We start from the raw sequence: 108,491 nt of genomic DNA on the forward strand, positions 1-108,491 counted from the left end.
AAGGTAGATGCATCATTACGGAGATAAAGGGGGGCATCGTGTTTGCAGAGCTGCCTGGTCATGGCCAGTCTGTTGCTTCTGTAGGAACACCAAGCTTCTTGGAGAACCAGGAGACACCACAACATGAATATTCAAATATTCCACTGACTGCTAATGGAAACCACCAGGTCGTACAAAGAGGTGGAAAGTACAAATCCAGGTTTTTATTTCAACCAACCAGCTGAGTACTGTGTGGCTGTGACTATTTATGCTCAACTGGTTGGTTGAAACAAAATCTTGGTCTGGATTTGTACTTTCTGGACCTGAACTTTCCACCACCGGTCGTACGAAGTAACAAAAAGCACAAGATATAGAACAGTTTAAAATATCACGGGTGCAATTAAACCTTCAGTAACGGATTCATTGATAGTCGCTCTCAACACTTTAACTTTACTGCTTCAAATATCTGCTCTATTTCTTCAGAGTATATGTGAGACAAGGTGGATTAAACGATTTGGGAGAATGGCATGAATCATGGGTAATGCATTTTAATTGGGGTTTCTTAGCTGTTAACTGATGGCATTGGAGAGCTATGTGTCCGGCCCTCTCTGAAGGAAGGACACAGTAGTGCAGATATCTTGGGGGGGGATCATTAAAGTGTCTATGGATGATTTCATCTCTTTCGTCGGCCTTGGACTTAATTTAATGCTTTCCAGAAATAACCAGAACTCCAGTGGAATACGAAGCCCCATCCACAAACCTCCAGCTGCTTTGTCACAGAAGAAGAAAACACTTTGATGAAGCGTTTCCTTCAAATGTTAAAGCTGCGTTTACTCCCACTGAAATTAAGCCCTTACGTTTGCCAGCATGCACTGCCCACACTGAATATGACACACAAGCTAATCAACTCTGAATGAGTTTTATTTTTTCGGGAGGCAGGACACACGTTTGGATTACATTCACATGGCGGAATGTCCATGGCACAGCCATCAGGAGGTGCAGCTATGGGCCACGTCTTGGTTTCCTTCCAGTTAGCATCGATTAGCGTAGCTGTTAGCTAGCCTTCCTACTCTGCTCTGTCAGCTGAAACATACACCTGAAGGATTGGTGCTTGGTTAGGTAGGCCACCCTGTAGCTACTCTACCAGCGCTAAAAGTTGGGGCTATCTGGCTAGCAGTGCTTCACTGTATAACAATTAGCTGAAAATAGGCTGCGCTTCCCACAGCCCCTGGAGCAGCTGATTTTTCCCAGAAGCCCCAGCTGTGAATGATGGGCACTGCACCCCCTTTCTGACAGGTCTGCTCACTCTGCTCTATCCGTTCTTTGTCAGGACTGAGATAACATCTCCTGAAGTGCTGCCTTTGCTTCAGTTGGACCAGTTATATGCTTTAATCACATTACGACAGGCGGAATTTATGCTGAAGTAAAGCGTATGAAATAAAATATAGCGTGTCAGTTATTGCTACATAAGAAGAATTTTAAATGTTTATGAAAACTTTGTCGTATTGGCTAAACGTGCTGATCTGAAGAAGATAATATTCCTCTTCGAATCTGATATTGCGCATGGGATTCAAGAGATGAATGTGTACTGAATGAACCATGTTTTTTTTCTGCAGCAAACTCAACAATATCTATTTGCTTGTGTACATTGGAGATTGCAGCTATCGTACTACATGCCAGCAATCCTCAAGTGAAGATCAGCTGCTCACGCCTAAAGCAATTCGGTGCTCTCTCTCCCTGATGGTTCTTTGTTTGACCGAAGCAAACCCCAAAAAAGCTTGCACTGCCTGCACCAAAATCCCGCCGGCCTCAGTGATATCACGTACCGTTCCGCAGGGCCAGTCTCCCTGAGATTTGAACTCGGGTGGCTGATGGACTCGTTCTCATTTGTCTGTGGCTGCTGAACAGCTAGACAGCCAATTACTCTTGGACTCATTATAATCACCAGCTAAGCGCTATCCTGCTGGACCGGATCAGCTGAGCCACAGCAGTAAAAGCACCGTCACACCGTTTCTGTGAGAAAATAAATGATAAAAACCAACAAACAAACAGAGACAACAAAGCAAAGGAGGTGGTCAGCGGCGAGGCCATCGGGGCCTAATCAAGGGCAGGGAGGGGGGCGTCTCACACGTTTGCTCATTTTCCACTCATTTATTTATGATTCTGCAGTTGGGCTCAGGGCCAATGATTGGTGCTCGCTAAGTTTGATTAGCAATTAGCAGGAGCAGCTTATTGTCTGTCCAATCAGTCACAGGTCCTCTGATCAGCACATACAACCACCGGCTGGCTTGACATGCAGTCTGGGGAAGCTGTGAATGTTGGAAAAGGACCCTAAGTCACATCCCACAGGAGCTCTTACTGTCCCTTGAAGCAGTTTTGATTTCCTGAACAAACATTTCCATCTGGAAACACTGCAAATCTCTCCGAATGATAAGTGGAATGACGACCGAATGCGTCTCCTGCTGTTAATATTCCACATGCCGGCGTGGTGAAGTTCTGAGCCGATTTCCTAAGCGTATTTCAATGGAGGACCACCCTTCTACCCTCTCAATAACCTCGGCAGGAAGGAAATCAATATCCACACTCTCTCCCGATGTCTTGTTTACGTTACGCAAGCATGAGCCAGACGGCAACCAAGCAGGAACCTGTCGTCAGGTAAGTGCCACGTGTCCTCGGCCCGAAGAAGGCGCCACGTGTCAGGAAGGCAGATTTTCATAGTCAGAGTCAGGGTATCAATCAGCACCATCCCCATTCTCTTCCATGAAGACCTGGGGTCTGATGTCTCTGCGTAAATATAAAAAAATGTCAGTTCAGCATTTGCTTGCTGTCGTAATATTTTTCTACATCATATTATATTTTTAAAAAAAGACATAGAAAAGGGTGCCAGAATCCTATTCTAAAGAATAGTCTTAGACCCCCCAACAGTGCCATCATCAGCAGTGTAACCAGAGTGGCAGCGACCGGGGCTCGAACCCACATACAACCACGTGGCTGTCAGGTTCGGGAGCTGCATTCCCTGCCTTTCTGGGGACAGCTCATGTCTGCCTCCCCTACACCCTTACAGAACATTCGACAGCACTGACAGGTCACCCCACACTTACAGCCCCCATCTCCCCCCCCGCCCTCATCTTCAAAGATGCATGCCTGTCTGCTGCAGTACACTAATGCAGTATGAAGGCGCAATATGAATGCGCAACTGGGGGAGGCCTGTCACTGAGCCAGCACACAGCAGAACAGCTCATAACGAGCTGCGGGGTTTGTTCCTGTCGCTCTAGGTTTCCTTCCAGATGCGTGGCGATACGCGAGTGTGTGTCAGCATGAGGTTCGTGACGGAGAGTCTGCTTGGGCCCTGTTCGGGGCCCGATTGCCCTGCGCTGGGGGCCACTCAAACATGGCGACTCTGTGAGGGGGAGAAATGATTCACCTCCGGCTGAATGAGCCCACTGCTTGTAAAACAATGCCGATTTCATTCCCATTTTCATAATTAATCACACAGGAAATATATTTCTTTAATATGCTCTAAATTACACAGACACTGATATACAGACACAAAAATCTCTTTTATTAAAATTATGTCTTTGATAAATTGTTTCTGCGTCACTGTGATAAGACAATATTGGGAAATATCCAATATTCTCTTGTGGCTAAATATCAGGCTAGGCAACTCAGTGGCATGTAAAACACTCTAAACACAGAAGACTAGCACTATTCTGGAACAAAAACAGCCAACGTTTCCCATTACCCGCTCTGTGGAATTCACACACACACACACACACACACACACACACACACACACACACACACACAATATGCCACTTGCAAGGCACTATATAATCATGAAGTCCACTCAAGCTCACTGACGAGTGTGGCCCCAATCAGGTTATCAATGTTCCAGGGTTTCCAACTTTCACACATCTGACGTCACCCTTATGCTTTCAGACTCTCATGCTCATGTAAGAAATCTTACGGCAAATCTAAATTATTCCATTATAAACCTAAAATTAGCTACCTCAAAAGTACTGGAGTAGTTTGCAGATATGACAGATTATTTACAAGGTAATAAAATTGTTACATATACATAATTATGTATGCATGTATGGGCAGACTAAATTCAAAATCTCGCTCCAGTCCAGCCAGCTGCCCAAAGTTGGCAACACTGCTGTTCAGCCAGGGTAGACGGCACTGAGCAGACAGACGACAATGATGATTGGCTGATGCTCCTGTAATGAAGAAGCTGGCAGAATGCCCATGGAGAGCTGACATGATGAGTCAGGAGCAGGAAGCCGGGGTCTACCTCTGCTGGACTGCTGTCCCAGCCTCCTCAGGTGACTGGGTGCATACCAAATAGGCCATCCACTGCACCCTGTCCTGCGGCTCTCACGACAGACTCACCGCAGTTTGTGAAACACTAACAGCTAATGGCAAGGAGTGTTTCCTACTGATGGAACGGGAGCCTGTCTGTCCCCATCCTCAGACATTCATATAGGTCAGACTAAGAAGGTCCCTGAAACGAGTATTTTTATGCTGTAATTTTCTGAATCACTTAACCAGAACTGTCTTTACTGATCAGCATTTTTCATAATGAATCATAATGAATGTATTTGTAAAATTTGAATGAGGAATTTGTGTTTCACCGCTGTGGATCGCAGAGTCCTGTGGATACGTCTTATGCCAGCCGTCATAAGGAAATGCTGCAAGGCATGATCTCATCTGGGATGCAGTGACACTCCCTGAACTCACTTACTGTATTGTGGATCCTGCTAATTTTCTGATCCCCTTCTGCATCATCTGTTATGTGATTTATTTGGCAGCTGACCTCACTGGATAACCTGGCAGGAAAAAAAAAGCATAATATGAGGAGAGAGCATTCACCCTCCACTCCCCCATACAAGGGAAGAATTCGGGAAGGAGCCCAGTTTCATCCTCCAAAAAGGTTTGAGTATGTCTGAAGGACCGCCTTGGGTGCCACAAAGGATCCCACACCATTATTGTAGCAGCATGATCAACAATGTTTCTTGAGGAGAAACCCACATTCTGACATGTTCCCCAAGGAGAATCTCACATGCTGACATGTTCTCCAAGGCGAAACCCATCCCCAAGGAGAAACCCACAGTCTGAGACGTTCCCAAAGGAGAAAGCCACACCCTGACATGTTACCCAAAGAGAAACTCACACCTGACATGTTCCCCAAGGAGATATCCAGATCTTGACATGTTAACCAAGAAGAAACCCACATCCTAACATGGTCCCCAAGGAGAAACTCATCCCCAAAGAGAAACCCACAGTCTGACACATTCCCAAAGGAGAAACCCACAGTCTGAAATGTTCCCCAAAGAGAAACCCACACCCTGACATATTCCCCAAAGAAAAATCCACACCTGACATGTTCTCCAAGGAGATATCGAGATCCTGACATGATCCCCAAGGAAACACCCACACCCTGATGCTATCAGGCAGCCCAGGTATTTCCCAAAACTCAGCAGAACAAGTATGACCACTGATGTTGAACAGGGGCTCATGTACATAGACGAGCCACTATAGGGGAAGCATCCATGTTGCTGACAGAATATATAGTACATGCCTATGGAGTTCAGTCACACGAAACATGCACACGTGTGAAGCGTGTCCTCCTCAGAAGCCCATTGCACTGCTCTCTTGCTCTAAATCAGGATATTGAAAATGGTGCATGATACCATCAGCAATTTCACTGTAGCAAGGCGGCTGAATGAATCAGCAATCTGCTTGACACTGAGATCGAGTGTGCGAGGGTGAACATGGGTCGGAAATCGACCTGCGTATGCTGCTTGTGCCCTCACAGGCAGGTGAACACCGTGATGTCTGCTCAGGTTGTGTTCAGTGTTCCTTAGCCCTTAGGTAACCAGTCCTGGATTCAAACATGAGCATGCTGTATACATGTCCAAGCATGGTGAAGCACAGGGAAAAATGCAGGCATGCTCAGGTTTAGGCCAGACCATCTTCACAGGGGAAAACTGCTGACCCGTGCAGATCTGCAGCACGACAGCAGAATAATGCTCATTTTGAGAGAAAACCAATCTCATTGAGGCACTGATCACAGTGAAAACAGGCATGAATCCCAGCTAAGCATTTTCCGAATACAAAAGTGTTCTGGAACATTATGGTGTCTGTTTTGGAAATTCTCTCTCTAAGCCATGGTGTTGGTAGATGAGAACTACACAGAGATCTTCCGCAGTATCGCTTGTTGGTTGTTGCAAATGTTTTCTGCAAGAGACTTTTCCTCAGAAAAAAACATCCCTTTACATGTTTCTACAATACTCCATTTGAGGCATCACAGATCCATCAAATAACAGCCTGTAGAGGGAATGTTGCCCGGGGAGAAAGCAGGAGGTTTTTCGGCAGCTGGGAACACAGTCACCTCCTGCATTAAAGGGAAGGCAGTCTCCTCAAGAAGGATCGATAGAGTCATCGCTTTCTTTACCTGTGTTCTCAAATAGCATGGTTTCCAGAAGCCAGGCCTCGGCTGATTGACGGTGATGAGATTCTGATCCCCAGTCGGAATCCTGCTAGACAGGCCGATTGATTAAGGACTCAGTAGGTGTAACACTCTTATTGATGCTGACACTAAAGCTGGTCGGCAGAGTGATGAGGGGTCCTCGGTGAGTACTGGTGTGACGGAAAGCGTAGCCTGAGGTCTGGAACGGGAAACGCTTTGTAATGACACTTCCTCTGCTGCGTAGGTTAATGAATTTTAAAGGAAATCCGACTGCTTTAATGAAGAATCAAATATGCAAATATACCCAGTGGCCAGTTCATTAGGCAGCCCTGCTTGCCAATGCAAACAGCCGCTTCCTGCAAACAAAGAACCATGTGACTGCAGCTGAATACATGGAGCATGCTGACAGAGCCAAAGGGGTCACTGGCGATTTGATTAAGTGTCATTAAAGCATGTTAAATGTTCGATCAAAGTGATTTTTGAACATCATATGCTTGCTGGTGCCAGACGTGATCATTCCAGCATTTCAGAAACACTCACCCTTCTGGGATTTTCACATACTAAAGTGTCTAGCATTTATAAGCCATAAACAAAAAATCCAGTCAGATATAATTATGTTTCTAAAAACATCTCACTAAAAACGACCACAAGTGCATAAATAATAATAATAATAATAACAATAACAACAACAATAATAATAATAATAATACAACAGTCTGTTCTGCTCAGTACCTACTATATGTACGTAATGAAATGGGTCCTGCTCAATACTGACTATGTGTACCTAATGAAGTGGGTCCTACTCAGTACTGACTATGTGTACCTAATGAAGTGGGTCCAATCTGGTACTGGCTATGTGTACCTAATGAAGTGGGTCCTACTCAGTACTGACTATGTGTACCTAATGAAGTGGATCCCACCCGGCACTGGCTATGTGTACCTAATGAAGTGGGTCCTACTCAGTACTGACTATGTGTACCTAATAAAGTGGGTGTTACTCAGCATTGGCTATGTGTACCTAATGAAGTGAGTCCTACTCAGTACTCACTAGGTGTACCTAATGAAGTGGATATGAGTATAGACACCTAGATTGCACAGCACTCTTGTGTCCAGTGTGGATGGTGTTACAGCTTTAATCATCATCATTAATGGAAACATTAATGCATTTTTAATAAGTAAGATATACACATCACACTAAGTAATAAGTAATACAGAAATACACTTTCTCATTATTTTGAAATTCGTTGGATTGTTTGCAATAAGTGAAAGCCACACCATGCATTTTATTAATCCAATACAATGTAATTTAGTTGAGCATGCTTTCAGAATCCACTAAGTGCTTTTACCCTGAGAACTTAAAAAAATCTAGTTTAATCGTTTAAGAACAAGAATAGTAATCCGTCTGTTTTCAGGAAAGTAAAATGTCCTTTATAAATGTATAAAATTATAAATTTCTTACTGCATATCAATGTCTTCCCTATTGCCGTCATGGTCAGTTCATCCTGGAGACAGAGTACAGTCACAAATGAATTTGATACCTGCACATGTTCTACTCAGCGAGTGGCCATTCCTTGCTATGAGCTCAGCAATGGTTCGGCCCGAGTAAGTACAAAATGTTTAATTATTCTGTAAAGTGTTTGACCACAAACATGGTGAGAGATTGTGCCATACAGAATCATCACCAGTGTACTAAACCTTTAAGGCAGACTAAAAAAACCTGTGCAGATGATCAAGAACAGAGAACATCGAACTACAGCTGACAACACTGCGTCTGGGAGCACAGAGGCAATGCTGGGTTACAGACATGTGGATGGAATCAGTCCTCCACCTCGCACTAATGCCTGACTTATATATGCTTAAAGAACGTGGATGTGTTTGAAATGTGAATATGAGGAGGTAGATTATGGCATGAAACAGGAGCTCTGTACCATAAGGTTTTATTGTCCTTTGTCGCATTAACTCTCCTTTCCAGTAATCTAGGAGGAGCGTACAAGAAGTGGGAGAGAAGATCACTCTGCAGAAATGGCTGACACCCGCTGGTGATGGCCCTGACAGCGTCACAGGAAGCACATCAACGAACCGTAACCCATTACAGAAATCCAGTATCTCAGAGCGGGTTATATATGGTACAAATTCCAGGAATGCCAGCGAAAATATTTCTATCTTGATCAAACTAGACTGTGCAATCTAATGCAAAGGCCTTGTCCAGACTGGACTTAGATTTCATTTCAGGGATAGAATTTTTAAGGAGGTAGCGGGGACCATAAGGAATAAATTACTCAAATATTTTAACATAAGGTCTCTTGTCGCAGCCTCTGAGACATAGATTAAAGAGTCTGGCTGAGGCCCTTAAGAGCGGACTTCCAAAGGAGGTGATGTTCACCTTGGCTGTGCCGAGCATTGATCTGAGGCGATTGTGCATCCTCTCCCCAGCTCTGTGTCCACCCCAGGCACTCCCCCTCAGACTCCCAGCAAGATTCCCAGTGCCATTTAAAGTATGGATTCCAGCTCAGTGATTTCTGCACCTTTTAGCAAGGCTTTGGCCTGTCCCCGCGCTCAACGTGGCCCATCGTGTTAATGAACGGTGGCCTTTTTCACACCGTGGGAGGACGCTGATCATGCACAGTGCCCATGCTGATTCCTATCACCTGACCTCATCTTCGGCTTCTGGATGCTGGAACAGCTCATGCCAGGACATAGCAGGAGTGTCGGCCTTTAAAAATCCGCTGACAGTCGGGCATCTGCTTCCGTCCTCCCATTCATCTGCTGACCTGCGTCTGTGCTGTTTTGGGAACTGCTGCATTCATGCACAGAAGCGGTGAAATCATCCAGTGCCGCAGGGTGCCTTTGCATCTGCTTGTGTGGCGGGTGCGTAGGCAGGTGGGTGCGTGGGTGGGGACCCCATGAGTCTCTCTGTCTCTGTCCAATATGGTCAGAGGAAACTTCCTGTTACCTGGGAACTGCCTGGATTTAGTCGCTGTGGGGTTTCACGCCAAGCACAGCGCTGTTTGAGAGCTGAAACAAACATGCCGCATTTTAACAGGGCGGCCAAAGGATACGGCGAAATGGGAGTCAAACTCTGCGCTGGCTCGCTGTCATTTATGCTCCTCAAATGCCTCAGTGTTTTGTATATCAGGTGTTAGTCAGGTGCTAATTAAAATGTTTTTTCTAAAATCTGCAGGACTCTGGTCTTCAAGGACTCTACAGAAGTGCGAGGAGAAATTAATCACCACTAACCTGACTGACCCTCTGTGCTTTTCCCACAATTCCCTGCAGCAGTGGGCAGCAGTGGGGAGGTGCAGACGCACCTGCCGTCAGCAGCCTTTTTTAAGGGTCGCCAGGTTGTGTGAATGAGTTCAGCGAACAAACCAATGTTAAATCCCCCCACCCTACATGTTATATTCATATATATATAATTCAGTTATTTGTGTTCCGACAGCAACCCTGTAAATTACAGCCCTAGGCCAGGCTTTATTCCGATCTCTGCAGCGGTCCGGTGTGCTGGAACTCTCTCAAAGGCTTCTCACGAGCCTCAGTCGTTCTTTCATTTGCAGGAGCTTGACAAAAACAACAAAATTATTAAGTAAAATTTACAGAGATTTCGATCTGGATTGACAAAAAACAAGTGCGCAGCATTCGCCACTAATGAGGCGTTAGACCACCCTGTAAACATGCAGGACGTGCCTGTCTGGAGCTGAGCTCATCCTGGTCACCGGTGGAGGCGTGCTGGGGAGCGCAGAGCCCTGCTGACAGGCAGACGGGGGAATTACACTTACTTTGTTCTCCGCAGAATGCTTCTCTGTTCTTGAGCTCCTCAAGTGGCGTAGGATGGCGCCTGTGTCAGCTGTAAATCCTTTCTACTGTCATTTGCAATGAAGCTCCCAGTTCTTCCTCTTCATGCCGCCCCCAGCGCATGTTGCCAGTTCCTGCCTTGCTGACTTGGCGATGCTCCCCTTCTCTGTTTTTCTGTTACTGGGGGCTCAGCTTTTAAATGCTTAATTGCAGATACCGTTACAGATCGACCCCTTAGAAATAACCCGCGCCTTTGTGATCCGAAGTAGTAGAAAAATGAGTTCGCCTCATTGGGGGTGTTTCGGTATTTAAAAGCCACACTCGGGGGCATATTTTCAAACGTTTCCTGGTGTCCCAATGATTACATTGCCTTGAGACGGGGGTATTAATTTACATTGGCGAAAGTGTAGTCGCTCAGATGATGGATGTGAGTGTAAGAGAGTCAGGTTCGGGCCAGATGGCCTTCCTAAGGTGTGAGAGGAAGACCAGGGGGCTCAGGCAGGTGGCTGCTCCCAAAACCGGGCCTCCACCCTCTGGAGCAGCTCCCTCCCCCACCCAGAGAGGCTCCGGAGTGACAGCACCGAGCCGCAGGTGTGAGGCAAGCAGACGGGCTTGCCTCGTGGGAAATGGAGCATAAATGTGGCAGAGTGGACCCAGCTCCTGGAAATACTGCTTATTGTTTACATGCCTGCCTCCTGGTGACTTGCCATACGGCAGACGGTAAATAAATGGCATGGAGAGGAACCGGACGGAGAAGGCGGCTTCTGCTCATGGCGCTGAATGTCCTGAGAGTTTACAGTGATTATTATAAGCAGGGAAGCGGAAACGCGCCTGGCAGGGCCTACTGGCTCTTTGATCTCCCCGCAGACGCTCAGCTCAACACACCTTTAATGAAAGCAGCCCTTTGAATTAGCCTCAGAACCGCTACAATACTTCAGTGGGTTCTCTGGGAATTCTGGGACTGTTTGCTGGTTCATCAAGAAATAAGATGTGGCCATTTATTTCTTTATTTTCTAAAGGGTGATCAGGAAAGGAACTCTGCTGTGACTGTTCCCTTTGGAGTCCCTGAGTCAGTCTGTGTGTGTGTGTGTGTTGGGGGGGAGGCATTCAGCTAGTCTTCGAAACCCTCAGTATGGGTGAGAAAGGCCAGGCTGTAAACCTGTTCTACAATGCCTAACCCTAAGCCACCCGCACATGCGAGGTAACTTCCACACCAGCCCTACCCCGGAATCCCACAGAATCATCAGGGACATGGAGAAGGGTGACGCTGAATTACCCAACATCCTCCCCTGAGGAATTTGCATAATTATTACCTGATGATCAATGTCGCCGTGCTGCTGTTTGTAAGATATTGCACATTAAAATGCACATGGTGACTTCACAGGGTGCTGCGCATGCCTCTGTGTGTACAGGTCATTATAACCTTCTGAATGAATTACTGAAAATAAATGATGCATTGCCTAGTTTTTAAAGGATGACAGCTTTTTGAAAAGTGGCCAGATTTTGTCTTTGCTCTAAACTTTCACATGAGTCAATGGAAAGCACAAGACTTGAAATGTAACAAATATGGGTATGGATGGTACTAACTACATATTCAAGAAAGATGTTTCTACGGAGGAATCAGATGGGCTAAAGTCAGTATGAAGAAGAGTTGCAGAGGCATTTTTATCCCAGACAGCTAGGGATGTGTTGATGGACTGACTGACTCCCCAATAGTCCACCATGTTTTTGCCACATGTCTGAGTCCAGCTTGACTCTGGAGTGTACACCATGACTCTATCCTGGGTCTGGATCACATTGGTTCTGGAAGGTGCATCATGACTCTGTCCTGGGTCTGGGTCACATTGGTTCCGGAGGGTGCACCATGGCTTTGTCCTGAGTCTGGATCACATTGGTTCCGGAGGGTGCACCATGGCTCTGTCCTGAGTCTGGATCACATTGGTTCTGGAGGGTACACCATGATTCTGTCCCAGGTCTGGGTCGCTTGGTTCTGGAGGGCGCACCATGGCTCTGTCCTGGGTCTGGGTCATTGGTTCTGGAGGGTGCACCATAGCTCTGTCCTGGGTCTGGGTCATTGGTTCTGGAGGGTGCACCATAGCTCTGTCCTGGGTCTGGGTCACATTGGTTCTGGAGGGTGCACCATAGCTCTGTCCTGGGTCTGGGTCATTGGTTCTGGAGGGTGCACCATAGCTCTGTCCTGGGTCTGGGTCACATTGGGTCTGGAGGGTGCAATGGGGATTGTTTTCTCCTGTGCTTCTGAAAGATTTCCAGCAAACACTCTGTGGGGACATTGTGGGCTTATTGAATTGCTGACCATTTGACAGGCCTGTGAGTTATGATTAGAGGTGCCCACAGCCCAAATGCCCAGGGGCAGAGTCAGATGACAGAAGCCCTGTTTGAATTACGACCGCGGTCACACAGTGCAGACCATTACTCTGCTCTCCCCGTCAGCTTGAATTACACCTCAGATGCCCGATACATTTTATTTCAAGATAACCAGCCCCAATAAAGCACAAATAATGTCTTGGGCCTGGGCAAAGAGCAGCTCTTAAAACAATAACAACCTGACCCATTTATGCATCATCTCAATTCATTCAGCCCCATCATTTTTAAAAATAAATAGCCAAGTGGGTAGTAAACGTTACTGTGCCAGGCCTAAGTCTGCAGCCAGCGGGAAGAGTTTCTTCTAGGAAAAACAACCCAGATGCTGATGGGAGAATGCTGGATCCATCCATCCATCCATCTTCAAGGACCACCTATTATCCCCCCATACTACCACAAAATAAGTGAAATAAAATCCTTACCTATAGTTTGTAAATCTATCCAATGCCTCTGTGTTTTTTGTGTTTTGTTTTTAGCAGGTTTTGTGTTCAGGGTCCCAAACTTCAGTGCCTCCTGGCCAGTGCTCCTCAACTCCATTCCACTAGGTACCAGCGGCCACGCTGACGGAGAGAAGACGCTGATCCTGACGCTCCTCCTGAGCTTTCAGCTTCCCCCATTACGCAGATATGCTGGCATGAGGAGGTGCCGCTGCTGTGTCACCTGGGTCATCATCACCCCCTGCTCAAATATTCAACATTACCTCAGAGTAACGGCTCGGTCTTCTGAACATTGATGTCTGCCCTTTGCTTTGCAGAATCTAGCAATAAGCCACGCGCACCATATCTGTCAAGGGTTTAGGTAATTATTAAATATGGAATCATTTCAAACAGACTGATAGATCCAGCAGGCGCAGACTGTCAGATGTTCAGCATGCTGCCTGATGTCACTGTGGTGCAGATGGTTGCCTGCAGATGGAGACACAGAGGGCTTTTCCTGCCGCCTTCATGCTTTATTGTGTATTACATTGCCATTGTGTACTCCAGTTTCAGTGCTTGTGAAATACCACTTAATTTATAACTCAAAATAATGGGGTGAAATATCAACTTTCCCCTAGGGGGCAGTATTCTAAGGAAGGAATCTTTTGGCGTGATCAGACACTGGACATCCCTCCATGCTGGGTTTATATAACATTCCCACAGAGCAGCAATGTTCAGCTCTTACGCTGTCCTGTGCAGTGAAACACCACACTCTGGGTGGGGGTATGGCAGCTTGCAGGAATGGAATTACATATGTTTAGTGGGCTTTCTTCCTTTAAACGGTATGAATATTATGAATAGTTTACTGCTATTGTAAGCTATGGATCAATATCTCATCTCTTGTTTTATTTCACAGAGACAGGCCTGTTATTCCCAACATAGTAGCCAATGAAAAACCCTACTCTGTCATTATGCTGGCACCAGTGATAGCCAATCCCCTTTTTAATTGGCAGAGTAAGAAGAAAGGGGAGGAGCAAACAGGGCTCCTCTGGTTGGCCTTTTAGAATGAAATGAAACTAAATGATGCTTTTATTGGTCATTTGCATACGTATGAGCACAGGTTCATTGAAATGTTTCAGTAAGCATATCCCATCATTCTCTCCTTTGAGACACACGCATACATATACTGGAGAGAGGGAAGCTTGGGGTCCGAGCGCAGTGGTCAGCCCTAGATCCAGTGCCCCGGAACTTTGCACTCTGGAGGCCCTGACCGTCGCTCGCAGATAGCATTAGCACATCTAAATAGAAAGCAGGAGGGAAAAGGTCGCAGCATGCAAGATTTACCCATCGCTACAGTGCCGCGGCTGATTCAGGGCTCAGCAACAAGCACATCAGTCTTGTCGACAGGTTCAGTGCAAGTCGGAGAGTCGTCCAAGGCAGCGTGTGCCTGGCCCCCATGGAGCGGCCGAGCCTTCAGCCAGAGGCACATGGACCCTGCATCTGCACATGCATTATTACTAGAGAGCCTGTACAGTGTATGAGCTGGAAGCAAAATTAAACTAAACAAAAGTAAATCCCTGTAAGAGCAAAATACCCAAATGAAAACAATATATCACTAGAGCCAAAAAAGACAGATGATGGACTTGTTACCGGGGGGCGGGAGGGGGCTGCTATCTGGACACCCCCGAGCATCGCTGGCACACAAGTGAAGGTGACCCAGCCGCCGTCAGGGGGGTTCCTCACACACGTCTCCCCATCCTTCTGAATTAGAGCTTTTGGCATGTAATCAGGCCGGCTGGGGTGGGAAGGGGAGGAGGAGTTGATACAGCAACCTGTCAGCAAACAGGTGACTGAGTTGGAGGTTCCTGGATCGACAAAGGAGGGGCTTGTGTTTCACTTCTTCAGCTAATCATAGTCTTCATTGCATGACATTTCCACATTAATTAAAGTCAGTATTTTCCATTAAGTGGCAAGATGCACAGATTTGTAAAGTACCCGTTTTATTGTGAACGTCTGTTGTTAGATACAAAACACAGAAACATGTTTACCTGCAAAGGCTGTAACGCAGCAATGTAAGGATGTGTGTCTATTTCACAATGATAATAATGGCAAACTTGCGGCCTTCTAATCACAGGCAGGCAGTCTGCTGGGCCACACAGCACCCCTGGCTCAATGGCGGGTGGCCTCCAGTTTGAAAATGAGAAGGAAAAAGGACCAATGTGATAATGTCATCCAATGGAGACTGTGATTGGTTAAAGAAGTGAAACGCAAGCCCCTCCCTTAACGACCCAGGGATGTCAAAAGATATCTTATGCTCCTCTTCCCTCTTCCCCCCTCCCCCCTGGCCCATGGCCTGGTCCATGCCAGCCAGGGAGACAGGTTGCCAAAACACCTCTCTGCGGATGGCACCGTGACCCGGTCTATGCCAGCCAGAGAGATGCTCAGCTGGAACAGCCCTGCAGACCATTCTGTACTGGCAGTGAATCCTTCGTCACCCGCAGTATGCCACACTGGGGGGAGCCCACGTCACTCATGCCAGACCACTCAGCCGATCCTCTATGAGGCGCCCCCCCCAAGAGGGTGAACACTGACAGATGTGCTGCTGTGTTTCCAGAACATGCCGGGTTTGTCGTCTGAGCTGAGTGATGAAGTTTCGCCGCAGACTGAGGGGAGGCGCTGTCCGCCCAGCTTCCAGGTGATGATCCCTCCTACAGGAGACCTCATTAGGGCAGAGCACCGGGGCTGACTGACAGCAAGGCAGCGGATCAGCAGGGCGGACGTGAAAGCTGCAGCCCACATGAAGGGGCCTCTGTGAGCCTTGACAGCGCCTGAGACGAGACAGCGGGCTCAATGAGACAGGGGGCGGTGGCCGCGGCCTCGGCCAGCTGCTTTATTATTTTTTACAATGTACAATATACAAAAATAGAGAGTACCAAAAATTCACAGTGTCTAAAAGGCAGTGATTACAGTCGATATCCAACAGTACCAACAGGTCAGTTGCATAGAAGGGCACCAAGCCTTCGGGATGGAGCTCAGGCAACACAAATACTCACAGGTTGAGGGCGTCTAATCGTAAATGATCACATAGTGGGACTGGCCAATCATAATCAACGTGAACACTTTTTTAAGGTGGATCATGTGCATGGTGGGCTACTTACACAGGTCCTCAAGAAAATGCAAACAAAATCTAAACGCTAAATCGAATCGAAGGTACATTTTCCAATCTTCCAATTTTTTTTCCACAGAGGACAATCCTACAGCCGATTACAAATGGAACCGTGCGACTGGGCGACTACAATAAAGCCCTAGTGAGATTATTAAATGCTGAGGCAACGGAGGAATTAAATGGGCGATTACTACCTGCCGCCACAGGGGGCGCCGAGGCCCAGCCAGAAGCAGGAGGCCAGCATGTGTCACGCCACCCAGCAGGGGATTATGCAGGCTCCATCCCCCAATCTCTGTGTTGGCATTTACACACCTTCTGCACTTTTTACAACTATAAGGCTTTTAAAAACAGTGTTAGCTATACAATATACATTTACATGATACAGACTTCAGGTTATAGCGCCTCCTATGTACAGACGGGGCCATCGCATTTAGCTGAACAGGAACAGGCATGATGAAGGTCATTTTGAAAGTGTTCCTCACATCCTGACCATCAAGGCAGCTCACGAAATGTTTGATTACTGGACACCAGCTTCCACTGGCTGGATGCTTTATACAGGTTACATGGCCCGGTGCGTTTACTTGAACATGTGAAAACAGGGGACCTAGAAGCCCCTCCCCCTCGGCAAATGAACGCACATACAGAGAAGTTCAAACAGGCTTTGAACCCTGATCGCGTAGCTAGAAAGCCAAAGCTACTAGGCTTCAGCAAGAGAGGCCAGCCTGGAGGGGGGGGGGGGGTTGATGGCGGTTGTACACGTTGATGTAGCCAAGGCTCCATTTGCAAATTAAACTCGGTCGTTCATCTTCCAGCCGATAAGGTGCTGAAAAGGACGAGTAAGCGGTGATGAGAAAGACGATTTCATCTCCGATACAGTCTCAGCTGCAGCCCCAAGTCCAGAGCGAGGCGCAACACACACACATGTGGCACTGGATAAAGACGACTCCCGCACCCTACCTTCAGGCCTTATGATTTAAGCAGGCGTGCAGTTACTGCAGAAACTATCCAGAAGAGCATCTGAAGGAGGCAGCAGGACTCAGCCTGCGACAACATGCTGCCGCAATCAGTCACCCCTGGTCCATCTCACACACACACCTGACACCCTCACACGCCACAATGCATTCCATTGACATTATTTCACTGCGGAACCCAATTTGGTCCAATGTTTGAATAGACATTTTCAGAATAGTAACTGTAGGAAGCAAATAAAACAGGCTAAGCAGACATGTTTGCTAATTTCCTCAAAAGCTTTCTTTGAAGGAGTGATATTTTTGACAGTGTTTTTGAGAGCAGGTCAGTACATATAGCATAAACTCCAAGAGGAGAGGGAAATTGTCCCGTTTCCAGTGAGACAGTCTTCAGGGTATGCGCTCGGTCACCTTGCCCTTCCAGTTCATTACAGTGACTTTGTTCTGTGTCTGTTAGAAGTCTCACACTGCAGCTGGGGTTCCAGTACATGCTTGGATCATCCTTCCCTGATGGGTTATCTTCTCTGTTCCAGATCGCCCCCCCCCACCCCTTATAGGTGCAGGAAAACCAGACTGAACACTAATAAGTTTGTGCAAAAACATCCCAAAATGTTTCGCCTTCAAGGACACTTAAACACACCAATGAGACAGATGCCCCTCTCGCATGTCCGAAGCAGTCCGGCTCTGTTCCCTGTGCTTATTTAGTCCTTGCGTCTCTTTAGTACCGCCCTCTTAACTCTGCCACGTCCATTAAGCGTAATATAACATGAGGAAGAGATGGAGAGCTGTAAGGTCGGAGCTTCCCGGTTCCCCAGCGGATGGCGGTCTGGCCAGGCCAGCCGCGTCACCGTTTGGGGACGGTCCTCAGCTGTGTGTGTAGGTCCTGCAGGGGGGTGGGGACGAGTCTGGCCGGTAGTCGTACTTGTTGATGGTGGCGGGATAGTAAGTGGTGGTATAAACGTTAGTCTGCTGAAGCGGCGAGGGGAAGTAGTTGGTCCTCTCATCCGGGAGAAGGTTGTTCTTGTTCAGTGTCTGCAAAGGGCAGAAGAGACGGCGTGTGAGGAAGAAGGGATCGGTAGATCAAGGGCGCTCCAGGATGAGCGGAACCCTGTGAGCCAGAGGGTACCTTTACACCACTGTAGATATTACTGACCAGGGTGAGGCAGTCACAGTATCCAGCATAACAGGAGCATCACAGAAAAGCCGACAGCAGCAGAGACCTGCACCGCACATGGTAGCAGTTACTGGCCAATATTTCCAATTAGCTGCCACCTTTCTGCACTTTCCATGTGCACTCGAGGCCCAGGGGCTGTTCTGCTGCCCTTTGACAGATAATCCATGGAATCACATTCTGCTTCATTTCAAAGGATTCTCTCTTCTCTACTGATGTCACACACTGTGGCTTTGGCAGCCTGGTCTCCTTCACGTCATATCAGGAGAACGTTTGGAGAATATAGCTTATAGCTCTACTGCAACTGCCAGGGCCTCCCCTCCCAAAATGCATGCGCGCACAAGTAGGGTATACCTATCCTTATGGGCCCCGCTCATTCACTTCTATGGGAAAAATGCTAACGCTAACTATGACAACCTTAACCCCCACCCTGCCCTAACCATAACCATAAGTAACCAAGCAAAATACAAGAGTTTTTGCATTTTTAGTTTTTTCATAGCAGTCATTGACCAGGAAACCGGTCCCCATAAGGGAAAAAAAAACAGATATTTATCAAGTTATGGGGACATTGTGCCCCCATAAGGATAGATATACCCGCTCGCGCACGCATGCACAACCATATTATTATGGGGACCACTCTTTCATTTTTATGGGAACATGCTAACCCTAACCCTAACCTTAACCCCTACCCAGCCCTAATCATAATCATAAGTAAAAAACAAAATATTTTTCAGTATTTTGAAAATTTTCAGTTTTTTGATTGCAGTCACGGATTTTTATAAAACTGAGTTTGCCATTGTAGGGACCAAAAAAGTGGTCCCCACAATGTCAAAATAACAGGTTGTTATCACATTGTGGGGCTACACTGGCTTGAGAGAGACCAACTGGGCAGCACCAGTCAATGACAGCCATCGGGGGACATTAACAGGTGTCAGAGGAAGGATGAAGGAGAAGGATCAGGCAGCAGCTAATTCACAATCCGTCACAAACAGCCGTTAGAGTGCGGAAATCGTCTAACACGTAAACATCCTAATGCAGGCCACTAATAAAGATGGCGGGATTGAGAGGACAGGGGCTACAGCACTTTCACAATGGGGCTGATGGCAAATACACTACACGGTGTGCAAAAGGAAACAAACATAAGCTTTCACTATGAGCAAAAATGGGAGAAACTTTCCTGGCTATGTGCTCGTCGTTTGAGTACTTTCATCTGGCAGTAGGCTTAAGGTTCAGCTTACCTTCATCTCCATGGATGTTAGGGTTAGGGTTTGGGTTACCTTGAACTCCAAGCGGGTTAGGGTTTGGGTGACCTAGAACTCCATGGGCATTAGGGTTAGGGTATTGGTTTGGGTTACCTAGAATTCCATGGGCATTAGGGTTAGGGGTTGGGTGACCTTGAACTCCATGGGCATTGGGGTTAGGGTATTGGTTTAGGATACCTTGAACTCCATGGGCATTAGGGTTAGGGTATTGGTTTGGGATACCTTGAAGTCCATGGGCATTAGGGTTAGGGTATTGGTTTGGGTTACCTTGAACTCCAAGGGGGTTAGGGTTTGGGTGACCTAGAACTCCATGGGCATTAGGGTTAGGGTATTGGTTTGGGTTACCTAGAACTCCATGGGCATTAGGGTTAGGGGTTGGGTGACCTTGAACTCCATGGGCATTGGGGTTAGGGTATTGGTTTAGGATACCTTGAACTCCATGGGCATTAGGGTTAGGGTATTGGTTTGGGATACCTTGAACTCCATGGGCATTAGGGTTAGGGTATTGGTTTGGGATACCTTGAAGTCCATGGGCATTAGGGTTAGGGTATTGGTTTGGGTTACCTAGAACTCCATGGGCATTAGGGTTAGGGTTTGGGTGACCTAGAACTCCATGGGCATTAGGGTTAGGGTTTGGGTGACCTAGAACTCCATGGGCATTGGGGTTAGGGTATTGGTTTGGGATACCTTGAACTCCATGGGGGTATACTTCTCGTTCTTTGGCGTGGTGTTGCCCTTGTAGTTGAGGTGGTTGGGCGTGGTGGGATGGATGACGGCCGACTCCTGTGACGGCTTGTGGAACCTCTGGCAGTAAACATATACCAAAAAGCTCAGCAGGCCAGCACCCAGGAAGCAGGAGACGCCGGTGGCAATCAGGTGGATGAGTGTGAATGCTGCGGAGGAGAAGGGAAGCAGGACTATGAGAACATTCTCATCAGGAGGGAGATACAGAGAACCAGACGCAACAAAAAGCCTTGTAGATATGACACAACTGTTCTTAAAGCCAAACCCTGGACTGAAGAATCACTAAGGGACCAAGATGAGGCTCATGGTAGATGAGGTGCGGAGCTGCCAGCGCTGGGCTGCTCCAGAGGAACCCTGGGTGACCTATATGCTATATGTACCCAGAGGCTTTCACATCGGCTGTAGCACCTTGACCTTTCCAGGCTCCTGATTAGTGTCACCCCTCAACCTGGCCACAAGATGGCACTTATTTGCATGAGGGAGACCAGACATCTGAACTGTCTGACGGGCCGGGCTGAGGGGAGAGGACTGGGACAGATGACCTGCAGCCCTGGGTATGAGGCAACGGACTGTCCTCCGCGTGGGTGAAGTGACCAAGCCAAGCGGCGCGGCAAACTCCATGTGCTTGTTGGGCGGGGTTTACCAACGCAACGTCAAACAAGTGCGGGGGCGGACAGTGATCATCGACGTACCCCCACAGTGCAGGTTCTTGTCAAAGCTGGACGCAGGAAGGATCACTGTAGGAGAGACAGGCCATTATCACCAAGCCCAAACAGCACATGTTCCCCAGAGTCTCACTGCTGCAGAGTCGCCTCTTCGTGTAACAAAACGCGAACTATGCTGAGATAAAGGGGAGGAGCCAGCATAAGCAGCTGGCGGGGGGGCCCGGCCCGCGGGGGAGGCGGAACACGCCAGGCAGTGAGAGGCAGCCCTGACCTATCAGAGGGTGTCAGTTTCCTGTGCGTCTCTTCAAATCAGTGTTTCCCCGGAAGAACAAAGAAGAGAGAGACCACTACTGAAAGGCAATTAATTTCCATAATTCTTATCTGCCTGTCACCTTGGCCCCTCTGCTGTACAGAAGCACGGCACGACTGTGAGGAAAATCCCCCCTCTTTGAAGGTGGGGGGGCATTTTAATTAAGATATTCACAATCTCACTCCGTCCCTCTCTCCCCTGATATTCGGATTTTACATCGCTCTCTGAAGCCGAAACTGCCTGAATGTAATTGACTGCTGAAACGTAACATTCGCATTAAGCGCACTCGGCTCGCTTGGCATTGTGGGTCGCGGTTAGACACACACCAGTCCGCTGAGCTGTGTTCAAAAAAAAAAAAGCGCCGTCTCCCCAGCAAGGCTCACCTGGGATCTCGTTGAGCTGGCACTCTCGGCTCTCGGTGCTGTTTCCTGGACATGGGCCTAATCCAGGTTCGGGGCTCCCACTGGGCTCCTGACAAGTGCGGCTGCGCACTTGCAGCCCGGTGTCCTCACAGGGGCCCCAGGCCGACCAGGCCATCCAGCCACCTGCAGGGGGCAACAGAGAGACAGAGTCAGAGGCGGCAGCAGCTTCCATGATGTCACCGGGAACCAGGTCAGATCGTTTGCTGCCATGAACCATCAAGCAATGTAATGGTTTAACATGTGAGAAAAGCATGAACTGCAAACAGAAAGTAAACATTTACCATGTGGGTGAGGAGGAATGCCAGGAGAAATTACACCTGCACACATAAGGTTTTGTACAGCTGGGGCACATGCATGGATGTATGAATATTACACTTTCTGCCTTCCTGCTGTGCTCTGCAGTCGCTGCTGACCGCATTAAGGCCCTCAAGCTTATCGACACCGTAAAGCTAATAGCCCTGTCAATTGAAAGGCATCACTAAGTACCCTCCATTCAATACAGTGAATAGTTTTCTCATTAAAAGCAATTCAGGGGGGTATGTAGCACTGATACACTGCACAGTGCAGCTCCTCCCAAAGTGTGTTGTTGGAGCTTTACAGGCCACTCTGTATATATGGCAATTGCGGGCATTCAAGTTGCAGTTGTGTGGTGGGCTACAGGTCTGACAGGCAGTTCCATGACCTGCGGTGGGCTACAGGTCTGTCACACGAGTCGTGGGTGTGCAGTAGGCTACAGGTCCAATACACAGGTCACAGGCGTGCGGTGGGCTACAGGTCCAACACAGTCATGGAATTGCGGTGGGCTACAGGTCTGTCACACGAGTCATGGGTGTGCAGTAGGCTACAGGTCCAACACTGTAGGTACAACACACTTGACTGTGTGATGAAAAGCAGCTGTGTGCACTGGGAGCCCAGGCTTCCTCCTCCATGACACATTATTTTTAAAACGTAGGGATCATTCTCCTGGGTCGCATCTCCTCAGCCAATATTGTTTTAGCTTTCACAGCTGCTTCCACTACATAGAATAAGAAGTCTGGTATTTAAGGAAATGACTCCTGGGCCCATATTCACAAAGCATTTTATCTTACCACTAAGAGAACTCCTAAAAGTACTCTTATGATGCTTTGTGAATACGGGCCTTGGATGTTAAAAGAGTTTCTGGACACACAAGCTGGAGCGTTTCGGAGACGTTCACTTTCAGGGAGTCCCAGAGTTACCTTGCTGCATAAATATTTTACTCACCACTGGGTAAAGTTCTGCAAAAGCCATATTGAGCAACACACTTCCACCCTGTCAGAGTTATATAACGAGCTGAATTACAGGCCGAATGCTCCCCGCCTCTGTGCTCGTCCCTCGAGACCTGTCTCTGGCCAGTACCCAAAATGCACCACTCCTATCAGCAAAAGCAGACGGCCGCTGTGTCCTGCGTGACTCATCATCAGTTTGGTTAACGCCGGGAAATGGCATGATGGCACTTTAGCTAATTAATCACAAACGGACAAACACCTATATCACGTGTAAGAAAGCCTTCCACTGCCTTCTCGTTTCACTGAAAATCATTTTCACCGTCTGACTGTATTACAATCACCTCAGCCCTCCCCACATCCCCCATCTGGCACCTAATTATTCTTAATCATTCATCTATTCTTACAATCATACAGCTCACGGAATGAAATTAATTCATTATGAAATATTATATGCTGGTGGTCACCAGATATACTGCGTGAGTTTCCATGCCTTTTTATCATGGACTGCAGCACATCAACAACCCACCATAAATCCAGTAAAAAAATGTGCAGCTAATTACTCTGCCATGTATATAAATGACAGTGGTGAAGCATAACCAAAAATGTGCCTTTAAAAACCCTCCCTCCGGGAGGCGCCATGGAGCATACCGCCATCTCACACCCTCAGGTGATGCAAATGAAGCTGAGCCAATGAGGCGGGAGGATGAATATTCATCAGCCAATAAGTGTTATGACAGGAAGAGCGACTCTGTACCTTAAGCCGGCGATAACACCTCGCTAAAGCCCCGTCTGTCTCTCCGGTGCATTTTCTAGAATTTATTTTTAAACTGCCTCAGAGGAGCAAATAATTGAAGTGTCTTTGTACTGTTACTGCTCTACAGGCTTCACCCTCGCAGTGGTAAATAATGAAGGCCAGCCTGTTGTAACGCTCCCGGTACAGGCGGTCTGTGTGTGCTGTCTCTGTGCTGCCGACCCTACAGGTCTTACCCTCCTATGGGTAAATAGTGAAGGCTGATCTGTTGTAACACTCCCGGTACATGCTGTCTGTGTGTGCTGTCTCTGTGTCGCTGCCCTGCAGGCCTTACCCTCCTAGGGGTAAATAGTGAAGGCTGATCTGTTGTAACATTCCCGGTACATGCTGTCTCTGTGTGCTGTCTCTGTGTCGCTGCCCTGCAGGCCTTACCCACCTAGGGGTAAATAGTGAAGGCTGATCTGTTGTAACATTCCCGGTACATGCTGTCTGTGTGTGCTGTCTCTGTGTCGCTGCCCTGCAAGCCTTACCCTCCTATCGGTAAATAGTGAAGGCTGATCTGTTGTAACACTCCCGGTACATGCTGTCTGTGTGTGCTGTCTCTGTGTCGCTGCCCTGCAGGCCTTACCCTCCTAGGGGTAAATAGTGAAGGCTGGCTGGCTGTCACACTGCTGGTACACAATGTCTGTAAGTGCTGTCTCTTTGTTGCCATTCTGCAGGTCTTACCCTCACAGGGCTGCGTGTTGCACAGCGCCTCCTCCGTGTGCAGGCCGATACAGATGTCGCCTCCATCTGAAGGGGCGGGGCTGCTGCAGCTGCGTGTTCGCTGGTAGTGTCCCCCACCACAAGTGACTGAGCACTGTGACCAGGGGGACCAGCAGGACCAGGCGCCCTTAACTGGACACGTCAGACAGGGACAGAGGGGTGAGACAGCAGCTGTAACCGGACCTGGCCGTCTTTGTGTACAAAACAGAGCTCACAGTCTGCCCCTCCCTGTTAGTGAAACATCGCAGCTGGATGTCGATCTAGACCCTCCATCCAAACGGCGCGCTCTGCCAAGGCCGTCGGCATGACACTGGCTTCCTCCCAATCCCGTAGCTCATAACTCCCACTCCGTTCCGGGTTGGTTTCACCGGCTTGCACCAGCCCCAGAGGACCAGGCGGGGGCGTCGCATTACTGTGCTGCTGGCGGGGCTCCAAGCTCACAAATGAACAAATAAATAAAACCAGAAAGTATCTGGCTGTGTGCAGCTAGAGTGATAGAAATGGCCCGCCCTTCAACCGCGGGGTCGAAGCCCATACGGCGCCCTAGGCAACCTTTCATCACTGGTGCCCTCTAGGGGCCTGCATAGGGTGCCACATAGTCTTTTACTGGCACTGGATGTGCAGCAAAGACACTTACATCTATGGGAGCCTGCCTTAATCACCACCAGGAGGCAGATCTCTGGGCAGTAATGCACTGTACCAGTGTTTGGGTATTTTCAACTGTATCTAATGCCTTAAGATTAAATTAAACATGGAACATGAATAATTAGGAGGCTACATGAATGAGCCAAGGGGCGGAACTATACGAACAGGAATGGGGGGAGCGTCTGGATGTAGGTGTGGCATAAGGGGCGGGGACAATGATGGAGATAGCTGTGTGTTAATGAGAATGCGATGCGGGCGACCTAGCAGTGAGTTGTACCAGAATAATATGAGCTAGGTGGCAGGGCAATATGGGGCGTGGGAGGCCAGCAGGATGGGGCAGAATGGTATAGGATGGGTCATGGGAAGGATTCAGCTGAGTAGTGTAGGAGGGGACAGGATGGGGTAGGATGGGGCAAGATGGGGCAAGATGGGGCAAGATGGGGCAGGCCAGGGCAGAATGGGGTAAGTCGAGGCAAGGTGGGGTAGGATTGGACCGGGAGAGGCAGGATGGGGCAGGATGGGACAGGGCAAGGCAAGATGGTGTAGGATTGGGCAGGGCAAGGCAGGATGGGGCAAGATGGGGGTAGGATGGAACAGAGCAAGGCAGGGTGAGGCAGGATGGGACAGAGAGAGGCAGGATGGGGTCGGATTGGGCAGGGCGAGGCAGGATGGGGTAGGATTAGGCAGGGCGAGGCAGGATGGGGTAGGATTGGGCAGGGTGAGACAGGATGGGGTAAAATTGGGCAGGGCGAGGCAGGATGGGGTAGGATTGGGCAGGGCGAGGCAGGATGGGGTAGGATTGGGCAGGGCGAGGCAGGATGGGGTAAGATTGGGCAGGGCGAGGCAGGATGGGGTAAGATTGGGCAGGGACGAGGTAGGATGGGGTAGGATTGGGCAGGGCGAGGCAGGATGGGGTAAGATTGGGCAGGGCAAGGTAGGATGGGGTAGGCTTGGGCAGGGCGAGGCAGGATGGGGTAGTATTGGGCAGGGCAAGGTAGGATAGGGCAGGATGGGACAGGGTAAGGCAGGTTGGGGGAAGACAAGGCAGACATGTACCTGGGCAGGCCTGGGGGTTGCATTCCTGGTACTCCACGGCAGAGCCGCTGCACACCGTGGGGGCGCTCTTGCCCTCAGGTGTGGCACAGCTGCGCTTGCGGGTTCGGAATCCAGTGGCACAGTCCCGCGAACAGGCAGACCACGTCTCCCACGGCGTCCAGCCAGTGCCAGCTACTCGCACCACGGGTCGGCCCGTCTTCAGCAGGTCCTCCACGAGAGCTGCGGAGGAGGAGCACAGAACATCACCTGAATACCTACAGTTGGGAGGTGTCCCTGAGATAAGCTCCACCCCTGAGGAATCTCAATTACTGTGCATAAAAGGCTTAAAGGATAAAAAAATAAGCAAAATGTTGAACAGGACACAAACACACACACATATATAACATATACACACACACAGACATACACACGTTCATGACACACTCTGCATGGGCTTGTGGTTGGTTTCGCATAAGTGGCACTCCGGAAACTGCCATGACGAATTAGGCAGTTAGCAAAAGGGATTAAGTGCTCAGACAAGAAGGGGAATTGGATCAGTATTAGCCTGCAAAGTGCTTCCCCTTTCAGCAAAAATCATAGGTATGACTCAGTTCATTATCAGAGCTCTGGAGGTTTCATTATTTTAACTCTGGACTGCTGGCTTCTTCTTTGAGGAAGAATTATTATTTATTTACTTATTTGAAAATTGTGGTAAACAGCTCCTCTTGTTTTCCACACGCATTAAAAGGTCATTAGACATTTGCTTGATGTATGCCTGATGCTGAGGGCTGTCCTGCTATTTCCACACTAGCTGCTCGGTGGATGGTACAGCCAATATTCCCCAGGAGCCGCTACTTTGACTCCTTTGGCCTTTTTCTGCTGTAGAATCCTCTGATGCACAATAACTTTGAAAAGCACCGCAGACCGTTTGCGTGGGACAGCGGGGTGGCGGTGAGATTTCGCCGAGCCGTGAGCCTGTTATTCTTCAGAGGACAGACAGCTTTGTGGGGTATTCCAGTTGAGTGGTGACAGAGCTGCACACTCGTTAGCACTTCACAACAGTTCTGTTTACATCTTGTTTTTTTCATCCTGAGAGCCTAATTTTTCCCCCTTAAAGCATCCGCAGCCAAACGCTGGCATCCTCTGAGGGCTGGTATGGGAATAAAGGGCCGGTTAAAGGAGCCGTGGGCTTTCGGTTTGTCCTGAAACGGCACATCACGGCATGCGCTGAGGAGGGTAGACCCTTAGCACGCTGATCACACACACTGACCCAGAAACACCCATTCCACTCCAACCTGCCGTCCTCTGTGATTACAAGTGAGGCTCACGGCCAATCTGAGTCTCCCAAAAGACATTTAACTTCCTCGTATAAAGGTGGAAGACAAATTTATCTGTGTACACAATAAACACCGTCCCGCTAATGTAAGCAGGGACCCCTAACTCACACTGGCAGATGTGGAGGCTCCCTCCTTCCCTCCATCACACGTCTAAACCTCCACAAATAAATGCACCCAGCAGGCATACGAATGAACAGACACTCCAAGCTCCCGTAATGCGACAGGGTCGGACGGCGAAGCTCACTGTCGGTCTCGCAGGCGGAGGAGCCGTCGTTGGGACAGAAGCGCGTCTCCACCTTGCGTCTGCCCAGCTGCAGCTCGTGGGGGTCGGCCAGCTGCGCGCGGCAGCTGTAGCGGAGCCTCTGCTCCTGGCGGGCGCCACCCTGTGTCACATTGACGGGCATCCAGGGGGTCCATGGCGTGTTGCGACGCACCTCTGGGCACGCTTCAAGGTTGCAGATCTTGTACTCCTGTGGGGTGGGGGGATTCTGTGAGATGTGTCTTTGGGGGGGGGTCCTTCACATCCTGTTATTTACACACACACTGCGACCCACTCAAGTCTCATAAACAGAAAACACCTCAGTTTCAGACCCCCCAAGTTCACTCTGGAGATACTCAGTAAGACTTAATTTAATTCCTAAGTAGTGTAATTAAATTTGAATGGATCTTAGCTCTTTAACACCAGTGATCACTTTAAGGGCTATTTAATGTTACAGGCGCCCCCCCCCCCCCCCCCCCCCCTTTCCGCGTGACACTAAGCCTGACTCAAGTGGCTTGATATCGAACGGCATACTTGAGGTGGTGTGCTGGAGAGGAACGCCATATTGAATTCGGGGCCTCCCACCACGATGGAGAAATGGAGCTGTGTTCAGCCGCATGTTCAGCCCTGACTATTGATTCATTCTCTAGCACTGTGATCCCAAAAATAAATTACTCTTTTATTGAGGTACATGGACAGCTCTGTAGGTTAAATAAGCCTAAACTACCCCCTAAACTACAGGCAAGGAGACATCAGAAAACAGCCTCTCTCTGCCTGGGGCACTGTAGTTATGTACCAGTCACCAGCAGTTTCCTTCCAGCTCTCCGGTGCCCTCTAGCGTCGCTTTGTCAGCCAGGGGCACTGTGGGCAACTTACCAGCGCACATCCGGGGCAGCCATTTCCGTTCTCGCAGTTCCTGACGCGGGAGTGGACGCCGCCTCCACACTCAGTGCTGCACTTAGTCCAGGAGCCCCAGCTGGACCAGAGGACGGGTAGCGGGCAGGAGACCTTCTCGTTGCACAGCCTGCAGACGGTCACATGCTGTTAGCACCAACGTCACGCCGCTTCAGACCACCCCAGCGCCTGAACACTAACCCCTGCATTTGTGAGTCCCTGCAGCAATCGCATTCACACATCATTACTGCGTCTGCTGGTTCATTTACAGACAGCCTCAGTAAGAGATCATCACAATGATCTACTGCACTTCCAGGACTGGGGGGTTTAAATCCCAGCTGCTCACCTCTCCTCTCGGCTCTGTCCCACGCAGACCCGACCCCCATGTCTGGGTGAGGGATTGTTGCAGGATCGCTGTCGCACTTCGAACCCAATTCCACAGCTGGTGCTGCAGTGGCCCCAGGACGACCAGGGGGTCCAGCCTCCGTTCCTGCAGCACACATGAAGCATCACTCATGTAAATGCTGTTCCTGGGATACACAGTTCCTGCAACCTGGAGACATGGACTCTGCTCCATGCCAGGCTTCCTCGTGGTGGGAGGGTCAAGAACCTCTCCAGCGCCTCCAAGTGGCACAGGGGCTCTGACGTCTCACCATAGCCTTCAGGTTTGACAATGATCCCTTAATTCGACTTGAAAAGCCTAATGAATATATTATGCTGTGCATTCAAATGCGTTTTTCCCACAAGCCTGCATAAATGCTGGCTTATTCTTAAACGACAGAGAGAAACTGAACTGCGAAATCTTTTTCGGTCATCATCTAAAACACATCGAAAGGCGAGGCCAGCAAGGTTCAGGGAGAGCTCTAAGTACATTAAAATTCCTTCAATTTGCCTAAGTGCTTTGTTCTGGCGGGGCTCCGTTTCGTGATTTAATTGCGGCTTCCTGTGAAGCTGAACCCAACCTCAGCTCCCGCTGTAACTTTTAATCTGTCAGGGGAAGGCAGAGAACGCAGAATGTCGGTCTGGATAGAAGAGATCAGCGGAGAAGGTGGCAAAGGGATGGTCTGGAGGACTGTTGCTTCTGCCCATTAGCAGCCCCCAAATGGGGGGAGGGTGTGGAAGTTCCCGGAAGGCCGAGGGTCTCCCTGGTCACCTCTGATTACCAGCACCCTGCTCGCCCTCTTCGTTCATCCTGCAGGTGCTGATTCTGTGGCCCCGTCTCTCCACTGCTGCCGTCCCTGCGAACCTGCTCTCCCTGGCTAAGACATGGCTTCTTTACACTCTCGGTAATCGGGCTCCCTAAGCAGGTCACCTGGAGCACCACTGTCCGCCGTATCGTCACCCACGGGCCTCTTTCCCCTCACCTGGAGCAGTTGGACACCTCCATGGTGGGGCCCTCGCAGTTGCGACCCCCGCAGCGGGGGGTGGGGCTGTCACACGGCCGCAGGCGGCACAGGCAGGAGCTGCTGCTGTCCCCGTCGTCATGGCTGCAGGGTTGCCATGGAGCCCAGGGCCCAAAGCCACCATTGACAGTTAGGTTTCTCACCTGCAGCAGAAAGTAAGGAGCTGGATTGGGGGAACAGACTCTGATCCACTGATCACAAGTGGAGACTGATTTTACAGCAGAAAGAAATGAGGGAGGTGTGTTTGCTGAAGAGTTACACTGTAACACATTAGCACAGCAGCTAAAGCCTCCATCATCATTACAATTTCTCCCACCCCAGAGACCTACTGGACATTCGGTGATGTTCTGGCTCCACTGGCTCATGTTGGAGCTGTCTTCAATGGTGGTACAGCGCCGCTGCTTCCGGTCCCAGCCACAGTAAGGGTCCCGCGCTTCAAGGCACAGCCTGCAGGGGGCCACAGCGGGAAAACAGCATGTGATGGCCGAACACAGCAAAAAAAACACATGCGTGCACACTACGAGCCGTCACGCGTGACAAGGCACCAGACAGCGGGAGTGAAACAAATCGACGCAAATGTGCCACAGCGAAGGGTCTCCCACGGCAATTACACGTTCGTAAGCTGTGCAAAAATGGGCTAATTGAGGAGCAATTAAAGCTCAAAGGCTGTTAATGAAATGAAGCTGTCAGCACTCGAACCCAGCTGTGGTGTAGGGTGTGTGCAGGTAATGCATGTGTAGTACAAAACACAGGTTTGTAATTATATCTTTGTGGGGACTCTCCATTCATATCTATGGGGAAAACTCTAATCCCAACATGAAAATCTTAACCCCTAGCCAGTCCTAACCTTATCCATACATAAATAAACAAAATACGAGGCATTTTTAGTTTTTGACTGCCTTCACAGATATTTCTGGGTACCTGAAATAACAGGTTTTTGTTAAATTGTAGGGAACGTTTGGTCCCCACAATGTAATATAAACATAAATCACACACATACGCATTTTTTTGTGCGATGCATTGTCTCCACACATTTTTTAATGCCAGTTATAGATTTTTTTTAAAAGTGAGTTTCCCCTTGTGGAGAATGAAAAAATGGTCCCTACGACATCAAAATAACTAGTTTGGTCCCCACAATGTAATATCTACAACCCCATACACATGCGCGCCCACACACACACACACACACACACACAAACCCCCCTGCTGTGGAAAGAGCCCCTGTCTGGCCACACAAAATGTGTTTCTGCAGCACAATCCAGGAGGTGCGACGGTGACCTCCAATCAGCTCCGCGCTACTTCATAACGACTCCGTCACAATCCGGCTCCTTTGTACGACGCCCGCGATATGATTTTGCAGCTCAATTGACCTGAACATCTCAGAAACCGATTTAGCATATCGTGACAATAAACACGGGTAATAGAATCACCTCACCGAACACACATTATTTACAGACAAATCAGCACTTCAGACGAGCGAAAGTAATGACATTTACGGCAGGCCCTCGCTGCTGATTTAAAGCGTCATTATAACGTGCGATTAGCCAAAGCAAGAGACAGACCCCATGGACAGGAACCTCGGGGCCAATTCATTTACGGACAGACCGGCCCACACTCCATTAATTACGGCAAGCTGAGAAATCATCAGCGCTGGGGCCAGGCCAGGCGGTGCCAGCAAACGCCCGGGCGACTCTGAGTAACGCTGCCCTCCTGCAGCCAAAGCGGGGCGTCCTCATGGGAACAAACGCCAAGACCCACGGCGACACGTGCTGCGGGTGAGTGTGAGCTGCCCGTAGCCACGAGAGCGTGAGTCAGAAGACGGCCACTGTGCCAGACACAGACATAGCAGACACGTATTCACCCAGCCCTAACGTCCAAACACGATTCTCAGCGCTAAAAGCCATCACCTCCCAAATGCCGGGATCGCCCTCTTGCAGCGCCGCACGTCATTCCGCTCAGAGCGGTCATGCTGGCTGATTCATGGTTCTAACAGAGACGGCCAGAGGACGGGCGTCGGCGTGGGGGAGGCGCCTTGATGAGACTGCTGTGGCGTGTCGTTCACCTTGGGATAAACTCCCCTTCAGAGATGAAGCGGAACCCCGAGGCTCTGAGAGAATCACTTACCCGCAATACTCATGGGAACTATGCCTTCAACTGACATTTTACAGCAACAGCCAACGCCTCTTTACAGGCTGGTAAAGGAGATGAGTGATTACCTTGCGTTTTGAATGTGCGCCACAAGTGTGGTACTGCACAGGCAGGGGGCGCTGATGAGAGCCCGGAGGGGTCTATGCTGGATCTGTAGCGCTTAGCAGATTGGCCTTATGGTTGGACGACGAAGTGTTTAACTTCACTAAATTAATTAAAATCTAATTAAAATAATTAGCTGAATTGGGCTCTGGATTAAACTGTCAGATAAAAGAACATTTTTAAAAAAGGAATGAATAAATCTAGTAACGGGAAAAGCAGATTGAAAAACAAGCAGCACATAAGCTGTGGGAAACGATTCCGCTGAACAAGGCAGGATTCAGCTGCCTGTGATGTCCACATCCGGCCAGAAAAGACCTTCCAATCACAGTGAGCTAATCTGTTTGTGTGTAAAGCCTGGATGTCCAACTCAACTCTGTCCCAGAATCCAGTGTCACCATCTAAAGATCTGAAACAGGGTCTCAAACACAAGGAACCTCTCACTGATAACTCAATCTGCTCGCTTTCGGATGCCACACAAAGCAACAGACACAAATGTCCAGCGAATATTTATGAGACATGCAGTGCCCTGTACCCACCCCCACCCAAGATCCCCTCACTGCTACGGTCTTAGTGGACATCAAATGCTTCTGGAAAGCGAGGAGGGGAGGCTGTCGCAATTAGACTGTCACCTTTTTGATGTCACCAGACCAGTTCCCCCCTCCAAGGTAAAATCTGAGGAAACATGTCATCTCCACATGTTTGAGTCAAGAGCCAATCAGCTCGTCAGTCAGGAGCCACCCGGAGGAGTCAGCCAATCAGACGAGGGTTTCACTGCCAGAATCCCCCCACCAAGTGTCACGTTCATCATTAGCCTGGCTGTGGAGCCTTCAGCCCCCCGTCTCCACTGAAGCCTGTACCCCCCCCGAGATGCTCTGCCCGCTCGATGTTCCAAACTCATCGGCTTTCTGCATGGAGCCCACAGCCGGCTGGAACGCGACTGCAACACGAGAGACCAGAAACATGGCCACGTAACCTGCCCCCCCCCCCCCCCCCCAGTCTGGCTCATGTTAAAGTGCGAGGACAAAAAACCTGCCTTGCATTTCGAAAAGCGTCACCGTCAACGTCAGCTCATCGTAGCAAGCTGCATCTGGCTTGGGGGGAGAGGAATGTGCGACTGCCAGACAATCATAACCGGCATCGTCCCTCTGAGGACTCGTGGTAGGGACGGGGGCGGGGGGTGAGGGGTGTCGAGCAGACGGAACGGGACAGGCCTGGGGCAAGTTCACCCAACCTTCAGTGCGAGTTTAAGCTGGCGAGTCAAACCAAGACCTTTACAGTAACTGTCGTTAGAAAACTAAGACAGGTGCCGTAAATAAAATATGCTTTATTTAATTAGCTGTAAAAATTTTACTAAGAAGAGTGAAGAAAAAGTGTTTAAATTTTCCAATGATTTATAGCCTGCTTAATTGTTCAGGGGTTAAGAAGTAATGTAGCAGGAGGGATAAATAGTTTTAGTTATAATTTAAAGGTATACTGCAGTTTTACCACACAGTGAATAATTATAGCCCATGAGCACTACTGAATTGGCAAAATTTACACTGTGTGATTAACTGAATCAAGTGGGTTAATTAAGTCTGAGGTCAGTGTAAGCAAGCAGCAGACTACAAAACATCCAAGGACCTGACAACCCCAAGGCAGAGAGGGGGAGAAGGTGGGCTAGGGAGAATCGGAGGACGTGGTTGAGAGAGCAAGACCAGGGAAGAGACGCGCAAGAGAGATCGGGACCAGTGAGGAGGCGGGTGAGAGAGAGGGACCAGTGAGGAGGCAAATGTAAGACAGCAGGACCAGTGAGGAGTTGCATGAGGGAGAGCGGGACCAGTGAGGAGGCATGTGAGAGAGACCAGGACCAGTGGGGAGGCATGTGAGAGAGACCAGGACCAGTGGGAAGGCATGTGAGAGAGACCAGGACCAGTGGGGAGGCATGTGAGAGAGAGTGTGACCAAAGAGGAGGTGCTAAAGAGAGTGGGACCAGTGAGGAGTTGCGTGAGAGAGGGTTGGAACAGTGAGCAGGTATGGGGTCAGAAGGATTTGCAGGACCAGTAAGGAGGGGCATGAGAGAGACTGGGACCAATGAGGAGGCGCATGAGACGGAACAGGACCAATGGGGAGGCCAGTGGTCAGTGCTCCTTGGTCAGTGCTGCCCACCAGCAGACAGCTGCCACTTAAACGTACATAATTAACCCTCCACCACAGCATTACGCAGACTCAGAAACAGCCCTTTTACATATTTAATACACCCTGCACTATAGCAACAACTGACTCACCACCAATATGGACTGTTTGCCCATGCTGTGGAAACTTCCGGAATGAATGAAAAGGATCCATAAGCCCTTTCCCCAGCCTGCTCCTGGTGCCCGCTGTGATTGTTCCACCCTGCTGTGTGCTAAGTCCCCGGCCTCCATAGATCTCTCCATCCTGTCTTTCAATTTCACCCACACCTCTGTTAGCTTAAGCTGCTGTGAGTGTAGCCAGGGAAAGGGCCTGGCAACTGATGCATGTCACACACACTCACTCACACACACACACACACACACACACACAGATTTGTAATTATATCTTTGTGGGGACTCTCCATTCATTTCTATGGGGAAAACTCTACTCCCAACTTGATGACCTTAACCCCTACCAAGCTCTAATCTTCACCATAAATAACTAAACAAAACACAAGTCTTTTGCCAATTTTAGTTTTTCAGCAGTCACATATATTTTTTTTAATAAAATTAAGTTTCCCCTTGTAGGGACCTGAAAAAAATAACAAGGTCAAAATAACAGATTTTTATCACATTGTGGGGTCAATCTAAACATGACCTACGCACACGCACATTAAAACACACACAGAGCCGAGGAAACATCATACTATAGACCCCTCCCCATGCATCCACATTGCAGACTGGCTGAGCAACCATGACGCTGAACCACGGGTCAGACGCGGGGGTGATGCTCATCAGCAGCTCTCCTTCTTAGGCTGCCTGACAATATGCTCAGCAGCTAAAAAGGTGACGTCTGGAGGGGGCGCTTGAGAGCAATCAGAGAATCAAAAATAATTATCTAAGTGATAATTGGGGTTTCCCACCACCCAGTGCCACGTGGAGTGGGGCTGCCCCCCTGCCCCCACCCCTGCACTCACCGCTCCGTCCTGTAGGTGGAGCATCTCTCCAGAGGGATTTTCAGCACTCTGTTGTTCAGGCCTACAAACAATGACCTGTCGCTGTGCAAGATCTGCAGGCTCAGGATGGGCTCCCGTGTGTCGGCAGGCAGGAGCTGCATCTCCTCCAGGTAGCAGCCATGCAAGCTGTGATTGGCTGTGGAGAGGGCCTTCAGGATGGTGCCATACTCTGATTGGGGGAAGGAGCACCTGTCAGACACCCCGGTGTGAAACCCCGCCCCTTAGCGCTCACCCGCTGCCCCACGACACCGCACCTGTGCCGATGTACATGACATGGTAGAGGGTGTCTCGGCCCTGCACAATGTCCACCACCAGCTTGGAGAAGCGCACGCTGTCCTGGACCACCAAGGGGTCCACGGAGACAGGCTGCACCACGTCGTTCATGAGGAAGAGGCGCTGTGCGTCCTGCAGGCTGCGCTCTGTCAGGTTCTCATTGGGACCGCTGTCATTGATGGTGCCACACTGTGTGGGTGTGCACAGCAGAAACATTCAGAGCAGGTGAAACCCCGCGGGTGCATCAGCGAGGCAGACGAGAGAGGCAGCAGCCCTCCAGGGAATGGTGGGTGGATTGATGGGGATGGATAGCTGGATGGAAGGATGGATGGACTTGCCTGGAAATTAGGGATGGGGTTGGGCGTGGCCTGCCAGGTGGAGCGTGGGTTCTCCTGGGTGCGGAATGGCCCGTTGAAGGCTTGGGTGATGGCGCTCAGGTTGAAGGCACAGACAGCCGAGGCCGCGATGCTGTTTCTGGGGAGGGAAGGGATGGAGGTCCATTATTCACTCTCCCAAGGAAAGCAGATGTGAGATTACTCAGCGAGAGCTAATTTCTGAGCTGGGAAGGCCAATGCTTCAGCTACTATGACCCCTACTGACCAAGTATGAACATTTATATTTATTTGGCAGAAGCTTTTATCCAAAGTGATGTACTGAATCTCTGCCTCCCTTGCTGGGTCTGCAGTCCCCAGCAGCCTGAGCAAACACAGCTGTGCAGACAAGGGTCACCCTGCAGCCTGAGCAGACGCAGCTGTGCAGACAAGGGTCACCCTGCAGTCTGAGCAGACGCAGCTGTGCAGACAAGGGTCACCCTGCAGCCTGAGCAGACGCAGCTGTGCAGACAAGGGTCACCCTGCAGCCTGAGCAGACGCGGCTGTGCAGACAAGGGTCAACCTGAAGTCTGAGCAGACGCAGCTGTGCAGACAAGGGTCACCCTGCAGCCTGAGCAGATGCAGCAACGCAGACAAGGGTCACCCTGCAGCCTGAGCAGACGTGGCTGTGCAGACACGGTTCGCCCCACAGACGAACACCCTGGGGGCTCACGGTGGTAGTGAATCACACGCAGCATTCATCACCGCCACAGTTCCGAAGCACATGACTCTTATTCTGCTGCAATAACCTCTCCAGTTCTGACTTCCTGTCCGGACAAGAAATGGGAAGGGCTTCAGGCACGTGTCTCGGAGCTGAGCCTCTGTGCGGCCGCCGGGTTCCCCAGATCCAGCTCACAGGCTGCAGCTGGGCCGTGTGCTGCATGTACAGTTAATTGGGGCTCCACGGTCCTGGGACTCTGGTCCTGTGCCCATAGCATTAGCGACTCTGCTAATTGGAGCCCAACATAATCAAGGGAGATGGGGGTGGGGCGGTGTACTTGGCCAATTGAAGTGGGGGGCTCAGCCTTATTCTTCAAAGCCTCTGGGAACATCTGGCCAGACTGAGTGGATGCAGGAGCCAGAGGACGTACATGGGGGACAACCTGCGTCCGCAGATGGAGCCCTGGACTGGAAGGGTGCCGCTTGGGGGTGAAGCACGGCTGAGCCTCAAGGGCAGTGGGGGGGCTTCTGCATCTCAGGCTGTGTTTGTGAGTGTGAAGATAACCGAGTTTAAAAACGAGAAACGGAAAACAAAGAGCCTGTGGGAGTCCTGCTGGCTTTATTCTGCGTCTGTGCCTGTCTCGTCATGCAGCAACACGAGGTTAAATCTCGGCTAAAGCGCGCCGCTCGAGAAGCCCGGATTCCGCAACACTCTCTTCCGAAGGCCATATTTACTCGGGCCTGGGGGGGCTCTGTTGGAGATGCCTCCCCAGAGAAGGGATAAAGTGGCTTTTAGGGCCGCCTGCTGTCCGGATCCCACTTCTGGCACTGGCACGGTGCACGCTTTGCATATCGGCAGTAGAAACTGGGAAAACATCCCCCTGCTCCAGTTGTGCTGTAAGAACAGAAGGGGCAGCGGCCCTTGGCGGAGCCTGCGGAGTTAGCCCACTTGGGGGCGCTGCGCTGGCCTCTGCCTGCCTTCAAGTACCATCCATGCTTTTGGAGGAACTCACCTGCACCATCAGACATTTAACATCCAGACATGGCTACTGTCCTACATGCTGCTTATTTTGCATTCAGGTGGATTGCAAAGTTACAGTTAGGAGAAGTTTGAAATAATTTAGAAATGCTATACAGTAAAATCCTGTTATAGTGGACTCGCTTATAATGGAATATTGTCTATAAGGTTTGCTGGTCCCAGCCGTGCGCCTTTAAGAACATGCAGAAAAAGCACCGGATATAGCGGATTCGTATATAATGGAATTTCGCTTATAACGGACAAACAATTTGGTCCCCAGGGCCGCTTTTAGCTGTAGTTTTGTTTGGTTATAAGGGACATGCAGGCTCCGCCTACAAGGCCAGATACGTAGTCGGGATTATTAATAGTCACACATCTAGTCAGGTAAAGTTGGATTACTACATGTACAATATAATAATCTATACCACAAGTGTGTCTGCTGGGGTGTGGCATGAGTAAATGCTGTCCTGTACTTGTGTTCTGTGCATGCAGCAACTCTGGATATAACAGACTTTGGATATAACGGACTGTTTTGCCAGGTCCCTTGATGTCAGTCATAACTGCATTTTACTGTACTGCAAACATCACAAAAGCAAGATTCTGCTATTTGTATGAGTACAGGCATGCAGGAAATCCCACCTTAGAGGGACAGCAACTCCCACACCATGTGGCACCATGCCGGCACGCTAGCTGGTGAATGCACTCTGAATTACCAAGGTTGTGTTCTTCAAAAACAGTAGCAAAAATTTACAATCACTATTGTTATGTTTCCGTAAGCCTCCCCGAGGCCACCCAGAACGTGAGTGTTGCGTGGGGGTGCGTTTGCCTCACCGAGGCGCCCACCCTCGCAGGAAACGCAATGTGCAGGCATTCATGACGCTTTGAGCCATTTCCCGCTGAATGAGATGAAACAGGCCCCTGTTAACTGCAGCTTTGGGGGAAGGACTACAGCAAACGCTGGGAGCATTCAGAGCACCCAGGGCTCCACTGCTTTCAAGAAAACACTTCTCAGCTGCTCAGAAAAAGACCACCTTTTCAAGAACCTGCCGGAAGCCTGAGAAAGCTTCCAAACGAAAAGGTCTCCGTGTCTAACAGCTTTGGACTCCAAGTGCTAGATCCAAACTTCGCTCCAATTCCAACCACTTCAGAATATTCTAAAGCTACAGGTAAGATACTTAAATTAAAGAGAAAGTCCAAAAGGACCTTTTAAATGTAGGCTGGACTGCAGGAATCATAGGTAGGAGGAATCATTACCAATGGGGTTTAATCAAATGCAAAGATTATCGTACAGGTGCGTATTTTCACAATATTACCATGCTCTCCTTTAAGAACTTCATTATAGGATAATCTTCTGTCTTCCTGTCTTGACGCTGTGGCAATCTGCTGTGAATTGCCCGCTATGGCTTTTATTTGAGCAGCACAAACAAACACTGAGTATAAAAGTACAGACGCTCCCTAGGTTACGATGGTCCGTGTTATGATATTTCGACTTTGCAGTGGGTAAATGTTTTTCACTTTCAGTATATTATTCAATAAATTACATCTAGATATTAATCATTTAATTATAAAACAAGCTTTGTGTTAATGGTTTTGCTCAACAGCAGGCTAATGTAAGCATGTTTAAGGTAGGCTAGCCTAGGCTGTGATGTTTGCTAGGTTAGGTGTACTGTATTAAAATGCCTCACGATATTCCATCCATCCATTTTCCAAACCTCTTATCCTACTGGGTCGTGGGGGGTCCGGAGTCTATCCCGGAAGCAATGGGCATGAGGCAGGGAACAACCCAGGATAGGGGGCCAGCCCATCGCAGGGCACACTCACATACCATTCACTCACACATGCACACCTATGCGCAATTTAGTAACTCCAATTAGCCTCAGCATGTTTTTGGAATGTGGGGGGAAACCGGAGTACCCCGGAAGCCCCACGACGACATGAGGAGAACATGCAAACTCCGCACACATGTGACCCAGGCGTTGACTCAAACCCGGGTCCCAGAGGTATGAGGCAACAGTGCTAACCACTGCACCACTATGCCGCCCCCCCTTACGATAGTTTCACCTTATAATAGGTTTATGGGAACATAACCCCATCGTAACCTGGGGAGAGGCTGTATGATGCTTAAGAACGATGACTCTTAGAGAAGGATTACTAGGGGCTATTAAGAACATCATTTGAGAATGACAGAACCAGTAAGCGGAGCTGGGGGCCCTGTGCAGACCCGTAGCGCCGGGAGGCTACTCACACATTCGTGGTGAAGATGCCGAAGATGAGGTCCTGTTCGGGTAGGTAGAAGGTGCTCTGCAGCTCGTGATAGTAGAAGGGAATCTCTCCGGAGCGGGAGCAGTTGAGGCGCGCCTTCATGAAGGTGGTCCAAGTGTCCTCCAGCAGGAAGCGGCCTCCGATGTCGTTCTTGCAGACGCGTGCCACTCGTGAGTACACCGTCTTCCCGCAATCGTGCTCCACGGCGTTCTCCCGCAGGAAGAAGTAGGTGAAGAGGCCCACGTCGTAGGCCGAGATGAAGTGTGGCTCTGTGTGTCCAGAAGAGAGCGGTGGGGGTGTGGGTTAGCTGCGGGGGAGACTCAGCGATATGCCAATTTGTAGGCAGCCTGGACCTTCAGAATGAACAGAAAGCTTCAGCTGGGAGACCACAGGGCCCCAGGGCTATTTCCCGAGTCACTGACAAAGCCCCAGGGTCTGGGCTGGGCCCAGAGCCGCAGACAGAGGGCTGGCCTTCCCATTTTTCAGACAGCGAGAGTGTTTTACAGCCCGTCCCTAACAGGAACAAACAGGGAGATGTTCCTGGCACTGAGCCTGTGGAAGCTACGGCGACCTGAGAGATCTTTAGCAATGCGTCTAATCTGAGGAGGCCGCAGTCAGGTGATCCAGAGCAGCACTGCAGGAAAACCATCACAATCATTCAGCTGCTGCTTTAAAAGCCAAAAACCCTTAAAGGTTTTTGGCAACGAGAAAGAATATCGGGAAGAATATGGCGGCTGGCGAGTTACCGACAGCGATTGTGAGAGTGAGAGAGCCTCTCGCTGCTCTGGGAAAGGAACAGCCATCCCCAGAGATGCCAGAGCCAACCCCCGCACCTGCCCACCCCCCTTCAGCCAGGTAAATAGGGGGCAGAGCGTTTGACCTTTTCAGCCATCACCAGGCAGCCTCTGAGAGACAGACAGACTGTCAGCGGAAACAAACAGGACGTGATCTGAAGGCCTGCAGTGTGAAAGGAGGGGGTTTTTAAAGGCGTCAACGCAGAGTGGCGGAGCCATTTGACCAATGAGAGAAGAAGTATGTGTAGGGCAGAGCGGGGAGAGGCTGGATGGGGGGGGGGGCAGAGTGAGGAGAGATGGGGTGGGGCTAGACTGGGTGGGTGGGGCAAAGCAGTGAGGGTAGGGCAGGGTGGGTGGGGCAGAGCAGGGTGGGTGGGGCTGCATTGGGTGGGTGGAGCAGAGCAGGCTGGGGCTGGAGCTTCAGCATGTGCTTTCATCTGTGTTCAGGGGTTTGCTCAAATGGTGTTAACGCTGCTCGTTAGACTGATGATTTCATGCTTTATTCAGTTTGTAATTATCATTTTTAGGATTATTACCAAATACTTTTGATTTCATACAACTTATACAGACATAGTTCTGATGTAAATAATATCACTGATATAACTGATCGTGATGCATATCACGCTTTAATATATGGTTTTAATCCATGTGGCCCTGGATGCAACTTCAGCCTGTGAAAAAGTTCACCTTGGGTGTGGCAGAGACCTGAGAAGAAGAGAGTGCAGCCTGGCAGGCAGGAAGCCAGGCAGTGATAACCAGGATCATCAGAAATCCAGGGAGGTACCTAAAACCGCCTGTGATATCCAGCTGGCTGATTATTATTATCAGTCACTTTCGGAATGAGCCAGATGTCCTGTGTTTACTTGCAGGAGAGGTCAAGGCCCGGCCTTAGGAGGAGGGGCTTATTAGAATGACACTGGATAGACTCATCTCCTTAAGCATGGGGGTGTCACAATCATACAGGTGACCCCCCCCCCCCCCAACCCCCTTCACTTGGTGTCTCCCTGGGGCTCTCTGATTTTCCTACCCTGGCCAGTGAAATAATGTCCCCATATGGTAAAATGCAAAAGGTTTTCATCACACTGCAAGGAGATCTAGTCGCCACAATGTAATAATTACAAACACGCACACACACACACACCTACCTCTCTCAGATCTGTCACAAACAGCGTGTGTCTACAAACCTACAAACAAACAGCAGCAACTTGCACCTGCCTTCAGCTGTATTAAAAATTTCTGTCGGATCGATGCCTATCTTCAAAGGATCTGCTGACCACCTGCAAGGCTTGGTGACTAATGTCAGAGATCCTGGACTAATTAGTGATGATAATTTTAGGATCAAAGACAATGAAAGCTTACGATGAAACCAAGACAACAGTCAGAGCAACCAAATAAGGGACACTGTGTGTTCATGTGTTTTTTGTAATTATTATATCGTGAAGACCAGATTTCCCAACAATGTGATAAAAACTGAAGACATTTTTAGGTCCCCACAAGGATAACCTCGATTTTATAAGAATCTATGAATGCAATCAAAACAGTAAAAATTTGTTTGGTTACTTATGGTTAGGGCTGGGTAGGGGTTAAGGCAGTCAGAGTTGGGATTAGTGTTGTGCCTATAGAAATGAATGTCTCCATAAAGATATGAATACTTGAACTGTGTGTGTTTGTATGTGTGTGTGTACATGTGTGGGTCCGCCCCGTCCTACAGACGTCCACACACCGTTAAGCCACTTGGAGTTGTACTGCGCCGTGCGCAGGGGCGGCATGCTGCCAAGGCTGCGGTAGATGACGGGATCCCGGCCCGAGAAGTCGATGACGGTGGCCGCATACAGCTCGCCCCTCTCCGTCACCACGGCTGTGGAATTGTGGCGCGGGTCATAGGGGCAGCGTGCAACGCCATTGACCCGATCCAGCACGCGGCTCAGGTTACCCACCTGAAAAAAACAGAGGGTATTACCACTTGTACACGGGGGGGGGGGGGAGGGGGCTTTGCATTCCACTGGGACACTTGATCTAATTGTTCAGTAATTTAATTAATTTAGTCATCTCATATCTTGTGAACAACTTGAAAAACCGGAAAAAAAAACATTGTCTAGCAGTCCGAACTCACACCTTAATCCTAAACCTGGCCCAAACAGAAACCCAAACTCTAACTCAAATACAAACCCCAAACAGCAGTTTATCCAGCCAGTAAGCAGCACTAAAAGTCAAGCAGTCCTCAGAGAACACATTTGTTCTGCTCTGTTTACAACACAAACAGGTCTTCCTGAAAATCCATAAACCTTCCCGGCTTCAATGTTTTCAAATAAATGAATACGCCTCTGACAGCTGAGCAATGCTCAGCAGCAGGCTGTACCCCAGAGATCAGGTCCCAGGATTTACCATGAGATTCCTTTAAATGCCCTTTATATGTGTACCATGGCATGCCCTGTTGGCTACACGGACCCGCACATCTGGCACAGACGGCCCTCACCTGTCGCATGGTGCAGACGGGCAGGAACGCGTTGGTGCCACAGGTGAACACCCGCTTCCCGTTGATGAGCAGGACCCGGATGTAGTTCTGGCACTCCACCTGTGGAGGGAGTCATCCACAGGGATTTACTGTCAGACCAAAAGCAGCCAACCAGACCTCCACCACTCCACCAAGGTGGAGCTTGGTGATTTATGGATATTTTTCTGTGTGTCGAGTAAGATGATTCTACAAAGCTATAAACACTATTGTCAGACATTTTCATCTGGAAGGTTAATGCATGTTTATTTCGTACATGAAGACAACTTTTGGCAAATAGATTTTGAAGCTGTGCTTGGTTCTCTTTGCTGCATCAATATATATGCATCTACAACGATATGCAGCTAATATTACAGTTCTCCCTGTTTCATCTCCCATGAAAATACTGCATGACAGTGAATGCTCAAATTGCTGAAGAGATTCGCCTTATTGTGGCTCTCATGTAATCAGAATGACACGCAAAGAGAGAGAAACCAGGAGGCAGTAAACATCTGGAAGCACAAACTGCATTTTCCCCTTGCTGGCTAAATGAGGGGACAGCATTAAACCTTACCTCCGTCTTTCCTTTACTCTGACAGGACCTCCTGGTGTCTTCGTCTGGGCCCCATTCTGTTGCCTAGGAAACCAAAATAAAGAAAAGGGATGCATTCCCATTCCAGTTTTAGCCTCCAGTGTACAGCCGGAGTGTACGGACAGTTTGCAGGTATTATTCAGCTATCTGTGGTAATATTGCACTTGCCCAGCTTTACTAAGGATGCACCCTTACCTCGGACTGTTTACTATGCTAACATGGCAATAAGTGGGCCACTGCCTCAAAGAGCCAGGCGACTAGATAGCCAGCAAACCACATGTCATTTGCATATAAATGCAAGCGCTTCTTATCATTCAACTGGAGCACAGCAACACCCCAGCCCCCCACCCCTGGCCCCCAATTATATTTCTTTTAAGGGCCCCGTGTTTAATTATGGATGCATCACCAAGGCTAACGTTCTACCTCCTCTAATGAAGGCATGAGCTGGTTCAATGGTGTTTCTGAAGCTCCTCCATCACCCGGTTTCCCTCTCATGAGCTGTCCTTCAGGTAGACGTTTACACATCAGCTACACTCCCACCATTCAAGGCTAAACGTACCATTCCAGCCCTCTCAGTCACACGGCCATTATGCTCCCACTATCCCGGGTTAAATGTGCCGTTCCGACTCTCTCCACCACACGGCCATTATGCTCCCACTATCCCGGGCTAAATGTGCCGTTCCGACTCTCTCCACCACACGGCCATTATGCTCCATCTATCCCGGACTAAATGTGCCGTTCCGACTCTCTCCGCCACACGGCCATTATGCTCCATCTATCCCGGACTAAATGTGCCGTTCCGACTCTCTCCCCCACACGGCCATTATGCTCCCACTATCCCGGGTTAAATGTGCCGTTCCCACTCTCTCCGCCACACGGCCATTATGCTCCCACTATCCCGGGTTAAATGTGCCGTTCCGACTCTCTCCGCCACACGGCCATTATGCTCCCACTATCCCGGGTTAAATGTGCCGTTCCGACTCTCCACCACACGGCCATTATGCTCCCACTATCCCGGACTAAATGTGCCGTTCCGACTCTCCACCACACGGCCATTATGCTCCCACTATCCCGGGTTAAATGTGCCGTTCCGACTCTCCACCACATGGCCATTATGCTCCCACTATCCCGGGTTAAATGTGCCGTTCCGACTCTCCACCACACGGCCATTATGCTCCCACTATCCCGGGTTAAATGTGCCGTTCCGACTCTCTCCGCCACACGACCATTATGCTCCCGCTATCCCGGGTTAAATGTGCCGTTCCGACTCTCTCCGCCACACGGCCATTATGCTCCCGCTATCCCAGGTTAAATGTGCCGTTCCGACTCTCTCCGCCACACGGCCATTATGCTCCCACTATCCTGGGTTAAATTTGCCGTTCTGACTCTCTCCGCCACACGGCCATTATGCTCCCGCTATCCCAGGTTAAATGTGCCGTTCCGACTCTCTCCGCCACACGGCCATTATGCTCCCACTATCCTGGGTTAAATGTGCCGTTCCGACTCTCTCCGCCACACGGCCATTATGCTCCCACTATCCTGGGTTAAATGTGCCGTTCCGACTCTCCACCACATGGCCATTATGCTCCCACTATCCCGGGTTAAATTTGCCGTTCCGACTCTCTCCACCACACGGCCATTATGCTCCCACTATCCTGGGTTAAATTTGCCGTTCCGACTCTCTCCGCCACACGGCCATTATGCTCCCACTATCCTGGGTTAAATGTGCCGTTCCGACTCTCCACCACATGGCCATTATGCTCCCACTATCCCGGGTTAAATTTGCCGTTCCGACTCTCTCCACCACGCGGCCATTATGCTCCCACTATCCTGGGTTAAATTTGCCGTTCCGACTCTCTCCACCACGCGGCCATTATGCTCCCACTATCCTGGGTTAAATTTGCCGTTCCGACTCTCTCCACCACGCGGCCATTATGCTCCCACTATCCCGGGTTAAATGTGCCGTTCCGACTCTCCACCACATGGCCATTATGCTCCCACTATCCCGGGTTAAATTTGCCGTTCCGACTCTCTCCACCACGCGGCCATTATGCTCCCACTATCCCGGGTTAAATTTGCCGTTCCGACTCTCTCCACCACGCGGCCATTATGCTCCCACTATCCTGGGTTAAATTTGCCGTTCCGACTCTCTCCACCACGCGGCCATTATGCTCCCACTATCCTGGGTTAAATTTGCCGTTCCGACTCTCTCCACCACGCGGCCATTATGCTCCCACTATCCTGGGTTAAATGTGCCGTTCCGACTCTCCACCACGCGGCCATTATGCTCCCACTATCCCGGACTAAATGTGCCGTTCCGACTCTCTCCGCCACACGGCCATTATGCTCCCACTATCCCGGACTAAATGTGCCGTTCCGACTCTCTCCACCACACGGCCATTATGCTCCCACTATCCCGGACTAAATGTGCCGTTCCGACTCTCTCCACCACACGGCCATTATGCTCCCACTATCCTGGGTTAAATGTGCCGTTCCGACTCTCCACCACATGGCCATTATGCTCCCACTATCCCGGGTTAAATTTGCCGTTCCGACTCTCTCCACCACGCGGCCATTATGCTCCCACTATCCTGGGTTAAATTTGCCGTTCCGACTCTCTCCGCCACACGGCCATTATGCTCCCACTATCCCGGACTAAATGTGCCGTTCCGACTCTCTCCACCACACGGCCATTATGCTCCCACTATCCCGGGTTAAATTTGCCGTTCCGACTCTCTCCGCCACACGGCCATTATGCTCTCACTATCCTGGACTAAATGTGCCGTTCCGACTCTCTCCGCCACACGGCCATTATGCTCCCACTATCCCGGGTTAAATGTGCCGTTCCGACTCTCTCCGCCACACGGCCATTATGCTCCCACTATCCCGGACTAAATTTGCCGTTCCGACTCTCCACCACACGGCCATTATGCTCCCACTATCCCGGGTTAAATGTGCCGTTCCGACTCTCTCCGCCACACGGCCATTATGCTCTCACTATCCTGGACTAAATGTGCCGTTCCGACTCTCTCCGCCACACGGCCATTATGCTCCCACTATCCCGGGTTAAATGTGCCGTTCCGACTCTCTCCGCCACACGGCCATTATGCTCTCACTATCCTGGACTAAATGTGCCGTTCCGACTCTCTCCGCCACACGGCCATTATGCTCCCACTATCCCGGGTTAAATGTGCCGTTCCGACTCTCTCCACCACACGGCCATTATGCTCCCACTATCCCGGACTAAATTTGCCGTTCCGACTCTCCACCACACGGCCATTATGCTCCCACTATCCCGGGTTAAATGTGCCGTTCCGACTCTCTCCGCCACACGACCATTATGCTCCCGCTATCCCGGGTTAAATGTGCCGTTCCGACTCTCCACCACACGGCCATTATGCTCCCACTATCCCGGGTTAAATGTGCCGTTCCGACTCTCTCCGCCACACGACCATTATGCTCCCGCTATCCCGGGTTAAATTTGCCGTTCCGACTCTCTCCGCCACACGGCCATTATGCTCCCACTATCCTGGGTTAAATGTGCCGTTCCGACTCTCCACCACATGGCCATTATGCTCCCACTATCCCGGGTTAAATTTGCCGTTCCGACTCTCTCCACCACGCGGCCATTATGCTCCCACTATCCTGGGTTAAATTTGCCGTTCCGACTCTCTCCACCACACGGCCATTATGCTCCCACTATCCCGGGTTAAATTTGCCGTTCCGACTCTCTCCGCCACACGGCCATTATGCTCCCACTATCCCGGGTTAAATGTGCCGTTCCGACACTCCACCACATGGCCATTATGCTCCCACTATCCCGGGTTAAATTTGCCGTTCCGACTCTCTCCGCCACACGGCCATTATGCTCTCACTATCCTGGACTAAATGTGCCGTTCCGACTCTCTCCGCCACACGGCCATTATGCTCCCACTATCCCGGGTTAAATGTGCCGTTCCGACTCTCCACCACATGGTCATTATGCTCCCACTATCCCGGGTTAAATTTGCCGTTCCGACTCTCTCCACCACACGGCCATTATGCTCCCACTATCCCGGGTTAAATTTGCCGTTCCGACTCTCCACCACACGGCCATTATGCTCCCACTATCCCGGGTTAAATGTGCCGTTCCGACTCTCCACCACATGGCCATTATGCTCCCACTATCCCGGGTTAAATTTGCCGTTCCGACTCTCTCCACCACACGGCCATTATGCTCCCACTATCCCGGGTTAAATTTGCCCTTCCGACTCTCTCCGCCACACGGCCATTATGCTCCCACTATCCCGGACTAAATGTGCCGTTCCGACTCTCTCCGCCACATGGCCATTATGCTCCCACTATCCCGGGTTAAATGTGCCGTTCCGACTCTCCACCACACGGCCATTATGCTCCCACTATCCCGGGTTAAATGTGCCGTTCCGACTCTCTCCACCACACGGCCATTATGCTCCCACTATCCCGGACTAAATGTGCCGTTCCGACTCTCTCTGCCACATGGCCATTATGCTCCCACTATCCCGGGTTAAATTTGCCGTTCCGACTCTCTCAGTCACACGGCCATTATGCTCCCACTATCCCGGGTTAAATTTGCCGTTCCGACTCTCTCCACCACACGGCCATTATGCTCCCACTATCCCGGACTAAATGTGCCGTTCCGACTCTCTCCACCACACGGCCATTATGCTCCCACTATCCTGGGTTAAATGTGCCGTTCCGACTCTCCACCACATGGCCATTATGCTCCCACTATCCCGGGTTAAATTTGCCGTTCCGACTCTCTCCACCACGCGGCCATTATGCTCCCACTATCCTGGGTTAAATTTGCCGTTCCGACTCTCTCCGCCACACGGCCATTATGCTCCCACTATCCCGGACTAAATGTGCCGTTCCGACTCTCTCCACCACACGGCCATTATGCTCCCACTATCCCGGGTTAAATTTGCCGTTCCGACTCTCTCCGCCACACGGCCATTATGCTCTCACTATCCTGGACTAAATGTGCCGTTCCGACTCTCTCCGCCACACGGCCATTATGCTCCCACTATCCCGGGTTAAATGTGCCGTTCCGACTCTCTCCGCCACACGGCCATTATGCTCCCACTATCCCGGACTAAATTTGCCGTTCCGACTCTCCACCACACGGCCATTATGCTCCCACTATCCCGGGTTAAATGTGCCGTTCCGACTCTCTCCGCCACACGGCCATTATGCTCTCACTATCCTGGACTAAATGTGCCGTTCCGACTCTCTCCGCCACACGGCCATTATGCTCCCACTATCCCGGGTTAAATGTGCCGTTCCGACTCTCTCCGCCACACGGCCATTATGCTCTCACTATCCTGGACTAAATGTGCCGTTCCGACTCTCTCCGCCACACGGCCATTATGCTCCCACTATCCCGGGTTAAATGTGCCGTTCCGACTCTCTCCACCACACGGCCATTATGCTCCCACTATCCCGGACTAAATTTGCCGTTCCGACTCTCCACCACACGGCCATTATGCTCCCGCTATCCCGGGTTAAATGTGCCGTTCCGACTCTCCACCACACGGCCATTATGCTCCCACTATCCCGGGTTAAATGTGCCGTTCCGACTCTCTCCGCCACACGACCATTATGCTCCCGCTATCCCGGGTTAAATTTGCCGTTCCGACTCTCTCCGCCACACGGCCATTATGCTCCCACTATCCTGGGTTAAATGTGCCGTTCCGACTCTCCACCACATGGCCATTATGCTCCCACTATCCCGGGTTAAATTTGCCGTTCCGACTCTCTCCACCACGCGGCCATTATGCTCCCACTATCCCGGGTTAAATTTGCCGTTCCGACTCTCTCCACCACACGGCCATTATGCTCCCACTATCCCGGGTTAAATTTGCCGTTCCGACTCTCTCCGCCACACGGCCATTATGCTCCCACTATCCCGGGTTAAATGTGCCGTTCCGACACTCCACCACATGGCCATTATGCTCCCACTATCCCGGGTTAAATTTGCCGTTCCGACTCTCTCCGCCACACGGCCATTATGCTCTCACTATCCTGGACTAAATGTGCCGTTCCGACTCTCTCCGCCACACGGCCATTATGCTCCCACTATCCCGGGTTAAATGTGCCGTTCCGACTCTCCACCACATGGCCATTATGCTCCCACTATCCCGGGTTAAATTTGCCGTTCCGACTCTCTCCACCACACGGCCATTATGCTCCCACTATCCCGGGTTAAATTTGCCGTTCCGACTCTCCACCACACGGCCATTATGCTCCCACTATCCCGGGTTAAATGTGCCGTTCCGACTCTCCACCACATGGCCATTATGCTCCCACTATCCCGGGTTAAATTTGCCGTTCCGACTCTCTCCACCACACGGCCATTATGCTCCCACTATCCCGGGTTAAATTTGCCCTTCCGACTCTCTCCGCCACACGGCCATTATGCTCCCACTATCCCGGACTAAATGTGCCGTTCCGACTCTCTCCGCCACATGGCCATTATGCTCCCACTATCCCGGGTTAAATGTGCCGTTCCGACTCTCCACCACACGGCCATTATGCTCCCACTATCCCGGGTTAAATGTGCCGTTCCGACTCTCTCCACCACACGGCCATTATGCTCCCACTATCCCGGACTAAATGTGCCGTTCCGACTCTCTCCGCCACATGGCCATTATGCTCCCACTATCCCGGGTTAAATTTGCCGTTTCGACTCTCTCAGTCACACGGCCATTATGCTCCCACTATCCCGGGTTAAATTTGCCGTTCCGACTCTCTCCACCACACGGCCATTATGCTCCCACTATCCCGGACTAAATGTGCCGTTCCCACTCTCTCCACCACACGGCCATTATGCTCCCACTATCCCGGGTTAAATTTGCCGTTCCGACTCTCTCAGTCACACGGCCATTATGCTCCCACTATCCCGGGTTAAATTTGCCGTTCCAACTCTCTCAGTCACACGGCCATTATGCTCCCACTATCCCGGGTTAAATGTGCCGTTCCGACTCTCTCCACCACACGGCCATTATGCTCCCACTATCCCGGGTTAAATGTGCCGTTCCGACTCTCTCCACCACATGGCCATTATGCTCCCACTATCCCGGGCTAAATGTGCCGTTCCCACTCTCTCCGCCACACGGCCATTATGCTCCCACTATCCCGGGAACAAGATGCCTTTTCCAGCACACTATCTTGGACTTCATCACATACTACAAAACACAGCCTAAAGCCTGGAAGGACATGGCAGAAAGGAGGAGGAGAGCATTGATTAGCTCAGTGCATCCAGGAACTGATCAGCAGGCCTTTTTAAAGTCAGCGCCAGGCGGCCTGTTCTGGAGTTACTCACTACTGCCTTTGAGCTACCCGACTAAGGGACTCGGTTCAATTAACCTTCTTCACTCAAAGATAAACACAGAGGGAAAACGAGCTCAAGCAGTTAAGGCTCATGCCAGAGTCATGTTTGTGCAGGATTTAATTAGTGTCCAGACTATATTTACACTGCACCCAGGGGATAGGAGGCCATCATAATGGGTGGAAAGCGTAGCTCCTCATTTCATCTAAATCAAAATGAGTTTAATAGTCCTGCTTTTGTATCTTTTATAACTGTGCGTGATGATGCTAAGGACAAACAGCATTAGCCGCCTGTAGTTTGTCAGCCCACAGAATGCAAAACCAACTCGCTTTTCACTGGGTGGGTCAAACGTCCTGTCGCTCCACAGCCACATCAACTGCTAGTCAGGCGCCGAGAGCGGAACAGCACATGGCGGTCTCTTCCAAAGGAACACGCAGGGAAATTCTACAGTGTGTACAGTGAGGAGAAGTGGCGACTGCAACAGAAGAGCTGTGGCCTCATGCTGGGGGTGCGGGGGAGGGGGTCCTATGATGGGGTAAGGGGCTGGGAAAAAATGGGGCAAAAACCTTGTAATGCCAATCAGGGCCACACAGCAGCTTGGGAGTATGGGCTGTTTGTGTTTTGGGACAGAGAGAGGAAATACCTTTGGGGTGACTCATCAGTTAGGCCGTTGCCATAGTATTGGCGAGGATGCGGGGTTCAATGCAAAGCCCCAGAATGCACGTGGACCAGACGGCCTGGGACCAGCACCGAAAGAGGCTCTCGGCAGCCATTCAGCCACAGGGCTTCAAACCTGCAACGCACTTGGAGCTTATGTTGTCAGTACAGCCTGGATCGATCGCAGGGCTTGGCTTTCTCAAGTCAGAGGTGATAAATCCTCAGTGACAGGCATAGCAAAAGGGCCAGGGGGCTGTGCTGGACATTATGGAGGCTGGTTTCCTTTCACCACTTAATATGAATTATTGCTACTCATTAGAAAACTGAACTTAAAACAAAAATTCACAACTTCTCTAACGGTCCAATAAGTTGGATTTTTACAGTCACATTATATTGTTATTGAAGGAAAATAACATCTGATACTATTCTACATTTTATTGGGCTGCCAAAGTGAAATAGGGCATTTTTACAGAATTTCCACTTCAATTCCAGAGCTCACATGAGGTTGTCAATCATTTGGTAGATTATGCTCCTGGGTGACAGAAGCGTTTACCTCCCAATCCAAATCCATTCCATTAGCTGTTACAAGAGATTCCATTTGCACATAACAGCCATTGTCCCTCTTGCCTTGGACCTGTGCATGGCATCCAGTCAAATTCATAAGCAGTGAGATTTGCCCTTGCAGACATGCTGATTTTCTTCCACAGGAGAGAGCGTAAGAAAATGTGGAGGAAAAATTATGCTTATTTTTACACCACAGATCCCTCAGACAAAAATTAAATGTCAAGAGAAACAAAATATATGGGGAATTAGAGAAGAGTACAGTTTTCAACTGACTCCTTTAGTAAGTGCTAAAAATACATACAAGTCCCTTTATTTATCATAAAAATACAAATTTTACAATTGATCAGGCACCTGGCCCTGGTCTCCCAATAGAGATGACCTCAGAATAAGGCCAGACAGACACCTCCTCCTCCCTTCGCTCACAGCCATTGGTTTTCTCAGCTATTAACACCAATAACTAACCCAAGGAGGCGGTTGATCATGGCACACCAAGTCCCCCTCCAAAGACCAAGCGACCAGACGGTCTCGGCCCACAATGTTTCCCAAGGTTCCTGAACTTCAATGGGGCACCGCCCCCCGACCTCTAACCAAGCCCCCAGTTCATGGTCCCGTTCAGACCCATTCAGCACAGACTTGATGGATGTGACAGGATTCCCAAAGGGGCTGGGCATTGTCCCCAAACACTGATCCCCACGCAGGGGGGATCAGAGCCCCCTCAGCCTCCTTTTATGGAAGGTGGTTGGCTGGTTTTCAGATGGAATCAGTGTAGTAGCCCCCCCCCCCCCCCCCCCCCGACCTGCCCCGCTGCACAACTCAATGGTTGCATTCGGCCTCATAGACATGCGGCATTTTTCGGGGGTGAGTTAAGGGGGTGAGGGCAGCCCATGGAGGCATGCTTACATCACGGAAATGGAAAGGGGGGTGCAAAGTACTCCAGTATAAACACAGCATCTTTACAACACTGAGGCAAAATGGCCTTATTGCCAAAAACATAACTGACCGAAAGGTGTCCAAACGCTGGGGGAGAGGTGTACCCCAGGTCTCAATGGGGACTCAACCATGCTCTTTATTACACTGTGGATTTCCTCAATTTATAAGTCATAAAATATAAAACAAGCACTTTTAGGCTTCACTTCACACACCACACATGCGATTCCAAGTGAGTGTCACAGCCATCTCTCTACCGAACCAAAAGTTCACAAGAAACTGATTAGGAGAGCAATAGTCTTTTCTTCGATTTCTGCTGTAAAGGTCTTGTGGAAGTCTCCCCGCCGCATACGCTACGCAGATGATGAAGAACCAGAACTCTAGGAAGGGGATGTGTGTTCCACTTCCCCTTGGAAGCCTGGGGGCAGGAGATTAAATAAATGAACTTAAATTACCTTTACCTGAGGAAAACAGGGCTTGCATGGTGGTTTGGTAGATAACATTGCTGCTACACTTTTCCAGGACTTCAAAACCCACTTCCTGCAGTCCCAAACCATTCCTGCCAGCCCATTGCGGGTGGCAGACCATTGCGGGTGGCAGCCCATCGCGGACAGCTTACTCTACATGGAGCAAGCTGAGGGAGGCGTAAAGACAATTTCCCCACAGAGGGATCAATAAAGTATCAATTATTATTATTATTATTTAAAAACATAAAGTCAGGCTAACTAGCATGTCTGATTTGCCAAGACAGTGTATGTATGCACCCTGCGATAGATGGGCCCCCCATCCAGGGTGTACACCTGTGCTGCCTGGGACAGGCTCCAGCCCCCCCGCCCCCCCTGCTCAGGATATGTATTTCGAAGGTAGATGGGTGAACTGTGTTACCATAAATGGTCACATAATTCACTACAGCTATACAATGTTGAGTAAAAATCACATAAGCACAAAAGTAATTACCTGGATATACAGTAGGATGACTAAGAAAAATGAGTTCAGCTCTCCATCAACATCTATCAAGCCGTCAACCCCAAAATGATAATGACTGCATCAATAATTAAATCCATGCAAATTACAGAAGAACGTGAATCATAAAAGCAACTAATTAGGCATATCTTCTCAGACTATGGTGTCTTTAAACATTCTTGCTAACAGATGAGTGCAACTATCAAACCAAATCACAAGTCTGACAATGGTGTTATCTAAAATCTCCTGGATTTGAGTTGCCAGGACAGTGAGCGCCCAAGAATACATCTAGAAACCTCAAGGCGCAAGAAAATCAAGCCTGAAATTCTTTGTCAAAGTAGATTCTGTGAGCTACCTGGGTGGAGGTGGCCATGGTTCAGTGGTCAATCATCCCTTGACAGCAAAGGCGTGAGCTTTATGATCGCGTCCCACACAAGCCCCCTCTCCACCTGTAGCCCAGAGTTCTCAAAGTAACGCATGATGAAAATTCACGTTTCTGAGGTTAAAAGCTGAAATGCCTGGCAGCCTCAACCCTGTTGGGGGGGCCTCAAGGATGAAGATAAAGAGGGTTGTGTGCTGAAAGACCGAGACATAGACTGGGGCACAAAAGGCCTAGACAATAGATGGGTTGCAGTATGCAAGTCTTAAAGACATGTCAATTTCAAAGGCTCTATACTGCTGTCTAGGTCCAAAGGAATCACTTACTACAGGCCTGCCTGTGACATGGACTGGAAGTAGTTTATCCAAGAACTCAAAGAGGAAAACTACCACATTCACACCTGTACAAATTAAAATCGAGAGATTTTTGTAGCACACTTTGTTAGAGTTCACTGGGTAGAGATGGAAAAATGTGTATTTAAACAAAGCAAGAATATTACATGGGTCAGACAGGGAGGTTCCTGGATGCAGTGTCTTTGAAACCCTAGAAATGTAAGCTTGTAACCTTGCAGCCTTGGCGGCACTGATGTTCTCTGAAGTGGATAACGGCTCCCAGGCCGATAAGATTTGGAAAGGGCACCACTGTGCTTTAAAGATCCGGAGGTGAACGAGATGTGCTCAGTGCTCCGCGGAAAACCAAAGGCTTCATCAGAAAAGCCGCAGGAGCGGGAGGGAAAGCGCTCGGCTAATTCCTCACTCTTCAGCGGAATAGAAAGGGAAAGCCAGGTTTGATCTTTGCCGGATATGAGAGAAAGTCACTGTGCGTGTCCGTGCAGCCCATAATTTTTTTTTAAAAAGGTATGAGAAAGACACCTTCCACCCGGGGCCTTCCTGATGAATGATGCCCATGAGCACGTGAGGTGGTTACGTTGCTCTTGTGTAAAGTTCTTCAGCTCTTCACATACCTGCTAATATAAATACACTCTACCGCAAGTACCAGGAAGTTCTCTCCTTCTCACACTGCAGCGATGTCCCCTTCCTTCAACCATACAGCAGCCACCTGCTCAGTGACACGTTTATTTGGTTCTTCAGAAGATGCAGGGCCATCCAGCCAGTCCTAGGAGCTGATGAGCGGTGATGAAGACGCGCTCGGGGAGCCGTAGCTGGGTGCTTTCGAGACATCTTGAATGCAGCACATTCAGATTTAGGGTGGCCTAATGTTAGGTGCATGAAGTCATGCCACAGAGAGTCCCGCTGGATCTTCCACCCACGCTCCATGGCAGGGGGAAGCGTGCCATCAAGGGGGTGACAGAAAGAGAGAGAGAGCAAGGTGTGGAAGATGAGAAGAAGATACGAACTCCTACTTGGGCACATTCCACCCCTGTGTAATGTTTCTTCAGGCAAACACCAATCTGCTCCAGCAAACTTGACCCTGTTTACATTGCAGAGCACAAAGAGCAGAAGCATCACCTTCCACACTTACTCAACCGTCAAAAACTGGCCCTCGTCGGCTCCCATTTGCGCACCTCACGCGTCGCCAGCTCGAGACCCGGCTCCTGGGGCCAGATGTCATCCTGGGAGCTTGACGTACTTCTGGAGCTGCTGGTGGGGCAGCCTGCAGCAAACGCACAGCCCTGCCTCATAGCCGACCTCAAACGCTTGCTCTGATGTCCGTCCAATGCCGAAGTCCCAAAACGGTACAAAAAATGATCGTAACAAATCGTTTATCTGGGTAAGGAGTCAACTACATTCTCCACCAGTCAAGATGACACGCTTCATGTTGTAAGGCATCATGCTTCGGTAAGGATTATTTTATGCAGACTAAGTGACATGCATCTCGGACCGCAGGAACGGGCAACATCTGAGATCTGGGTCAGACCTCCTCAGTTTATTGCTTCCTAAGTTCACTCTGTCCCCCCGACATGACATAGATCTCAGTTCTCCTTCTGGATGCAAAGTGTACATGACTTTCAAAAAATGGGTCAAGAAAATAAATCCTTTCAAGTGCTTCCTGACATGCGTTTAGCACAGGCAGGCACCCTTCAGCACGGTGCTTTTGCAAAGCAGCGTCCAGCACAAAGTTGCTGACCGCGGTCTGCCACCTTTCGGCTTGGCTTCACTTAAGTTTGGTGTTAGGAGCTTCAGGAAGGAGTTCTTCATCTTCCTATTGGCACTTTGCAGGGTGCGGGTCATAGTGACAGGGCAGCAAATGAAGTATCAATCGCTCTCTGCAGTCTCTGTGAAGCTGAAGGGAAGATCAACCAAGGTCAGTACTCCCCTCCCCCCCCCCCCATCCCCTCTAAGGAAAGCTTGGAGGATGAAATCAGCGCTCCACTACGTGTGTTCCTGCCAGGCCAGAATGTTAAGCATTTAAACCGGAGAGCCTAGAAATGAAGTGACCTTCTTCCAGACCCATTAATCTCCTGGCAGGAAGCCACTGGAAAAGTTCTGATGCTATGAGTAGAGACTGACACGTGCCAGGCACTGCAGACCGTCAGCCTTGGAGCCCAGGAAGACATGCAGATACTGCAGAACAGACTGGGTGGTCAAGGAGAAGCACTCCAGCAATCCATACATATACATGAAGTAAAAACACAAATACAGCCCAAGGAAGACATTAGCTGCTTTGCACACAGAGCCTAGGAACCTGGAATAAACAAACAAATACTGAACTTCAGCGACAGAATTGCACACCATCTCTAAGACGGCAGAGTAAGAGCCAGCAGGGTTTATGGTGGTCGCGTTGAAGCACATCTCTCTTTGTCAAATGGCCCGTTAAGAATGCAGACAGGCACTGTCACCATTCCGCTCCCATCCATACTCAAACCCCCCAGCACACACTCTGCCATCACATTGCCCCCCGAGCACCACACCCAAAGCTCTCAAATGGACACAGATCAGTCTTGCTCACTCCTGACCATGGTGGGATAGAGATATGGCTCTTTCGGGGGGGGGGGGGGGGGGTTTCTACTGGAACCCAAAATCACAACAGGTGAGCAGAATGGCTGTTATGATCACGCATCATTCATAAAATGAATTATTTCACACACTATAAATATGCCTCTAAATGAGACTAGAGATTAAGGAAGTTTCAATATTCAAGAGTTCAGACCTAATATTCGATAGAGAGAATTCCAATTAGGAGATTTGCTACAGCTATGCTCAATGGCTTGGGGTTGCTCACAATCAGCAGTTTCCAGATCTTTCCACAGTAGGACTCCAAACAGAGATTGAAATCGGGACTGACACCCTCAGAAATGCTCCCCGTCCTGCTCTTTGGCCTTTTCAGGGAGAAGCCTTAACCTTGAGCTTTGGATCATTGTCTCGGTAAAAGGTGAATTTGTCTCTTGGAAATGGTCACTCTCTGCTATCCGCTTCTCTTTAATCACTGTGCCCAGAAGAACCCAGTGTACAGAGATACGCAGACGCACATGTGCAGTAGGAACACACACACACAGACACACCCATGCAGACACACACACAGACACACCCATGCAGACACACACACACAGACACACCCATGCAGTCACACACACACAGACACACCCATGCAGACACACACACACAGACACACCCATGCAGACACACACACACAGACACACCCATGCACGCATGCAGACACAGACACACAAACGCACGAAGTCACATGCCAGACACACACACAGGTACACCAATGCAGACACACACACGCCAGACACACACACAGATACACCAATGCAGACACACACACACAGATACACCAATGCAGACACACACACGCAGACACACACACAGATACACCGATGCAGACACACACACACAGATACACCAATGCAGACACACACACGCAGACACACACACACATACACCAATGCAGACACACACACGCAGACACACACACACATACACCAATGCAGACACACACACGCCAGACACACACACACATACACCAATGCAGACACACACACGCAGACACACACACACATACACCAATGCAGACACACACACGCAGACACACACACAGATACACCAATGCAGACACACACACGCAGACACACACACAGATACACCAATGCAGACACACACACACAAGGCACCGCCAAAGACTCCACTGACCCCCTGAGGTGTTCCCTGCATTCGAAACCCCTGTCACCATGGAAACCCGAATGTTCCACTAAGCCTGGCTCTCTAGGCCGGATCACGGAGGAGTCGCGCTGCACCAGGCCACAGGTGCTCATCACCTGGCCATTTTCCGTATCAGAACAAGACCACCGGTGCCCTAGGGTGGACGGATGTCACGGGAGAGGAGCTGGAACCAGCGCCAGCAGCATTATTGCTGATCTGGGAGTCGTGGACAGGACTGAACCGAAGGCCGCTCAGCGTGAAGATCTACTCACCTGGATCAGAGAAATGTTGCTTAGAGTTAATCTGAAGAGGTAATTCCTGCAGGAAGCAGCCAGAGGACACACTGTTAGCAGAGACAGGCTACCGGAACATTTCCCATCCGCAGAAAAGGACCCACATCCATTACCTGGCTCCCACGATCAGCTGGTTCCTGGTGAGGTCCAGGGCCAGCTGGGAGAAGTCCCTCACAGTGGGGTGGGAAAAGATGGAGAGCCAGGGGTTGAGCACTGTGGGGGGACAGAGAGAGAGAGGGAGGGGGACGCTGAATGACTTGGAGGGTCACCTGTAGCTCTTGGAGGCTCCAATCATAGAGTGATGCAGGGTGGGGATGGGGTTGCACCGGGGTAGGGGCAGAGACAGCAGGGAGAGCCCCTCCCCCCAGACATCAGAACATTCATAACAATTAAAACAAATTGAAATAGAACAATTTAGCCCAACAGACTTAACAGATGACGCACAGAAACATAAAGCATGAGCTCCTCCGTAACGCCGGGGGTATTAGCCTCACGGACGATGTTTGTCTGATTACGGAGATTCTGAAGCTCAGACTAATCAGACAGAAAGAGAAATGCATACTTTTCTTTTTTTAACCAATTTCAAGTATTTTTAGCACCAGTTCCGATTGGACGCCAATGAAACAGCTTCATACTGCATTGTGTCCTCAGTCGAGGGGCACTGTAATGCTGAATCAGGCCGGAATGCAAGAGCCAGAGCCTCAGGCCCGAAACTCCGGAATGGAGAAAAACGGGCCTCCGGCCATATGATGAAAGTCTGACTTCCAGATCCACTCTCCCCCTCGTGTATCCACTCAGGAGCTCATTCTACTGCATCAAGGGTAGGGTGCAGGGGGGGGGGGGGTGAGAGCATCTGTATCAATTTCAAAACCCAGACAAGGAAATGCAGGTGCTTATCTGACTGTGACTCTGAGTGTGGGATAATTGGGCCCAGCCAGATGCTGGGCCGACAACGGCTAATTGGGAAGAGGATCGCGCAGTCGCATCAAAACCCCAGAGACGTCAAACAGGGGACGGCTTTCCTCCACTCCGCGGATTACTGCGGGAAGCGCTTCGGGACTGATCGGGAACAGATGGCAGCCTGACACCAGCCACCATAAATCCAACCATCTTCACTGACTGGGAGGCCGTAGTTTTTCTGGAACTTTTTCTCACCTGACAGTTTGAGTCAGACGTCCACAGTCACTGGGAGAAACATTCACAGTCTAGTGCAGTGGTCTCAAACTTTGTGTACAGTGAGAGCAACTTCTACAAAGAGCACAATCTGGGGAGTTACACATTCAATACATATATATATATATGTATCAAAAAAAAGGAATCAAAAATGCTGGACCCTTGACCCATTCATGGATGAGCTGGGTGCTGAGAGTCACTGACAGGGCTGTGTGATGGACGAGGTGTAGTGAGAGTGGAGCTTAGAGTAGCATGGCCAATAAGGAGTGTACACAAAAGGAAAGGACGCTTATCGGCACAAACCCAAAACTAACATCGCATCAGTGAGCGAAGCAACGTAGCTGTCTGACAAAAACACTAGAGGTGCCGGGCGAGCTCCCAAAGTCTCGATGTGGTTACAGGAATGCATTTGATCAAACTGTCACGCTTGCCAAGTGGCTCCTCGTAAAGTTAGATTGGAGTAAAATGTTACAATCAAGTAGCACGTAAAACCCCAAAGTAGACCAATGCTGCTGAGTGCAACAGACAAGCCGGGGTGGTTAAGATCAGTAAGATAACTCACACGTCCGCCCAGCTGGTGCTTACTCACTCTATAAAGGGCTTCTTAATGTTCCCTTAACCCAAGGGCCACATTGGTTGAATGTGTTTCAAACTTCATCTCCCCTTCTGTTGGCATCCTGCACAAAGAGCCAGCCTGCGGAAGCCTTCATGCCTGGCCTTTAGACAGAAAGATGCTGATGGATTTCTCAACAGAACTTCGAGACTTTGATAAAAGATCCCTTTCACGCATGTACTGTGAATCACAAGGCCTTACAGAAAAACCTAATCAGACCGTGATGTGCAAATACCCACAGATCCGAAAGCGACAGATGATCTGCGTCGGACCGGCACTGTGTAAACTGAGCCGGTCTATTATGCTGGGAGTATTCTAGTTCAGTGTCAACCTACCAGGAATTAGGAAGTGACTTAATTAAGGTGACAATTGACAGAAAAGGAACAACTAAGTGGCAGCATTACAGAGTGACCTCAGACAATGTGACAGGCTCGGGGTTCTACATCAGAGGCTCACTCACAACATGATATCTGTACTGCATTCTGGATGCTAATTATAGCAGCTTAACGTTAATTAGCTGTCAAGCACGCTCGTCCAACGTTCTCTCTTGACTTGGTCTTGCCAAGTCGTGTCAATTAAACCTTTCTGTCGATGGAAAAGATGCACTGAGAGAAATAAAATATTTGTGACCGAATTATGGCCGGCAACCTTGGGATAGACTAAGTCCCACAAATGGTCTGTGCATCACAGGCTATAGTCAGCTAGTGGGTTATAATGTTTACTTAATAGATTTCAGGAGGAGAAACAATATTGGCAGAAAGATTTTCCTAATTAGCATTATAATCGTGTCTCTTGTTTGCTCCAATATCCTTTGAAGCGTAACTGTTAATGAAGGACGAATATTTGAGACGCATATCATATCAGGGACACTAGCACTGTTGGCAGGGCTCGCGCTCGCTGAGTATTCCAGCGTTAGGTGGAATCTGCCGGGAAAAATGGGGATCTGTCAGACCAGTGGTCATGAAGGCATCACTAAGGTGTCCGGGAGATCCCAGGAGACATCAAGGGGTGCCGGGGTGAAGGCGGGGCACACCAGTGCAATATGGGCATTCTTGTAATCCCATCAATGTCTGTTATTCGTAATGAATTCTTATTTCAATGCAGTTTGATCTGTACACTGTGCTTCCGAGGCTCAGCTACAGGCCAATACAACAGCGCAGGCTGTTCTACGGAGGGAGCAGCACAGATTCCACTAGCTTTCATCCTGTCCTTAGCCTACGGCAGAGTGCTGACTTACTGACAGCCCTCAGTCTTTTTCTTAGAGCCTCCGTGGGTGCTGGTACAGCACTTTCCTTCCGGGACGGCTCACGTACCTTCCCGCTCGCTTTCCTCTGCACGTGAATCCCTGGGGGCCTGTGGGATGGGGGTGGTGGTGGGGGGGAGGGTCTCCGACTGTCTCACAAAGGCACCAAGGCCAAGCACTGGGCAGCGAGCCTCAACGACGCGGCAAATCCGATTTCTCCTCCAGAGTGCGCACTGACAATGGGGCAGGGGTACGGGGGAGGGGCTGAAAGCGGTGGAATCTGGAGGGCAGGGAGAGGGTACGCTCCGGGTATTTGGGGGGCAAAGTCAAAATATTCACAGTGCAGAGAATGGGGAGGCTGAAATGTGACAAACAACTAGTGAGGGTAAGTTCTGGATGAGTCAGTGCGACACTTCGGCTTTGACTTTAACAGGAGGAGTGTGATCGCTACCAGCACCCAGAACCAGAAACAGCAAACATTAACAAGAAGGGTGTAATAAAGCAGGTTGGGCTAATTATCCTCAGCAGCTTCATATGGTCATTAGAGTAACCGACTGCTACAGGGCGGAGACGGAGTGCTGGAAGAGCGACCCACCGACATCGCAGTGGGCTCTGCTGGCCGAACTCAAACTGCTGCTTGGCCTCTGGGGTCAGCTGCTCTCCCATTGTTCCCCCAACCCCCTCTTATGAAAAGGCCCATGAGGCCCATCTTGTGATCCATGGGGATTATAGTGGTGTGGTGCGCGGGTGAAGGACTGGCTCCCAGTGCTGGGCGAGCGGTCATTTCAGTTAAAGGACCCGTCCTTCGCAGGAAACCGGATGCAGAAAGTGCGAAACGAACTTTCGGTTCCCTAAACCCTGCATTCGTACTGAGGGTCCCACATCTGCAGCATAAAAAGTCACCGGAGTCATGAACCACCCTTGAAGGGACAGTTACCATGACCAGGCTTTAGTGATGAACTGAAATGCTAGTTTTATGAATGAACCACAGCAGCGAGGTGTGAGCCTCACGGACATTGTGTGTTCGGTCCCAGGCAGGATGTGTGCCCAGACACCCCCAAACCCGCATTTGCGTTTCGGCATTGTGTTGCCACAGTGACACTGTCGACAGACCCTGTGCCACGCACCGTCTCCACCCCCTGTGCCTTAGACGGAGGACGCAATAACCGGAGCAACGTGACCCAGCTGGGCCCAAGAAGCCGTCCCACCCTGTGTGGGGGGCTGCAGCTCCTCAAAGCAGTCGGCAGATTCACCTCCGCGCTTCATTTTCACACATACGGCACAAACACAATAACGCTAAATAAACAGTGATTAATGCAGGCGCAGCTGCATTTAAAAATGATAAATAACACCTATAATTAGCTCTCTGTGCGAGCGAATGCTCGCGATGTTCACCGCTTGGAGGAAGAGCGGGACATGGGGGAGGGGTCAGAGGGGGGTGGGGTGAGGATGTGTCCGGCAGACAGGACTGGCTGACATTTGAGCAGAGTCACTCGGGGCGGGGGGCCACGGCTGCCTGTGAAGCTGCTCCTGACTCTTTAATCCCCTTAGCGATGACCCTCAGCTGCCCCTCATTCACCAAACTATTATCCTCACAGGACCTCAGCTTTGCAGAAGTGCCTTAAATTTAATAAATGGTTTGAAATAAACTGCATTTAGGTTTTTTTTTTTGTTTTTAGTATTTCATAGTACACTGACAAGCCCACACAAGCCGCACTGTACAGCCAACATCCCGTCTGTGTCAGACCCCTGCAAACAGAGCAGCAGTAAGTCTTCATGTAAAAGAAAAAGCGGTACAGCTAAAGTCACATGGGAGCGATTTTTCCACCTCATGCCAGCAACTGCAAGTGAACAATGAGCAGGGACATGACCGACCAATGAGTGACTAATGAGAAGGCTCGTGACCAATGAGAGATCAATGAGCAGGATTGTGACCAATAAGAGATTAATGGCCCAGTCCATTGGCCCACCTCATGCTCTATATACATCCTCCTAAGGAAAACATAATGAAATACTTGGGAATACTCTGAAATGGCCGCTGCTGAAGTGGCTGCATAACCGCCTGCAACCCTCCAGAGGCAGATCAATACTGACGGCATTTCCAGGCGCAGACTCGCAGCAGGGGCCATGACAGCTGCCAAAAGACAGACAGGTGCACTACAGAGGATGCCACTTCACAGGTAACCACTTGGTGGCTCGACGGTGCCCCGCATGACAGCAAACAGCAAACATGCCATCACAGGGGCACCAAATTATTCCACACATTCAATGTGCAAGTTCTGGCACAATATGCAATTGCACTTAAATCATTGTTTCCTAAACAATGTATTCTCAACAGACAGACCTAACTCAAAATACAGGGGAAATATGAACTACTTCTGCAATCAGACCAGAGGGTGTACTACGAAGTGAGTTTACTGGTTTATCGAGATTTCTTGAGGCTTACTTCAGAGTTTTGTGTTCTCTGAATCATAGCTCACTTTTAAATAGGATTTATTGTCATGGTAATTCACACTGCACACCTATACTGCTCGAAGCCGATTTAAGTGCAGGTTTTTAGATTAAAACAGGGGTTAGTCCCGCCTTTTCACCAAAAATGTACCCTATATAAGAGCCGCCCTTTGATTATATATTAGGGATGGGTCATACCAAGAAACATCAAGGTTTTTATGATGTAACCCGATACCGATATTTGGTGCCGGCAGATGAAACCTGCCAGGGGAGGAGGGGTACAGACAATAAAATATGCAGCGCGGGGCAGGTATTACCCACCTCCTACTTATCACAGGGCGAGTCCTAGTGTGTCTCGTTAGCTCACAATGCCGACACCGCCCCTTTCATGTGAGTGGGCATTGACAAACTTCGATTCAACTTACCGAGTTCATAACCGTCGGCATAGTATCATGTAACGCTGTTTGCAGAAATCAGGGTTAGTTAACCTGATTCTATTGCATTAACTCCAGGGATGTAAAACTCACTGCACCCCACTTGATGCTATGAACCAGACAAAAACAGATTAGCTAAAACGCTAAGAGATGTGCGTCACGCCATGCGAACATAAACGTGAGGATAAACATAAAGCACAAACGCTGGTTCCCTCACAGAGGCCTAAAAAAATCCCTGTCTATCTGTTGCTGCCTGATGCCACAAGTGTAACCTCATGAAATCTTGTGGATTCTCTGTGAAATGTAGCTCCTGCTGGGATATTTGGGCACAGGGGTTCTTGCCAGCTTGGAAGCACAAGCCCGTCTAAGCAGAGCAGGTGACAGCGCCTCGACTCACCTTGGAAGGGAACGACGGGATGTTCTTGCCTGGCACACTCCTCGGGGGGCTGAGTGGCTGGCGTGAGCGAGGGAGGTGAGGAGAGCAGGGGCTTCTGGGAGCGCGCCAAGGGGGAGGAGAGGAAGAGCAGCAGCAGCAGGAGTGGGGGCGAGGGCAGCAGCAGGCGGCGGGGCCTGGATGGCGCGGAGTCCCGCTGCAGCGCGGTCATGGTGGAGCCGACTGCTCCTCTGGCTGGCAGCGTGGTCCTTCAAAGAAGTACCTGTAGAGGGCGACAACGAGGCTCGCGAATGACCATAGGTTAAGACGAGAACCAAGCACGCTCTAAAGCTACCAGTCATGCCCAGCTACCATCCCAGAGCTTAACTTAAGCTCACCACTCTGCATCAAAGTCGATATCAGGAGTTCCCTAATGTGGCAGAAATGCCACACTCACTCACATCAGTAAGATACGGAAAGTTTGAGAATGAAGTGTCCCGCCAAGTTCCTCACCGAGCCGGACCATCAACAAAACAGCTGCCTACAGATTCAGTTCCCAGCCTCGTCATGCCAGCAGTCCTTAATTATACACTATGTACCAATACCAAACAGTCGATCCACTGCAGCGCACCCTTAACATCGTCAAATGTCCATTAGCTTCTTAAAAACTGTTAAAAAAATAGCAAGTAAATGAGGAGAGTAAGCAGAGCTCAGAAGGAACTGTGCTCCACGGCAGCGTTTCGGCCATAGCTGAATGCTAAACGGAGCACTGCACAAACACTTGGCTGGCCGGTGAGGGTGGGAGGGCTACTCGCGCTAAGCTGCAGCCACTTTGCCTTCAGGGTTGAGGGAGAAATTTACACGGCCAAAGAAAGCAACTCCTTTTTCTTATCCGGCTGTGGTTCTGAAAGGTCCGTAATCAGGTTGTCAATCTTGTTCGATGGGCCAATTATGAGCCTTTCAGGCTGCTGTTTCAGGCAGATCCATAACAAACATGATGATGAGAATGACAGCAAAAGCCGCAGGATAGGAGGGCTGAATTCGGCAGGCGCTGCGTCCCTAGCGCAACTCTGTATGGACCTTACTGCAGCACACAGCCTCCTCTCCAACAAACAGGACGGACACAGGGAGATCAGTCCATTCTGCAGCTGACAAAAAATGATGTTTCTCCGGACCGATCAATGGGGACAACAACATGGGATGCCTATAACTCACCTCAAAAAAGGGGTTTCAATGCTGTCCAGTGGATGAGAGAGCCCTAATTACACCTGAAATGTGGATGGATACACCAGCTGTAATGATACCTGTTTGACAATAGCCAAACATCTTATATTTGCCATTCTGCACAGGGGAATCTCCCTAACATGAAAAGTATTCATGCCATTACTGTCATGGCTGAGCTATTCAGCTAACAGTAAATAATTCATGGCCCATTACTGCATGCTTAAAATTTTCACAGCAGCAAAAATGCTTATGGTTCAGCACTGTAAGTGTCGTCCTTCTTAATTGGGTAATAAATAGTACTGGGTAAGTGGTACAGCGAGAGTCCCTGCCAGCTACCTACCGTGTATTTACGCCACAAGCCGTCGCTAATTGGCCAGTGGAACGCTGATGTGCGATTTCTGTCAGCAGTGCCAGTCTACACGAGACAGTGTGACGAGAACTCACGCTCCTGCTCAGCAGACCGAACCGGAACAGCCGTATGAATGTGACACGCACATATGCGGCGTTCCGGGGCTTGCAGTGGCTGGTGATAGCCGTGAGCAGAAGGTCACAGCTCTGCCCACGGTCCCGGCGTCTGAGGGGGCCCAGGCTGAACCGGCATCTGTTAAGGTGCACGGTCGCCCCTCCAGAAACAGTCTGTGATGTGTGAGTATAGACAGACTCAGGCTGTTATTAGCTGGGATTGAGCTGATCACTGACACCTGCAGTACTGAGGGAAGCCCCCCCCCAGGGAAAGATGAGTGGAGTTTGCACACAAGCAATAACAACACACAATGGGGGGCAACAGCAATGTATGCACACATAGTCCAGTAAAAGCTCCCCACACAGGGTCTGGAATTCAGGCCTTTGCTTTCCAATACGGATACCAATGAGTAGCCATGGCGACAGTATTTAGGAACCTGAGTAAAGCATCCAAGTTAGGACCTGCTGACTGTCCCCGGAAAGCACCCCTGGGAGAGCGCCCCCTCCCCCGACTCCTATCTAACGGACAGGGCCCATTTTCCTGCTCATTTCCCCAGAGTGAATCACCAAGGGAATAAGGGAATGCAGCCAATCGACAGGCTCCTGGGGGGGGGGGTGAGATGGTGCCCCCACTGGGACTTCCCAGCTCCCGAATTTAGTGCTACCCTCAACTGCTTACCGCACCAGCCCAACAGGGTCATGGGCGACTCGAAGGAGCTATTCGGCAGAGGTCGCGAATCTTGTGGGGTCGTCGATCTTTCTCGACACACCGTAAAACCTGGAGCGCAGCTCTCCAGCAAAAGACGCTCCCATCCGGCCTGGCTTTTGTGTGCTTGCGCCCTTTCACGCAGAAGGTAGCTTTCTTCCCTCGCTCAGGGGAATACACTTAATTACAGCTCAATGGAAAATTGCTCATCTGAGTCGTATCTGAATCAATTAGATGCTGATTAAATTGCTTTTTGGCCCATCAGGGCCTGAAGCCTACAAACATGACACCTTTCACATCAGAAGAGAGACTGACTGCGTTTTACACAAACCTGCTTGTCATGATGCTTCGTAAAATTCCCCTCTAAATTAAACTACAGCACTCCTTCATCACGGTTACAGTAGTACTGATTCTATTCTCCAGATAAATGCATAAATAAATCCAAAACATTATTTGATTTGTTATTCTCCCTGTGTCAACAACTTCATAATTACACATATGAAAAGTCTTCTGTTGGGAGTACACTTTGGCAAACGTGTCATTCAATTTGAATATCAAAACAATATTATCGCTACTGGTATGAATCGTGCTGGCAGAGTGTAATTTGATTTGGAAGCGCTAGAATAAAACAGCTGCTCCCTGCACTTAATTAGACCGGAAGAAGAAGAAATTGCAAATTGGTTAAAGGAGAGACTAAAATCTACATTTTTAATGTAGAGACCTAAATTTGTCCTTTTTAAGTGACGAACTGTAACTGTATGAGCAACATCATGGTTACAACCTACAGCAAAATACCGTCCAAAGCGAATATTTGGGGTCAAATGGAGAAAGCATTTGCATGTTTATAACCCAGCAACAGAGGCACTCATGGCCAGTGCCCCCCCTACTATTTTCTACCATGGTGCATTTTGCAATTGGGGGGGGGGGGGGGGTCAGTGTTGATGCCACACTATAAGTTGCTGACCGGGACTTAGGCAGAGGTTCCATTCGTCCCTCTTTACCTTTAAGTTATTTTGTGTCCCCATTATTAAAGTGTCTTCTATGCCACTGAGGACAGCGATGGTAAAAGTTCTCAACTGGTGATAGTAAAAGTGGTGATAGTAAAAAAAAATCTTATTGATGAAGGATAGTCAAGACCGCTGGGCTTCAGCCCAGGTGAGCCGCGCATTACAACACCGCTGCCCGATAATGAGACTTTGGCCAGAAGAAGGTCAGCGCCACCTTCAGCGCTGGGGGCGGAAGGACACCCACGCTGAGTGCGAAGCAGAGGGCTCCTGTGTGTTTCTCAGGACGCACATTGTACACAGGCTGCTCCAAAGGCCACCCCTCTCTCCCCGGCACGGCGTGCTGTGTGTGTCTGACAGTCCCTGCACACACACACGCCCACAGGTTACAGACGCCGTGTCCTGATAGGCTCTCCTCCCTCATGGGAGCGGAGCTTGGTGAAGGTATGGGCTAAATGTTGGGGAGTGTCAGGTCATCATGTCCGAGCTCCCACGTCTGGCTGCCTGGCTGCCGGGTCACACTCAGCTGGACCCCAGAAGTGTGAAAAGACTTTGGAGCCCCCAACACACACACACAAACACACACACACACACACACACACACACACACACACACACACCACAGCACTCCACATGGTGGCATTTCTTTCCTTAAAGTCTGAGGAGCTTTGGTTTGGAGTACGACACCACGTCCCAGCAGGACCGAAACCTGGTAAATTACCACGGCCAGGCTGGCCCAGCACCGTTCAATAAATTCCAGCACAGCCATTATGAAGAATAAGTACCCAATCAGCAGCGACAATATGAGGAATAAGTACCCAATCAGCAGCGGCATTAGCTTACTCTTCAACCCGAAATCCCAGTACCTGCAATCATCTGAAACAAGGTGAAGCTAAATTTCATTTTAGAAATCTCACGTTTCCTTCACAGATATTCATCCATCCATCCATCGAGCTGTTTTCCAGGACACCCAGTATACACGATTCCAGTCTCTCTGACCAGCCAGCATCTCACTTTATTTGTTCATTAAATCATGGCGTAAAAATGTGACTTTTTTTTTTTTTTTTACTATTTATACAGTTGAATAATTCATAAAGCCCAATCAAAGGCATGTCATTACACTCACAACCTTCTGGGCATCAGCCCAGTTCCTAATCTTAGGGTACAGCAGCATGTCCTCCTCTGTAGTGATGTAGACCTGCCTTTCAATCACAGGCGCAATATTTCAGCTGACCCCCCCCCTCCCCCAACACACACACACACACACACACACACACACACACACACACACACACACACACACACACACACACACACACACACACACACACACACACAAGGTGTGGGTGGTACACCGATGTCACAGTCATTACCGGTGTGTTTGGTTTGCACTATACAGGTAACACAGCGAGAAGTCAAGAGCCTAATTATACAACAGGCAATAAAAATATCATTTTATTTCTTCAAAGCTTGTCGTCTGAATATTTGTCCTTATATAGCACATATAACCCTAACCCTAACCCTAACCCTAACCCTAACCCTAACCCTAACCCTAACCCAATCAAAGGCATGTCATTACACTCACAACCTTCTGGGCATCAGCCCAGTTCCTAATCTTAGGGTACAGCAGCATGTCCTCCTCTGTAGTGATGTAGACCTGCCTTTCAATCACAGGCGCAATATTTCAGCTGACCCCCCCCCTCCCCCAACACACACACACACACACACACACACACACACACACACACACACACACACACACACACAAGGTGTGGGTGGTACACCGATGTCACAGTCATTACCGGTGTGTTTGGTTTGCACTATACAGGTAACACAGCGAGAAGTCAAGAGCCTAATTATACAACAGGCAATAAAAATATCATTTTATTTCTTCAAAGCTTGTCGTCTGAATATTTGTCCTTATATAGCACATATAACCAGTTTATCTGCGTTGAGTTAATTTTCTGTTAAACAGACTCTGACGCCGTATCATGACAGCAAATTAACAAGTTTAAAAAAACAGATTTTGTGTAATTATACACATTAAAGAAAAATAGACAGTTACATATATATAGCAGCAAATTTAAAAGTAAAACAGATTAGCTAAATCAGTATGTATGTATATATATTTATATATATACACACATACTGATTTATATATATATAAATATATATATATATATATATATATATATATATATATATATATATATATATATATATATATATATATATATATATATATATATGAGGTGCTGCCTGTATGTAAGGTGCGTGGTAAAAGACACAATTGCCCAAATAATGCTTGGTGACGTTGTGCCAAAATTAGCCAGTTGAGTAGGAACAGGCTAATAACGTTAAGAAAGGTTGGCAAAGAGGAATAAAAAAAAGACATGAATTAATGTCGGAATCAGCGGAGGCATCAACTGGAAAGGAGACTCTTGTTCCAAAAAAGGGGAACATCTGTGTTATTTGGAACTGATTTGGTTTCAAATCATCCAACATGGAGCTAATTTCAGTATTATGCAAGGTCTGTCGTCGTGTCGTTATACTGTAGCACCGATGCTTTCTATCCTCCCTTACTTACTCACTTAAGTTACTCTGGATAACAAACCATTTAAATATGTCACTGTTCGTTTCAAAAGCTGTGCGTCTTGATGCTTTCATCCGTGTGCTTTTCTGTTCCGTGATACAATTTGGCTCACAGCTATCACGTGACCACAAGTGTTCCTCCTTTGGTACAGCAGAACTGGCAGTTTTAGTTTTGTTATAGCGCATAAAAGTTAATATCGAGATCTTCAGGCTTTTTGCGAAATAGTTGCTGTTGATACTCTCTCCCAACTGAAAATGATACATTCCATGTACTTAATATATTATCAAAATATTTTATGTACATAAAGGGGCAGGACATACTACTCCTCCCAAAAAATACTGTGATATAATACCATTACCATCCAAAAAGTGAAAAATACCTTGATAATTTTAGGTCATATCACCCACCCCAACACATATGTTAATATGCATATCTTTGTGGGAACTCTGCATTCATTTCTATGGGAAAAAAGCTAATCCCAACAGTGACGACCTTAACCCCAGCCAGCCCTGACCTTAACCATAAGTAACCAAACAAAATACAAGACTTTTGGCATTTTCAGTTCTTTGATTGGAATCACAGATTTTTATAAAACAGAGTTCTGAGACTGAAGAAATGGTTCCCACAATATCTAGACAGGATTTTTTATGACATTGTGGGGACATTTGGTAATATATACATCACCCACACTAACACCCACACCTATATACACCCACATACACAGACAGACAGACAGACAGACAGACAGACAGACAGACAGACAGACACACACACACACACACACACACATACAGTACAGCTCTGCCTCTCCTAAAGTTTACCCTCCAAACCAGACCGACTCATTGATTTCCTGTCCCTTAGTCAATCCACCGAGTTCCCCCTCTGCCCCCACTGGACTCTGTAACATTATTAGACATCATTAGCAGGCCCTGTTTAATTTACGCACACACGGGGGGACAGGGAACCTTACACTTCCCTGCCCCATCCCGGACCTGCCTCCGGAAAAACACATAATTAATTAAGCTGGTCACACTGGCCTTAAGACAGTTATAATTCCCACCGGGGAGAGTTCAGAAGGTGCAGATCAGAAGGAAGAAAAGAACAAAGGCAGCCAGAGCCAGGCTACAGTCACTGGGAAAAGGTCCACGACAATGGTGAGAGAGACACGTCACCCTAAAGGCAGCGCTGAGGTTAGAACATTAAGCAAGCAAGCGGGTCTGAACCGGCACCACTGAAGCTGTTATGGAAGCTGGCATGACAACCTGGGCCCGGCTTCAAAGAGAGGTTACAGGGGCTGGAAACAATAAAGAAACATAAATGAATGTGGCATAACAGGAGTGGGCAATTTCAGGCCTGAGCGTCACACTCTTTATTCCACCACAGCATTTAAATGCTTTATTGAAAGCAATTATTTAGACAGTGGGTCACCTGACCCGGTGTTTCACATGTAAATCAGGCACCAATTAAAACCACTGCAGAAACCTGCGGCACCACAAAGGATCTGAAACTCGGAGTCACCCATCAATAGGCGGCACCTATTCAAGACGGCCCGTGTTCCAAATGCGCGACGTCTGAAAGAACTGATCTGTCAAAAGTCGCCGCGTCTCCGGGGCCACGCTGAAAGGCTGAAATCGAAAAGTGCAATAACTTGGAAGGCTGATGTGCCGTGAGGATAAGCTCTTTACTGTCACTGTACAAACTGAAAGTGACATGCTGGAGACCGCAGCGGCTCGGCTAAGGCAACTTCTGCATGCAGATTGTCACGCCAGCCAGATCTGTTTGAAAGTGTGCGCTTGAAGCAGTTGGCTTCATTCTACTGAAGTGAAGGTACGAGCCAGGGTTGCTCTCCCCCCTTCTTTGCATCACCATTTATGGTCAGTTGCATGCCTTTTATTGGTTGCCAGTCGTGAGCATCACGCCTCTCCTCCAATGAGAACAGGGCCCTTCCACATGGTACCAGCCATGTGGAAAGAAGGTCAAGCTCACAGGAACACAAATTACAAAACTACATCTAAGCTGCTGTCAGCCTTCTGCTGGACTTAGATGATGTTGATTACAAACTAGACATGATTAAAGTCTGGGCAGAAAACTGGAACGAAAAAACGATCAAAAATAACATTTTAAAAGTAATGCCAGTTAATAGGGCCACACGTTAATTCCAATCTCAAGCGCACAAGGCATGCTAATTAGTCCTAAGTACAATCATAAAACCAGTCAGACAAGGGAGATTTTGATTATTTACTTCCAAGATCAAAAAAATCAAATTAAATCAACATTCTACATAGTTTACAAACTCAAACGACAGAAAGGACCTGTGTTTACACAGCAAAAGGCAACGTCGTGTAGCTATGAGAGAATGCGGGCAAGAAGCCATGTGTGGAACCTGCTGTGCCTACAGCAGTTTAGGTAAAGTTAAGGTTAGCCTGAGATGGAGAGCTCAATAAATGACCACTTTCGCTATGGGAAGGCTGTTCAGCGGTCATGTAGGTCACAGACTGTACCATTCTCCACTCATGATGGGGATAATACCCAAGAGACACCCCAGATTATGGATCATTCCTGACTATACCATTCTCCAGTTATGACAGGGATCCTCTAGTAGCCAAGAGGGAATAACTGACCAAATGGAGTCCTCATACACCCCAGATTATGGATCATTCATGGACTGTACCATTCTCCAGTCATGACGGGGATCCTTTCTGATGGTGCTCACCCCCATTAGACAGAGGAGCTTTAGTGGTTGAAAATGATGACCTGCTTTTGTTGGTTTTATATTGAAATGACCTTGACCGTAAGAATGTAGTCATGGTCAGATGGCAGAAGCCAGTGCATGCTGCTAAAAATGCTCTGCAGAGTGGGGGAGGGGATACAAACTTCTCCCCAAAATGAATTTCACGAATTTGCTTTAGAATAGATCAAGCTGAAACGTCAGTGCAAGCGAGCTGCTGCCTGTCAGCAGTGCACGTTCGTCTAACGAGCTGCTTTGCATGCACGGGAAAACAAATATTGATTCTCTTAAGGAGATTGAGCTCAGAGGGCTGAGGCCGAAGGCCCCACGGATTCAAATGATAAATCAAAGAGGCAGAGATGGGGAGTTCGGGGCTAAAATCGCGGCCTGACCTGACGCACGCAGAGTGGCACCAGGGGGCTGCATAATTAGCCGGAGGGAGGCGATGGGAGCAGGGGCACAAAGGCAGCATTGAGGTCCACTCTCAGTAGCTGTCATCCCCCGTCCCGTTCATTAGCCATGGGTATTGTGCCCACCAAGGCCAGTGCCCCTGGCTGCACCATTTAGCTACGCATTAAAGAAACACTCGTCTTTAAATTGCAGAGTGTCCCAAGGCAGAAAATCACTGCTTTGCACAAAAACACGCTGACCTCACGGGGCCTGAAAAGGCAAAGGGACAGACAGAATGGACGTGAAATACATCATTCATAAGCTTCCATAACTCCATCCACAGAGATGAAGGGGCAGGCAGTCGAAACATCTGTACTAAAGTGCACCTCTGTTACTAAGTTGGGCGACCCTGGATGCCCTGCTCTCTGCTTACCCAGAGCTGAGGGATGTGAGAAAAATCCCGGTTGCAGGTCTCAGGGATACGTGGAAATGGCCGAATGCAGGGTCTAGCGGCTCCTCAACTCATTACTGATCTGCTATGCTGGGATATTTCTTCAGTTGGACAACTTATCTTCTAGCTGTCGCGCTCATCTCTGTTCGGGACCCATTCTACTGTTTGACCCCTGCTTCTCAACGTCATCCACTCATGACTTAGCTGTTGACTGCGAGGGCCCCCCGGGGGCCGCCAATGGTGGGGAGGTGGGGAGGCACTTTAGTGACAGGCTGCAATTTTGCCTTCCTTTGTCACCAGGCTTCAGACAGCCAACAGTGGCAGACAAGCAATTTAGGCCCTCGCAGTGCCAAGAGTGATGCAATACAGGCGGCCTGCCGGACGTCCTTATTGAACTGCAGTCGAAAGTACCCTTCCCTCATTGGCACTGTGTGGCTGGAGACAGACACGCAATTTTAATAACCCCCTCACTCCTACCCAAGCATCTTTTGGGGAACTTTTGTGTTATAAAAAGCAATTTTAGAAGTATTAATCTGTTTTTGTCACCCCAAAAAAAAAAAATCTATTAATCAGAGATAAGCCATTTTGAAGGGATTGTTGTGACACTGTCTAGCTGAGATCCACATCTGACATTGTGACACTGACGGAAATTGTGTCCACACCCAAAAACCAATTACTCATTGAATATCAGGACGAAAGAAAACAAAATTAAATGCTTTGATGCAGACGGACTTCATCAGACGTTGTGAATTGCTCAAATTCGATTCAGAGCCCAGCAGGAGGGTGACGATTTGCAGCAGTTAGCTGGTGAGGGACTATGTCTCCCAGTGTTCGCTATTTTACTACATGGACCCCCTTTTTCCTATGGCTGCTTCGGGGGGGGGGGGGGGGGGGGGGGGGCTGGATTAGGTTCAGTGATTGAGTAGATTACTCCCCCTGCCCCTCATTCCCTGTCATACATATTTACTGGTTTGCCCCCAGTAACCCAGTCCATGATCGCAATGCCAGTCCATCTTGTCACCCACACAGTTCCCAGTTTGCCCCTCACCCCATCGACTGAAAAACGTCATTTATTTTTCACGATTACAGTTTCTGTTGAGCCTTCCTGGCACCGTGGCTGAGTCATGTGATTCCGTTTGCTGCGGCACCCCGGGCCCCCTGCACAGCCGTCAATAAAATATATCCGGAACTGGCTGTTAGTCTGACAGTATCTAAACATCAGCTCTCTCACCAGTCACCGTTTACATTTCATTTCATTATCCTGTGCTGTTATCCGAAGTGCCTGAAGATTGGTGCCAAGATGACCAAAAAAAAAAAAAAAACAGCCCAAGAAACAGACTGATTAGAATATTCATCGGAAAACAATAAAAATATAAATGTCTTTTAACTTTACATCTACAGTGAATGGTACTTAGTAATTAGATGTACATGTAATGGGAGCATACAGTCTACAGTATAGAGGTGCTTTAAGAAAGCAATCCAGCATACAGTGGTGAAGAATTCCTGAAGAACAGTTTTTGGGATCACACTTAAGGCAGCTGAATAACCTCAAAAAGAGACGTTTCCATTGATTCCTGGTTCTCTGGAACACGCTGCTCACGAGGGAACGAGTAAAACGAAGGGAGGTCTTAGGAAACACCTGGACACGGCTACCGAAGATGAACCTTCTGGATTAGTTACCTGCTTGAAACACATGACCTCATCGGCTTCAGCCTCTTCTCCCTGGGGCATCCTCTTCCTGACGAGGCAGCGCCGGCCCAGGATGGGCCTCCACTGCTCACTGCCTCCAGGCTGGGCTCTCAGATGACGCACAGCCACACTCGACACTGTAAATCTTTCAGCTACTGCCCTTATGTATGCGCGTGCAAAGTGCGCAGAGGCCGTATTTCACAGGGGCAAATCCACAGGCTAATAAGGGGATACATCTCTCTCTCTCGGGTGGGCGCCCAGGCAAGAGGGAAGGGTCACCTCGAGGGACATTTATCATCACAGCGTAAAAACGTGAGCACCTATATTGTCCAAAGATTTACTAGTGCTTGTAATGCGCCAGGACAGAACTGCAACACCCATAAAACAGAAATGCTTAATGAAGACCCTCAAGGCAGTAAATATGGCCACACTGTAACGATTCCGAGCTCATATCTGGCCGCAGCAAAAGCCTTTTATCGGAGGAGGATCATAAAGACTGAAGTCATCAATCAAAGTGTGTGAAAGCAATATCAACACACATGATGAGGAAGACGTCCGTGGGACTGGCAGGTAAGAACAAGCTGCACAACATCTATTCTTGGCTGAACTGTAATTTCATGTGAAAAATAATAAAGGTTTAGATTAGGCGTTGCTAGGCTGCTTAAAAAGAACAACAATCATTAAATTCATTGTGGAATAATTGAGATAACATCTGCCTCCCGTTTTAATTGCCGCGTGGTTTTGCAGCAGGATTGCTAGTTACCAGAGTATGACCCGGCATTGGCACAGAGAGGTGGAATTGGAGTGAGAATAGATACCTCAGTTTAGCAGAAATGTAGACATAGTAACTGAGTAACAAATTAATGAAACGCCAAAAATAACCAGTAACTGTCCAATCAAATTAATTAGGCAACGATGTCACACAACAGATTAATGAGTTTTTTAAGGCACTGTCAGTGGCAAAGACTTCATGACTGTCAGTGATTAATACTAAAGTCGATGTAAATAATTGAAAGAGAAACACAGAATTTGTTTTAATAATGGATGGCTACAGCAAATTTTGAATTGATTCATGAACTTTTCGGAGATGACTGCTGGAGGTCATTTCCTCTCTAGAAAGGCTGTCATCCCACCCCTGAGAGCAGAAAGCACAAGCAGAGCGTCTGCTGCTAAGCCAGCACAGAGAACCAATGGTTCCCATGATTCCACAGCTTCTGATCGTACCCTAACTGAGTCTTAATCCGGTTGTTGTGCAGATCTTTAAAGTTATTTCGAAGCAAAAGTCTTCAACTCTGACTACTCTGACCTTGTACTGTTCTGACTGCATCCTGAAAATGAGCAAAGCTAATAAGCCCTTTTGTCAAAGGGTCCTAATTGAGGAGAATGTTGAAAGAGATGAAGGGCCGTGCTGGTTAGAGACGAACAAGAAAAATGTCCTCATCCCAGTGCTGCTGCTTAACTCAGACAGATGCGGACTCCACAAAGATGAAACATGGAAACGATCAAAGCCGAAAACAGAAGACTTCCAGGGGGCTTAGTGGACCTGGGTACTGCCACATCGCATTGGGCCAAGGTGGATCAGCCTACCGGCACGGTGTACTAGACTACCACCATCTTTCATCAAGCCAAAGCTGACCAGGGCACTATCACACCAAGTTAGGCCAAAGTGGACCAGGCTAACACCACACAGCACAGTGTACCACACTGCTGCCACAATGATTTAGAATAAAGTGGATCGGCCTACCACCATGCTCTACCGGGCTACCTCTACAGCATGTCAGCTTAAAATGGACCAGGCTATCAGGCTACCAGGGGGGTTCTCGGGAAGTTATATCAGGTCAGGTTTTCATTTCCATAAGCAGGTTAAACTGAATGTGAATCTTCAGGGACACATTTCTGTGAGCACGCAAAAAGATACCAAACAGAAGTCATAAAAAAAATATACAGCAATTATGATCTTATCTGGTGTGCATGAGATGGGTCTAACCTTACAAGAAATGTATTTGGGGTAAATGGTTCATACTGCTTTCAAACATCATAGATCCTACCCATAAGCCCAAGTTTTTGAGCTGGAACTTACTGATGTAAGGAGCGGAACAGGCTCATCTCACAATCGACGGCAGTCTGTGACTTTGAAGTCAGTTCCCTTCATGCCACAGCAAAAACAAAACAATTAGCCTTCATTCTCTGACAGTGTCCTTAACGTCCGTATTTGTGTAATATCGCAACTTGGCGCCAACTCCATTATGCTCGACGTGACTCCCGTTCACATCGAGCCTATTACAATCGCTCATGTTCAATGAGGAATTACACAAAGAGTGGCTCAGCACCCTACCCGCTCTCGTTCCCTAGGCGAGATGCTTAGCATGCTAAGATAATCAGACAGACGGAGCCAATCAGAGCCGCTCACAGGGCAGCTGTGTAGATACAGGTGCCGCCTTTTCAAATGATTTTCCTGCTATATTCCACTCCATATTATGTGGAGTATGTAGCACCTATTACATTATTATGTGACATCCCCTATATTCCTTCCTCACAAGCAATCGAAAAAGCAGCTCAAACCCCAGGATATGACAAATCCTATCAGAGGCTATTGGGGTTTATGGATGTTTTGTGGAGGCACTCCGCCTCCCGCGGCCCACCTGTGGGGTCAGGTCTGATGGCACTGAGCTGGGAACACAGACATGTGAAAACCACGCTTGGGCAGGACTGCTGTTCACCTGTGGTCATCAGCTTTAAGCAAAACATCCAAGGCTGACTGGAAATTATCTGGGGCTATGAGCACTGGCCTTCGTCACCTGGACACCATGATAATCAAATGACACGGGTTAGCTATAGTAACTTAAGCATGTTTACCCCATAAAAATACTGGAACAAGGTGGCACAATGCCTCACATACCCCTCCTCCCCCCACCCCCAAACACTATGTGTGCGTTAGCATGTTCTCCCTGTGCTGTGTAGCTACGCTGCCTCCCTCCCACAGTCCAAAAACATGGGTGAACAAGAAGATAGATGAACTGTTTAAACATTCTTCTTTGACTCACCCATATAGTCCTGACTGCAAAATCACATCGCGATCTAATCCTGATCATATGGCACATGCTCGATAATCACCGGGGCTTTAGATGACAGGCATAAACACATTTGTGTAGATACCAGCTTTTCAGAACTACACGGACATTCACCTATGCCCACAATTTGGTAAGGAGATTATTAATGCAGCTAAAATATTAATGAGAGGCATATTATGATGTCCAAGGGTTAGTAATCTGTATAAATTCGGCATATTTTTATGTTTAACAATCGTGTTTAAACTGCAAAAAGTTCTGCCAAACCACCAACATCTTTTTACCTTGTTTATCCCGCAAGATCTCTTTTTAAAGATTTGGCTGCTGAGCTGTTCCTTTCTTCACCGCCACTCCAGTGCATATAGCTTCCATGATTTACCAAAACAGAACCTAATTTAATAAAGAACGATGTGTCGAATTTATACAGATTACTAACGTTAGGGGGTCACAATACACATCTCAGTAACATTTTAGGTGTAGTACTAATCTTCATACCAAACTATACTAAACCATACTAAACGTCCGGAAAAATATTTCACCCGTTACCTAACGCTCTGGTAATCACTGCGCATGTGCCATATAATCACAATTGTGATGTGATTCCGCACAGCCCTACTAAGTACTCTGCACACCAAACACACTGCTGACTCAGTGGACATAGCTGAACACATACCTGATCTCATATCTGAAGGAATACATACGAAAGTATGCCAGGAAACCACACTCCTCCAGAAGTAACACAAATTTAATCCACTAAAGTAAAAATATTAAGAAATAAAATAAAAAAAGCTATTTATCCTGTAATAGTTTTCACAGCTTTTACCATTAACTGAACATATTTTTTAGGCAACTAATTAGCTAAGCATTTTCGAAAGATGATGCAGATGGAAGGCTAAATGTAACTTCATAGTCTCTGGAGAAACCCACATTTACTCTGACCCCCATTAACACCCAAGGAAAAAAACGTTTGGTTTCTGAACCACTGCAGGGAAATCACCTTATATGGCAAAGACCTGAAAGGCGGCTAAGATCCTGCTCCAGCTCTGAGTTCTTCTGGGCTGTGCGATTTCACCCTAAACATGCTTTTTAAAAATCACCGTCCCCCACTGTGGAGCCTCAGAGGAGCATAAAACACAGTCTCACACACACGCACACGCACAGTTCATATATCCCCATCATCATGGGGACTCCATTTATTTCCATGGTTATAACCCTAATCCCAATTAATTCTCTGCTATCTCCATTTTCCTTTGGCTGAATGCAAGGTCTTCCGAGTCTGTTGGAAAGATGCTTCACTCCCTGCATTTCCCTACTCTTTTTTACGGATGTACGATCTGTGAGAGGACAACAGTGACACAGTGGAGACTCTCATTTCAACCCATCACTGTCTATGACGGCCTTAACTCACAATGTGCTGTGGTGAGTATTTGCTGCAGCAAGTTTTAATCATTAAAGGTAATTTAGGTATGGACTCAAGTTACATGACTCACAACTCGACCTGAATTCGAGTCACAAATTTGATGACTCGTGACTCGACATGGACTTGAGAGCACATGACTTACTCCTACTCGGAGTGACTTGTTCCCTCCGAGTGGCCTATGCAGCCACACTTCCAGTCACCGTAGCGATTACGAGCATAAATATTTCATAGTGTTTAACAATTTATCATATAGCTATTTATTCATCATATCATATTCATATTTGGCTTATTGTAAGTTGAGTAGCATCTATATAACATTCCCACACATACAGACACACAGACACACTTCTGCTCCAACCTGGACCACAGCAGTCTGCCAAGGTTTTTCTGATGTAAAAAATGCACCTGCAGCAAAGAAGCCTGCTGAGATACAGTCAGGACTTACAGGAAGCATTTTTAATAGGAAGACCTGTCATGCAGGCCCCCGTGCCCGTCAGCTGCAAAGGAGAAGAAAACGTGACAAGATATGCCCTGGTTTAAGGCTGGGGATCTGACTGAAGAAGCTAAGCTTGGTCTTCAGGAACTTAACTTTAAAGCTCAAGGGTCACAGGTAGAAATATCTGCTCTGCAGCCCAATGATTCGCAAGGCTGACAGGCTGCATAGAAGCAACACCCTGCCTGCCATCGGAGGGGGGGTTCACACCATCATCACACATCAAGTCAGGAATGGAGAACCAAGGAGTGGGCCGCACTGGGGTGGGGCACACGGATGGGGCACTGCCCCCTCCCCCAAAATCTCGCCTGCGTTTCCAGGACATTAAAAGAAGAGAGAGACAAAACACCCCCCCTTGGCACAAAGGGACAAGCCACGCCTCCTCGCGGGCACATCCAAATGACATTAAGTGGAACAGTAGGACTCGGGTGGCCCGTTAACCCCTGATTCTGGCTAGCACAAAGGGAGTCAGAAAGCAGGCCTTTGCCCGGCGCCCCGGACCACGCGGGCTGCAAGTGAGCGGCGCCGAGTCCGGCACCCTCACCACCAGACAGGTGGACGACTGGCATTTCCAAAATGGCTCGTTAGCGATTCGAGGGGGGTGATTAAAATTGTGAAAGTATTTCCCCTGTGTGCGCGTCGCAGCCGTCCAGGCCCGCCCCCCCGGACTGAATGGCCTCTCTGTGTGGCTGGCCAAGTATCTGCCAATGGTCCCTCTCTTTCACAGATGAATAGGCGCAGTTTAGCCACTTTTAAAGGCACACTAATGTACCATGGCTGTACCACAATGACACCGCCGTGATTTGCCAGAGCTAATGATGCTACTTTAGCCCAGCCAGGGAAAACAGAATCTTAAACAGGCACACAGCTGCACTGTCCTCTTTATATCTGCTCTTTTCATTTTTTAAAAAGGTTGTTTTTCCCCCAGATACACTGTCTGGGAGGACAAATTTCGGCAAACAGTGGCGAGGAAAACGCATCAGTGCTCTGTGTCTAGGTATCAGGGTGCAGAAGCTGAGGGTGGGCAGGGGGACGGGTCCGGGGGCTGGGGGGCGGGAGTGTGCATGTGTAACCAAAGGCTCGAGCTGGTGATGCAATCTGGGAAAAAGAGCAGGTTGTATTCAAGCTTATTCGGTGGTGGTGGGAGGGGGTTAGACTCTCCACCATAATGAGCCAGGCTCTCCACCATAAAGCACCATAAAGAGCCAGGCTCTCCACCATAAAGCACCATAAAGAGCCAGGCTGTCCACCATAAAGCACCATAAAGAGCCAGGCTCTCCACCATAAAGCACCATAAAGACCCAGACTCTCCACCATAAAGCACCATAATGAGCCAGGCTCTCCACCATAAAGCACCATAAAGAGCCAGGCTCTCCACCATAAAGCACCATAAAGAGCCAGGCTCTCCACCATAAAGCACCATAAAGAGCCAGACTCTCCACCATAAAGTACCATAAAGAGCCAGACTCTCCACCATAAAGCACCATAAAGAGCCAGGTTCTCCACCATAAAGCACCATAAAGACCCAGACTCTCCACCATAAAGCACCATAATGAGCCAGGCTCTCCACCATAAAGCACCATAAAGAGCCAGGCTCTCCACCATAAAGCACCATAAAGAGCCAGGCTCTCCACCATAAAGCACCATAATGAGCCAGGCTCTCCACCATAAAGCACCATAAAGAGCCAGGCTCTCCACCATAAAGCACCATAAAGAGCCAGGTTCTCCACCATAAAGCACCATAAAGAGCCAGGCTCTCCACCATAAAGTACCATAAAGAACCAGGATCTCCACCATAAAGCACCATAAAGAGCCAGGCTCTCCACCATAAAGCACCATAAAGAGCCAGACTCTCCACCATAAAGCACCAAAAAGACCCAGACTCTCCACCATAAAGCACCATAAAGAGCCAGGCTCTCCACCATAAAGCACCATAAAGAGCCAGACTCTCCACCATAAAGCACCATAAAGAGCCAGGCTCTCCACCATAAAGCACCATAAATAGCCAGACTCTTCACCTTAAAGCACCATAAAGAGCCAGGCTCTCCACCATAAAGCACCATAAAGAGCCAGACTCTCCACCTTAAAGCACCATAGAGCCAGGATCTCCACCATAAAGAGCCAAGTTCTCCACCATAAAGCACCATAAAGACCCAGGTATTCCACCATAAAGCACCATAAAGAGCCAGACTCCCCACCTTAAAGTACCATAAAGAGCCAGGATCTCCACCATAAAGCACCATAAAGACCCAGGTTTTCCACCATAAAGCACCATAAAGAGCCAGACTCTTCACCTTAAAGCACCATAGAGCCAGGATCTCCACCATAAAGCACCATAAAGAGCCAAGTTCTCCACCATAAAGCACCATAAAGACCCAGGTATTCCACCATAAAGCACCATAAAGAGCCAGACTCCCCACCTTAAAGTACCATAAAGAGCCAGGATCTCCACCATAAAGCACCATAAAGAGCCAAGTTCTCCACCATAAAGCACCATAAAGACGCAGGTTTTCCACCACAAAGCACCATAAAGAACCAGACTCTCCACCTTAAAGCACCATAAAGAGCCAGGATCTCCACCATGAAGCACCATAAAGAGCCAGGTTCTCCACCATAAAGCACCATAAAGAGCCAGGTTCTCCACCATAAAGCACCATAAAGCACCATAAAGAGCTAGACTCTCCACCTTAAAGCACCATAAAGAGCCAGGATCTCCACCATGAAGCACCATAAAGAGCCAGACTCTCCACCATAAAGCACCATAAAGAGCCAGGTTCTCCACCATAAAGCACCATAAAGAGCCAGGCTCTCCACCTGAAGAGTGGAAGGTGAAAGAGGAGGGCTCTGTGATACTCCAACTGATGGAAGAAAAGCCTCATATAATATGCACACGTGAACCATGGTATTACGATATGCCTTTAATATTGCCTCTACAGTACTGTACATACTATATACTCTGTTAATTTAAAAGAAAATAAACAAAGCACCTACAGGTCATCAAAGTTAAGGAGCACCTCAATTTTAATGTTTTCTCCCCTTGTCTTCATATAGTATTGAGATAAACTAAGCCTAGTCAGTCATGCTGCCATTTTTCTGAATGAGAGCTGTTATATGGAAAAATAAGGATTCATTGCTGTATTAAAGTCTGATGTGTTTTTACTTTCTTATTAAATATAAAGACATCGAAACCGTACCGTTACCATGGTCCAAAAACCTTGACACATACCAAACCATGGGAAAACTGTACTGTTTCACCTCTAGTAAACTATTAAATAAACTCTAGCTAGAACCACAGAATACATTTCACAGTAAACTCCAGAATAAACTCCAGAGTTACCCCACTTCATTTCAATCCTATTCACTGAGTCACTGTTTCAAGTTTTTGTGACCATCTGTCATTTTGCATTCAGGGACGTCGATTTTGCTGTGTGGCGCCTTCATTCTGTCGCTCATGACAAATTAATGAAGCAGCGTGAACGGCAGCCCCAGGCCAACCGACCGCTGCTCGACAAACGGGCGGCGGGCCCGCAAATCTGCTTTTATCAGCCGGGGTCAGCTTCAGACCAGGGCCCCCCACTGGAACATATGCTTTAAACAAGCCATTCTGAATCAGAACGGAGGGATTTTGCAGAAAGGAGAACAGGAGAGGGGGACTGACTGGCACAGCACTCCTGTGACGTGAGCGGCAGGGTGGGGGACGGGGGGGGGGGGGACAAAGGTAGAGGGCTGGGTGTCCTCAGCTGTGTAAGAAATGAGGATTAAACTGCGCAGGAGCCATGCAAGAAATCTCCCAGGGGAACCAGAATATCCACTGCTCAGGAAGGGAGTGAAAGCGGGGAAATGAGGATTAACACATGAAGAAGAAAGGCGGATGTCTGGACCTCATGCAGGGACCCTCCTGATCTTGACGTCCTTTGAGGTGGCTGGAGTACCAAGAACTTGTATACAGACAAGGGTAGCCCAACGGCAGTCAGGGGACGAGAGGTGGCAGTGGGGGAGGGGCTCCCACTCCTGAAGCCCCGCCCCCTTTCCCCACATCCATCATCTATGACATGGACACTCCTGTGAAGGATGTTTACACTACCGGCTGAATGGCTGTTGACTCTCAGGCTGTGGCCATTACAGTACAAATGTGTTGTTCATTCTTGGGCCCCCAGCTGCCTCTTAAACAGTTAAGGGTTTTTAAAGAGAAAGCCTCTCTACGTTTCGATGGCAACGCCAGCAGGGGGCTTGACTGAAGCCTTATGGGGCCCAATGGCTTTGCGTTTTCATATTCTTCGTCACCCAACCACAGAAATGACCCCGCGAATGAAAAACGGCTGGTGATTCTTCACTGTTGTTCACATTATCTGTAGATAAAGGCTCTCGAAGCTGTGTGTCAAGGGGATCAACCATTAAATGGTTCAGCTCCATATTGTGAACGGAAATGCAGCGTTAGGCATGTGTCATGCCCTTATCCTGAATTAAAGTGAAATCACTCATCCTTGACCCTGAACAGTCATGAGCATGTCAGCCAATCAGAGACAGATCACCCGCTTGACCAGAGACAAGCACTTAAGTTTTCCTATATTAAATATAACTGAAGAAAGACCTTGTATCTTCCAGCAGTGAACATACAGCAAGACCATACAGCTGTGGAAACCTGGGGCAGGTATGCAGACGTGGGTGTGTGTGGAAATCACACACAGCAGGCTATGGGGGCTTGTACTACTGGTTTGGGAGCCAGTGACTCCCTGCGGACAGCTGACCGCCATAGACAGTTGATCATCGTGGACAGCTGATCATCACAGACAGCTAATCATTGTAGATGGTTTATCATCATTGCAGATGTCTTATCATTGTGGATGAATGATCATTATCAAAGACTGATCGTCGTGGATGGCTGGTCATCACTGAGGACAGTTGATCGTCACAGACAGCTGATCATCGTGGATGGCTGATCATCATCACAGACAGCTGATCATCACAGACAGTTGATCATAGCGAATGATCTGCCATGGTCAGCTGTCATCACAGGCGGTTGATCATCGCAGATGGCTGATCATCATGAATGGATGATCACTGCATCCTTTGGAGTCACCATTCAGCTCCTGTATTCTTGGATATTTATAACTAAACCTGCAGGAGTGCAGTCGACGTGTGACAACGTTCTGAACCACCATGGCAGATACGAGGGCAAGGGGCGTGAGAAAATTGCACACTGACGGTACATGTGAACAGCCAGTCAGGTGAAACGAAAGCACTAGACATTTCAAAGTGGGTTTAAGCTGTTTTTCTTTTAAAGGACATTTTATGGTTTTTCTTGTGTCTGGCCTATTAAAACAACCAGATAAAAAGTACTTAAATAAAAAAAAACTAAATGTAGACATATAAGTATTAATTAATAATTAATATTAATACCTTAAATCAAAGCGATGGTTAAGGATTGCTAGTGATTGTCATACTGCCTGAGCTAAAATGCCTCAGAGGTGATATGATATATATATGATGCACAATGAGGCCTCTCGGATATGGAGGAAAGACAGCATTTCACAGGGACAGCAGGAAACCCTCAACACGCCCAGCAGTCAGCTGCTCCAGTCCAATAACCATGCGGTGCCTGATGTGGTGCCCGATGTGGTGTCTGTGCCGGTACCCACCACGGTACCCGATGTGGTGCCCAATGCGATGTGGTGTCTGCTCCACGCGGTGCCTACTCCATGTGGTGTCCAATGCGGTACCCATAACGGTACCCGATGCTGTGCACGATGTGATGCTTGATGCGGTGTTTGCTCCATGCTTAACGTGGTGCCTGACATGGTGCTCGACGCTGCACCCACCACAGTACCTGACGTGATGCCTGATCCGGTGCCTGCTCTACAAGGTACCTGCCCGACACGGTACTCGCTCCATCTCCTCTGACTCCTCCTCCCCTCCTCCAGGGCCGCGATGGCCGCTCTCCTCCTTGGCCATTCCACACCTGCCCTTTGGCTGCTTCCACACCTCGCTTGGCTGCTCAAGAAAATCTCCTGCACTTGCAGCTGCAGACCCTGGTGTCTGTGACAGGGATTGTGATTGGTGTTTTGGGGGGCTCTACCCTTGAGGGGGGGTGGGCTGAGCTTCTTGGGAGCTATTTCAGGTCAGCCGTCTGGTTAACAACAGAACTGCCAGAGCATGGAATAAAGACGCTGCTCTCGGGACAGCAAGGGCCACAGAGAACAGTAAGAGGGTCTCGGAGGAGCAGTTGCAGCAAGGGGTGACATCCTGTCTGCATATGACAACAGGAGGGATGGTCAGGTAACCGTGGACGTCCATATTCACTTGACCCACCAGACCCTGGTCTATATCTGATGGTATATAATGATGTGCTCTCTTACCTCCAGGAAACATGTCCCGAGTACCATTATGACTCCAGTTTTGACTGCTGTTTCCATTCCTGTTTTGAGTCTGGTTTTGACTCCCTTCCTGACAGTTCCACCCTTAAGCACCTCCATGTTCCATTCTGCCCTCGATCTCCCTGCCCCTATAAAATGTCAGGGTCCCTTTCGCACCGGACTCCATCCCCTGTGTCGCACCACCGTTTACGGGAACCTCATCCGGTACCTTCAGCGTTTATGGTGATGAAGGGAACATGTACGGGTCTCCTTAGCGGAGTGTAATTACTGCACGTGTCCATGAGGAACCACAGCAAGAGATGGAAAACTTGCAGGGCTAAAACAAAGTGAATTAAATGAAGCAATTGCGGTGAGCCCTTGTTAGGTTGGTCCTCACAGGTGGGGGACAGTTTTGGTGACTCTCCACCACCAGGGACACCTCACCCAGATGAAAGTCTATAAATCACACTTTTCTTCCTATCTCTCTGGACCTTGGCAGCTTTTACACCTGAAAGACTCAGTTCCTTGATGAAAAACTGTCTACGGGGGGTTGGGACAGCGCAATATTAAACAGGTCTCACCGCTGTCTGGTGTGCCAGAGAGACATTGGCAGAGAACCAGCTGTTTGCTGCAGGAGATGCCTCTGCAAACAGAATCCCCGGAGGTTCATCGGGGGGGGGGGGGGGGGAAAGGTAAATATTTTATTTGCCGCTAAGTGAGGGATGTTGCCATCTTCGTCTGCATGCTTGTTTACTCCGGTGTTAACCTGGTTCGACGAGGTATACAGGCTTGTTAAAAACAAGATTTCGGGTTTATCTGATTGAGGAGATCGCATCCGCAGCTAAACAGAGCGCAGATTCACAGCCACAGGGCAGGGCAGTGGCCAGGATCCAGTGAGAGGAGAGGGAGCTGCAGGCCTCGCAGGCTGCATGCATCACAGCAATGCAGTCGTAATGCGATATAGGGGTCTGTGGGCCACTGCAATAACAAAACAGTTACCAAGGAATGACTCCCAGAGGCAACGGAATAGACCCACTGCCCGCCTCGGAAAACAGACAATGAAGAGTAAGCTGATAGGCTGAGAGATCGAATCCATTAAGCACCCTAGGCGTTCTCCAGGCATGGCAGCATTGTAATTAAACAGGAAGCCATGTTCTTTATAAGACAGAGGCCGCCTGGTCTCTATGCAGCTAGCTTTGGGGCTAAAGCTAACATGGCGCTAACCAGCACGCTCTGGTAAATCAGGCAGTGTAAGGATTCCCTATTCTGGACTGGCCAGGGGGTCACTCACAGACACCAGAGAGCCTTTCCTCATTATATTTAGTCATAAATAAAATGAGCACACAGTCTTCACCTGTACACCTTAGTTAGTTCTGAACATGGGCATCGTTAGGTCCTATTTTAAGTATTGTAGTCCCCATGCCAAAAAAAACAAAAATAAGTCAAGCCCCAGGTAACCTGACTTAGCCCCTGATCTTTTCAATAGCTAGAAACGCCCCTGGTTCCGAGTAGCTTTCGGCAGGTAACACAGGACCGGCATCCATCCATCTATCATCACCCTCCACAAACTTTCCATGGGACATCAGCCATGTGGGGGGAGATTTTTCTCCCAGGAGGTGTGTGACCACCTCAGTGCTACTCCAGCCTGCAGTCAGAGTGCTGTTAAGCAAGGTTCCGTTACCAAGGATACACCAGTATTTATCTCACATTTGCTAATTAGGCAGGTGCCTTCGGACAGGTAAGGGAAGCAGTTGGGGTTCAAAGCCTTGTTCTCATGCTCATGGACCCAGTGGTGACATGATTACTGTGCTGGCCCACAGCACAGTACCAGACAAAGGCACAGACCCATAACCTGCTGAGTTATTGTCAGGATGCCTCACCGCAACATAACTGACAGTATAAACTGTTCCTGATGCCTCCCTGCCCTGCGGCCATGAATCTTCGCTCCGTTTAGCTGCGGTTGCGATCTCCTGAATCAGACAAACCCGAAGCTGTTCTCAGCTTTACTGAGAAGCTCATTTCTGGCTCTTGTGGAAACTCACATTTCAGTCATGAGAGCAGGGGACCTGCTGGGCCAGCGAGACGCCATTATGAAGCGGGGCTGAGGACCTGAAATCCAGGGGGTGCCCAGGAAACACTCTGGAGCAAATTCTACGGCAACCTGTTACACACCGAGATGCGGCTCTTGGCCGTCTTTCTCTGTAACGACACCATCAATTATCTTTTAGTTCAGCTCTATCTGAATTCACTGCAACATTCTCTGGCAGCTGATAGCAAGTGATGATGGTGATGAAGAGCTGAGGCAAAGCGATTACAGACAGCTTTCCAGTCTATGTGACGCTGCTCATGGCCATGCAGGAACATCCCTTAAAGCCCACATTTTAGCCTTGACAATAATTACAAACAATAATTGCAGACAAAAACAAGGCTGTGTGCTAGAACTAAGGGCCAACCTTTGCTCCACCTCCAGGCCTATGTCCCAAGAGCAGGCCTCTACCCCACCTCCAGGTTTATGTCCCCAGAGCAGGCCTCTCCCCCACCTCCAGGTTTATGTCCCAAGAGCAGGCCTCTGCCCCACCTCCAGGTTTATGTCCCCAGAGCAGGCCTCTGCCCCACCTCCAGGTTTATGTCCCCAGAGCAGGCCTCTGCCCCACCTCCAGGTTTATGTCCCCAGAGCAGGCCTCTCCCCCACCTCCAGGTTTATGTCCTAAGAGCAGGCCTCTGCCCCACCTCCAGGTCTAGGTCCCGCCCACAGACTACTGGCCCACCTATGGGCCTATATCCTGTCTAAGGCCTCCTGTCTCCTCTGTGACAGATGTGTGCTGCTATCGACACTCATACATCAGTCACACCCAGTCTGATGGGTCCAGGCCACAGAAAAAGCTGAGAGTCACAGGAGCTGGCTGACAGCCCTGTGGTTCCCTTTGAGACAGCAGCCAGGCAGACATCGCTACATCGCTCCACACGCAGGCCTGCCCATCTGCGGCAGTATCTTATCGAGACCAGAAGTGGAGAGAAGACTAAAGGTCTGCAGGAGAATGGAGCTGCAGGTGAGTCATCACTGTCTGGCCTTCAGGAAGTGCTATCTCATGAAGATGGGCCAATCTTTAATAAAGAGGGATTCCACCCGGAGTCAGCGGGTGTTGAGCAACAGAGGGGGCAGAATGACTCTTTCCCTCAGACAAGCGTACACCTCACCGCTGAACCGAAAGAGACTCTGGGATTTTCCTGGCCGATGAAAGTGCTCCATTTACCGGCACACTTAACAGCTCTCCAAATTAAAGCACTTAACAATTAGCGATGAATTAGAGAACCAACTGACGGGTTCAAATTAAACGTGACATTCAAACGGACGCCATTAATTAGGGTCGGAAAGATGCAGGTCGAGGGCCAGATGAGATGCAGTTTCCGTGCGTGTGCGGGGCTCGAGGCAGGGGCACGCCGCGCCAAAGAAGAGCAGGTACTGAAGGAAACAGAATTAACCATTTTCTAATTACATTTTAAAGAATGGCTGATTACAGATGATAGACTGATTACAGCAGCCTACACACTACACACATTTTAATCAGCAGAATTTGTTTTATCTGATACGCAGCTCGTCGGGAAGTCAGCTTCAGATCTGCAGCAAAAACCCACAGGCAGGATCCAACTTTCCAAGGCAATGAATCGTTTTTCTTCTGTCTGACGCTTAAAGCGACGGCCATCGCAGTTGTCCTTTAGGTAAACTATCTCCTAGAGCTTCTTTTGACTGAGTTCTTCAGAGGTTAAAATACTCCAATGTGTTATTGCAAAGCTGAAGGAACTAATTAGAGAATAAATCAAACCAGCTGAATAGAATGTCAATCCAATAAGCAATTACAAGAGACACAAATACAAAGGTTTAAATGTGCATCCTTTACAAATGGATTATATAGCAATACATGGCATACATTTTCCAGGAAAAAAACCAGGCTTACAGAGCCCAACAGAAGAGAGGAGGAACTGTCCACATTAAGATACATCTTTGAAACTTGAAGACAAAGTCACAGCGTTTCACCTTCATGTCCAACGGTCCGTGGTTAATCACCGGAGTCTCAGATCCATTAGCGTTCGCCGCACACAGTTTACCACACGCTGAGCTGATACACATGCTGCGGCGCCCAAACACACCCTGCGTATCAATTTAATTTTTTTTTATAGTCAATCTGACGATCGGCCGGGTTTATATTTCACCCCCGAATCTGTATTTTCTGGCCAGCTAGAATTTATTTGCTTTTCATCTTTATTTTGCAATATCAATGACGGTGAGTCAGTGAGGGACACTGTCTCCACACCGTCAGAAAAGAAATACCAATTTGTCCCTTTGAAGGTACAATTACTTGTCAGACATTTTTGTACCATTGGGGCTATATTAATGTTGTTTGTACCTTGGGGAACAAAACTGTGACCTTTTTTCTGACAGTGCACTTGGAGAGAGCAGAGTTTGGACTGTGGTCAAAATGGATAAAACCGCAGGTAGGTGTTGATTTACCCCCCCCCCCCCCACCTCTCGGGGAGTTACCCCCCGCCGCTGCATCCCGGACTATCTCTTCAGAAGGTCCACATACATACCAGAGTGTTTACATGAAGATGAAACCAAGTAACATCTATTCATGAAGACTGGTGCCTTTTTTTCTCCTGGCTAATCACATTTTCCAGTCATGCCATTTTTCACCGCCTTCGACAGAAAGTGAGATTGAGAAATACTCAGAGCCTCTTTGTCTCTGAGAAATCTTTATATTGAGCGGTTTGCCACAACACGCCTCTACCGCTCAGCGCGGCTGAGAGCGAACAGCAAAGGAACGCCGATACAGAGGGGACAGATATCGCCTCAGACCTAAACTGGCCACAGCATTGCCGCGTCAACATTGTGAGAAGAGGTTGGACGGAGGGGAATGTACACGAGGGCGTCATTAGCAGGAGGGGGTCCCAGGGTGTCGGGGTGTAAAGCTAGTGGAGCAGCTAGATGGGGAGCAATTATGATTCAGAAACGCTGTGTTAGCCAAAGACGCGAAGGCACACCACGAATTTACCTGAGCAAGGCTCAGAAACAGATCTTCAATGTTAGACTTCAGACATATAAAGGTGAGGAGCGATGATTTGTGGAGCGATGATAGTAATCGGTGAACATATGTACAGATTTCCACACCAAGTGCAATTCAAAGAATGTCCATTTCACTGAGAACAATTTGGTTTCACAATAAAAAAAAAAAAACACACACAACAAATCATCCATGATTTATCTGAAATTAAGGGGGAGAAAACAAGCTACCTTGTATTTTGTGTTGTTCGTTTCCCTATTACAGAGTAACAAGAGGGATAGACGGGGGTTTGATGGCACGCTGAAGAATGTCACCGAGCCATCTCCACACCCTCGGGCTGTCTGACAGACAGACAGACTCTTCAGACAAAAATTCATATGTAGATTTCAACTGTTATATTTCGGTCTAAGATCAGGAGGAAGTCAGCTGAATGTTGGTTGAGGTGGTCTTTCGACATCGCTGCACCCCACTTACGCCCCCCTCCTCCCACACACATCGTCCCACAGCCTCCAACAACACATACAACCACATCTGCAAAATACATAGATACACAAAAACCTGTCTTCCCATTACTACAGCGATCTATTATTGTACTAATATAGGTTAGGGACCCTGGCAGAGGTGAACATTTCTGGTCCAGAAAGTAAAAATGCAAACCAGGATTTTGTTTCAACCGACCAGTTGTACTCTGTGACTCTTTATTTACAACTGGTTGGTTGAAACAAAATCCTGGTTTGCATTTTTACTGTCTGGACCTGAAATGTCCACCTCACCGTCACCACAACCTCCTCCAGGATAAGCGATTGAAGGATGGATGGATGGACGGATGGACAGATGGACCTTGATCGCGAGGCAATCGGCAGGGGATGTGAGCATGGGGCCTTTAGGACCATCTGTGTGTTCATGAGTATCCACACAGAGACTGTCACTGCAGCTGGCCCGGAGTGACACAGCATCCCTCTCATGACCATGCAGCTGTCACCTACTCAGCATCCCCCCCCCCCCCCGCCCCCCGCTGTCTGACATCGCTGATGGCCAGCAGAGAAGGTCCGCATGGTTCAGAAGATCCCTCAGAGGGCCTCAGATTAAAAGAGAGACGCTGCGTGACTGTTCTTTGTTTCTCTATGAAAGAATAACATTAAAAACTTGGATCCAAACTATCGGTCTGCACATCTGCCTGGTCCTCCTAACTAAAATACCACTTCCCCAAGGGGGGAGGGGGGCAGTGCTGTGCTGGGTATTTAGTCCTCGTTTAGAGGCTCTCTGGTCAGATGCAAAGTTGTTGTTAGAAACAGCTCTGAGCAGTCGGGCAGACAAGCGGCAGAAGTAATACCCAGATCAGCAGGTGTCTGCCGGGTGCTGCAACCTCTATTACAGGAAGACTGGGCTTGACTGAGGAAGCCTAAGGTCTCGTAAAGGAAGCTAATTACCCCCAAAGGAAAGAAACAGATTAACTGAGGGGGAACTCAGACACCACACAAACTATCGAATAAATACATGTGGATGCCAGGATGGAGTGAGCAGCACGAGCAGAGCAGTGAGGAGAATCTGTCCGAGAGACAGGCTGACTGAGCAAAATGAACCGGAAGGTCACACCAGTCCATTTAACAGAAACATCACAGGGATATTGGATGTCACCAAATTGAGCGGTTCGTCAACCATATGTCTGGAAGCAGAGAAAGCTGTCGACTGGTCACACCAAGTGAGTCAGGGCAAGCGCTTAGGCAACCGAACGAGCATCCCCACCTTCTCCATTGCTCTTCCCCAGGTGGTGCTGGGTTCGTCTACACAGTGTCGTTAAGTGTCGTGGAGAGTCGCTCCGTCTCTGTGAATCTAACTGAGCCCTTATCACCCCGGATTGCTGTGGCACTCGACTCCACATGCCGATTTTCAAACATCAAAGATATTTTGATTATATTTAAAATCTAATGTTCGTAATATCTGATGTTTAGTTTCTCAAACTTATCTCCTTTTTCCATAGTCAGGAGTTGGCAACTGTGTATGTCACTGCACTTTGTACTCAATATAAATGTGTATATGACTAACAAAACTTTGAAACTCATGTGTAGGGAGAGCGAAGATCTCAAATGAGGAAATGCTTCGTGCTCCGGGGCTCCTGTCACACAGAAACAGGTAGACCAACATTAAAAAATTTAAAAAACAGTAAGACGTCCTTTAGTCGATATTCTGAAATATATGGTAATGTTAGGGATGTGTACAGTGACGTGAGCCTGGGTTTTGGTGACAGACAAGGGGGACCAGGAATGGCATGTAACCAGCAACAGGTTTGCCATTTCTGGGGCCCCCTCATCCGCCCAATGTAATGACTGTTTTTGGCCAGCAGGGGGCCACACACAAATGGAAAACATCGCCGCTGCATCAGGCTGAGGGCTCTGGCCCCCTGCTTCTGCATTGCTGTGTTATTAATGTGTAACGTGGCCCATCTGTAATTTTATAACTCTAGCTATTCCCTTTTCCTTCTTTGTCCTTCAATGTCCACTTGATAACTAGGCATTTCCAAGAAAAAGCATTTATCTTGATTATTATGAATGAAAACTGGCTTTATAAAGCATAATGTTTATTTGTGGTATCGAAATTCTCCACTTTAAACTGAAGTTGGTTAGAAATCTTGAATGAGTCCTCCAGTGGGAATTAGATCACAAAGGTTCAAGGCCACTTTTAAAACAGAAAACATTTATGCCATCTTCTTACTGCTTCTGTGATTAACTAAACACTTTTTAAACTAAGACGTATTAGGGCAGAATTAACAATATAACACAGACATGCAAAAGACCATCTCTCTTTTCAAACATTTCACAGATACCTTCATGAGCGCATCATTCAGACTGGCTAACCCCCCTTTCTGAGGTCATCAGGTCAAAGGTCTGAACTAGATAAAGGCAAACAAAAGCCACTTTTCCCACGAGTCTGTGCAAATTATTGGGCGTCAGCTTGACTCAAAGGGGGCTGTAGCCTATAGTTTAGCAGTCACAAAGGTACGCCATTAATTCTTTTTCATTCAAAGTAACGACAAAAAACGTTTCTTCAGGGGACATCAGCGCTAACAACAGAACTGCACTAATGCCCAGGCCAATGCTCAGACTGTCACCAACACTCAGGCCAATGCTAACGCTCAAACCAATGCTAATGCTCAGACTGTCACCAACACTAAGGCCAATGCTAACGCTCAAACCAACGCTAATGCTGAGAATGTCACCAACACTCAGGCCAATGCTAACGCTCAAACCAATGCTAATGCTCAGACTGTCACCAACACTCAGGCCAATGCTAACGCTCAAACCAATGCTAATGCTCAGACTGTCACCAACACTCTGGCCAATGCTAACACTCAAACCAACGCTAATGCTCAGACTGTCACCAACACTCTGGCCAATGCTAACACTCAAACCAACGCTAATGCTCAGACTGTCACCAACACTCTGGCCAATGCTAACGCTCAAACCAACACTAATGCTCAGACTGTCACCAACACTCAGGCCAATGCTAACGCTCAAACCAACGCTAATGCTCAGACTGTCACCAACACTCTGGCCAATGCTAACGCTCAAACCAACGCTAATGCTGAGAATGTCACCAACACTCAGGCCAATGCTAACGCTCAAACCAACGCTAATGCTGAGAATGTCACCAACACTCAGGCCAATGCTAACGCTCAAACCAATGCTAATGCTCAGACTGTCACCAACACTAAGGCCAATGCTAATGCTCAAACCAACGCTAATGCTGAGAATGTCACCAACACTCAGGCCAATGCTAACGCTCAAACCAATGCTAATGCTCAGACTGTCACCAACACTAAGGCCAATGCTAACGCTCAAACCAACGCTAATGCTGAGAATGTCACCAACACTCAGGCCAATGCTAACGCTCAAACCAATGCTAATGCTCAGACTGTCACCAACACTAAGGCCAATGCTAACGCTCAAACCAACGCTAATGCTGAGAATGTCACCAACACTCAGGCCAATGCTAACGCTCAAACCAATGCTAATGCTCAGACTGTCACCAACACTAAGGCCAATGCTAATGCTCAAACCAACGCTAATGCTGAGAATGTCACCAACACTCAGGCCAATGCTAACGCTCAAACCAATGCTAATGCTCAGACTGTCACCAACACTAAGGCCAATGCTAACGCTCAAACCAACGCTAATGCTGAGAATGTCACCAACACTCAGGCCAATGCTAACGCTCAAACCAATGCTAATGCTCAGACTGTCACCAACACTAAGGCCAATGCTAACGCTCAAACCAACGCTAATGCTGAGAATGTCACCAACACTCAGGCCAATGCTAACGCTCAAACCAATGCTAATGCTCAGACTGTCACCAACACTCAGGCCAATGCTAACGCTCAAACCAATGCTAATGCTCAGACCAACACCAACACTCAGGCCAATGCTAATGCTCAAACCAATGCTAATGCTCAGACTGTCACCAACACTCAGGCCAATGCTAACGCTCAAACCAATGCTAATGCTCAGACCAACACCAACACTCAGGCCAATGCTAATGCTCAAACCAATGCTAACATTCAGGCTGGCACTAACCTTCAATGCTAAAGATCAGGCCGATGCTAAGACTCAAACAGACATACACAGTGAATTCCATGGAACTCCCCAAAAGACCAGCACAGACACCCTTACACTTCAGCAAGACCACACTGTCTAGCCTGACACACACCATCAGAAGTTGGCATGAATAGGCCCTTGTAGCGAGAATAGCGTTCTAGTGTGTCTGGGGCTAGAGCTGCCAGTGGAAACATTGGCTGGGGAGGATCAAACATTTAGCTAACCCCCCTTGAATGGGTCGGGCAGCCCCCCCACGCTTCCGGTCCACCAGCCTCTACCTTCGGCCAGCAGCGATGAAGCCGTGAATGGAAGCCACGAGCGTGTGTGTGAGACAGAGACTGGGTCAGACAGGGGGTAACCACAGGCCACAGGGCCCCGCCCCCCAGCCTTTCCCATTGCAGACCTCTAGCTGAAAGTAACAGCAGAAGGGTGTCGCGCGGCCTGCGGTCACCGACCACGGGAGCCGGGCGAGTTGCGAGCTGCATGCTGGCCTGAACGAGCCTTTTATCCCAACCTGGGGGCAGCACAGAAACCAGGGAAAAACCGGGGAGTTAAAAGGGATATTCAGGTTCCCTTCATAGGGCAGGATACAGCCCACAAGGCACGGAGACCTGCCATATTTAAAAAGACACTGCCGAACTTCATCGCTCATTCGTTCTGTTCTCTGACAGAGATAAGAACAAATTATCGTGTTTGGATGAAGCATGTTTAGTCAGTAAATGCAGGCAAATGCTTTTCTGGGTGCGGGCAGCGTGAGGAGGTTCATTTACTGTACAGGCAAACGCTCATCATTACAAAAGCTGGCAGATATGGGGCCATTATTACATACGGAAATGATGTGTGTGAGTGGGCGACGGGGGTCAGCTCCTATCGCGGGTGTGCACGTGTTCCAGCCAGTGGCGTTTATAGGGGTGCTTTTCGCATTAAGCGCATCAGCACCTCTGCACACATATAAACCAGCCCCTCTTCGCTAGGCTCCTCACCACCCCGAAAGGTCGCTTTTTCTTTGATGTGCCAACTGAAATCAGTGGCGGCTAAAAAAAGCAGCGACATGATCACAGGGAAAGTGTTAGATTAGTAGAGTTTCAGAGACACGCAAATCTGCCATTTCAGAGCATTAACCCTGTCCTGCTTCTCCATTTACACCTGGTTCTCATGGAGACCTCGGACCCGGCACAGAAAACGCCAGTGATTTTAAATTCTGCTTAATTTATCAGGCTGAGCCACGCTGGAAGAAACGATCACATTTTCCTGGTCCTGACAGCCAGGCTCGTTTCAAACCCGGGGACACCTAATCACACATATTAGTGGCCCTGAGCGAAATTCCGCCCCCTTGCTGGCAGAGCCTGACAGGAAGCACACAGCCTCCAGAGGTTTAATAACTCCAGCCATCTGAGGCGACGGGAAAAAGCGACAGAACTGAGGATCGCGGGAAAAGGCAGAGCGAAGCCGCAGCTCTACCAGCTGACAGTCTGTCCGCGGCGCGTGGAAAACGCCATGGTGGGTTTGACGCTCCCCCGCATGTAGGAGGCGATGGCGAGCCTGTGCTACAATTCCCCGCTGCTCTTTAACCCACCAGAGCGGCTCCTCTCAGTCATCACAGGCTAGCCACAGCGCACCCCAAGCCTGTGTGCTGTTTCTGATAGGACATTAATCACTGTCACGCTAGGCTCTGTGTGCCTGACAGACCTTTATGGCCCAGGAAAGGGAGCCACATATCGCCATAGAAACCACCACTCCCCACGCTAAACAAACTGGTACAGAAAGGTAAATCAGAACATCGTCCTCCTCTGCCAAGCAGATAGAGAAGAGCTGTGGAATGTGTCTGTCTGGCAAGGGAAGCAGAAGAGGACAGCATTATTACCAAAGACATTAAATTTACCTCAACATTAGGGTTAGGGTTACTGCATCAAAAGGGAATTACCAAGACGTCAGGTTATGCCCAACTTTAGAGGTTTATTACTTATTTGTGCTGTTTCCCACGCGCACTGCTCACCCCAGGACTTGATTTAGCAGACGGCATTTACATTTTGCTGCAATTTACCTCAATATAACCTAGAAAAATACATACATAATGTAGCTCTTAAACACCTATAAATACAACCCTTGGACTTTTGCATTTCATTAAAATCAATATCGGATTATTCACAAGCCGAGGAGTGATCAGCCCCACACAGACAAACGGATAATTGTGTTTGTGCGTGAGTGTGAGCCCTGCAATGGACCAGCATCTAGGCCAGGGTGCCTCCTCAGCGTGGCAGTGCTTTGGGGTGTTCCAGCAGGGTGCTGGCAGGCATCACTCCCAACCCAGGGATGCTGACTGCATCAGAACCTTACTAACTGGTGCTTTGAGTCCACCTCACTGAAACTAGACCAGGCTGGCTCACTCTCTGTAACTCTCAAACAAACATACATACAACAGTGCTGACTGCTATACTCATCGTTACACAGATGACTGTCCAAGGAAAAGGGGGGGGGAATGGTGGGAGGTGACAGCAGGTCATTTAGGATGAAGCCACATCGAGGTATCAGAGACGTTCGTTGGGCTGCTTTCTGCTCCACAAACCCTGAGAGCAAATGAGCAAATGAGGCATAATACTGGACATGACTATTCAAAGAGCACTAATTGCCCAGCTAGTTATGTAGCATGGCTGACATTCTAGTCATTTAATTAGAGGCAGCACGTGTTTGTGGGTCATCGCTGACATTGACACGAGCAGCATCGATGTCACTTCCTGCCCCTGCCTGACACTCGGCAAAGCGGCGAATCCTTTACCAATTTCCTCCGGCGCCCTACAGGAGAAGAATCCAAAAGCCTCTGGGGCTCCATCCCATTGAACTGGACCTGGGACATAAACCTGCCCAATGGAGCTAGAACCCACAGCCTCTGTCAGGCCGCCTGGGGTATTGTACGTCCTGCAGGCAGTCGAGGTTCTGCGGGGGGGAGTATTAGCTCACCAGGACACGCCAAGCATTCCCCCACACCTCCCGTTTCCCAGCCCTCGTCCACCGCCTGCCCGGGCCATTCAAAGGAGACTTTTCCCAGAGTCCTCGGCAGCCACACTCTCTGGGCCATCAATGAGAATAGTGTTCCCTGCCCACAATGGCCAGATTCATTATGGGAGTGCCTCTATGCTCCCCTTCCTCTATGGGGGCCCTTCCACCACTAAGACGGCCACTATATAAAGAGCGGCAGCTCAATGGCACGGCACCTAATTTGCATACAACCATGATGCGAGCGACCCCGCCCCCGGAAAGACTGACGGGCAAAACATTCATGAAAGAGACAGACAATTATTCAGCACAAGTGAGCCTGGAATGCCCGTGTGCAGATGGTCCGTTTCGCAAAATGCTTCGGGACTTTGGGAATAGCTTCCGAAACGGTCCCAATGGAATTTACCATAGAATATAATACCGAGAATGCATACATTTACGTTTCTTTTCTCTCTGTTTTGTCCTTCAGTTCGCCTGTCTCAGATCGGCAAGCGACACAAACCGCAGGAAAGAGTCCTGTCAGACTTTACCCGTCAAATTACATGAAGCGTTAATGAAGTCCACAGACTCCACAATTCACGGCAGTGTTGGATTTCACATAGCAGGAGGAGCGTGGTGCCTCGAAGGAAGATCTCCCATCCTGGAGTTTCACTCTGCGCACGTCTCCAGTGGTGAGCTCCTTGGCCTGATTTCCTAAACCCTGAAGAGGTTCTGGAATCCCAGCACCCAGACGGCCCACACGAGATTAAGAATTCAAGACTTGCACACTGATCTTCGGCAATAACTAACAAGTGCGAGACTGCAGGAGCTGCCCCCCCCCCACCCCTTCCACGGAGCCCAAATTGCGGTGCACACTTTGAACAAACGCTCCCCCCCTCCCCACACACACTTTTCAAATGGTACATAACAAAAGCTGCTGGAACATTCCTGCAATTTGCTGCAAATCAGTCAAAGCCCAAGCTGTTTGCTTTGTCCCCGGTCCCTCAGCAGAGGCCTTCATGATGCCAGGAGACCCTGTAATCTCAGACCCCAAGAACATGCACAGTCGAAAAGCAGGAGGAGTATTCCAAAGGATATCGCTAGGATGGACCCCTGCTGTGTGTGTGTGTGTGTGTGTGTGTGTGTGTGTGTGCACACGCATGCGCTGATTACCTCTCACAATCCAAAAACGCAATTAGGGAACTCTCCGAGTGCAGACAAGTGTGCCCTGTAATGGACTGGCTTTGCATCTGGGGTGTTTTGGTGCATCGATACCTGTGCGTCGAGGTGTTTCCTAAATAAAAATAAATGTGCATGTAAGTAAATGAAATCTAACCTTCATGCAATCCAGTTGGAAGATGGGTGAATGGATGGATATGTCTCTTTTCTGGCTGACAGCTAGGTGAGTGGATCTCATTTCAAAGTACAGGTCAATCCGATCTAATGTTCTGAAGGCTAAAATGCTAATCATGAGTCAGATTTCCATGGCGACTGTCTTGTTTACGAAAGATGGAAGGATGGAATCCAATAAAGCCATAATTTATGAATCCTGCCATCTGAGAATAGGTTATGGAGTCAACGGTGAGTCAAAAAAATAAATAAATAACATGGACAGGTTCTATGAACAAAATAAAGGACATTGATATAACAAAGATAATAATAAGCTTATTAATAGTACAAACTGAAGTTACTACTGCGGCATTTAAGCAGAACATTTCAGCAGAAATTCTAATCGCAGGTTTACCAACATGATCTCATTCACTGTGAAGTTCTGTGAAAAGAAGCCCAATTGCGATTGAGGGTCTCGCATATCATCCTGCTACAGCGTCATTTATCGTCATGGAAACATCAGGGGAAACAACCGCATGGACCAAAACCATTGTGCACTTGAAATTTCATTAGCTAACTCCTTTACAGAGGGCTTTGCATTAGTCAAGAGTAAGCGAGAGAGAAGCAGCCAGGTCCAGGATGAAACATTCATACGGAGGCTCGAGCTCACAGCAGTATCGCCTGACAGGTGGATTTCTGGGCGAACACCTGGGGCGAGGATGCCGATTGTTGCAGTTAAAGGGGAACGCGTCTCTGCATGCAGATGCGCGCAGCATGGAAATACCCCACGGCACAACCGTGTCAGACTGGTCACTCGGCGGCGAAATAGTGAGGCAGTAATCAGTATGAAGAAGCAACAGAAAGACCAGTTGGATTGAGCGAAATAAATTCATAAAGCAAATCAATAAAAACAACATAAAAATATTAAAATGACGGATCGTTAACTGTTGCCTTTAACTGCTAGGCGTGGAAAAGAATATATTTTGATATATTCTTGCCAATATATTTTTACTTTTACATGTTTTGCAGCCTGACCTTCTCCCTGAGTCACGTTCAGTGTTCTCCACACCTTGTGACCTTCGACATGGACTGATTGGTTGTTTTTGAAATGGCGCCATCAGGCTTGTTAGGTCTAAGCAAAGAGAGTCTTCTGGAAAAAACGCTGAGATGTGTCCTTGGCCTTAGAAGCTAAGAACACCTTATCTTTGGGGAGGGCGCCATATGGGGCAAGACACTGAAATGAACCCATACAATTTTTACAGATCCAGGAGAGCTTCTCTTTTCATCTTCTTGTTTCATACCTTTATTGTTTTATGTATTATGTGTTAAAATTCAATCACTACAGAACTCAACCATCTTGAGAATTAGTCATTTCCAGCAAAACTCAACACTGGTTACATTTGAAAATATACAACTATTTTTACTGATTCGGCATTAGGTACACATGTAATGGTACATATGAGCACCGTCCGAGAGGAAAAGCAGCAAGCAAGATAGCCCTGCCCTTTGACCTTATTGCCAGGGCAACGGCACAATGCAGGTCAGCTGGTGTCCAAGCAGTGATACAAAGCAGCCGGCCTGAAACACCCCGGTGCCTGACGCTGACCCATGCAATAGGAAATGACCAAGTAAAGCATCAAATGCAGCATATTTCCCTAAAAGCAAGATCCATTCAAGAGTCGTTTTCACGGACGTTTGCAAAACAGGAACTCTGCTTATTATCGTCCAGATAAGGCTTGACTCATTCATCTTCAATGTATCAGACAAAATTATTTACCTGCAAGCTTGAAGGAAATATGTTAACAATTCTGCAGTAGTGTCCTACAGGGGGGTGGCATGGTGGTGCAGTGGTTAGCACTGTTGCCTCATGCCTCTGGGACCCGGGTTCGAGTCCCCGCCTGGGTTACATGTGTGTGGAGTTTGCATGTTCTCCCCATGTCGTCGTGGGGTTTCTTCCGGGTACTCCAGTTTCCCCCCCCACAGTCCAAAAACATGCTGAGGCTAATTGGAGTTGCTAAATTGCCCATAGGTGTGTGATTGTGCCCTGCGATGGGCTGGCCCCCCATCCTGGGTTGTTCCCTGCCTCATGCCCATTGCTTCCGGGATAGGCTCTGGACCCCCTGCGACCCAGTAGGATACGCGGTTTGGAAAATGGATGGATGGATGTCCTACAGGTGTTATGACAAACACCTTTATGTCAAAAACATAAAGCATGCAGTTAGAGCAGAATCCATATCGCTGGTCCACTTTTATAAAAGAAGGTCATCCAGATTTGAAAACATCTACGACAAATCCATCAGTCATTTCTTCTTAAAAAAAAAACATTTATTTGCCTTTATGGAAGTACAGGCTACAACTGGCCTTTGTCTTTTGTGCTGGTATAAACATTTGTTATGGAGGAAGGCAAATCGATTGCACTTCTCTGCCTTAAACATTTCTATGACATGGTGGAGCCAGACAGGGTGAAGATCTTTCCACCCCACCCCACCCCGATTGCCAGGGCAGTGCACAGCCCTCATGTTCGTAACGTGCCGTCAAAACACAGCAGAAAAATCTGATGAGGGATATTGTTTCAGTCACTGCTGGACGCATTTACTAAATGAAATGATTTATGCTTGTAATCAAACGTCTGCCTGACTTGGCTCCTCCCCTTTTCACTTTGGTTACTATGGAGGCAATAGAATGCGATAGGTTTCCTGACAAAGCTATTGTGGCACTCAAAGCCGCCTTGGCACGCCGGGTTCATGGTCTGAGAGCTAACAAGGGCCCTCATAAGTTCATTAAAGATGAGAACCAGGAGGCTTGCTTAACATCTCAAAGAAGCGTCTTGAATCTGGCAAAACACTTGAATGGAACGCATTGTGCATCGGGACATTTGAATATTAATGCTACAGAAGACACGTTTGTTCAGCGCGCAACGTGAAAGCTCGGGAGCTCGGCGGATGGCTTGATCCAAGTGTGAGCAGAGAAAACGTGCACCTGGGAAGTCACGGGCGCCGGACAGCGCGCACGTCCGTTTTTTTTGCTCGAAGTGTGATAAGGGGGCATCGTCTTTCTAACAGACAAATTGACCCAGGGACTGCAGATGCAACAGAAAATCCATTTGTCTTTGCACTTGCGCGTCTACCGGTTAGAAACTCCCCCATATACCTGAAAGCCGTCCAGACTGTGCTCCAAAGCTGCCTTGCAATTCTCCTGCCAGATAAAGGGCAGCCAAAACCCCAGCAGGTTTTTATCAGGCTCGAAGTAAACATGAAAATTTAAATGCAGAGGCCACCTCATGAGCAGTAATGAATATCCAAAGCATCAGGGACAGAGTACGATCCTTTTGTTTATTTTCCAAGATCAAGGTTCTATAAATATTGATAAACCTTTTACATTTTACCCTCTTTTATTAAACTAAAGCAGCAATTCTGCGTAACCACAACCACGAAAAAACAATAACATGCTAATATAAACAGCAAAAGCTAATAAAAACCTCATTTTTATTAAAAGTATGACTGACAAATCAGACACAAAATTCAATCATTTTATTCAATGGACCTTCTAACATCTGGAATGAGCATTCACCAGAGTATAGCAATTATTGGACTTAATCCCATAAGTGCATTTGGCCTTTGTTAGGTTAGCAAACAGGAAAATGGCAAGTGATTGCTTAGAATTGTGATGTCACTTTCAGACCGACAAGTATTAATCTAGCCAATATGGTTCTAATTATCGACCCGGTTAACGATGAAAAACTTTCACTAGAATAAAGGTTCAAAACATGTTTATGCAAATGCACATATTTATGCAGACTCAAAACAGTGAAATAATCTGCAAGGATTAAATGCCAAATATGTGTATGTTTCACGTGTGCAATGTTTACTAATTAAACACAGATGTGCTGCCAAACCTAGACTTGAAGCAATCCATCACAGTCTACTTCAACAGCTTGCAAATCTATGTTTATTACAGGGACTGTAGTGCTTGTGAAAGCCGTTAATATAGAAACGGGGACTTGCACTGCTCTGCAGCTATGTGTTGCTGGGAATGGGTTTTTAGGTCAGTGTATCAAAATCTCTACCTTTCAGATTGTCTTTGAAAGTCAGTTTTAATGTACTGGGCTAAATATCAGTTTAAGCAACTAAATCACATTTCACGGCAAATTAAACTATTATTTTAGGGCTCAAACGATAATTATCAAATGTGACTTTACAAAATGATTAATTAACAAAACAACATCGATTGACGTTGTGGGCAGTTCTCAGTCGATTACACAGTTGCAGTACAAAAAGTACAAAACAAATATTGTAAATATGGTTTTAGTACACAGGTGCAAATAAACAATGGTTAGTCCATAAAAATATTTAAATCACAAAACATACAGGAACGTCATTGCGCTAAAAGAAAGCGGTCGCGCTTTTGCTCAGCACTGCCCCCTATCGGATATAACTGAAATAGCGGCTTAAACTGTTTCTAACTCGCCAACTCACCGCTCGCACGCTTATCGGGGCTTTACGCGTGTAGAACAAACAATGCGATTTATTTATTTTTATTACACATACGAAATGCTGTTATATTACACGAATAGAGAGGAGAGATAATGACTAGACCAGATTGCTGTATTCTATCCCACAGGCATTTTCATTCTCTTTTTTCCATCGGAACCTCAAAATCTAGATTAAAACCTGCACACACAAGTTATTTCGGGGGCCTGGAATGCTTATTAAAGCTTCTGGATTCTTACGTTTACCCTCTCCCCTCCATTAAGATCTTAATCAAACCGCAAAAACAAAGGGTAAAGCGCGACGTTTGGTCCCTGGTGAATGTCCGGTTCTGGAGCTGGGCAGTCAGAAGCTGCGTCTAAGGTGGATGCAGGGCTTTCGGAAACTTATGGAAAACACCGACACACTACTAATGGCTGATGAAAACCCATTGAGGAAGCAACACTAGTGCACTAATGTCCCTTTCGCTGCAAGTCCACAGGACCGTCAGCATATGACCATTATTTCAGAAATACGTTCAATCGTCCAGGTACCGCACATATATACACCGTAAAATGTCCTAATCATTTACTCTCGTAAATTGAAATGCAACCTAAAAACAAGCTCTTTTATAATAATGCCCGAGACAAATTCAAGAAATTCAAAAACACCAGTTCACAACTATTAAAAAGAATTGAGCATGCAAGCGCATTAGTTATGTCGAAGTTACAATTCAGATTATCTAATTCTACTAAAATACGTACAGGGAAAATATTTTTAAGGGTACACCCCGGCGATATCAATGCTGCGGGGTCCCGCGGTCGCATCTGCGTCCGAAGGTGAAGTCGAACGAGCGACGCGCTCCTTCCATATAGCCGTGCACCTTCATCCACAATGCAGATAACGTCCACGCACGACAGCCGAACAGGCAAGTGCAAGTGGAAAAACGATCGCTACTTAGCCTCCCATCATGCGCCTCAACATTTCAATTTAAGGATAAGAGTATAAATGACAAACAAGCAGAAGCGCTTTGCATTTTAAAACGCACATAAATGGTATGTCGTTCAGTAGCTCTTCATGAAACAAAGATCTCTTAAAACGTTTAAACTCGCAAAACGTTTCATTTAATATATACGCTAGAAGTGCCTGTTAAATACATAAATTTATTTTTAAAAAAACAACAACTTTTCTTTAGAATTCCTTTGAAGTATGCGGTTTGCAAACCAGAATAACACAGGTAATATACAAAGTGACTGAAAATTGAGCATTACCTCGTCTTAAGACTTAAGCATTTAGTTTTCCGGACGGGTTGTGATGATAAACAAGGCGACGGGTGTCACATCTGCTCCTGTGTCTCAGTAATGGGGTACCTCCACTTTTACACGATCCTCCACTCTATCCGCACTGTCTCGGCGAGCCGCAGCTACTACACGGGTAAGCGCAACTCCGCCGATGTAGGGGTGTACAAACCATAAACCCAATCATGGGAAACTGGCCTCTTACCTAAAAGAAGTGTTTTGCGCTGATGAATTAAAACGGCTTTGTTCTACAACTTCACCCAATTACAACCTTTGTTTGGAATTGCTAAAGAGTTATACGTATTAGTTTTAACTTTGCTGCACCCCTTTATTGCGGTGGGGTAGTCGTCATCTCCGCGGTTAGGTGCCATGGCAATTAGTTAACTGTTTGAAACTATTCAAGATAAGAGGGACATGTATACACCTATATAATTTATTTTAGCGAATAACAATCGTGTTGTTTTTGACGTTATCGTTGAATTACATTTCCACTTTAAAAATATTTAGAATTGTATTATATTTTTGCACTATATCAATATTTTAACTGGCATTCTTGTTATTTAATGCAATAATCACATAAACCCTATAGAATATACAAAGATGTAAGATTAATCTGAGCACGAAGTTTCCTTGTATGTTATACGATTAATGTACACAAAATATAAAGTTCACAACGTTAATCAAAATCAGAATACTGTATTAATCCAGG

General features: G+C 48.5%; 1 protein-coding gene across 2 annotated transcripts; it reads right to left on the reverse strand.

Annotated features, from left to right (window-relative positions):
- Positions 1-15,888: 15,888 nt before the first annotated feature.
- sema5ba (sema domain, seven thrombospondin repeats (type 1 and type 1-like), transmembrane domain (TM) and short cytoplasmic domain, (semaphorin) 5Ba) lies at positions 15,889-107,997 on the reverse strand. 2 transcript variants are annotated; one of them, XM_048978901.1, is made up of 23 exons: positions 107,756-107,997; positions 65,508-65,766; positions 59,310-59,409; positions 59,176-59,221; positions 43,945-44,007; positions 43,356-43,454; positions 42,603-42,816; positions 40,069-40,354; positions 36,113-36,248; positions 35,756-35,963; positions 35,463-35,670; positions 30,415-30,532; positions 30,047-30,228; positions 29,029-29,172; positions 28,665-28,812; positions 27,774-27,999; positions 26,214-26,432; positions 24,474-24,644; positions 21,711-21,872; positions 21,045-21,089; positions 20,296-20,501; positions 20,083-20,172; positions 15,889-18,207 (listed from the first exon to the last, which is right to left on the reverse strand). In XM_048978901.1, the coding sequence occupies exons 2-23, from the start codon at positions 65,713-65,715 to the stop codon at positions 18,040-18,042; spliced, it is 3,447 nt and encodes a 1,148-aa protein (XP_048834858.1). In that variant the 5' UTR covers positions 65,716-65,766; positions 107,756-107,997; the 3' UTR covers positions 15,889-18,039. The 2 variants fall into 2 exon arrangements, with proteins under 2 accessions (XP_048834858.1, XP_048834859.1); XM_048978902.1 differs by lacking the exon at positions 20,083-20,172 and having other exon boundaries at positions 107,756-107,994.
- Positions 107,998-108,491: the final 494 nt, after the last annotated feature.

The sequence above is a fragment of the Brienomyrus brachyistius genome, chromosome 16, assembly GCF_023856365.1.
Source record: "Brienomyrus brachyistius isolate T26 chromosome 16, BBRACH_0.4, whole genome shotgun sequence".
Taxonomy (NCBI): Eukaryota; Metazoa; Chordata; class Actinopteri; order Osteoglossiformes; family Mormyridae; genus Brienomyrus; species Brienomyrus brachyistius.

Coding starts and splice junctions, on each gene's coding strand:
- sema5ba (XM_048978901.1), bottom strand. CDS start 65,715: ATGACCGCGCTGCAGCGGGACTCCGCGCCATCCAGGCCCCGCCGCCTG. Junction 43,455..43,944: donor AGAGTAAAGGAAAGACGGAG/GTAAGGTTTAAT, acceptor CTCCCTCCACAG/GTGGAGTGCCAGAACTACAT. Junction 26,433..27,773: donor CTCCGCCTGCGAGACCGACA/GTGAGCTTCGCC, acceptor CCTCCTCCGCAG/CTCTCGTGGAGGACCTGCTG.